The 144,179-nt window shown below is 48.1% G+C and overlaps 1 protein-coding gene across 1 annotated transcript; it reads right to left on the bottom strand.

Annotated features, from left to right (window-relative positions):
* Positions 1–47,238: 47,238 nt before the first annotated feature.
* smad6b (SMAD family member 6b) lies at positions 47,239–124,612 on the bottom strand. The gene is made up of 4 exons (XM_085968435.1): positions 124,102–124,612; positions 121,263–121,319; positions 119,971–120,039; positions 47,239–48,156 (listed from the first exon to the last, which is right to left on the bottom strand). The coding sequence occupies exons 1-4, from the start codon at positions 124,517–124,519 to the stop codon at positions 47,615–47,617; spliced, it is 1,086 nt and encodes a 361-aa protein (XP_085824561.1). The 5' UTR covers positions 124,520–124,612; the 3' UTR covers positions 47,239–47,614.
* Between the last annotated feature and the right edge of the window lie 19,567 nt (positions 124,613–144,179).

The following is a 144,179-nucleotide window of genomic DNA, read 5'->3' as shown; positions in this document are numbered from 1 at the left end:
TACAATTCCATGTAATCAGAACGTTCCAGCCATGTCCAAGCACTCTTTTTTTCAATTGGAAATGACAAGTTAGGGTCGCCAACTCTGGTTGGACATGTTCTTGGAGGTTTCATCAGATGACCTTCCATCGCCAACTACCCCAGTAAAACAGCCTTTCTCCCTCCCTGTCGCCAATATTTTTATAACTAATAAAGTGTTCAAAAAAATTGAAATAAATTCACTTTTTTTAAATGCCCGTACGATTTTTCTCCCGGCTGTTTGCTGGCAGCAGCGTGACCAGCGGATCAATCTTCAAATCCTGGAGACTCCGGGGACAGTCCAGGACAATAAAACAAGTTCAGCGCACTTTCATGCACGCATCCCGGTAAGCACAGTGCAGGTCAGAGGTAGACTATGGTTCCCGCCACTCAATTTTAAACATTTGTTTATTCGCTTATGGGATGTGGGCGTCGCTGGCAAGGCCGGCATTTATTGCCCATCCCAAGTTGCCCTTGAGAAGGTGGTGGTGAGCCACCTTCTTGAACCGCTACAGTCCGTGTGGCGAAGGTGCTTCCCACACTGCCGTTAGGTAGGGAGATCCATCATTTTGACCCAGCGACAATGAAGGATCGACGAACTGTTGACGAACATGTTGGAAGGAAGGAACTTGCCTTTCAATAGCGCCTTTCACCACCTCAGGATGTCCCAAAGTGCTTCACAGCCAACAAAGTACTTTTGAAGTGTAGTCACTGTTGTAATGTAGGAAACACGGCAGCCAATTATCGCACAGCAAGCTCCTACAAACAGCAATGAGACAAATGACCAGGTCATCTGTTTTAGTGACGTTGGTTGAGGGATTAATATTGACCAGGAGACAGGTGAATTCCCCTGATCTACTTTGAGCAATCATGTGATCTTTTATGTCCAGAGAGCGGACGAGGCCTTGGCTTAACGTCTCAACCGAAAGACATGTTGTGGGATGTTGGCTGAAATGGGATTCAGTGTTGGTGTCTCCTTTTAGAGTCATAGGCCTAGAAATTCAGTTGGTAGCGCCAGCCGCTAGTGCCTTAAGAGGGCGATAAGTGGGGCGCGAAGCGGCTAGCGCCCGGGCGCGGCGCGATCTGCGCCTCTCGCGAACTTGAGTGAAGATTTCTCAGCGGCGCAAAACTGCAACGCCCGCTCAGCTGCGCGCACAGATCCTGACGTCATTTCATGGTGCAACGCCCTTGGTGCGCCCCGAACCGGAACTTCAGTGGCACCCCTCTTCTTTCCGCCTGGCGCTCCCAGCGACTGGTTGAGTGGAACGGTTCCCAGTCACTGTGGGGCTGGGGGGGCGCTATTTAAAGGGGGCTCTTCCTGCATTCTTTGTGTTAGCCATTTTTGGGCCACTCCGTCTGTGTGAGAGAGAGAGACAAAGGGAGAGAGCTTACTGCTTTGACTCAGCGCTCGCACAGGTACTTCTGGCTTCAGCCCAGAGCTTTGCAGTTGGATTGATTTTTCAGCGCCATAGCCTTGAGTGGCCACATATAATGGGGGCTGCAATGGGTGGAAATGTTGGGTTTCTCCATTGCATTGAGAGGGCTCAGAGACGCCGAGAAAGAGTGCCAATCATGGCCAGATGGAGGAGGGCCAACAGGCGTCGGCACAGGAGGCCTTACCCTCCCAGGGTATACTGCCAGCACTTCTCCTACCTCAACATGTCTGAGGAGCAGTGCATTCGGAGGCTTCGATTCAGAAGGGAGGTGGTCACTGAGATCTGCCACCTGCTTCAGGGAGATCTGCAGCCTCAGCTGAGGAGCAGGACGTCTCTGTCGGTGGCAGTGAAGGTGACAGTGGCTCTCAACTTCTATGCCACCGGCTCCTTCCAATCCGCTACTGGGGACATTGCCAATGTCTCCCAGTTCGCGGTGCATTGCTGCATCCGCCAGGTCACGAATGCCCTCTTCAAAAGGAATCGTCAGTACATCTCCTTCCCCATCACCCTGGACAAGCAGCAAGAGCGCGCAATGGGATTTGCAAGAATAGCGGGCTTCCCCATGGTCCAGGGCGCCATTGACTGCACGCATGTGGCTTTGTGGACGCTTCTAGAGAGTGCCGAGGATTACCGCAACCGGAAGGGGTTCCATTCGTTGAACATGCAGTTGGTGTGTGACCACAGACAGCTGATACTAGCTGTCAATGCCCGCTTTCCAGGCAGCAGCCACAACGCCTTCATCCTGCGCCAGACTTCTGTGGCAGACATTTTTGAAGCCCCGGCTCACCCAGGAGGCTGGCTTCTCAGGGACAAGGGCTATCCTTTGTGCACCTGGCTGATGACCCTGCTCTGTGCGCCCAGCAACCCTGCTGAAGAGCGATACAATGACAGCCATCAAGCGACCAGGAACATCATTGAGCACACAATCGGCGTGCTAAAGCTGTCTGGACCATTCCGGGGGAGCCCTTCAGTACTCGCCTGAGTGAGTCTCCCATTTCGTTGTAGTGTGCTGCATGCTGCACAACCTGGCTATCCTCAGGACTCAGCCACTGCCAGCAGACATTGGAGGACCACCAGAGGAGGAGGAGGAGGAGGAGGAGCACCAAGACGGGAGGGAGGCACAAAGTGCAAGGGCCGTCCGTCAGCGGCTTATTGCAAGTCGGTTCTAGGCCCCCTCTCAGAGAATGGCTTGTGCCATTGAAACAACATGAATGGAACCGGGCCGCAAACCCTGAGCCGGTCAAGGCAACAAATAGTTCAAAGTGCAAACATGCACAATCTGAATAAAGACAATTATTTATTTAACAAACTCTGTGCCCTTCCCGCATGACAAACAAATACAGTCAGACACATAACTGGCTCTCACAACCTGGAGACAATGAACAAAAGAGTTAAACAAAAATGACCATGATCCTCGGGCTTCACAAAAAATAAACACAACATTTTGCCACACCTCCTACTTTTTGGCCTGTGAGGGTGATCTGCCTCGCTTGTGAGATTGGCCCCTTCCCGCCCTGCAGCTCCTCCGCAATGGGACCCCAGTGGCTGCAGCAAGGCTGGGGGAAGGCTGCTGAGGGTCAGATAGTGAGTCGGCAGATGCCCTTGGGGGGCGGCCTGGACCAGCTCTGGGCCTGGAGGGCCTGGCTGCTGACTGCTCCAACTCTGGTTGGGCGGCAGCAGTCTGTCCTACGGGTGATGGCAGCTGCAGTGGAGGAGTGACAGTGTTGGCAGCAGGAATGCTGCCAACCTGACAGAGCACAGGCACTCCCTGGTCGGATGAGACACTGGCACTCGCACGGGGCAGCACTGAAGCATGCGCAGCAATCTGCTGAAGCACAGACTGCTGGCCTGCTGCAGCACGGCGAGGGTCCCGCCGAATCCTGCCCGATCCAGCGAGGGTGGCAGCAGTTAGTGCTCGTGTGGCCTGATCTGTGTCTGCATCAGACCAGCCAGTGACTGCATGGCATGACTAAGCACTTGGCTGGAAACCACGTGTGCTGCACCGAAGTCCTGCAGACTCCTTGCCTGTGCTGCACCGACGTCCTGCTGACTCCTTGCCTGTGCTGCCCCGAAGTCCTGCAGACTCCTTGCCTGTGCTGCCCCGAATTCCTGTACACTCCTTGCCAGTGACTCTATGGAGTCAGGCATCCTTGCCACTGCAGCCATGAGCTCAGTGTGCCTGCGCTCCGCCTGGGCGCCCATTTCAGCAAGGAGCCGCACCTCCTCTGCGCTCACTGTAGCAGGGCTGGAGGCCACACTTTCCCTCCGGGGAGAAGGCCGCCGAGCTTCCCTACCCCCCCCCCCCGTGTTGCTGCAGCCCGCTGGGCCCTGGAGCTTCACTCTCCTCAGACCCTTCCCCCCTGCTCCCCTCCAGGGAAGACGTGTCCCCATCATGGCCATGGGCTGCCTCGGCTGAGGGTGGCACTGATGTTCCGGCTTCCTCTTCCTCCTCCTCGCCTTCCGATTCACTCCCAGTGGCAGCTTGAGGGCCCGCCTCCTCACCTGGCGAATCAGCATCTGAAAGCAGTGATGTACAAGAGTTGCTTTAGCGTGAGGACAGGGCGGCAGCGAGGGAGGCATGAGTGCTGCAATGCACTGCATTGGTTCAATAGTGGCAAAGGATGCTGGTGTGAGGCACAAGTGGAAAGAGAGAGAGGTCAAAAAGGTGATGACCTTACCATTGCTGTCCAGAACCGGGTCGGCATCTCCAGTAGCGACGGGGCCAATCAGCCGGCCTGCCATTATCCGTTCCACTCGCTGCTCCAGATCGCTGAGGTCTTTAAGTTGCAGGATGGCCTCCCCCGGTCCGTTGCTGCTGCCTCCTATTGTGGGCCAGCTTGCCCTGCAAGAGAAAGGACGGGCTCTCAATACAGTGTGAAGCCCTGATCTTGGCTGCACTGCCTCCCATGGTGGAATAGCCCTGACAGTGTCAAGCCCTGATCTTGGCTGCACTGCCTCCCATGGTGGAATAGCCCTGACAGTGCCAAGCCCTGATCTTGGCTGCACTGCCTCCCATGGTGGAATAGCCCTGACAGTGTCAAGCCCTGATCTTGGCTGCACTGCCTCCCATGGTCGAATAGCCCTTACAGTGAGTAAAGTGGTGAATGTGCATGTGATTTTCATGAGAGGCCCATAGGTGTTGGATGAGGGCTGGGCATTGGAGCTTTCAGGACCCTTTGGCCATAAAGTGAGGTGCACATGCAGGGATGAAGAGGATACTGGAAAGGGTACTCACCCTGACAACCCGAGTGAGGTCGTTGAACTTCTTCCTGCATTGCGTTGGGGTCCTAGGTACCATGCTGCTGGAGGTCACTCTGTGTGCCACCTCCCTCCAAGCTTTTCTATATTCGTTGGGCAGCGGCCTCCTGCCACTGTCAGGAAAGAGGATGGGTCACCTGCGCTCCACTGCACCAACCAGAACCTTCAGGGCCCCCTCACTGAAGCGCTGCGCTCGCTCCCTGACCCTCTCCATGGTCGTAGGTGTAACGATGTCGCAGCAGGTCTGTCCAGGCCTAGAATCAGGGCTCCAATGTGCAGGGCGTGGCTGCAAGCCAAATCGACCCTCCCCCTTTAAGAGGTGACCGGCGCCAGCGTGTCTGCCTGCATTCACTAACTGGCCGCACCTGCGTTGCGCCCGCCCTCGGTGGTAGCACCTTAGGATAGTCGTGCACCGCCTGCTTTAGCGCAGCAACAACCTCTTGGGGCGATGCAACTCAATTTCACTGAAGGTGGCGCTAAGTTGCGCCGGGCGCTAAATTTAGCGCACGCTCAACTGTAGCGCCCCAAACGTGGCGATACTGAACTTCTAGGCCATAGAGTTATACAGCACAGAAAGAGGCCCTTCAGCCCATCGCGCCGGCCATCAAGCCCTGTCTATTCTAATCCCATTTTCCAGCACTTGGTCCGTAGCCTTGTATGCTATGGCATTTCAAGTGCTCATCTAAATGCTTCTTGAATGTTGTGAGGGTTCCTGCCTCTACCACCCTTTCAGGCAGTGAGTTCTAGATTCCAACTACCCTCTGGGTGAAAAAGTTTTTCCTCAAATCCCCTCTAAACCTCCTGCCCCTTACCTTGAAACTATGCCCCCTGGTTATTGACCCCTCTACTAAGGGGAATAGTTCTTTCTATCCAGCAAAAGAATAGAAGGGAATGCTACTAGACAGGAATGTCCCAATACCCATACACTAAATGAAAGGCCCCTAATAGAATAGAACTGTTGGCCCTGTAGTGTTTTTCCCCTCTACCTATGGGGGAGGACCCAGCCACCACTTGACAATTGCCCATAGTGGCTCAATTGAAATCAGGAGTGAGCGTGTGGGGAATGACAGGCGCAGACTCCAAGTGGAGTGTGTGCAGTATTCCTGAGAGGGGCCCATCAGCGAGGTATTGGTTGAAATTGTGGCCCCTGACTAAAGGTTATTGAGCAACAAGGCTCTAGACTGCCCTCAAAAAATGCGCCTTAATACCAATTAAAGCTCGTTTCTAATTGATTTAATGACAATCTAACAGCAACACCATTAGATTGCACCGAACTAGTTAATAAGGAGCTGACTGAAGTCTAAGCTTCGCCTGCAGACATTATTAACAGATATTCCAAGCATGTAGATAATCCTTCTCTGCCACGTCTCCATCCAATCTCCATCCCAACCTCTCTTTTCTCTATGGTTACTGCTCCTCTGAGTTTTCCTCCCTTGCTCCTAAGCTCCAAGCTCACCCTCCGATTCATTCTTCCACTTCCTTGAATTCTCGTATTGAAACCAATCCCCGACTCTAACTCATTAATGTCAGCACCTCAAAACTGTGGAACCTCTTACCTCCCTCAATCTTCCCTTCTCTTTACAATCTTACATAGAGTTACATAAAATGTAAAGCACAGAAACTGACCATTTCACTCAACTGGTCCGTGCTCCACACGAGCCTCCTCCCACCCAACTCAACTCACCCTATCAACATATCCTCCTCTTCCTTTCTCCCTCATGTGTTTACCTAGCTTCCCCTTAAATGCGTCTATACTATTCACCGCAACCACTCCCTGTGGTAGCGAGTTCCACATTCTCACCACTCTCTGGGTAAAGAAGTTTCTCCTGAATTCCCGATTGGATTTATTAGTGATTCTCATATTTATGGCCCCTAGCGTTGGACTCCCCACAAGTCGAAACATCTTCTCTACGTCTACCCCATCAAACCCTTTCATCATTTTAAAGGCCTCTATCAGGTCACCCCTCAGCCTTCTCTTTTCTAGAGAAAAGAGCCCCAGCCTGTTCAATCTATTCTGATAGGTATAATCTCTCAGTTCTGGTATCATCCTTTTAAATCTACAGGCTTATAAGTCTGATGCTTGGCATCACTTAACCGCTGCTCCTTAATTTACCATATCTTCTCCTCTACTGCTTTCAGTCTTGGTGGGGCCCTCCCCCTCACCCAGGTTCCTCAACTAAAATGTAACGTTGTGCCATCTGGTGCCAACGTATATTCAGATATATCGCTTTGCTGACACACCTCCGTTCAGTCCGCAAGCTTGACCCTGAGCTTCCGGTCGCTTGTCAATTTTAATTCTCCGCCCCAATCCCACTCTGACCTCTCTGTCCTCGGCCTCTTACACTGTTCCAATGAAGCTCAATGCAAGCTCGAGGAACAGCACCTCATCTTTTGATTGGGCACTTTACAGCCTTCTGGACTCAACATCGAGTTCAACAATTTCAGGCCATAACCTCGGCCCCTATTTTTCCAGCCAGCAGTTGCTGGTAATGATTCTGCTGTTGCCATTTACAGCTCCTCTAGACCCATCTTTTGTTTCTTTACTTGTCCCATTACCACCCCCTTTTTACCTCATACCATCAACCCTTTTGTCATTTAATCTCTCCTGCCTTCCACCCTATCACAGACCTTCCCTTTTGCAGATGGCACAAAGCTAGGTGGGCATGTGTGCTGCAAGGAGGATGCCAAGAAACTCCAGTATGATTTGGACAGGTTGGGTGATTGGGCAGATGCATGGCAGATGCAATATAATGTGGATAAATGCGAGATTATCCACTTTGGTGGCAAAAACAGGAAGGCGGATTATTATCTGAACGGCAATAGATTGGGAGAAGGGGAAGTGCAACGAGACCTGGGTGTCCTTGTGCACCAGTCACTGAAGGTAAGCATGCAGGTGCAGCAGGCCATTAAGAAGGCAAATGGTATGTTGGCCTTCGTAGCGAGAGGATTCGAGTACAGGAGCAAGGATGTCTTGCTGCAGTTGTACAGGGCCTTGGTGAGACCACACCTTGAGAATTGTGTGCAGTTTTGGTCGCATTATCTGAGGAAGGATGTTCTTGCCATGGAAGGAGTGCAGCAAAGATTCACCAGACTGATACCTGGGATGGCAGGAATGACGTATGAGGAGAGATTGGGTCGATTAGGCTTATATTCGCTAGAGTTTAGAAGAATGAGAGGGGATCTCATTGAAACTTATAAAATTCTAACAGGACTAGACAGACTAGATGCAGGAAGGATGTTCTCAATGGCGGGGGAGTCCAGAACCAGGGGTCACAGTCTAAGGATAAGGGGTAGGCCATTTAGGACAGAGATGAGGAATTTCTTCACCCAGAGAGTGGTGAACCTGTGGAATTCTCTACCACACAGGGCAGTTGAGGCCAATTCATTAAATATATTCAAGAAGGAGTTAGATATATTTCTTAAGGCTAAAGGGATCAAGGGATATAGGGAGAAAGCAGTGACAAGGTACTGAATTTGGATGATCAGCCATGATCTCATTGAATGGCGGAGCGGGCTCGAGGGGCCGAATGGCCTACTCCTGCTCCTTTCTTCTATGTTTCTATGATTCTATGTTCTTTCCCTGCCCTCCCCACTTGCCCTGACTCTACTTGTTTAAACACTGTTACATCGCTAACATTTTCCAGTTCTGACGAAGGGTCATCAACCTGAAACGTTTAACTCTGTTACTCGCTCCACAGATGCTGCCTGGCCGGCTGAGCGTTTGCAGCACTTTCTGTTTTTATTTCAGATATATTTTTGCTGTTTTATTCTGGCTCTAAAGCGGCTGCCTACGTGAGTGTTTCTGTCTAGGTGACAAAAGCAACTATTTTAGATAGGGGCATGGGTCCAGCTGAAGAGTGACTCACGTACAAAGGCATTTTACCACAGTACATGCACCAGCATGTAAAAACCGCCTTTGAAATCTACCAAACCATCAATTACATGCTTATAGTAAAGTAAATATAGAACGTCAGTGGAAAAGTAGCTATGTATGAATGAGAGATAATTGTACCACTCGGGAGCATTTGTCCCACATAATAACATAATGTTGGCCTGCAACAAGAATGTGAAATGGCTTATTGTGACTTGTATGTTATCAGTAAACCTGAACCATATTAAGGGTGCAGTGCAGCTCCCTGAACACCCAATATGTGTGAAACTGGGCCATGCAGATTAGGACTGGTTTGATAGCCAGTCTGTGTTGAGTTATCTGGTCTCAACTGAGACAGCAATAAGGGTTACTACAGTTAGTCTGAACACCCCTGGCCGAAGCAGGGAGGCGGAGTTGGGAAACGAGCCCAGTTCCTGCTCCTGGTTGTCACCCAGTGTTTAAGATGATTAAAGGATTTGATAGGGTAGATATAGAGAGAAACTATTTTCTCGGGGTCGGGGGGGGGGTGGGGGGGAGTCCAGAACAAGGGGGGCACAGCCTTAAAATTAGAGCCAGGCCGTTCAGGAATGGTGTCCGGAAGCACTTCTTCACACAAAGGGTGGTGGAAATCTGGAACTCTCTCCCCCAAAAAGCTGTTGAGGCTGGGGGCGGGAGGGGAGGTGGGAGGGAGGGTGCGGGGGGAATGGGAGGGGGGGTGCGGTCAATTTAAAACTTCAAAACTGAGAGTGATAGTTTTTTGTTAGGTAAGTATTTAAGGGTTACGGAGCCAAGGCAGGTGGATGGAGTTAAGAGACAGATCAGCCGTGATCTAACTGAATGGCGGAACAGGCTCGAGGGGCTGAATGGCCTCCTCCTGTTCCTATGTTCCAGTGAATTCTATTGCATATATGTGAATGTGAGTGGGCGTTATGTGAGGACAGGATCGTGCGACCACCATGGTCTAATAGCTGCTCACACCCAATGTCTATGCTGACACAAAAAGATGGGCCTTTCGAGTGATCTACTGAAATAGTTGCATTTGCCACAAAAATAGAAATACTCATGTGGACAAATGTTTAGAGGTAGGAAAAAATGCAGAAGAATATATCTGAATATACATTGAAACAGATGGCACAATGTCACTTTTGAATATAAGGACCTGGGTGAAGGGCCACGGACACCATCAAGGTTGAAATCAGCAGAAGAGAAGGTGAGCATAGGAAGATAGGAACAGGAGGAGGCCACTCAGCCCCTCGAGCCTGTTCCGCCATTCAATGAGATCGTGGGCTGATCTGCATCTTAACTCCATCCCCCCGCCTTGACTCCAGGTCCGTTTATACAGTTGGCTAGCAAAAGTCTACCGTTGTCAGATTTTAAAGGTAAATTAAGGAGCAGGAGTGTGCAATCCACTCCGACTGAGAACCAGCACTTTCAGGGGAGGAGGGAGAAAATTGGCAACAAAAAAAGATGAAGCTGCAACAACCCAGACTTTTCACCAATGGGTTAATTTTCTTCTTCAGTGCACTTGGCAGACCTCCCCAGTCTAGGGGTGCACGATGCCAATCTGGGCATACGCCTGACTCCCAGTAGGAGCTCCTGGCGTGCGTAGCTGTGTGTGAAGAGGAAAATTTACTCTCAAATCTTTTTCTGAAAGAAAGCTGGCCCATTTAAAAAAAAAGTGTTTTGATAGCAACATTCACAGTGTAAAAAGAAAAAAAAAGCATAAGATCAACATTTCTATAGCGCCTTTCACGACCTCAGGATGTTCCCAAAGTATTTTACAGCCAATGAAGTACTTTTGATGTTTCCCCTGGCTGGGGGGGGGTCGAGAACGAGGGGTCACAGTCTCAGGATATGGGGTAGGACATTTAGGAATGAGATGAGGGAAAATTTCTTCACTCAGAGGGTGGTGAACCTGTGGAATTCTCTACCACAGAAGGCTGTGGAGGCCAAGTCACTGAATATATTTAAGAAGATAGATCGATTTCTAGACGCAAAAGGCGTCAAGGGGTATGGGGAGAGAGCGGGAATATGGTATTGAGATAGAGGATCAGCCATGATCATATTGAATGGCGGAGCAGGCTCGAAGGGCCGAATGGCCTACTCCTGCTCCTATTTTTCTATGTTTCTATGCTTAGTCATTGTTGTAATGCGGTCATTGATATTTCTATTAGGCACTCTCTTTTCAAGGTTCTTTTTCTATTAGCTCATCTTGCCCAACCCCACCCACAATACAAGCTATCTTTAGTCCAGAGGGCAGGTTGGTGATCTGCTCCTAAGTCCACCCACCAATGCCGCTCTGAAGCTAGCCACTCGGAGTTTCTGGGGGGGTGCCCATGAGAGCTTAAGGCTTTGTGGAAATAGTTGGTATCTGCTTGGCTTATTCCTGCCATGGCTCAGCTTGGCAAATTCACCATGTAAGCCCATGGCTCATCACGCAGTTCATGCACTTAAGTTTGCCACGAAATTCACCTATCCGGCTGTTGCCCCCTCTTTGCTTGACGTCCTTCCTGACATCTGCCCTAAATTGCCTTTTTCACCAGTCTTAGCCTATGTCTCTTGTTCTAGTATCCTGGCATACCTTGAAGTAGTGTTCTGGATTTTCCTTATCTATACCATTTAATATCTTAGATATTTCTACAAGGTCTCCTCTCCTTTCAAAGGTAAAGAGCAGCAGCTTCTTCAGTCTTTCTTCATAACTCACCCTGTGACATTCGGGGACAGCATGGGGCTGAGGCAGCTGAAGGCCTAGCCGCCAGTGGAAGAAGGCACAAGAGGCTAGACTCGGAGGAATGAAGAGTTTTGGGGGGAGGTATTGCAGGGCTGGAGGAAGTTACGGAGTCAGGGAGCGGAGAGCCCACAAAGGGATTTAAGCATGAGGGTGAACATGGACATGAATCTTGTCATTCATGTGAAAATGACTTATGTAATAATACTGGGCGGCCTGCTGGTGGCGCTGTCCTGGGAGAGTATAAATACTCGGGCATGGGCCCAGCTTGTGCAGGACATTCTTTAACAGGAACTAGTGAAGGACACAACTAGACTTCCATGTTGAAAAACAGTTGATTAAAGCCTTGTTTAATACTCAGACCAAGTGCCTAGTAGTTTTCTTACATCAAACATTTTAAATTTGAGGCGTTGGGGTTGCCGGGGAGCCAATGTAGGTCGACTGGGTCAGGGACGCGGGGCTTGATGTTGGGTAGGATGTGAGCAGCAGGGTTTTTGGATGAGCTGAAGTGTACAGAAGATGGAAGATGAAAGACCAGCCAGGAGATCATTGACATAGTCGAGGTGTGTCAATGAGGCTTTGAGCGGAAGATGAGCCAAGGTAAGGATGGGGGTGGAATAGCTTTGCATGTTTCCCTCATGACCTGGCAACCAACTGAACACAATACTCTAGGTGTGGTCTGACTAAAGCACTATATTAGTTGAATAAACAAGTTAAGTTCCCACCAAAGTATAATTTTAAACAGCCCTAGGTATCATGTGTGAAATGATTTTGGACATTCTGAGCCCACCTCTTGGTGGCTTTAGACCCAGAGCACACAACTGCCAGAGATTTGGCATTAATTGGGTGTCTTTCACTGCCTAGAGTTCCAAACTTTATAATCCCTCCCCAAACCTCTCTGCTTCTCCGCCTCCCTCTTCTCCCCTAAGGCCCTCCATGTAGCCCACCTATTTGACCAAGCCTCTCCTGGTACCTCCTTCTTTGGCTCATCGTTCATTTTCTGAGATTACGCCTCCTTGAGGCGCTCTTGGGCTGATTTCCTGCGTTAAAGGCGCTGTATCGAGGCACGTTCTTGTTGTTGTGGAGTTCCTTGGTGGGCTGTGGTATTTTGACCATTTTAAAATGCGCAGGCCTTGACCGAGTGTGTTGGCAGGCTATTCGGCTGTGAAGGTCGTCACAGACGACTGAAATCCTGCCCTCACCCAATGCCCACGCACGTGCATTTCTGCAGAGGTCGGGAGCAGAGACGCAAGCTTAATTACACCTTCCCTACCCCAACTGTACCAGTGTGCTTGCTGAAATCAGCTAACTCAACGCAGTCCAGGGATCTTATAGAAGGAGTTAATTTAGGTAGCATCATCTGCTTTTTGCTGGGAGTCTATTCCATGCATCTATTTTCTGTGAGCAATGTTTAGTTTGCAGTACTGGTGGAACACCCTATTATTTGGTTGCATTCTTTATAATTGCTCGTTGTAGATATAAATAAATATAGTGACAGGATTCTGTCAAACCCAACTTTAAAATCAATAGGGAGGTAGCTATAGTATTGTGCAGCTTGGCAGCTGAGAAATTTATTACTTCAGCATCCTCTTTGCTTCTGTCCCCCTTCCAAAACACGTTTTACCAGTGAGTAGCTGAGCCATTTGAATCAGGAGGATCCCAGTTTCAACCTCTGGTCTGTGCTGATCAGGACAGTGGTCGGAGCTCGACAATCCTACAATCAGAGAACGGTACAGCGCGGAAGGAGGCCATTCGTGCCCATGCCAGCTCCAATTAGTCCCACTCCCCCCCCTCCCCGCTCTTTCCCAAATGCAAATTTTTCCCATTAAGTATTTATCCAATTTGCTTTTGAAAGTTACTATTGCATCTGCTTCCACCGTCCTTCCCCGCAGGGCATTCCAGATTATATATTTTTTTCCTCATGTTGCCTTTGATTCTTTTGCCAATTACCTTAAATGTGTGTCCTCTGGTTACCGACCCTCCCGCCACTGGAAATGGTTGCTCATCATTTACTCACCAAAACACTTCAAGATTTTGACCGCCTCCACCAAATACCCCCTTAACCTTTTCTATTCTGCTTTCCTTTCTTTCCTTCTTCTTTCTTTCCTTCTTTCGTTTCTTTCTTTTCTTTTTTTCCTTCCTTCCTTCTTTCCTTCTTTCTTTTCTTTCTATCCCTCTTCCTTTCCTTCCTTCTTTCCTTCCTTCTTTCCTGCTTTCTTTCCTGCTTCTTTCTTGCTGGAAGTGGGTATATTTGGAACATGAGGGAGGAACAGAATCAGGCTGAGCTGCAATATTCCCCGTGGCCGAATAGCCAGCGGATCACTTTAACCCAACCTGCCCAGACGGGACGGGACGAGTTTGGGTCGGATGCCCGATTTACACCCCGCCAAAATTTCTTTCCATTGAAGTGGGCCAGATAGTCAGGGGCAGCCAGTGCGCGTGAAACAGGAGCAGCACTATCTGTGATAGATGGTAGCCCGACCGGACCAGCAAATGGCTCTGGTGCACTGAATACCTGATGAGAAGGCCCCCTGCTCCACCTCCCGAGTGTTCCGAAGCCATCAGCCATTCTCTGATCTCTGCCATGTCTGACGTGGGCCATTATTACTGCCTGTGATTTTATGTTGCCGTTGGTTGGGAGATTTGTGATGCAAAGAACAAAGGTTGACTACTGAAATAAATGCAGAAAATAATAGAAATTCACAGCAGGTTAGTCAGCATGAGAAGGAGAGAAGATAGGTTCGGCTTTCTCGTCAGAACCCTATCACAACAACAATGCCTCCACTCTGTGTTGACTTTGAGGAGAATTACTGCCTGTAATTGGAGTGTCAGCAGTGGGTCGCTCTCTCTCTGGCCTCTGAGTCAGAAGGTTGTGGGTTCAAGTCCCACTCCAGAGACTTGAGCACATAAAGCTAGGCTGACACTCCCAGTGCGGTGCCGAGGGAGTGCTGCACTGTCAGAGGTGCCGTCTTTTGGATCAGATGTTAAACCGAGGCCCCGTCTGCTCTCTCAAGTGGACGTAAAAGATCCCATGGCACTATTTCGAAGAAGAGCAGGGGAGTTCTCCCCGGTCACCTGGCTAATATTTATCCCTCAACCAACATAACAAAAACAGATTATCTCATTGTCATTATCACATTGCTGTTTGTGGGACCTTGCTGTGCGCAAATTGGCTGCCGCGTTTCCTACATCAGAACAGTGACCACACTTCAAAAAGTACTTCATTGGCTGTAAAGTGCTTTGAGACATCCGGTGGTCGTGAAAGGTGCTATAGAAATGCGAGTCTTTCTTTTAATTAATTATGACCGTCTGGTATTTCCAGTTGCCCTCCATAATAAAGCTCTGACATTGCTTTTGATTCTTCTACATATAAGACACCTGCTTCTCTGTAGCAGACCACACGGTACTGTGCTCCCTAATGCACTGTGGTAAACCAATGCGCATGTCTCCCTTACTCACACAAACCCACCTGTTCACAACTCCTCCAAACTCGAGGAACAGTACCTCATCTTTCGATTAGGCACTCTACAGCCCTCTGGACTCAACATAGAGTTCAACAATTTCAGATCATAACCTCGGCCCCTATCACATATATATATTTTCTTTTTTTCTTCCCTCCCACGTGGCAGCTGTCCTTCACACCTCATCGAGAGCCATCTTTTGTTCCTTAACCTGTCCCATTACCACCTCCGCTCGCCTTGAATATCTCTTGATCTCTCTCAATGTCTCTTAATCTCTCCTGCTTTCTATCCTATCACTGACCTTCCCTTTTGTTCTTTCATCCCCTCCCCCCTTTCCCAGCCCCTAAACTTGCTTTCCATTTCCTGCTTTTTTCCAGTTCTGACGAAGGGTCTTCGACCTGAAACGTTGGCTCTGTTTCTCTCTCCACGGATGCTGCCCTGGCCTGCTGAGTTTTTCCAGCGTTTCCTGTTGTTATTTCCTCCAAACTTTGTGTGGTTTGTGTATCCTTCAGCCAGAGACATGATGAAAATCGCTCGCTGTTTCTTGGGAGGCCTACGTCACCACAAAGCTGACATCTGAAAGACAACCCGATTAAGGGCGTAGTCGCAGAGACTGACACTCCTTCCTCTACCTGCTGCGCTTCTCTTCTTGTTTTGACACTCCTAGCTTGTTCAACATCGTTAACTCCCTGTCTGCACGCGGATCTCCTCAGTCTGCGCTCTCTGATGGTTTCCTCCCAGGTATTGAATTCAACATTGCTACAGGTTGGACTTCAAGCGGTCTTTATATCTCTTGGTCCGTTGACCACCAAACCTCTTTAGCCGGAGACAAAGGCAAAATACCGCAGGCGCTTTGTCCATCTTTTGTTTCTTTACTTGTTCCATCACCACCTCCTTTTGCCTTGCACCATCATCCCTTTTGTCATTTAATCACTCCTGCCCTCCACAGACCTTTCCCTTTGTTCTTTCCTCCGCTCGCCCCCCGCTTGTTCCCTGGCTCTGTACTTGCTTAAAAACTGTTAAATTTCTAACTTCTTCCAATTCTGACGAAAGGTCATCAACCTGAAACGTTTGGCTCTGTTTCTCTCTCCACAGGCGCAGCCTGACCCGCTGAGTGTTTCCAGCATTTTCTTCTTTAGCCAGAGCTCAGTTCTAGAATAAAATAGTTGGTCTGGAGTCTGGAGTCATGCAGTTGGCAAATGTGGCCTGGCCAGAGAAGTTGGGCTTTGCCGACCATCGCTTCAATGTTGGCACAACCGGTTTGTGAGAGGACAAACACATTGGTTTTACCAACGTCCTGGCCAATTGTGAAGGATTTTGCTTAAGGAGTGTTGGTAGAAGCGCCCGAGAATGTTACCCGCTGCTCGACACGATTGGGTTGCCAGCTCTGGTTGGACGCATTCCTGGAGGCTTCATCACATGACTTCCTGCCTCCAATTGCCCCGCCACCCCTCCATGCTCACGCCATTGGTCGCCCGACACGGCCATCCTCGTGAGGCCGCGCCTTCCCACGGCCAATTGGAAGGCAAACCGATTGATTTAATTACCTGACTGGGTGATTCTTGACTGTCAGTCAAACAGCCATTTTATCCCATCTCCAATATTTTTATAATAACTAATAAATGTTCAAAGAAAAAAAAAATCACACACAATTTTATTTTAACACCCCAATGATTTTTCCCCTGGGTTTTGCTCGCTACAGCGTCCGGGAGATTAATCTTCAATTCCTGGAGACTACAGGCCAATCCTGGAGGGTTGGCAGCTCTAGATAGCATAACCTACGTTGGTAACCACGCCACCTGGTGTGGTACTGAGTGCACAGGGACTTTGGCAATACCAAAGGCCCACATTGACAATGCCAGGCTTGCCAAGTAACGGTTGGCTGCGAGCCAAATGTAAGAGAGTTAGGAGTCAGCAACACCGGGTGCCGGAAAGATGCATCTTGCGTGGCAAACCTGATGGCACTCGCGTGATACAAACGCACCTATCCGGGTCACATCTGTCTGATCCGTGCAGAGTTAAGCGATCTCAGTTGGGGCAACAATGGAAGGGTGGAAAACTGGTTGCAACTGGTCTCAACATCCCTGAGATAGGGAGGGGGAGGTGGAGAAAAAATCCACAAGGTTCTTTCTTTTTATTTTATTCGTTCCTGGGATGTGGGCGTCGCTGGCAAGTCCGGCATTTATTGCCCGTCCCTAATTGCCCTCGAGAAGGTTGTGGTGAGCCGTCTTCTTGAACCGCTGCAGTCCGTGTGGCAAAGGCCCTCCCACAGTGCTGTTAGGGAAAGAGTTCCAGGACTTTGATCCAGTGACCATGAAGGAAAAGAAAGAACGACTTGCATTTATATAGCACCTTTTTCGACCACCGGACGTCTCAAAGCGTTACAGCCAATGAAGTACTTTTTGAAGTGGAGTCACTGTTGTAATGTGGGAAACGCGGCAGCCAATTTGCGCACAGCAAGCTCCCACAAACAGCAATGAGATAATGACCAGATCATCTGTTTTAGTGATGTTGATTGAGGGATAAATATTGGCCCCAGGACACCGGGGAGAACTCCCCTGCTCTTCTTCGAAATAGTGCCATGAGATCTTTCACGTCCACCTGAGAGAGCAGACGGGGCCTCAGTTTAACGTCACCTCCGACAGTGCAGCGCTCCCTCAGCACTGCACTGGGAGTGTCAGCATAGCTTTTTGTGCTCAAGTCTCTGGAGTGGGACTTAAACCCACAACTTTCTGACTCAGAGGCGAGTGTGCTACCCACTGAGCCACAGCTGACACAGCAATAGCCCATATATTTCCAACTCAGGATGGTGTGTGACTTGGAGGTAATGTTGTTCCCTGATTATAATCCTGGAATACTGGAGTGTGCGGAAGTCAAGAAAGGGAATCGTACCTTGCGTGATGGAATAGCCTGGTAACACTGGGCTCGCATGAAGACTGGCCACTCAGAGGGCAAAGGAAACGGTGAGAAATAAGTAATACATGCGCAGGATTCTGCAGGATTTCTGTGTCTAAGAGGGCAAGGAAAAGCAAACAAATTCTATTTTATGCAACAAAAGCCTAGTGAAGGTTAACACAGAGTGTTCCTATAAATAAATAGAATGAATCTATCTGCGCACAGCATCAATATTTGTTCGAGTGGGTTTGTTGACTATTGATTACATAGTATTGCGTGTAGAGTGAAGCAAACAAAACTCCAACCAAACAACGGAGTGAATAAAAATTCCTTATGAATACAAGCCCGGAGACCATGGATTTTATGACACATCAACCTCTCTCTTTTACATTATTTATGACTCGCTGTTTCTTTGCCTTAACTGACTTTTCAGTTAGTCAAGTGCTGAGGTTTGGGACCAAGGTTCCCCTCGCCTCGCCTCCCCTGTCAACCAGCTGTCTGGCCCAATTCTTCACGCAGTTGGACGGCAAATTCACACCCTGATTTGCAACGCTTGCAAATCCAATGTCACAATAGCCAAGCGTGTCCTTGCTAATATGAAGGAGTCACGATCGGGGCTAAATTAGGGTCGCCAACGCTGGTTGGACGTATTCCTGGAGGTTTCATCACGTGACCGCCCGTCTCCAACTGCCCCGCCCCCCCACGCTCACGCTATTGGTCGCCCGGCACGTCCATCCTCGCGGCGCCCCGCCTCCCCGCGCCAACCGGAAAGCGAAAAGACTCTTCATTACCCGATTGGCTGATTCTTGTCTGTCAGTCAAACAGTCTTTCCCCCCCACCCCCCCAATCTCCAATATTTTTATAACTAATAAACAGAATTGTTCAAAGAGAATTAAAAATCGCCCAATTTATTTTTATTGTCCCTATGATTTTTTTCTCCCGGGTTTTTGCTCGCAGCAGCGTCCTGGAGAATAATCTTCAATTCCTGGAGACTCCAGGCCAATCCTGGAGAGTTGGCAACCCCTAGGCTAAATGCAATAAAAACAGAAAATGCTGGAGATACTCAGCAGGTCAGGCAGCATCTGTGGAGAGAGAAACAGAGTTAACGTTTCAGGTCATCATGGAACCCATGTAAGGAGAGGAGAGGAGGTCGTGGGTACAAGTCCCACTCAGAGACTTGAGTACATAATCTAGGCCGAGCAGTTAGGAAGGCAAATGGTATGTTGGCCTTCAGAGCGAGAGGGTTCGAGTACAGGAGCAAGGATGTCTTACTACAGTTATACAGGGCCTTGGTGAGACCACACCTGGAGTACTGTGTGCAGTTTTGGTCTCCTTACCTAAGAAAGGATATACTTGCCATAGAGGGAGTGCAGCGAAGGTTCACCAGACTGATTCCTGGGATGGTAGGACTGTCGTATGAGGAGAGATTAGGTCGACTGGGCCTGTATTCACTAGAGTTTAGAAGAATGAGAGGGGATCTCATTGAAATGTATAAAATTCTGACAGGGCTAGACAGACTGGATGCAGGGAGGACATTTTCTGTTTTTATTTCAGATTTCCAGCATCTGCAGTATTTTTTGTCTAGGCTAAATGCACTGGTTTGTATTTTTGGACCAAATTGCACCAATATGTAAGACAAAAAAAAATGCGGTTCTGATGTTCGGCTGCAGAGTGCCTGCGGATTGTTAAACATCTTTCCTTGCCGCTTGTTGTTCTCATTGGAGTCTAGGCAAGGCCCAGAGCCAACTACTGTAGCCAAGTTGGACAGGGAGATGTTTCTGGATCAATATGTTGGAGAAACCAGCCAACGAGCTAGGTTGTGTGGTCCACCCAGGGCATCCAATGAGGTCAGGAGGACATCAGTCTGGTATGGCCAGTGATCTTGGCTGGGGCTGCTTTTGCCTTGTCACACTACTTATCATTCCTTCTCTTGTAAACAATTGTTTAACAGGATACAGTGGTTAAACCCGCTGAGTGAAAAATGATTGTTTTGGTCACAGGCATTAAAGAAACAATCCTTCATCATGACAAATTCCAAAACTTTAGTTGCAAAGTCACTTTTAGAAAGAACATTTTCTCCCCCATTTCTTTATCTTCTATTCTCTCCCTTCTTCCAAAGAGAAAAGAAAAACTTGCATTTCTATAGCGCCTTTCACAACCTCAGGATGTCCCAAAGTGTTTCACAGCCAATTACGTACTTCTGAAGTGTAGTCACTGTTGTAATGTAGGAAACGTGGCAGACAATTGGCCAGGACATTGGGGAGAACTCCCCATATCTTCTCCAAAATAGTGCCATGGAATCTTTTACGCTCACCTGAGAGGGCAAACGGGACCTCGGTTCAACATCTCAGTGGAAAGACGGCACCCCCGACAGTGCAGCACTCTTCAGTACTGCCCTGGAGCATAGAAACATAGAACATAGAAAAATAGGAGCAGGAGTCGGCCATTCAGCCCTTCGAGCCTGCTCCGCCATTCAATATGATCATGGCTGATCCTCTATCTCAATACCATATTCCCGCTCTCTCCCCATACCCCTTGATGCCTTTTGTGACTAGAAATCTATCTACCTCCTTCTTAAATATATTCAGTGACTTGGCCTCCGCAGCCTTCTGTGGTAGAGAATTCCACAGGATCACCACCCTCTGAGTGAAGAAATTTCTCCTCATCTCAGTCCTAAATGTCCTACCCCATATCCTGAGACTGTGACCCCTCGTTCTCGACCCCCCAGCCAGGGGAAACGTCCTCCCTGCATCCAGTCTGTCTAGCCCTGTCAGAATTTTATATGTTTCAGTGAGATCCCCTCTCATTCCTCTAAACTCTAGTGAATACAGGCCTAATCGACCCAATCTCTCCTCCTACGCCAGTCCTGCCATCCCAGGAATCAGTCTGGTGAACCTTCGCTGCACTCCCTCTATGGCAAGTATATCCTTTCTTAGGTAAGGAGACCAAAACTGCACACAGTGCTCCAGGTGTGGTCTCACTAAGGCCCTGTATAACTGTAGTAAGACACCCTTGCTCCTGTACTCAAATCCTCTTGCAATGAAGGCCAACATACCATTTGCCTCCCTAACTGCTTGACCTAGATTATGTACTCAAGTCTCTGAGTGGGACTTGTACCCACGACCTCCTCTCCTCTCCTCTTGCTGGGCTAGGCTTACATGGGTTCCAGCATCCCTCCAGTTACTTGCCCAATTGGCCGTTCGTCATGCATGAGGCTAGAAAGGTAGTGTCAGGCAGTTATTGAACCATGGGGGCTATCACAGCTGAGCCCAATCCTGTCCTCACTCAACATCCTCACACACTCACATTCTAGAAAGAGATTGCTTTAGGAGCAGGAGCTGAGGCTGTTTTGTTCCCCCACCTCCCAGACATTGAAGCCAATTGTAATGCTCCTAGCACAACTGCACAACTATCCTCAATCACACCTCTGGACTCAACTATTCCAACGCTCTCCGGGCCGGCCTCCCGCCTTGCACCCTTTGTAAACTTGAGCTCATCCAAAACTCTGCTGCCCGTGTCCGAACTCGCACCCAGTCCCGTTCACCCCTCACCCCTGTGCTCGCTGACCTAAATTGGCTCCCGGTCTGACAACGCCTCAATTTTAAAATTCTCATCCTCGTCTTCAAATCCCTCCATGGTCTCGCCCCTCCCTATCTCTGTAAACTCTTGCAGCCCCACAAACCCTCCAACACCTCGTTGTTCCTCCAATTCTGCCCTCTTGTGCATCCACGATTCTCATCGCTCCACCATTGGCGGCCGTGCCTTCAGCTGCCTGGGGCCCTAAGCTCTGGAATTCCCTCGCTAAACCTCTCCGCCTCTCTGCCTCTCTCCCCTCCTTTAAAGTGCTCCTTAAAACCTACCTCTTTAAGCAAGCTTTTGGTCACCTGTCCGAACATCTCTGTATGTGGCTGGGGGTCAAATTCTGTTTGATTACGCTCCTGTGAAGTGCTTTAATACATTACAGGTGCTATATAAATGCAAGTTGTTGTTGCAGCTAGCTCAGCAGTGATCACGTTTTGAACCAGGATCTTTTTTAGTTTGCAAGGTTCAGTGCTACACCAGTCGGTGCCATGACGACCAGGAGAGCCAGGAGCACCTATTGTAATGCTTTCTCTTCTCTGTAGCCTGGTACCTACTTATACTTTGGGTAACTGTAAGATTATTAAGTGTTATATTTGGATCTGTTTGCCTTTGGTTGTACAGTATCACCATGTCTTTTCACACACGAAGGTAACTCCAAGCCCACCTCTAACTACGGATTTTTCTCACGCTATCCCTTAATCAGTTAGCCCAAGGTACACAGAGCCTTATCTTAGGGCAAACCAATTTCACTAATCCTTGGAGGAGGGCAGGGGTCAGGTTTCTGACCCTGTTACCAGGGATACAAACATAAACAACTTGTAAATGTTTCAATCAGAATACAACAATGAACAAACAGCAAAACAAGATGGCTGTTCAACTTTGACTTTCGAAGGGATGCATTTTGGTAGGAAGAACGAGGAGAGGCAATATAAACTAACGGGTACAATTCTAAAGGGGGTGCACGAACAGAGAGACCTGGGGGTATGTGTGCACAGATCGTTGAAAGTGGCAGGGCAGGTTGAGAAAGCGGTTAAAAAAGCATACGGGAACCTGGGCTTCATAAATAGAGGCATAGAGTACAAAAGCATGGAAATTATGGTGAGCCTGTATAAAACACTAGTTCGGCCTCAACTGGAATATTGTGTCCAATTCTGGGCACTGCACTTTAGGAAGGATGTGAAGGCTTTAGAGAGGGTGCAGAAAAGATTTACAAGAATGGTTCCAGGGATGAGGGACTTTAGTTACGTGGATAGACTGGAGAAGCTGAGGTTGTTCTCCTTAGAGCAGAGAAGGTTGAGAGGAGAATTGATAAAAGTGTTCAAAATCATGAGGGGTCTAGACTGAGTAGATAGAGAGAAACTGTTCCCATTGGCAGAAGGGTCGCGAACCAGAGGACACAGATTTAAGGTGATTGGCAGAAGAACCAAAGGCGACATGAGGAAAAACTTTTTTGCGCAGCGAGTGGTTAGGATCTGGAATGCGCTGCCTGAAAGGGTGGTGGAGGCAGATTCAATCGTGGCTTTCAAAAGGGAATTGGATAAATACCTGAAGGAAAAAAAATGCAGGGTTGTGGGGAAAGGGTGGGGGGGGGAGCGGGACTAGGTGAAGTGCTCTTGCAGAGAGCTGGCACAGGCTCGACGGGCCGAATGGCCTCCTTCTGTGTTGTAACCATTCTATGATTCTACGAACAAAAAAACAAACAGCAAAACAAGATGGTTGTTCAACTTTGACTTTCAGCCAATGGATGTCCAAGAGAGATCCAAAATTCACATTGTTTTGGGAGTCCAGTCTTTCGCCCACTCTGGTTCCATTCTGTCTAACCCAGGTGTGTGTGTATGTGAGAAAGAAAGACTCACCTTTCACAACCTCAAGACTTCCCAAAGAGCTTTGAAACCAATGAAGTACTTTTTTGAAGTGTAGTCGCTGTAGCAGTGTATGCCCATTCATAAAATTGACAGGAAGAGCTGTCTAAACCATAAATACTATAAGCCCCAAAACATCACTAAAACTTCAAATAATTTTTTTTTTAAAACATCACATTTTTAAAATAACTATAAATTATATAAAATAACTATTTTAAACAATAATTTAAATTTTTGAAAAAATTAATTACATTTTCTACTGGGCTAAAAATAAACTTACCTTTCTTTAAAGTATTTAAAAATAATAAACCTGTGGAAAAAATGTTTTAATTTTAATTAATTCACCACCTACCTTGTTAAAAGCAGGCCTTGCGCCTGCTTTTTATATGTGTAACTCCTGGAGACTTACCCTCCCGGAGAAACCTGGAAAAAAAACGTAAGTTCAATGCGCACGCGCTGCCCCACCGGCGCACGCGTTCGACTTCTGAACCCCTTCTTTCAAGGGAACGGAAGTTCGGGTTTCCCACGCATGCGCAGTGCATGCACAAAACCGGCACTTTCGTTGGGCCTACGTGTGAGTACTCAGCGAATACTCATGCGTGGGGACCCGAATTTCTGGGCCAGTGTTTTGGGAGTCCAGTCTTTCGCCCACTCTGGCTCCATTCTGTCTAACCCAGGTGTGTGTGTATGTGAGAAAGAAAGACTCACCTTTCACAACCTCAAGACATCCCAAAGCACTTTACAACCAATGAAGTACTTTTTTGAAGTGTAGTCGCTGTTGAAATGTTGGAAACACGGCAGACAATTTGCGCACAGCAAGCTCCCACAATCAGCAATGTGATAAATGACCGGATCATCTGTTTTAGTTGATGTTGGTTGAGTTGATGTGATGCGAGCGTCGCTGCCAAGGTTAGCATTTATTGTCACCATTGGCGGCCGTGCCTTCAGCTGCCTGGGCCCTAAGCTCTGGAATTCCCTCCCTAAACCTCTCTGCCACTCTACCTCTCTAGTCTCGCTCTGTCCTCACCTGGCCTGCGGGTGCCCCTTCCTTCCCAATAATGGTCACTCGATTGGGAGACAGTGTAGAAACTAGGAACATAGGATCAGGAGTAGTCCAGTTAGCCCCTCGAGCCTGTTCCACCATTCAATGAGATCATAGCTGATCTGTGACCTAACTCCATATGCCCGCCTTTGCCCCATATCCCTTAATACCTTTCATTAACAGAAATATATCAATCTCAGACTTAAAATTAACAATTGATCTAACATCAATTGCCATTTATGGAAGTGAGTTCCAAACTTCTACCACCCTTCCTGTGTAGAAGTGTTTTCTAACTTCACTCCTGAAAGGTCTGGCTCTAATTTCTAGGTTATGTCCCTTAGTCCTAGATTCCCCAACCAGCGGAAATAGTTTCTCTCGATCTACCCTATCAGTTCTCAATATCTTGAAAACTTCGATCACAGCACCCCTTAATCTTCTAAATTCCAGGGAATACAACCCTAGTTTGTCTGGACTCTGGTCGATTGTTTTAGCTCACTCCGTGAACAGTAAGGCCGGTTTTGGTGCCCCAACATGTGTCCTGGTTGAGGGGTCACTTCGACATTTTCTGACCTGTTGGCAGTTTCATCGGTCCCCATCTCCTCCATTTCTGCTTCCTTTCATTGTCAGTGCTGTGGCCTTTCCCGTCTTCCGTCGCTTGGAAGCCAACTTAATGTCACAGCCCGCTCAAGCACCCAAACTTTGGCAAACAAAAGCTGGTTAAGATTATTGTGGTTCTGAAGCAGAAATTCAGGTTTTCTTTGAATCGGTTTATCTGCACATCAAACTTGGCGCGCAGCCAACAAGTGTCTCTTGCCCGAGACAGGCGCATGTGCAGCTTTACGAGCCAGCTGCATTTTAGAAGCCAGGTAGCCGGGGATTGAAGGCGGTCGACATATTTCTAACTCTGTGAAGGATCAGAGCTGTCAACATTGGACAAATCCCAGGTGCGAGATCTTCAGTCAGCGTACCCAAGGCATCACTTTATGCTAAAAGCTGCAAACCTTGCCAAATTGCCATTAACATATTCTCCTTCTCTTTTAAATATTATTTCCTCTCTCTTTCTCTTCCTCCCCACTCCTGTTCTCTTTCTCTATGCCTAACCTCCCTGGCTTGTGGGATTTGCAAATGTACTCTCTTCCTTTCCCTCAATGGCGAGTGAGAGGAAAGAAGATGCGGCCATGGAGGAGGGACTATCCCAGCATTCATAGCAATAGTGAAAGCCCTTTATTAAATCAATAGGATCCCCAGTGATTTTGTAGTGGGAGTTTCCCTGCTGCTAAACATGCTTGGATTGCCCCACCTCCACAAGCACTCTCCTCTTCTCATTAATTCTCCAGCAAGTGAAAAACAACATAAACGCCAGCAATTACTGGATTAAGGTTAGCTTTCCAACAGCTCACATGTAAAGAAAGAACTCGCATTTCTACAGCGCCCTTCACAACCGCAGGACATCCCAAAGCGCTTCACAGCCAATGAGGAACTTTTGAAGTGTAGTCGCTGTTGTAATGTGGGAAATGCGGCAGCCAAACCGCGCACAGCAAGCTCCCACAAACAGCAATGTGATCATGACCGGATGGTCTGTTTTAGTGATGCTGGTTGAGTTGGCAAGGCAGAGGGATCTGTATTTTGTTATTCATGTTCGGGGTGTGAGTGTCGTTGGCAAGGTCAGCATTGACTGTCACCATTGGCGGCCGTGCCTTCAGCTGCCTGGGGCCCTAAGCTCTGGAATTCAATTTCAATTCAATTCAATTCAAATCGCTTTATTGGCATGACAAGGTACATCTTATGTTGCCAAAGCATCGAAAAACATTCATGGTTGTACACAAAAATACAGATCTATCCATACAGTGTATGAACAGATATATCCCTGAGTGTATAAATATACATTCATATAATTTGTATATACTCTTTTCTTATATTTAGTGGTTGTCCCTCTGTTTATGGCAAGCTGTAACATAGTGTGCCGCTAAGGTTACACAATTTCTCTCTTCCCCTAATAGGTATGGGAGTTTTTGGTCGTCATTCAAATTTCTGAATTCCGGGCATATTTTTGTGAATTTTGGGTAGAAATTCTCCCTTATGCCCTGATATTTTCTACAAGCTGTGAGGAAGTGCATCTCTGTCTCCACCACTCCCTGACTGCAGTGAGAGCATATCCTGTCCTCTCTTGGTAGCCGGGTCTGCCTGTGTCTACCTTTTTTGATCGCCAGGCTATGTTCACCAAGTCTGTACATTGTCAAGGTTTTTCTCAGTTTGCTATCCTTTACCATGGTCAGGTAATCAGCCATGTTGTATTGTCTGTTTAGGGCCAAGTAGCAATTGAGTTTGCTTTGGGTTTTTGTTGTTTCTGCCCAATATGACAGATATTTTTCCTTTTGCTTAGCGACGATTGTGTTGGGTCGAATTCTTTGTGTTACGCTGTCACTGTCCTGGGGCTGGTTATTGTTAGTAGTGTTAGTAGTTACTTCACTGAGTCCCAGGACTAGTTGACTGAGGGTATTCTTCTTTATGGTCCTCTCTTGGCATTTCAGGGCTTCGTAATGATAACATTGGGGGTTGCTCGTTTCTAGGTGTTTCCAAAATTTGGTGGCTCTTTTTTGGATAGTGATTATTAATGGATATTGGCCTAGTTCTGCCCTGCATGCATTGTTTACGGTTTTCCTTTGAGTCCGGAGGATGCTTTTACAGAATTCTGCATGTAGGATCTCAATTGGGTGTTTGTCCCATTTTGCAAATTCTTGTTGTGTTAGCAGTCCCCACACCTCACTGCCATAGAGTGCAATTGGTTCAATTACTGATTTAAACATTTTCTCTCCCTAAACCTCTCCTCCATTAAGACCCTCCTTAAAACCGACCTCTTTGTCCAAGCTTTTGGTCACCTGTCCCGATATCTCCTCATGTGGCTCGGTGTCAAATTATGTTTGATAATGTGAAGCACCTTAGGATGTTTCACTACGGTAAGGGCGCTATATAAATGCAAGTTGTTGTATGTTGTAGAAATGTAAGTTGTTTTTATTTACGAGGGCCTGTTGGAAGTTTAAGGGTTAAAGTGAAGCATTCTGAGCTATATTCTCACGTTATTCCTGTTACAGATATTGGGGAGCATGATGTCACTGAGGCATGTGGTTTCCTGTGAACTTTACAAGTGCTTTAAAACCAGCAAAGAACCCAATCTGTAGGAACGTTTCCTGAAAGGATTCAACTTCGACATTAAAGCTCAGTTCTCCTTTAAGGAGTATGTTGGTAAGTGCCACAAGCCCGGTTCGCTTTATAAGACAGGTATGTGCTTGTTTCCCCAGCGCACATTCCATCTGACTGCAGCTTTAAGTGGAAAAGAAGTTGAAAACCTCTTAAGGCAGACAATGCTTGTTTAAAACTTGGCTCTCGCACCCAGCAGGGTCAACATGGTCACGTCTCGCTGTCAGTTAATACTGCCTGTTTTTCTAAGAGGTAATTAGTGGCTAGGCCGCCTTATTTCAAGAAACTGGAAAAGCACAAGCTATAACTGAGAGTAAAGTATGGGATGTCATGCAAAATTGTTTGTCTTTTGAATCCTCTGGTGCAAAGACGGCAAGAAGTAAGGGTGCAAATAGATTCCGTGCATTCTCTCTTTTCTTCGTGTTTCCTCCCCCTCCTCCCCCACCTTGAAAAAATTGGGGGTAATTTTCAATTCTTCGCCAAGGCGTCAAAATGCCATTCATTAACCGCCCGTTATAGAAACCGCCCGTTATAGAACCCGCCCGTTATAGAAACCAACCGTGATAGAAACCGTGATAGAAACCGCCCGTTATAGAAACCGCCCGTTATAGAAACCGCCCGTTATAGAAACCGCCCGTGATAGAAACCGCCCGTGATAGAAACCGCCCGTTATAGAAACCGCCCGTTATAGAAACCGCCCGTGATAGAAACCGCCCGTGATAGAAACCGCCCGTTATAGAAACCGCCCGTTATAGAAACGCCCGTTATAGAAATCGCCCGTTATAGAAACCGCCCGTTCTAGAAACCGCCCGTTATAGAAACCGTGATAGAAACCGCCCGTGATAGAAACCGCCCGTGATAGAAACCGCCCGTTCTAGAAACCGCCCGTTCTAGAAACCGCCCGTGATAGAAACCGCCCGTGATAGAAACCGCCCGTGATAGAAACCGCCCGTGATAGAAACCGCCCGTTATAGAAACCCCCCGTTATAGAAACCCCCCGTTATAGAACCCGCCCGTTATAGAAACCGCCCCGTTATAGAAACCGCCCGTTATAGAAACCGTCCGTTATAGAACCCGCCCGTTATAGAAACCGCCCCGTTATAGAAACCGCCCGTTACAGAAACCGCCCGTTATAGAAAACGTCCGTTATAGAAAACGCCCGTTATAGAAACCGCCCGTGATAGAAACCGCCCGTTATAGAAACCGCCCGTGATAGAAACCGCCCGTGATAGAAACCGCCCGTGATAGAAACCGCCCGTGATAGAAACCGCCCGTTATAGAACCCGCCCGTTATAGAACCCGCCTGTTAGAGAAACCGCCCGTTATAGAAACCATGATAGAAACCGCCCGTGATAGAAACCGCCCGTTATAGGAAACCGCCCGTTCTAGAAACGCCCGTTCTAGAAACGCCCGTTATAAAAACCGCCCGTTATAGAAACCGCCCGTTATAGAAACCGCCCGTTCTAGAAACCCCCTGTTATAGAAACCCCCCGTTATAGAACCCGCCCGTTATAGGAAACCGCCCGTTATAGAAACCGCCCGTTATAGAAACCGCCCCGTTATAGAAACCGCCCGTTATAGAAACCGCCCGTTATAGAAACCGCCCGTTATAGAAACCGCCCCGTTATAGAAACCGCCCGTTATAGAAACCGCCCGTTATAGAAAACGTCCGTTATAGAAAACGCCCGTTATAGAAACCGCCCGTTATAGAAACCGCCCGTTATAGAAACCGCCCGTTATAGAAACCGCCCGTTATAAACCGCCCGTGATAGAAACCGCCCGTGATAGAAACCGCCCGTTATAGAACCCGCCCGTTATAGAACCCGCCTGTTATAGAAACCGCCCGTTATAGAAACCATGATAGAAACCGCCCGTGATAGAAACCGCCCGTTATAGGAAACCGCCCGTTCTAGAAACGCCCGTTCTAGAAACGCCCGTTATAGAAACCGCCCGTTATAGAAACCGCCCGTTATAGAAACCGCCCGTTCTAGAAACCCCCTGTTATAGAAACCCCCCGTTATAGAACCCGCCCGTTATAGGAAACCGCCCGTTATAGAAACCGCCCGTGATAGAAACCGCCCGTTATAGAACCCGCCCGTTATAGAACCCGCCCGTTATAGGAAACCGCCCGTTATAGAAACCGCCCGTGATAGAAACGCCCGTTATAGAAACTGCCCGTTATAGAAACCGCCCGTGATAGAAACCGCCCGTTCTAGCAACCGCCCGTTCTAGAAACCGCCCGTTATAGAACCCGCCCGTTATAGAACCCGCCCGTTATAGAACCCGCCCGTTATAGAAACCGCCCGTGGTAGAAACGCCCGTTATAGAAACGCCCGTTATAGAACCCGCCCGTTATAGGAAACCGCCCGTTATAGAAACCGCCCGTGATAGAAACGCCCGTTATAGAAACCGCCCGTTATAGAAACCGCCCGTTATAGAAACCGCCCGTGATAGAAACGCCCGTTCTAGAAACCGCCCGTTATAGAAACCGTCCGTTATAGAAACGCCCGTTATAGAAACCGCCCGTTATAGAAACCGCCCGTGATAGAAACCGCCCGTGATAGAAACCGCCCGTTATAGAAACCGCCCGTTATAGAAACCCCCCGTTATAGAAACCCCCCGTTATAGAACCCGCCCGTTATAGAAACCGCCCCGTTATAGAAACCGCCCGTTATAGAAACCGCCCGTTATAGAAACCGCCCCGTTATAGAAACCGCCCGTTATAGAAACCGCCCGTTATAGAAAACGTCCGTTATAGAAAACGCCCGTTATAGAAACCGCCCGTGATAGAAACCGCCCGTTATAGAAACCGCCCGTTATAAACCGCCCGTGATAGAAACCGCCCGTGATAGAAACCGCCCGTGATAGAAACCGCCTGTTATAGAACCCGCCCGTTATAGAACCCGCCCGTTATAGAACCCGCCTGTTATAGAAACCGCCCGTTATAGAAACCATGATAGAAACCGCCCGTGATAGAAACCGCCCGTTATAGAAACGCCCGTTCTAGAAACCGCCCGTTCTAGAAACCGCCCGTTCTAGAAACCGCCCGTTCTAGAAACCCCCTGTTATAGAAACCCCGTTATAGAAACCCCCCGTTATAGGAAACCGCCCGTTATAGAAACCGCCCGTGATAGAAACCGCCCGTTCTAGAAACCGCCCGTTATAGAACCCGCCCGTTATAGGAAACCGCCCGTTATAGAAACCGCCCGTGATAGAAACGCCCGTTATAGAAACGCCCGTTATAGAACCCGCCCGTTATAGAACCCGCCCGTTATAGGAAACCGCCCGTTATAGAAACCGCCCGTTATAGAAACCGCCCGTGATAGAAACGCCCGTTATAGAAACCGCCCGTTATAGAAACCGCCCGTTATAGAAACCGCCCGTGATAGAAACGCCCGTTCTAGAAACCGCCCGTTATAGAAACCGTCCGTTATAGAAACGCCCGTTATAGAAACCGCCCGTGATAGAAACCGCCCGTGATAGAAACCGCCCGTTATAGAAACCGCCCGTTATAGAAACCGCCCGTTATAGAAACCGCCCGTTATAGAAACCGCCCGTTATAGAAACCGCCCGTGATAGAAACGCCCGTTATAGAAACCGCCCGTTATAGAAACCGCCCGTTATAGAAACCGCCCGTGATAGAAACGCCCGTTCTAGAAACCGCCCGTTATAGAAACCGTCCGTTATAGAAACGCCCGTTATAGAAACCGCCCGTGATAGAAACCGCCCGTGATAGAAACCGCCCGTTATAGAAACCGCCCGTTATAGAAACCGCCCGTTATAGAAACCGCCCGTTATAGAAACCGCCCGTTATAGAAACCGCCCGTGATAGAAACCGCCCGTGATAGAAACCGCCCGTGATAGAAACCGCCCGTGATAGAAACCGACCGTGATAGAAACCGCCCGTTATAGAAACCGCCCGTTATAGAAACCGCCCGTGATAGAAACCGCCCGTGATAGAAACCGCCCGTGATAGAAACCGCCCGTTATAGAAACGCCCGTTATAGAAACCGCCCGTTATAGAAACCGCCCGTTATAGAAACCGCCCGTGATAGAAACCGCCCGTGATAGAAACCGCCCGTTATAGAACCCGCCCGTTATAGAACCCGCCCGTTATAGAAACCGCCCGTTATAGAAACCGCCCGTTATAGAACCCGCCCGTTATAGAAACCGCCCGTTATAGAAACCGCCCGTTATAGAAACCGCCCGTGGTAGAAACCCCCCGTTGTAGAACCCGCCCGTTGTAGAACCCGCCCGTTGTAGAAACGCCCGTTGTAGAAACGCCCGTTGTAGAAACGCCCGTTGTAGAAACGCCCGTTATAGAAACCGCCCGTCATAGAAACGCCCGTTATAGAAACGGCCGTTATAGAAACCGCCCGTTATAGAAACGGCCGTTGTAGAAACCGCCCGTTATAGAAACGCCCGTTATAGAAACCGCCCGATATAGAAACCGCCCGTGATAGAAACCGCCCGTGATAGAAACCGCCCGTGATAGAAACCGCCCGTTATAGAAACCGCCCGTTATAGAAACCGCCCGTGATAGAAACCGCCCGTTATAGAAACCGCCCGTTATAGAAACCGCCCGTGATAGAAACGCCCGTTATAGAAACGCCCGTTATAGAAACCGCCCGTTATAGAAACCGCCCGTGATAGAAACGCCCGTTATAGAAACCGCCCGTTATAGAAATCGTCCGTTATGGAGACATTATAGGACGACCTGTCAAATCTATGAATACAATTAAGCCCCAAAACACAACTAAAACTTCAAATAAATTTTAAAAATACATCACATTTTAAAAATAACTATAAATTACATAAAATAACTATTTTAAACAATAATTTAAATTTTTGAAAAAATTAATTAGTTTCTAACGGGGCTAAAAATAAACTTACCTTTCTTTAAAGTATTTAAAAATAATAAACCTGTTGGAAAAAATGTTTTAATATTTCAGCACTTACCATGTTAAAAGCAGGCCTTGTGACTGCTTTTTAAAAGCGTAGCTGCTGGAGACTTATCCTCCCGGAAAAACCTGGGAAAAAACCGGAAGTTCCAGGTGTACGCGCTGCCTCTCCAGCGCACGCGTTCGACCTGTGAACACCTTCCTTTAAGGGAACAGAAGTTCCAGTTTTCCTGGTACTTTCGTTGGGCCTACGTGTGAGTACCCAGCGCGTACTCACCCGTGGGGACTCGAATTTCTGGGCCATTGTCTCCTTATGTGGCTCGGTGTCAAATTTTTTTTGATAACAGCTCCTGTGAAGCGCCCTGGGGACGTTAGCGGCGCTGTATAAATGCAAGTTGTTGTTGTGAAATATAGACGCGGACGAGCGATATGGAGTCAGTGCTAAGAAAGCAGTGATGTCATGAAAGCAAAAGGTCAGCCCAGTTTTATAGGTGACATCAGCAGAGCAAGCGTGACCCGCTGTTGAATATTAGCCAGACGCGGAGTAATCTTTAACAAGAGGCTGCCAGTTGTGTTTAGACTTGCACATACCTGGGACCTAAATACATGGTAAAGAAAACAAAATGCCTGGCCTTTTGTTGTCAATAAAACAGCATGAAGTCCAGCCCCTTTATCCTGCAGTTTACACAGCATTACCAGGGTAAACAAAGAGCAAGGCAGATTGCTACACCAGGGCCCACCTAATTGTGCAAAGGTCTCACAGCCAAGTGGCCTGCAGAACAAATACTGAGATATCAAGCATGGACAGGATTATATTGGAACTTTTTTATAGTGTTCTCTGGATGACCTCTCCGCTGGTGGCACGGCACACTGGCTTGAGAATTCTACTGTGCGTTTAAATCTATGGAGGTTCCCAATGGTTCATTGGGAAAAAACACTGTGTGTGTGTGTGTGTGTGTGTGTGTGAGAGAGTGTGTGTGTGTGAGTGTATGTGTGTGTGAGTGAGAGTGAGAGTATGTGCGAGTGTGTGAATGTGAATATGTCAGTATGTGAGTATGTGTGTGTGAGTGTGAGTATGTGTGTGTGTGTGTGTATGTATGTGTGTGTGTGTGTGTGAGAGTGTGTGTGTGTGTGAGAGTGTGTGTGTGTATGTGAGAGTGTGTGTGTGAGTGTGAATATGTGAGTGTGTGTGTGTGTGAGAGTGTGTGTGTGTGAGTGTGTGAGTGTGAGTATGTGTGTGTGTGTGAGTGTGGGTGTGTGTGTGTTATATCACTGACCAGGAAGATTCAAGGCTCTTTCACTGGCCCTTTTCAGAGTGAGAATGAGGGTGCAGCAATTCCTCTCCGCCTCCTAGCAAGTGAGGGGGTAGATTAGCCAAGGTTCCTGCTTTTGATTACCGCACAGTAACTCCTGCAGCTAAAATGCACGTGTGTGTGTGTGTGTGGATATCTGGTTAAGGACAGGGCTGGATTCCCTATCCCCCATGAGGCTGTCTAACCTGTTGACACACATTGTCTGGGCTAATACATGAAGAATGGATGAATTACAGGAGAAAGAAAAAAGAATGATTTGTATTTCTCCAGCGCCTTTCACAAACTCAGGACGTCCCAAAGTACCTTTCAACCAATGAAGTACTTTTTGAAGTGTAGTCACGGTTGTAATGCAGGAAATGCAGCAACCAATTTGCGCATAGCAAGCTCCCACAAACAGCAATAAAATAAATGAGCAGGTCATCTGTTTTAGGTGTTGGTTGAGGGATAAACTCCCCTGCTCCTCTTCTAATAGTGGCCATGGGATCTTTTACGTTCACCTGAGTGGGCAGACGGGGCCTCGGTTTAACATCTCATCTCAAATGTGGCACCTCCGACAGTGCGGCGCTCCCTCAGTACCGCCCCTCCAACAGTGCAGCACTCCCTCAGTACCGCCCCTCCAACAGTGCAGCACTCCCTCAGTACTGCCCCTCCGACAGTGCGGCGCTCCCTCAGTACTGCCCCTCCGACAGTGCGGCGCTCCCTCAGTACTGCCCCGCCGACAGTGCGGCGCTCCCTCAGTACTGCCCCTCCGACAGTGCAGCGCTCCCTCAGTACTGCCCCTCCGACAGTGCAGCACTCCCTCACTACTGCCCCTCCGACAGTGCCGCGTTCCCTCAGTACTGCCCCTCTGACAGTGCGGCGCTCCCTCAGTACTGCCCCTCCGACAGTGCGGCACTCCCTCAGTACTGCCCCTCCGACAGTGCGGCGCTCCCTCAGTACTGCCCCTCCGACAGTGCGGCGCTCCCTCAGTGTCAGCCTAGATTTTTGTGCTCAAGTCTCTGGAGTGGGACTTTGAACCCACAACCTTCTGACTCAGAGGCAAGAGTGCCACCCACTGAGCCAAGTCTGACACTTGAGAATATGTACCCCATTAAGACCTTCAGGAGGGATGGGGAGAAAATAAAAAAATTTAGCAATTGTGGTGTAACTGAAACATGAAGTATATTTTTTATTCAAAACATCAAACGTCTCGTAGCTTTGAAATTGCAAACAAAAGATTCTTAGCAACAATTCACAATGATTTAGAGAATACATCAATTGGTGCTATAATCCTTTTTGCTGTTATTCCTCTACAGTAGAAACAAACAGAAAAAATTTAATTTGTGAAATCTATTAATTAGCGAATTATTAATTAATTGGGATTGGACTGTTGTGTAAATACTGCCTGCACACACACTCCCAGTCACCAGTACCCATAACAGGTAGGAATATGTCAGCATAAGAGAATAATCAATCAAACTAGACTCTTGTGTAGATTGCTGACGTTTATTTTAGTCTACTGACAGATCTCCCTTGGTATTGCTCACTGGTAGCCCGGGAATGTTTAGCTGCTAGCCTGGCATGTGCCTTTAAGGGCACTGCTCTAAATAGACAAAACCAGCCAATTGGATTGTCAGCAAAACCATTGATTCATTGTTTGCAGGTGGTGAAAAAAAATTGCTAATAATTGGTTGGAAAGTGTAGCTGAGGGTGTAATCTATCTATACTTATAAAAAAGGTGATGTAGGAGTAATATTTGGGCTTGTTGAGGCTGTATCTAAAGCATTCGGTGCAGTTTTGATCTCTATTATAGAAAGAATATAGAATTATTGGAGGGAGTCCAGGGGAAGGCTTTGAGAAACTGAGAGGGCTGGATTATGAGCAAATATAGTCTACTTTGGGACTTTACTCTCTGAAGATGAGGAGGATGGGGGGAACTGGATAAAGGCCTTTTGAATTGTCATAGGGATGGACAATTTGGATTCAGGAAAGTCCTTCAGTTGGGGCAGAGTGTGAGGACGAGGGAACACTGTTTGAAGTTAAAGGCATCAAAAGAGAATAGGAAGGTTAGGCAGCAGGTTTTAGTAAGAGAGATAGAATGGTGGCAGAGATCACCAATGGGTGGTGGTGGAACAGAATAACATGGGTTTCAATAAAGGACTGGGTGGATTCCTATTAGGAAATGGGACGCAGGGCAATTAGTTCCAGGATGATGGTGAGGGAACTGATGGGTGGTTTGGAAGGGAGCAATGGACTCCTCCTGCCTAGATGATTGCTGTATTACTATAACCCTCCTGAGCTCGGTTAGAACTGCTTGTAAATTTCAGGCTCCAGGTTTTTTTCTCTTTTTAGGATTTTTTTCCCTGTAACAAAGTCTGATATCTGACGTGTCATGTGTCAGATGCAAAACTTTGATATGCAAATAAAATAGGGTAGAAATTTCCATCAGTGATGTCATCATATGAATACTTATGTGCTCACACAAACTTCCTCTCTCTGCTAATTTCATGGAGGCACAAAATATTTAAACTAATAGAAAAAGAAAGAACGAGCATTTATATAGCCCCTTATCATGTCTCTCTGGATTCAAGAAGCTCCAGGACAAAGCAGTCCACTTGATTGGCACCCCATCCACCACCTTAAACATTCACTCCCTCCACCACCGGCACACCGTGGCTGCAGTGTGCACCATCTACAAGATGCACTGCAGCAACTCGCCAAGGCTTCTTCGGCAGCACCTCCCAAACCCGCAACCTCTTCCACCTAGAGGGACAAGGGCAGCAGGTGCATGGGAACGCCACCACCTCCAAGTTCCTCTCCAAGACACGCGCGCGCGCGCACACACACCATCCCAACGTATGTCCTGACTTAATTGTTCCTTCACTGACGCTGTTCAAATTCCTGGAACTCCCAAACTAACAGCACCGTGGCAGCACCTTTATCACATGGACAGCAGCGGTTCAAGAAGTCTCACCACCACCTTCTCCAGGGCAACTAGGGATGCGCAATAAATGCCGGCTTTGCCAGCGATGCCCACATCCCCAGAATGAATATTTTTCAAAAAAGGACATCTCTAAGTGCTTTGCACAGAATGAATTATGTTAAAGTACAGTGACTGTGGTTATATAGGCAAATGCAGCAGCCATTTTGCACACTTCAAAATCCTACATACAACATTGAGATGGATGACTAGTTAATGTTCTTGGTTGGTCAGAGAATTTGCAGAGAACGGCCTACTCGTTCGGCAACCGTGCCTTAGGATCTTTACCAACTACCTGAATCAGAAGATGGGTTCTTGGTTTAGGATCTAATCCAAAAAAGGCAGCACCTGTACCCCAGAATAAGTCAAGAGAGAGGGGCCAACAGTGGGGGATAGGATGGGCTGCATCATTGGACAGTGGTTTTGCAATTGACCAATTAGCAGCGCCTCTTTAAGAAAAACAAGATGGTAAAAATCTCGTGATGTGTTACGCAATGGAATTATTCCTTGTGCTACATGACAGCTTTAGTTCATCTGAAAATTAGTGGTCAATGGTTTTATTGAGTGATTATACTGAAGATATGGGTATATGGCAGAATGCAAGATAATCTAGCAGAGTAGTAGTGGAATACGTGGACTCCTGGGCAAACTCCATCCCAACACTGCGAGTTGACTATAGTAAACTGCTACTAGTATTACCCAGGTATCTGCTCATACTGGCAGAAAGGTCGGTAACCAGAGGACACAGATAACAACAACAACTTGTATTTATACAGCGCCTTTAACGTAGTAAAACGACCCAAGGCGCTGCACAGGAGTATTTGAAGACAAAAAATTTGACACCGAGCCACATAAGGATAAATTAGGGCAGGTGACCAAAAGCTTGGTCAAAGAGGTAGGTTTTAAGAAGTGTCTTAAAGGAGGAGAGGTAGTGAGGCAGAGAGGTTTAGGGAGGGAATTCCAGAGCTTAGGGCCCAGGCAACAGAAGGCATGGCCACCAATGGTTGAGCGATTATAATCAGGGATGCTCAAGAGGGCAGAATTGGAGGAGCGCGGAGATCTCGGAGGGTTGTGGGGCTGGAGGAGGTTACAGAGGTAGGGAGGGGCAAGGCCATGGAGGGATTTGAAAACAAGGATGAGAATTTTGAAATCGAGGCGCTGCTTTACCGGGAGCCAGTGTAGGTCAGCGAGCACAGGGGGTGATGGGCGAACGGGACTTGGTGCGAGTTAGGACATTGGCAGCCGAGTTTTGGATGACCTCAAGTTTATGTAGTAGATTTTGGGTAATTGGCAAAAGAACCAGAGGCGAGATAAGGAGAATTTCTTTTCATAGAATCATAGAATGGTTACAGCACGGAAGAAGGCCATTCGGCCCATTGAGCCTGTGCCGACTCTCAGCCAGTCCCACTCCCCCGCCCTTCCCCTGGAGCCCTGCAATTTTTTTTCCTTCAGGTACTTATCCAACTCCCTTTTGAAAGATAATATTGAGTCTGCCTCCACCACGCTCTCAGGCAGTGCATTCCAGATCTTAACCACTTGCTGCGTAAAAGAGATTTTTCTTACATCGCCTTTTTACCTCAGCGAGTTGTTGTGATCTGCAACGCGCTGCCTGAAAGGGCGGCGGAAGCAGATTCAATAGTAACTTTCAAAAGGGAATTGGATAAATACTTGAAAAGGAAAAAAACAATTAAGGGGAAACATTTGCAGGGCTCTGGGGAAAGAGCAGGGAGGAGTGGGACTAATTGGAGAGCTCTTTCAAAGAGCCGGCACAGACACGATGGGCCAAATGGCCTCCTTCTGTGCTGTGTTATTCTATACCTCAGTTTAAAGTGGTTTGGAAATTAATGGAATTAAAGATTGAAACAGTGGTTTAGTCTGGTTTTTTTTCACCCTTTTTTTGGGGGGGGGGTGGCTGGAATGAAGTTTGTGCTGGTTAAGGTGAACAGAATTAACACTGGGAAAATGGAACATTCTCGTGTTCGAGTATCTAGAGAGTTAACAATGAGCAGTCCCCAGGTCAGCCACAGCTCAGTTAGACATCGAACATTCCACATCCAGCAATGGGCCTCAGCACCATCCTAGTAGAGAGATAGAAACTATTTTCTGTGGTGGGAGGGTCCAGAACAAGATAGCCTTAAAATTAGAGTCAGGCCATTCAGGGGTGATGTCAGGAAGCACTTCTTCACACAAAGGGTAGTGGAAATCTGGAACTCTCTGCCCCTAAAGGCTGTTGAGGCTGGGGGCCAATTGAAAAATTCTAAACTGAGACTGATAGATTTTTGTTAGGTGAGGGTATTAAGGGATACGGAACCAAGGCGGGTAGACGGAGTTAAGATACAGATCAGCCTTGATCTAATTGAGGTGCCGACTGGCCTGCTCCTGTTCCGGTGTTCCTAACTCATGGCTCGACGATGCCAAGCTCCTTCACCTCCCCCTCGAGAGGTTTCACTTCATACCACCCTCTGCCCTTCACCTTGTGTGTGGTTGGTTATGTGTGCAATTCAAGGTCGGGCAATGTCACCAAAATTACTTCCAAGTGAACGACAAACAAACAAGCAGGGGTCCTGAGACCACCAATGAAGCACAAAAACATGCACCGCCTCACCAAAGTCAAATTATACCCCAGTTTGGTAAGGCTTGATTGATCTTGTGTATTTGCCTAAGATCACTCGTTGTAGTTATACGGTATGAGTGTAAGCGCCCAGAATAGCTGGCTTATGTTTTAAATATAAACGTTGAGTCTATTTTAATTAATCACATTAAACGTGGAACTCAAAGTGATACCTAAATAAATACCAGGAGTCAAGTGTGCGGAAGAGAAGTGAGTTACAGCTTTATTAAAGGGGCGTTGTCTTCATGAAAAAACTGTTTGGCAAAAAAAAGAAATTGTCCTTGGTGCAAAGATGTGAATGAGCCGCTGCTTCCCCTGATGGCACAGTGGGTCGATGCTGGGTTCTGCCAAGGAGTCCTATGCCAACCTGCCTTTTTACTCACCAGGTGCTCTGCATTTTCAGCATGGTTTTATTGCAGATTTCCAGTTTTTCAACAAAATGTTATTTGCGCTATTGCTACAGAAAGGGAAGGACCCAGGCTTGGACGCTGGTCTGTGCTGTCAGCGGAGCTCAGCCTGAATGGCACCAATACAGCAACAACCACCTGCATTTATACAGCGCCTTTAACGTAGTAGAACGTCCCAGGGCGCTTCACAGGAGCGTTATAATCAGACAAAAACTGACATCGAGCCACAGCAGGAGACGTTAGGGCAGGTGACCAAAAGCTTGGTCAAAGAGGTAGGTTTTAAGGAGGGTCGTAAAGGAGGAGAGGCGGAGAGGACAAGGGAGGGAAATGTACCTGCACTAAAGAGGAAGGGGATCAGCCAGGGGGTCATCATCAAGTGACTCCTGCTCGGACATTGGTGTGAGCAGATGGTGTATGAGGCCAGGATTGGGCTTGGCGGTGATGCCCTCTGTGCTCAAATAGCTTGCGACTCACACACGCAATCACATACTCACATGCAGACAGACACACACACACATAATGGATCCCTTGGACGAGGTAGTGGAGAGCAGCCACCAGCCACGAAACCACGAAACCGTACTCCAGTGAGAGTGAGCGTCTGTAAAAGAGAAGAGCGAGAAAGTTGTGCAGGAAAGAAAAACACATCATGGCGGATCTGACACGCATGAAACCCGCTTCTCCATCAGTGTAAAACAAAATCCCTCGGTGGTACTTCCACCGCCCCCCGCCCCCGCGCAAAGACAGCGCCCCTTTAAAAGATATCAAACGAGAAGCAGGCAGCGGTTTCAATTATAATGGCCAATTTTTACAAGGTGCGGACGTGATATTCTGGGCTCGTGTTCTTCTGATATGCCAGCTGTCTGCAGAGCTCCTGTTTTCCCCAAGGTGCAATAGCCCTTGCCTTTATTAACTTCTTTCTGGGCTGCAGTCGTTTCAGTTCAAGGACAGTGCACGCTATAGTTCAACGGCTTGTAAAAATACCCAGTGAGGCAGGCTGCGCAGTGCCCGCGAATTCACAGGACCGTAAGTATAAGTAATGAGCGCAGGATATTATTTAAGCTGACCAGAGAGATAATGATGGAGGTTGGCTGGGCAGGGTGGGGGGGTGGTGGACTGCACAGGTTACTGCAATTTAAATGTGCCCCATAAACAACTCGGAATCAGCGCAAAAGTGGTTTCTTAAACCCAGGGAATTTTACCCGAGACCAGGTTTATTTTGTTGCTGTGAAGGAATCCTATTTGCTCTTATGACAAGCTAACTACTCCGTAAACAGGAAGCAATCTAGTTTTCCTGAGTTTAAACAAAATACCAATGCTCTTTTAGAGGCTGACCTTTCATTGACTGTGCTCAGCTTAATTTTGAATGGAGTGTGTTTTGTCCCGCAGTCTCTCTCCTCAGTCTTATGGCCAGTGCTGGGGGTAGGGTGATTCCTCACAGGAGCAGGCCATTCAGCCCCTCGAGCCTGTTCCGCCATTCAATCACATCGTGGCTGATCTGTAATCCTAACCCCATTTACCTGCCTTGGCTCCATATCCCTTAATACCCTTGTCTAGCAAAAAAAAAATCTAGCGATCTCAGATTTAAAGTTATTATTACTTGAGCTGGTATCTACTGCTTTTTATGGGCAAGAGTCCCACACTTCTACCACCCTGTGTGTGAAGTGGCGGTTCATAACTTCTCTCCTGAATGGTCTGGCTCTGACTTTTTTTTAAATTCTTTCATTGGGATGTGGGCATTGCTGGTAAGGCCAGCATTTATTGCCCATCCCTAATTGCCCTCGAGTAGGCGATTATCTTATATCTGGGAATGATTCCTTCTGTCTTGGTAAATCTGTGGTACCTCTGAAGTGAGCATTCTTTACCTTTGACCCAAGGGGAAATCTCACAGCCGTGCTTTATTCTACCCTCGCCTGCTGCCCACACTTGTGCACTTTCCCGCACCGGGTAGTGATCAGGAATCAGAGTCTAAGGCGGCTGAGATGAACAGTAGCCCCCCCCCCCCACACCGCACCCTCCCCCACCCCCAAGCTCCTGTCCTGGCTGAGATCAGCTAACCCAACAGAGCCCTGGGACCTCGCTGTCTCTGTATGGCGCCAGTTCGACACTGAGGCGGGGGCACTCCCCAAGTGAGCCAGCAGGGGGAGCCTGGTTGTGGCGCTCTCTGTCAATCAGAGGGTTCTATTTCAAAGGCCTGCAATTAAATAGTGGGGCAACAAACATCATATCCCTTCACCAATCAACACGAGGTGGTCTGAAGCTGTCTGATAATGAAAATTGTGCATTGTGTGTGTGTGAATACCAGCCTGCCTAGATAACGGACCTGAAAGACACAATTCAAAGTGCCACCACATTATTTAAGCTGACCAGAGAGATAATGATGGAGGTTGGCTGGGCAGGGGGCGGCCTGGTTTTTAAAAAAAAAAAATCTGGCTTTTTGCCCCTCCCAGGCGCTCACCTGGTTTCGGGTGGGGTGGGGAGTGTATATATTGTGATACACAAGGTATCGCAATAGTGTGGGACAGGCTGTATGGACCAGAGGGTCTTCACCTGTCCGTCATTGTTCGGATCTCATTGAATGGTGCAACAGGCTCGAGGGGCTGAATGGCCTCCTCCTATGTTCTTAACTGACCTTCATTACTCCAATAATACAGCAACCAAAGTAAAATCAATAGCAGCGTATTTCTGTAAATGATAAGTGCAGCATTAAAAGCCAACTTGTCTGCTGTTATAACTAATTATAAATTGTTAATTAAAACTTCCGTTTCAGAGTGCAGTTGAACATTTGTTCATTTATAATATGAATATATATATCAATTGTTTGCAAATATGCAGCGGCCACAACATGCTCTTTAAATGGACCGCACCCTGCCCCCCACCCCTCCTTATTTCATGTCCATCGGGTCTATGTGGCTCAAATCCAAGAACAAGAGATTTTTTTTCCCCCTTGTAGTCTGGCCAAATAAAACTACAATATTCCATCGCTGGGCAGATAGTAAATCTGGAACACTACTTCAAATTAAACTGCGACATTAGGACAAGGGGCACAGGTTCAAACCAGCAACCGGCAAGTTCAGGACTGCTAACAGGAAGTTCTTAACAGAAAGAGTGATCAACACATGCATGGACTTGCTGGTATGTAGTGAAAACAGAAACTCTGGAGTCACAAAGAGGCAGCTGGATGCTGCGATGCCGGGACCAGAGGCTCCTTCTAATGAGTTACGATGGCCTGAATAGAATGACATAGAACTAACAGCACAGAAACAGGCTATTCGGCCCAACTGGTCTTTGCTGGGCTTTGTGCTCCACACGAGCCTCCTCCCACCCTACTTCATCTCACCCCATCAACAGATCCATCTATTCTTTCCTCCCTCGTGCGTTTAGGTTCCCCTTAAATGCATCTACGCTATTTGCCTCAACCACTCCCTGTGGTAGCGAGTTCCACATTCTCACCACTCTCTGGGTAAAGACGTTGCTGCTGAATTCCTTATTAGATTTATTAGTGACAATCTTATATTTATGAGGACTAGCTTTCCTCATCTGTATCTGCCCTGTGATGTTGAGATAAAGGGCTTGTGTAAAACAAAAGTTGACAACGCATAGTTGAGCCTTTTTTGAGGATTTTCACTCTTTCAGCACCTTTTCTCGTCATCTTTCTCACTTCTTTACCAAAGAGCAGTTTGGCGGTGCTGACCAACCCCAGGAGCTGAACGTTTATAATGGAGACGACTTTGGTTCCCAATGGAATGGAAGTGGTTGGTCAAACCTCCAAGATTAGTCCTTCACAACAGTTATTGGCTTGTGACCGAGTACTGGAGATCACGCCATACTCGTCTATCCTGGGTAGGTTTTAAACCATCTTTGCACTGGAGGGACTGGGTGGGATGATGGGTTAGAAATTGACCACTTGGTCTTTCATCTCTGGGCGGTGGGGTTGAATCCAGCCAAGGCTGCCGAGATGGAAGTTCTTTTTGTCTGTTGCCTTCAGCATCACACTTGAAATGTGGCTGGGCAAATTCGATCTTGATCCTAATGGGCAGGGGCCTACAGAGCAGAATTGCCTCTAATTTGGCACTAACCGGACAAACTCCGCTCAGAGGGGGTCACAACATGGTTAGTATGGGAAACGGAACGCTGTGGAGCTCAGGGTTGGGGACTGAGGCACACCATTAGAAACAGGAGCAAGCCATTCAGCCCCTCAAGCCTGTTCTGCCATTCTATTTGATTATGGCTGATCTGAACTCCATTTACCTACTTTTTCTTCATATCCCTGGATACCCTTAACTAATACAAATCTATCAATCTCAAGTCTTGAAAGCTCCAACTGACCCTCAGCATCCAGAACCATTCAAGTTGGGGGGGAGGGAGTTTCAGATTTCTATTACCCTTCATGTGGAAAAAGTGCTTCCTGATTTCGCTGTAACAAATATAATATATTTATATATTCTATTATCTTTATATAACATACATAATATATTTAATAGATTAATACTTGGATATGCACGCGAAGTGCCGTAACCTACAAGGCTATGGACCAAGAGCTTGAAAGTGGGATTAGGCTCGGTAGCTCTTTTTCGGCCGGCAGAGACACGATGGGCCGAATGGCCTTCTGTGCTGTAAATTTCTATGAAAATATATCACACACAGGAAACTCTCTTTTTACCGGCACCTAAATAACCGGAAATCTCCATTAACCGGCAAAATTCAGGAGTAGGTTCAGGTAAGTTTTACTTGATATTAGTGGCTGTTCCTGGATCTGTGGCCGTGTAACCGGGGTTCCTGCACCTGTTGCCATGCAACAGGGACGCCTAGATCTGTGGCCATGTACGGGGCTCTTGTACCTTAGTAAGTATACCTCTCTGTAATCCAGATTTTTTGATAAACCGGCACCACGCCGGTCCCATTAGTGCCGGATAAAAAAAGTTTCCTGTATATATAAAACATATAGATTTCCTGTTTTGTCACACCTATTTACTATGTGCCACCTTTTATTAAGCTTTTGACATATGCAACACCCAGATGTCAACAGTAACAGCAGCTCCTATCTTTTTAAAATTGGTAACACTAACACCTGCTGTTCAACCCTCCCGCCAGCAGTAGCATTGTGTTCTACGGCGCCCAGGTCCACCGCCATTTCATCCGGTTACAACAGAATCAGTGATAGACATAGCGTTTCCTCTAACCAACGTCATGGGTGAGTCATTGGTATGATGCATGTTGGGCTTAACAGATTTGACTATTATTTGCACTGTTACAGGTTCCTAAAAAAATAAAAATAATAGGCCAGTGTGAAACTCAGCCATGGTGTGCTATAAGTAACCTCAATGACCACGGGCTACGGAGTGGATTAAACAAAAATCAGCCACAGTTCCCACTCCTGGTCACAGTCCAGTGACCCTTGCTGGACTCTGCCAATGTGAACTTTTGATGCAGCACCCGTCCCACACATTGGTGTGTTCAGAGATTATTTTTTTTAGGATACAGCACAGGAGGCCATTCGGCCCATCGTGCCTGCGCCGGCTCTTCCAAAGAGCTATCCAATTAGTCCTGCTCTTTCCCCATAGCCTTGCACATTTTTCCTTTTCAAGTATTTATCCAATTCCCTTTTGAAAGTTACTATTGAATCTGCTTCCACCGCCCTTTCAGGCAGCGCATTCCAGATCACAACAACTCGCTGCGTAAAAGAATGTTTCCTCACGTCGCCTCTGGTTCTTGTGCCAATCACCTTCAATCTGTGCCCTCTGGTTACTGACCCTTCTGCCACTGGAAACAGTTTCTCCTTATTTACTCGATCAAAACATAAGTTAAGTATTGCTACAGGTGACCAGCAAAACCAGCAATGAATGATTTGGTAAAACATCGGAACTTGGAATACAGTAGCTTTTTAGGAACAGCAAAAGACTATTTGGTCAACAAAGCTCTTGCTCATTATGTCAACTCCCACCCACTGACCTTCTCACCAATGTTGAAGTTTTCCAAACTACACCGGGAACTGACATTTAGGCTTTCCGCCCAAAAATTGTCCAATTTCGTGGAAACTTTCCTCATAACTTAAAATTCCCAATAGTTAGAATTATCTTTGTTGCTCCCTTTACTACCTTCTCAAGGGCAATAATCTTGCTGGAAGGGGAGAAGGTTGGGATGTTGGTGAGGTAACTTGTGTTACGTTGAGAGTGAGACGAGGATGACCTGTGGACAGAGAAGGAGCAGTTTTGCTACAATACCAAGATCCAAATCCTAATCTCCAAATTACTAAAATCATGGCTTTGGCAATTGATAACAAACCTCAACTTGAACAGAATCTTTTTATTTTGAATTTGCACTACAGCCTTCTGATTGTTTTTTTTAACCTATTTCCTTTCCTGAGGGCTCCATCTCTTGCTAGGGTACAGGAGTCAGAATTCCACTGATACCTCCCCAAAGTAGCTGTTGGTGTGGGACATTAATGAGGGTCGGTAGGCCATTTTACTACGGGAAGCATCATCACGGAGCCTGATCCGGTCCTCATCTGACATCCAAACACATGCACATTTCAGCAGGGATCACTCCCAATGATTTCCCTCCCTCCCCCCCCCTCTCGCTATCACATATTCTAATGCCCTTACAACCACCCCAGTCTCAAATCAACAAACCCAACACAGATTGAAGAATGGAACCAGGAATCTTACTGCTTCCGTTGCTCAAGTCCACTGGTTTAGCAACTACTTACAACACGAGGTAGCTAACATGCCAAATACAAGGTCCGCCAGAGTGTAGGCCATTGGTACTCACAGGAGCTCCTGGACGGGACTCGAGGCCTCCATCCCTGGCCAGCCTGACTGTGGGAGGTTAACGGAGGTGGGCTCATGACATCCAACGAAATAAGACAAGATGATTCGAATAGGAGACAGAGCTATGGCTGCTTCCATAGAATAAGTGAAATGGTCCCATTAAAATACAACTATTTAATAGAACCATTGGCCATGTTACATAGAATTTACAGCACAGAAACAGGCCATTCAGTCCAATTGGTCTATGCTCCACACGAGCCTCCTCCCACCCTACTTCATCTCATCCTATCAGCATAGCCTTCTCATTCTTTCTCCCTCCTGTGTTTATCTAGCTTCGCCTTAAATACTCCAAGTTCTAGATTCTCACCACTCTCTGGGTAAAGAAGTTTCTCCTGAATTCCCTCCTGGATTTATTGGTGACTAGTTGTATTTATGGCCCCTAGTTTTGGACTGCCCCCCACCCTCCAAAGTGGAAATAAGATTGTTTCTCTTTGTCTTCTTGTGGAAAAGTGGCTGGTTTCCACTTGGAAGCTCCCCGCAGTGGTACAATTGAAACCCAGAGCTGACCCAGTGTGAGGAATCGTGGGTGCGGACCCACGGCAATGTTCCCGTTATGCTGGGCGGCCGTGCAGGGGTCCGGAGGTCCCGCGCAGGCTGCTTGCCGGCTTTCCAACGGGAAAAAAGCAGGCGTGCACAGAGATTTGAATGGGCCGCGCACCCAAAAAAAAATTACAGGGAACATTGCCTGTGGCCCATCATTCCGTGACGCACGGCCCCTGGAGGGAAGCCCCCCACCCCACCCCGAGCTGGTTGGGTGTATGTATGGCCCTCGTCAAAAGGCCAAAGCTGGAAAATCCCAGCCTCCTCCCAGGGACTGAAGTATCTAACTCGCCTCTGCAGCGACTTGGAACAAAGACTAGATACAACCGATTTATAATGCGAATACTTTATTATCAATGAGTGACTCATTTTTGTTGTTTTTACGGGTAAGTTAGCTTTTTGTCTGGGTACTAATAGTACGGCAGAACTATACAACAAAACTAGGCTTTCTTCCTATTTTTGCTGTATAATTTAATCTGGTGTTGAATGAGTATATATAAACCAAAGTGCATTTTCCTGTTGTGTTCTGTATTCATACACATTGCACCATACATAAATAATTACAATGTAAAAATGACTCCATATTTACAAGTATAATATATATTTCATATAATATATAAAACTTTATATTAAATCTAGGTAGATGATATTTGGAATAGTCTTGGTTTTTTTTTTCATATAGGATTTCATTCCTGGAGGTTGACTGTTATCTGTTATTGTTGAGCATTATTTCCAGCCAACACGGACAAGAAGTTATGAACTGTCTTGAATAGCAAGGACCCCAGCCTTTTGCAAAGCTGATGCGAACACTGTTAGGGTCGTATGGTCCGTCTGCGAAATCTGTATCTGTGGTTTGCTGCAGGAGGCAAGATTTTTCATAGTCAAAAACCTTTATCGAGTATCCTGGCATCACCTTCCGAACGATCAAAGTCCGAGAATTGGGAATGTCCAGCGTCGGCGAATTGACAAAGATCGGGTGCTCGCTCCGGTTGTAGGCCCAGACCCCATCCGGCTCTTTGCTCAGCAAGATCCCATAGCCGATTTTGCTTCGAGTCCTTTTGACGGTCTCACTCCTGTTGTCCAGGGCCAACTGTCCGAGGCAGAAGCCGTTCCCGTGAGGTAGGTCGTAGAATATACTGACAGACTGTTCATAAACGGTGTACAGACGCCCAACCCTGGTGCGGTGCTCCCAGTACGCCACGATACACCAGTGGCTCTGCTTCATCGTGTCGGGCGAGAGGCTGGCATCTGGAAGGGAGAAGAGAAACCAAACATCAATGACACTCGCATCACCAACACCCACAGGCAACACAAGAGGCTCAACATCAACATGGTAACCGAAACATTCCTTCCTTAAAATACCAGCCCTCCCTTCTACATTACTCACGCCAACCCTTCCAATACCTGTGCTCTTACTAGACTGAAACAGGTTGGTGAGTGGGTGTGCACCATTTCACTTGAATGGTGAGGAATGCCCAGTAGCCCAATTAATGATTCCGGGGGGAAAATTCAGTTGCTTTGCACCTCCCATTAGCACCCTAAGAGGGCGCTAACGGGGCGTAAAGCAACTAGCGCCCTGGCGCGGCGCTGCCACGCCTCCCGCAAAAGTCAGCAGGAGGTTATCGGTGGTGGTAACCGTTAGCGCCCCGCGTGCTGACGTCATCGCCGCATACAGTGCCCCGCCGCGATCTTCGGTAGCGCCCCAACTTACCGCCGGACGCTATGTCCAACGGGGTCAGGGGGGGCCTACCTGCGGCTGGGGAGAGGTGCCGGGCAGCCATTTTTGTTGCTGGCTGCCTGCCAGCACCTGCCCCCCTCTGCCGTCCCCGGCCTCCTCTGCAAGCCCTCCCCCGGAGTGCCGGCTGCGCTCCGTGAGCCGGTTCTCTTGCCGGCACTCCGATCCCTGGTGGGGGTGGCGCTGCGCCAGGCCCCTCCCCTTTAAGAAGGGGAGGAAGGCCTGCAGTACCGCCGCACGTAGTGCGGAGATATTCCCTCGAAGCGCCCCAAGAGGGAGGCGGGGCACTTCCAGTAGCACCCCGCTTCCCTCTTGGGGCGCAACCGATGAATTTCGGCCACCGGGGGTGCTAACTTTTTCGGGGCGCTAAAAGTAGCCCCCCGGCGAAGTTAGCAGCCCAAAGGGGGCGCGACTCAATTTTTCTCCCTCTGTCCTTCCAAACCTGGCTTGTGCGTGGAGAGTGTTCATGGAGCTCTGTAACACCAGGGTGAGGTACTGTTGGGTGTGGGTCGGTGACGGGTGGTGGAAACGGTTGGAGCAGATGAATTAAGACCAAAGAAGAAGTTGTGCATCGTGCAACATTAAAGTGTATTTTAGATGAATTTTCCTACAGGCCATTGGTATCACACGGCAAATCAACCTGGTAACAACACCGAGGTCTCCTTTATATTAACAATGGTTATGAAATATTTTTTTAAATTTGAATATAAGAATTACAGAATTTACAGCACATAAGGAGGTCATTATATCAGCTGTGGCTCAGGTGGTAGCACTCTCAGTAGGTCATTGGTTCAAGACCCACTCCACAGAGACTTGAACACAACAAAGTCTAGGCTGACACTCCCAAGGCAGTACTGCAGGAGTGCTGCACTGTCGGAGGTGCTGTCTTTCGGATGAGATGTTAAACCAAGGCCCCGTTTGCTCTCTCAGGTGGACGTAAAAGATCCCATGGCCACTATTTTGAAGAAGAGCAGGGGAGTTATCCCTGGTATCCTGGCCAATATTTATCCCTCAACCAACATCACTAAAACATTATCTGGTCATTATCACATTGCTGTTTGTGAGAGCTTGCTGTGTGCAAATTGGCTGCCGCATTTCCTACATTACAACAGTGACTACACTTCAAAAGTATCTCAGCCAGCGATAGCAAAATACTGCAGATGCTGGAAATCCGAAATAACCTCTACTGTGGTTGACACGGCCCTCGACCGTGTCCGTTCTATCTCCCGCACTTCTGCCCTCACCCCTGCCCCTCCCTCCCGGAACCACGATAGGGTTCCCTTGTCCTCACCTTTCACCCCACCAGCCTCCACATTCAACGGATCATCCTCCGCCATTTCCGCCACCTCCAAAGTGATCCCACCACCAAACGCATCTTCCCCTCCCCTCCCCTCCCAGCATTCCGTAGGGACTGCTCCCTCCGAGACACCCTAGTCCACTCCTCTATCACCCCCAGCAGCCCTGCCCCTGGCACCTTCCCGTGCAAGCGCAGGAGATGTAACACCTGCCCTTATACCTCCCCCCTTCCCACTGTCCAGGGCCCCAAACACCCCTTCCAGGTGAAACAGCGATTTACTTGTACTTCTTGCAATCTAGTATACTGTATTCGCTGCCCACAATGCAGTTTCCTCTACATTGGGGAGACCAAACGCAGATTGGGTGACCGCTTTGCGGAACACCTCCGTTCAGTCCGTAAGGGGGACCCTGAGCTTCCGGTTGCCTGTCATTTTAATTCACCGCTCCATTCCCACTCGGACCTCACCGTCCTTGGCCTCTTGCATTGTTCCACGGAAGCTCAACGTAAACTCGAGGAACAGCACCTCATCTTCCAATTAGGCACTTTACAGCCTTCCGGACTCAATATCGAGTTCAACAATTTCAGATCATAATCTCGGCCCCCCATTACATTTTTACTTATATGTTTTATCCACACCTTTGTTTTGGTTTTTCCCTCCCACCCCCCCCTTTCCTTTCTTTTCTCTCTCCCACATGGCAGCTGTCTCCCATTCTGCCAGCGCATTTCACACCTAATCCAGAGCCGTCTTTTGTCTCCACTAGTCCTATCACCATCTCGTCTCGTTTTGAATACCTCTTAATGTCTCTTCTTCTCTTTTGTTCTCTCCCAGCCCAGCCTCTTAACCTATTTCATTCCCTGTGCCTCTTTAGTCTTGATAAAGGGTTTTGACCCGAAACGTCGACTCTAATTTCTCTCCACGGATGTTGCCTGGCCTGCCGAGTTTTTCCAGCATTTTCTGTTGTTATTTCAAAAGTATCTCTCTGGCTGTAAAGCGCTTTGGGGCGTCCCGAGGTCGTGAAAGGCGCTATATAAATGCAAGTCTGTCTTTTCATTCCACTCATCGTACCTGTGCTTGCTGTTCAATGGGAGCTGTGTAATTACATTTCCCTGTATCCTTTTATATTATTCTTTTACAAATATCAAATTCCATTTTAAATATTATAATCTCTGCAGCAGAAACATTGGCCCAGAAATTCGGGTCCCCACGCGCGAGTACTCGCTGGGTACTCACGCGTAGGCCCAACGAAAGTGCCGGTTTCGTGCATGCGCGGGAAACCGGAACTTCCGTTCCCTTGAAAGAAGGGGTTGACAGGTGGAACGCGTGCGCCGGAGAGGCAGCGCGTGCGCATCGAACTTATGTTTTTTTGGCCGGGTTCTCTGGGAGGGTAAGTCCCCAGCGGTTACACTTTTAAAAAGCAGGCGCAAGGCCTGCTTTTAACAAGGTAAGTGGTGAATTAATTAAAATTAAAACATTTTTCCCCACAGGTTTATTATTTTTAAATACTTTAAAGAAAGGTAAGTTTATTTTTAGCCCCGTTAGAAAATGTAATTAATTTTTTCAAAAATTTAAATTATTGTTTAAAATAGTTATTTCATGTAATTTATAGTTATTTTAAAAATGTGATTTAAAAAAAAATTATTTGACGTTTTAGTTATGTTTTGGGGCTTATAGTATTTATAGATTTTACAGTTCTTCCTATCAAATTTATGAATGAAGCATTCCCTGCTACCATTGGCTCTCCATGGCCCACGTGATCCCAGGGGACGCTTCGAACTAACTGCGCCCCTGGGATACGCAAGCACTGCGCGCCGGCAGTTGGAGGAGGCCCAGGATCGGAATCCCGCGGGGGCCCACAGCTCAACGGCCGGCGCGCTAGGTAAGTGCAGGTCGGGGGCTTGCACCCGCGGGAAGCCCCCGACCCGAATTTCTGGGCCAATATCATTTATGTTATCGTCGCCAACTATTGTATTAAAAATCTCATCTTCACATGGACTTCCTGTTGTCATGATTTTGGGTCAAAATCAGAACTGCCCATGAAAATTTAGAACACAAATCCAGAATGCAAATCTTGTATGTAAACAGTTGGCTGTAACATGTAGTTGCAGGCTGTGGTGTGGTGGAGTGAGATACTGAAGTCTCCCAATTCCATTGCCATCTTGTATGTCTTTCTAAATAAATAAAACTTATAGTTATCAACTGACTTGGGCACACCAATATCTTCCAATAAATTGTCAAATTTATGTTATCACCATTCTCGACTGACTGTCTAACTAATGTGACAAGTTGAATCATTTGACATTAGCATGTTTGGTGGAATAGTTCATTACAGCGGAGGGGAGTCCACCCCTTTACCAATATAACCGAAGACTTGGGCTCTCAAAAGGATTCATCTAAATGTCATCATGTAAAATGTTCACTGTGAACTCCAAGAATTTTCTGGTGATGGGATTGGATTCTGCTGTGACACTCCTGCAGTTGAGGAACAAACTCACGGTCTAGGTGGATAAGCGAGGATAAGCAGAAGTCCTCAGGTGCCTGGGGAAATGTGCCCAAGGAGATTGTAGGCACCCAGGTTAAACAGGGGAACGCAGATACTGGTTACAACAGACGTGGCGCTAGATTCCGCCTCGATAGGCCAGCATCGCAACCTCAACGCTGAATGGGCCTCCTCCCCCTGGCTCAGTGGTCACACTGGGACCGTTTGGGGTGCAACTTTGCAGTAGTCGTGCGTGCATGTGAAAGCTTAGCACATGATGGCTGTTCCGATCGCCGAACCCCCCCCCCCCCCAGTGTAACCTCAAACAGGGCGGGCTGGACCGGGCGGCAGCACCGATCGCAGCGGAGGCAGATCTACAATCTCAGCGGGAAGATTCGCCACTGCAAATAAATGGAAATGGCACCCGACAATTCGGCGAACTCACGATCCGTCTCCACTCCCCCCACCCCATTGCACCAAGCCTTGCGTGGAAACGCAAACTCAGAATTACACCCAACATTTCCCGTGCAGCCTCAAGCACGAATCATTTTTCTGCAGCAACTCTCGCATTTATGGCCGTCCCTCATCTCGCTGAAAAGACACGAAGCATTTCACAGGCTTTTACAGAGCAGTGTTGGGGCAGGTGTCACTGGCCATGGGGGCTGATGTGTTAACGATACTGTACAAGAAATGTATTCCATATTCAAATGCATTCGATTAAATGTGGTTTTTCCTGTATTGTATTTATACCGATCGACTAAACAAGCCTTGTGACAACACTGGAGTGACTTTGATTTATAAATATTCTCTATGATTAAAGCTCAATTGCCAGCCCACTTCTGGCCAAGTGTTGTGTAAAATAGTATTGCTGTACTGCAAAGCAGGAGGCAATTAATAACATTTACTATAAATAACTACAAACTTTCCAATGACAACCTCTTCTATTCACAATCATCTTTACTATTTAGATCATTTTGTGCTCATCAAGGAGAGGGAAGTTAGAATCATAAAATGATACAACACAGAAGGAGGCCATTCGGCCCATCATGCCTGCACCGGGAGTTAGTGCTTGTAATACAGTATTTTCCGATTTCAGGCACTCAATGTCACAATCAAGCACTTCCAGGTCTGGTAAAGCAGGAGTTAGATGCAGAGTAATGCTCCCTCTACACTGCCCCATCAAACACTCCCAGGGCTGGTACAACACAGGTTAGATACAGAGTAAAGCTCCCTCTACACTGTCCCATCGAACTCTCCCAGGGCTGGTACAACACAGGTTAGATACAGAGTAAAGCTCCCTCTACACTGCCATCAAACACTCCCAGGTTAGGCACTGGATGGGTTAGATGCAGAGTAAAGCTCCTTCTACATTGCCCCATCAAACACAGCCAGGGCAGGTACAGCACAGGTTAGATATTGAATAAAGCTCCCTCTACACTGTCCCCATCAAACACTCCCAGGGCAGGTACGGCACAGGTTAGATGCAGAGCAGTGCTCCCTCTACAATGTTCCAACAATGTACTTCTGCAATGCGCCCTCTGCTGCCCCAGTCTGAGATTGGTAGATTTTTGCCAGCCAAGGATATTATAGATATGGAGCCAAGTGGGGTGGAGGGAGTTGGGATACAGATCAGCCATGGTCGCATTGAATGGCGGAACAGGTTTGAGGGGCTGAATGGCCGCCCTCCTGTTCCTACGAAATGTCATTTCCCGCCGCAGCTTTCTGAGGCTACAACTGCTAATTTGTGCAAGTTGGGCAGGACCCGAGCCGAGACTCATTTCACACAGAATCCTCAAGGCCAACAGAGAAAGGCTGACTTTCATCTCTTCAAACTGGGTTAGGATGTTATCTTGTGCCAAGTCAAGAGCGGAGCTGTGGCATCAGAGCTTCAATACGAAGGTAGCTGATGGAAATTCCATTAAAAAAAATCATCAATTATTGAGGTTTCCTTCTCAAAAGACAGAAGAAAAAAAAAACTTTACTTGGAACTTGAAGATGAGGAGATTTTGCGCATCCACTTTATAATATTAAGACACAACCCAATCATTAACTGTACGGCCCAGCCCAAAACCAGACAGATGACAAATCCAAGTCCCAGAGGTGTAAAGGAGTCTGACTTGACCAACTGAGCTATCCAGTCTGCGTCACAGGGTGAATCTACGTTTCGACAGCAACGTTACCCGTTTCCCAGGAGAACGCATTTCACGTACAACAAATTACTTTGGAGTGCAGCGATTCTGATGCAGGTAACCGCAGCAAAATCCCATTTTTGCACACAGCAAGATCCCAAAAACAGCTACGGGATGAATTGGTTGAGCGAGGGATGTGGGCCAAGGCACCGGGCGATCTCCCTGCTTTTTTTGAAAAGCTCTACAGCAGGCGTTGGAACAGCCACCCGAAGCCATGGACTAGGCAGATGGGGACGTCGGTTTAATCATCTCATCTGAAAGGCGTGCGCACCTCCGACAATCTAGCGCTCCCCTCAGTGCTGCTACACTGGAGTGTCAGCCTGGATTAGGTGCTCACATCCTGGAGCGGGACTTGAACCCACAGCCGCCTGCCTGAACCAAGAGGCGGGAGTGCCGAGCCAACCATTAAAACTGCGGCTCAACAGATACAGGCGAGCCGTCCCCCTTCGATTTAAAAGGACACAGAATCACACACAAAGAAAAGTGCAACTCATAGACCTGATTCTATGGTACTTGCAAAAATGCTACAGAACATCATGGGGTAAGATATTAAGGACAGGATCGCAATGCTTCAACTAAAGCCAGGTTCTGGAGAAGCTGTGTGTGTGCCAGGCCCATTAAGCACAGTACAAACATGTAATTAATGAGATTCAAACAGTCCCATGCATTTTTCCCCCTATACGACACACCCACCAAGTCATTAAAACACAGATTAAGTACATGAAGGAAGGCCATATCCGCTTGCTTTAACTTTCTTTTTACATTCCTATTGGTTCACACTATGCACTCCTTTCCCAACCCAACACACACACACACACACACACAATTAAAAGAAAAAGAAATATGTCCCAACAGTCTCTATCTGGGCATGGGTCCCAGGTTTGCAAACCAAGCGGGGGGCTAGTGTTCTGAGCCAGCTCGTCTCCGAGGCTGCTTTCAGCTCTCTGACAACTTATCAGCAAACAGTGCCCTCTCGACCTCCTTCCCCTCATGCCATCAGCTCTGATTAACTCACACACAGGGTGATGCCATTATTTCCCTTCAATAAGCCCACTGCCACGACAGATTTAAAGCCTGCTTCGTATTCGCAAGCTGATTCCCCCACCCCCGGCCACAAACCTTCTCTCCAAAAGACCCTCCCTTCAAACCTCCTCTCCAAACACCCACCCCCCCCCCCCCCCCCCCCAACAAACACTTTCTCCAACCCCTCACCGCAAACCTTTTCTCCACTCCTCCCCCAAGTCAAACCTTCTCTTCCACCTTAGCACAATTTTCTGGCAAAACACACTGGACGCTGGTTTATGGAATGCAAATTGTAGCTCTCTTTTCCACCGCCGCCCCCCCCCCCCCCCAAATCCCGGTCCAGGACCACCACCCTCCCTGAATAACCCACTCAGCAGATACGTGCCGCCAGTTCTGTACAATTAACTGGCCTTTCTCTGCAGTTCTCGGGGGCACTGCAGCATTTGTGGGCTGGCGGGGGGGGGTGGGGGGAGAAGAGAAAGAGAGGGCAAGCTCTGGAGATTTTTTATAGTCTACTCAAAGGCAGGCCTTTCTTCTGTTCTCTTTAAAATTGCTTCCAAGTTTAATTAAGGAATGAGTTTTTTTTTTAAAAGTACATGCTCTGCTATCTTGTGCCGTAGCCAGCACGGTTAACCGTTTAACTCGAGCTTCCTGCAACCTGGTAACCAATGTTTGCTGTAATTTTTGGGGGCCCTGCGCGGCCCCTTTAAGGGGCTGCACGGGCCATTCAAAATACCGCTCACGCGTGGTTTTTACATCGAGAAGCCGGCTGCGCGGGTTCCTTGGAGCTCTGCGTGGCCACGCAGCTTGAAGGGAACATTGCTGGTAAACCCATCAATAGTCCTCAATAGAAACTTAACACGTTTTCAGGGGTTTACTCTGCACGCTCTCCTGAATTGTATGCTCCGACTTTGAGAGAAAAGTTTGATTCAATAAATACCTCCCCCGCCCCCCCCCCCCCATTCTCGACAGTGCCGACTCACACAACGGTACATTTCTACGGGAGCTGGATGCCCATTTCCTCAGTGGTTCCTCACGTGAGCCTAAACGGCAAGTATTGGCGTGTTAGTTTACTGTGGGGAAGGACTATTGTAGCAGAGCCGGATTCTGTCCTCATCCGACACGGGTACACTGGAGGAGGGCCGGTAACCAGAGGACACAGATTTAAGATAATTGGCAAAAGAACCAGAGGGGGAGGTGAGGAGACTTTGTTTTTAACCTCAGCGAGTTGTTGCGATCAGGAACGCGCTGCCTGAAAGGGCGGTGGAAGCAGATTCAATAGTAACTTTCAAAAAGGGAATTGGATAAATACTTGAAGGGGAAAACATTTCCAGGGCTCTGGGGCAAAGCAGGGGGAGTGGGATTAATTGGAGAGCTCTTTCAAAGAGCCGGTACAGGCACGATGGGCCGAATGGCCTCCTTCTGTGCTGTACCATTCTATGATTCTACATACTCTTCCCAGCAGGTTTGGGGGGAAGCCTGGGTGATCGATTCTTCACCTCAGTTATCCAAGGGCCCCAGAAAACAACTGCAGCTACCTCACTGGCTGGGAATTGAATCTGGGGCACCCTGTATGGCTCCATTCCCCTCTCCTCTTAGTTACCTCTAGACTTGACTATTCCAATGCACTCCTGGCTGGCCTCCCACGTCCTACCCTACGTAAACTTTGCTGTTCGCTGACCTACATTGGCTCCCAGTTAAACGCCTCGATTTCAAAATTCTCATCCGCGTTTCGAAATCCGTCCATGGCCTCGCCCCTCCCTATCTCTGTAATCTCTTCCAGCCCCACAACACCGCCCCCCCCCCCCCCCCCCCCGAGATATCTGCGTTCCTCTAATTCTGCCCGCTTGAGCATCCCTGATTATAATTGCTCAACCATTGGCGGCCGTGCCTTCTGTTGCCTGGGCCCTGAACTCTGGAATTTCCTGCCTAAACCTCTCCGCCTCTCTTTCCTCCTTTAAGACGCTCCTTAAAACCTACCTCTTTGACCAAGCTTTTGGTCACCTGCCCTAATTTCTCCCTATATGGTGTCAAATTTTTCTCGTCTTACAATACTCCTGTGAAGCGCCTTGGGATGTTAAAGGTGCTATATAAATACAAGTTGTTGTAGGAGATTGGATTCCCCAATAGCTATGTTACTGCTGATTGATGAGAGGTCAATGCTCCTTGCTCAAGTACTTTTATCAACAGATAACAGCCCGCAAGAGTTTCCAAGCATCACTCGGGAGCCTGAACTCAATCCGATTTAAGCCCCTACAGCCTAATAACAACCCTCCCCAATCAACACACAAGCTGACTGTTGGCATTTTAAGCCCCGTATCCTCCGGCTCGTGTTTCACAAGGAAAATCCCATTCTTTCCCACTGAGATTGGAGACGGTGAGTAATGGCCAATCAGAGTGGTCGGAGGGCGGGTCCGAATGGCTGTCAAGACCAATCAAATCGGAGAGAGCGCAGGACTAACAGGCTGCCAGAACCAATCAAATCAGACGCAGGACAGGGCTGAAGGTTGTTGGAACCACCAGATCGGGTGGAGGGCGGGGCCAAAGACTGCCAGAGCCAATCAAAATCGGATGGAGGGCGGGACTAAAAGCTGTTGGAACGAAGCGCACAGACTGGCGGCAGAAAATTTAAAAATGAGTTGTTGGCTTCTGAGAGTTGCAGCTCAGGGTTTATTTAATTAGTGATCCAAAGGGGGGGGGGAAATTGGGTTGTGCCCCCTTTGGGGCGCTAGCTTTTTTTTTGCACCCCAGCGCCGGAAATTGAATTGGGGCGCCCCAAGCAAGAGGTGGGGCGCTACTGGAAGCGCTCGCCCTCCCTCTTGGGGCGCTCCCATTCAATACCGCGGCGCTACGTGCAACAGCGCCACGGTATTGCAGGCCTCCCTCCCCTGATTAAAGGGGAGGCATCGGGGGGGGGGGGGGGCCCTGCCGGACCACCGGGGGGCAGAGTGCCGGGCTGACTGATTGCGGCCGGTGGCGAGAGGGGGGCAGATGCTGGCAGGCGGCCCAAAACAAAAATAACAACAGAAAACGCTGAAAAAACTCAGCAGGCCAGGGCAGCATCCGTGGAGAGAGAAACAGAGCCAACGTTTCAGGTCGAAGACCCTTCGTCAGAACGGGAAAAAAAGCAGGAAAAGGGTTGGATTTTAAAGCAAGTGGGGGCTGGGAAAAGGGGGAGGGGATGAAAGAACTAAAAGGGAAGGTCAGAGGTAGGATAGAAAGCAGGAGAGATTGAGAGACATTAAGAGATATTCAAGGAACAAAGGATGGTTCTAGATGAGTGTGAATGGCCCTGGTCTATATATCTATATAATGTACTAGCTGGGGGGGGGGCCCGGCGTTGCCACGGCTTTTTTGTAAAACGGCAGTTTACAGGGCCACGCGGTTTATGGCTGGCCGCTGCCGCTCCCCCGCTCTGTGTCTCGGGGCGAGCGGTTGTGAGGCCCGGCCCGAGTGATCCCAACTCACCTCCCGCTCCGGCGGGCCGGGAGCAGGATACTGTGCCGGAGCCGCACTGTGGGGGTTTGTTGTGCTGGTGCTGTCGCTGTCGGTATTAAAAAAATGGCGGCGACGTTTCGGGGGGCTGCAGGATTGAGATGCTGTTCCTCGAGCTTACGCCAAGCTTCCGTGGAACAATGCAAGAGGCCGAGGACGGTGAGGTCCGAGTGGGAATGGGGTGGTGAATTAAAGTGACAGGCCACCGGGAGCTCGGGGTCCCCCTTACGGACTGAACGGCCCAAAACAACAGGCCGCCCGGCACCTGCCCTTTAATTTGCGCCGCTGTGGCATCAAACACAGCGCCCTGACCCAGTCGGACACAGCGTCCGGCGGTAGGTCAGGGGTGCGCGAGCGAAGTTTGCGGCCGGGGCGCTGCGTACGGCGATGACGTCATCGCCAGAGGCGCAGAGCCGTGGGGCGCTACCGACGCCGCTAACCTCCCGCTGAATTTCACGGGAGACGTTAGCAGCGCCGCGCCCAGATGCTAGGGGATTTGCGTCCCAGTTCTGGGAGGCGCAAAGCAGCCCAATTTCTTCCCCTCCAAAGTATTTAAAATTTGATAACATGCAGCAGTTAAAAGCTTTTCATTTTCCTTAACAACTTGCATTTTATACAGCCCTTTTAATGTAGTAAAATGTCCCAGGGTGCTTCACAGCAGCCATCATCAAACAAAATTTGGCACCAAGTCACATAAGGAGATATCAGGACAGGAAGCTTGGCCAAAGAGGTAGGTTTTACAAAAAGTCTTAAAAGGAGAGCGAGGTGGAGAAGTTTAGGGAAGGAATCCTTATGCATTCAGTGTTCAGTCCTAAATCCACCACTGCTACATTACTGAGTACAGTACAGCAGTAAAAGTCGGGCCCTCTGACTCGCACTCCTGGAGTCAGAAGGTTATAGGTTGAGAGATTTGAGCGCATATCCAGGCTGACACCTCTGAAGGAGCGCCGCGCTGTCGGAGGGGCAGTGCTGAGGGAGCGCCGCGCTGTCGGAGGGGCAGTGCTGAGGGAGCGCCGCGCTGTCGGAGGGGCAGTGCTGAGGGAGCGCCGCGCTGTCGGAGGGGCAGTGCTGAGGGAGCGCCGCGCTGTCGGAGGGGCAGTGCTGAGGGAGCGCCGCGCTGTCGGAGGGGCAGTGCTGAGGGAGCGCCGCGCTGTCGGAGGGGCAGTGCTGAGGGAGCGCCGCGCTGTCGGAGGGGCAGTGCTGAGGGAGCGCCGCGCTGTCGGAGGTGCCGTCTTTCAGGTGAGATGTTAAACCGAGGCCGCATCTGCTCTCTCAGGTGAACATAAAGGATCCCATGGCCACTATTTCGAAGAAGAGCAGGGGAGTTCTCCCCAGTGTCCTGGACCCAATATTTATCCCTCAACCAACATCACTAAAAAAAATTAACTGGTCATGATCACATTGCTGTTTGTGGGAGCTTGCTGTGCACAAATTGGCTGCCGCGTTTCCCACATTACAACAGTGACTACACTTCAAAAAAGTACTTCATTGGCTGTAAAGCGCTTTGGGACACCCTGAGGTTGCGAAAGGCACTATGTAAATGCAAGATCTTTCTGTTGAAGCTGTTGGGTCACCTCTTGCTCTTTGATGGATTCATATATGCCAACCTAGACAGCTAAAACAGTTAACAATCCTTTACAGCAGTATTGAAGCCTAACCTGCTGATGCCTGGCGGAACATCGATTTTGCCAGTGGAGTTAGGGCAATGCCTGGTGTTATTATGAGAAGTGACAGAACCTACTGACTGAGTTATAGCCCTGCTAACAGGTGCAGGGCCATTACTAACACAGCGCTAACTGCAACACCAGGACAGGCCCAAGTAAAACTATGCTTCCAGAGCGAGTAACCATAGGAGAAGTTCACTGGGCTCAGCTGGGAATAGAATCAACATAGGGGAGAAAATACCATCTCTTAAATTATGACGGGGTTTGAATGGGTAGATAGGCAGGAATATAAGAACTTAGAAGGACAGGAGGGGTTTCCACTTGTGGGGGGGGTTCCAAAACAAGGGATCATGAATATAAGATAGTCACTAACAAATCCAACAGGGAATTCAGGAGAAACTTCTTTACCCAGAGAGTGGTGAGAATGTGGAACTCGCTGCCACAGGGAGTGGTTGAGGGGAATAGCAGAGATGCATTTAAGGGGAAGCGAGATAAACACGAGGGAGAAAGGAATAGAAGGATATGCTGATAGGGTGAGATGAAGGAGGGTGGGAGGAGGCTCATGTGGAGCATAAACACTGGCACGGACCAAATACTGGAAAATGGGATTAGATTAGACAGGGCTTGATGGCCGGCGCGGACGCGATGGGCCTCTTTCTGTGCGGTATAACTGTATGACTCTATGGACCAGTTGGGCTGATTTATGTGCTGTAAATTCTATGTAACACAAATATTAAAAGATAGCTTTTAAATATAGTTTCTTAAAAAAAGAGAAATGTTTTGAAAGTGCATCATTGTGCCTAGCCAGGAATAGCTAGTCCTCAAACTGCCTGCTCCAGAAACGTGGGGCTGGGCGGGCAAGTTTAACCGTAGCTGCCTGGCGGAAAACTGGACGGGTGGGCAGTTAAAATCGCCACGGTTACATACCCATCGTGGAGTCGCCGGGAGCCGAGAGGTTTGTGTTTCAACCTGCTCTTCCCGAGAGAGCAGCAAGGACACTCGCCCAAACCCGGTAGGGGTCCTTTTTAAACACACGCAGGTCAGGTCCCAATGACGTCCTCAGGACCCGGCAGGAGTTTTCGCTCGGAGGCCTGAGCGGGAGGCGGCAGAGAGTTTCCCACAAGGCCAATCACAGCGCGGGAGCAGATCTGGGTCAGGAGAGGCCCCCAAGAAGTTTCTTCATTTAAACAAAAATAAAAATAAAAATGTCCTTGTGGGGCCAAGAGGAGCAGGGAGCGTTCCACCAGGCCCTGCTAGAAAACCTTCGACCTTCATCACCCCCACCCAACCGTCGCAATCTCCGCTCTCCCCTCCCCATTGTCGGGACTCCCACTGGTCGGCCCAGTAACTGATCCCGTGCGCCCGCTAAGTTGCACTGCTTCCCGTCAACACCTCGCCCGGAACTGGCGACATTTCAATGAGGCCCCGGGAGCTTAAAGAGAACCCTGGGCCTCTTTGCTGCTGCGGCCGAGTTTGGAACTGATAGCAACAACAACAACTTGCATTTATATAGGGCCTTCAGTGTAGTGAAACGTCCCAAGGCGTTTCACAGGAGCGTAATCTGATAAAATTGACATCGAGCCACATTAAGGAGATATTAGGGACAGGTGACCAAAAACTGGGTCCAAGTGGCAGGTTTTAAGGAGCGTCTTAAAGTGGGAGAGAGGTAGAGAGGTTTAGGGAGGGAATTCCAGAGCTTAGGGCCCAAGTGGCTAAACTCACTCGCCAAAAACTGAAAAATCAGGGTCTTGATTCTATTTGGTTGCTGTTGGCACTGGTATGTCTACTGCAGCGAGAGCTTTTCTATCTGGCTTTCAAAAGCATGGTCCCAATTTTTTCCCCCTCCTCTACTGAACATAGAAAAATAGGAGGAGTGGGCCATTTGGCCCTTCGAGCCTGCTCCGCCATTCAACCCTTCGAGCCTGCACCGCCATTCAATATGATCATGGCTGATCCTCTACCTCAATACCATATTCCCGCTCTCTCCCCATACCCCTTGATGCCTTTTGTGTCTAGAAATCTCTCGAACTCCTCCTCAAATATATTCAGTGAAGGGGAAGGCTCTCTGGTGTTCCGAATACCACGGCTGGACTTCACCCTCCAGTAACTGGCCCGAATGGTCACTCTCCCTCGACTACACGGTTCAGTACCTCACTGAGCTGTCAGGTGGTGTCCTTTCCCGTGAGTGGGGGGCGGGGGAAGTTAAGGTGATGTGATGTGATGGGTGAGGATGCTGCAGTTCAAAACACTCGTGGTTGCCTTGTTAGGAAGAATGAGCGATGGCCTTCATCATTGCTGACTTCATGTTCTTACAACTGGGAATCTACAGTTGAGGTTTTAAGCGGGTGAAGAACGGTTAGCGTGTTTGTAGGAAAAGGCCTCTGTCCGCCATTTTAACACGGGCGTTAACCAATGCTCCCTCTAAGCTGCGCGCGTGCGTGGCCACGCAGTAATCTGCAAGGTCCCGCCCAGGCCGCTCGCAAGCTTTTAACATTGGGAACACCGCGCATGCGCAGAAATTTAAAGGGACCGCGCATTGAAAGAAACAGGCCGCACAGAACAAAGAGCAGCAGACAGGGAGCATATGCGTTAACGTATTTTCAACAGCTACCCGCTAAAATAGCGGAGAGGAAGAAAAAGACTTGTGTTTCTATAGGCTCAAGGGGCTGAATGGCCTACTCCTGCTCCTATGTCGGGGGAACAGGACTGACTGGATTGCTCTAGAGAGCCGGCACGGACCCGATGGGCCGAATGGCCTCCTTCTGTGCCGTTATGACTCTAGGACTGTTTTCAGCACTGAAAGGGTTAAAATTGTGCGTGCAAACAGACTCCACGGTTTCAGATATGGACTTGAGCCCAGCGATCTGGTCACCGAGTCAGTGATTACGTGTCGGGAAATACGGGAATTGAAAGGGTTAAACCAGCAGCGAGGGGGGTGAAAACACTGCACAGAAACATCATGGGGTTGGCGGGGGAGAACCAGAGTGAACATGAGGGGTAAAAGAGAGACACAAAAAGAGGAAGAAGGAGGAAAAAAAAGATTGGGAGAAAAAAAAAGGAACACGAGTGAGAGACAGATGAGTAGGGGGGAGAAAAAGGTGGAGAGAGAATGAAGGAAAAAGGAGAGAATGGGGGAAGAGGGAGAGAAGGAGCAAGAGAAAGAGAAAGGTAATAAAACGGACTGCGCCTTAAGGAAAGTATGGGACATCAAACTGGGGGGCTCTGTCGTGTCTTGTGCCCCCCCACTCGGCTTTCTCCACAATGCTCTACTGAAATGGAACCATTTTGAATTCATTTTTTCTTTTTAAATCTCCAAAAATATACATTCAAACAAAATCCTAAAGAGATGGACTCGACCAGCCTGGTCCCCCCACGCTGTTGGCAGACAGACTGAGGAAACGCAAAGCACGCCCCTTATTAAAAAAAACTAAACGCGTATCTCAAAGTAATTACTTTAAAAATAAATATAAAAAGCAGCGTTATAAAAAGAGGGAAAAATCCCACAAAAAGTTGGGTGGGTCCGGGGGTGGGGAAATGGGAGTGTCTTTTATTTAAAAGCCACACTTTTTTTATCCTAGTTTAGCTCAAGAGTCCCTAAAAGAAAGACTTGCATTTCTATAGCGCCTTGTGATGCCAGCCCCCAGTACAAAGGGCCTGTGCGGTCTCATCCACAGGCAACTAGGAGCCATTAGGTGATGCTGTGATGGAGACAGCTTGGGGGGTCCTGAAAGCGTTGAATGTAGAACACTTTGCCACATAAAAGGTGAAGAAAACGCAATATTTGAACTCGTAACCAACATTGCGCCAATAAAGCTCAAGACGGAAAAGTAATTAGGAGTGGGGGGAGAGAGAAAAAGAGGGGGAAAGGAAAATATTTAATTTAATGGTTCTCCCTCTTCCCCTCCCTCCCCGCCTCCCCCCCCTTGAATGAAATGGTACAGGTCCAAAGCTTTTAACAACTATTATTATAGGGACAACTCGAACTTAGAACAGCAACATTCAGCCTGGCGACACGGCTATCTCTCCCATCAAAAGCCAGCTTATCAGCCAGACGTATACACTGAAACGCTGCTCTTGTTTATATATGGGGCTGTTTCAAGCTGTCACCATTTCCCCCTCTGCAAGAACCGCGCTTGTTGGCAGACAGACTGAGGAAACGCAAAGCACGCCCCTTATTAAAAAAAACTAAACGCGTATCTCAAAGTAATTACTTAAATTTTTTTTTTAAAGGAGCGTTATTTAAAAAAAGAGGAAAAAACCCCACAAAGTTCGGTGGGTCCGGGGGAAATGGGAGTGTCTTTTATTTAAAACCCACACTTTTTTTTTAAATCCTGGTTTAACTCCTTAAGAGTCCCTAAAAGACTTGCATTTCTATAGCGCCTTTCACGACCTCTGGATGTCCCAAAGCGCTTTACAGCCAATGAAGTACTTTCTTGAAGTGTAGTCACTGTTGTAATGTAGGAAATGCGGCAGCCAATTTGCGCACAGCAAGCTCCCACAAACAGCAATGTGATGATGACCAGATATTCTGTTTTTTTTTGAAGTGATATTGGTTGAGGGATAAATGTTGGCCAGGACACCGGGGATGCACAAGATCTCGGGGGGGGGGGGTTGTGGGGCTGGAGGAGATTACAGAGATCGGGGGGGGGGGGGGGCGCGGGGAAGACACGAGGCCATGGAGGGATTTGAAAACAAGGATGAGAATGTTTTTTTTTAATAAATCGAGGCATTGCTGGAGCGGGAGCCAATGGATGTCAGTGAGCACAGGGGTGATGGGTGAACGGGACTCGGTGCGAGTCAGGATACGGGCAGCAGAGTTTTGGATGAGCTGAAGTTTACACAGGGTGAAAGGCGACATTCACTAATCATGCTCACACACTATTAACGGGGGCATCGGAGGGCAGACATGGTCTGTGTAACCGTGCTCCAAGTGAGGAAGTCAGGACATTGTGCAGAGGGGCAAATTTTAAAAGCTTTTTTTTTTAAAAAGACAACTTCAGTGGGTAAATGCGCTGCCAGTGTGGTACGGAGCCACACAGACCAGAAGATGGCAGGTTCCAGTCCTGGTCCATGCCAAGTCAGCTGATCTTACGAGGGGAGACTGGGAGGACAGCCGTTAGCCTCAGTGCCCCCACCCGGGGGGGGGGGGGGGGGCGGGTCCTACTGGGTGGAAGTGTGGGCAAGGGAGAGCACTGAGCTTACCGGTGACGCTCTCCACAGCCCAATAGCCTCAGTGCTGCTGCACATGGAGATTGGCAGTCCAGTAGCAGCCGGGGTTCGTAGAACTTTACCCCTGCGCAGGGCAGCATGCGGAAGAGAGCGGAGAACCCGGGGCCAGAGAATAAGCCCGGGCAATCCTCAGAAACAGGAACTCGCTCCCCTCTCCCTCTCCGGGCAAGAACATTTTGTTATTTTTTGAAAAATGCACCCCTTTGTCTAAAAGCATTCTGCCATCTTGGAGAGAACACGAATCGGAGACCGCCCGGTTTGTAAACAGGAATGTGTGTTTTTTTTTTGCAGGAGAGAATTCCTGATGAATAACGTCCCCTTTGAGGCCCGGGTCTGAGCTGTTCCTTCTGTAAAGTCCAGTTACAGACATCCTCCCCCTTATCTCAGTGTAGGCCAAGGATGGAGTCAGATTACATCTCTGGGTCAGGCAGCAAATAGTAAGCCTGGAGAGGCAAATGGCTTTGCTTTTTCTCTCTCTCTCGCTGCCCTCTTCATTTTTATTTTTGTTCCGTCAAGCCACGCTCTATTACCCACTTCTTTCAACAGCCACAAAAGGGAGAAAATCTTTGCGTCATTTTCAAGTTTCCATTCTCCGTGACTTCCAACATTTTAGGGGAGGGAGGCTGTTTCGACAAAGTTCCAGTTTTATTCACCGCAAACTTTTTGGAAAAACAGGAAACTTCAGGTCTAGTAGCTGATAACTGATGCGGCAACTTGTGAACACGCTGCAGAGCCCCCTGCGTCACAGGAAGCAAGCCAGCTTACCCCCCACCCCCACAAACCTCCTGCCCAGCACGCCTCACAGCTAAAGGTCTTCATTAAGCAAAGCCCGAGATGTGCTTTGCTGCTAACCTTTACTGACACGCACAAACCTCACTACAACCGAGGTTGCCGCTCATTCCAAGCTGCTGCTGATTACCCGGGCTCGCTGCAGCCCGCAAGTCACCCAGCGCACGCCACATTCCTGGGCGAGAGAGGTCCTGCAACAGTCTGAAATGACTGAAGGGAGGAGAAAAAATATATACAGGAAACTCTTTGATATCTGGCACCTACAGGACCGGGATGGTGCCGGTTGATTAAAAATTCCGGATAACGGAGAGGGTAGGGTTATCTACCGAGGTACGAGAGCCCCGTTACACAGCACACCGGTTACACGGCCAGAGATCCACGAGTCCCTGTTACACGGCCACAGGTGCAGGAACCCCGATTACACGGCCACTAATATACAGTAAAACTTACCTGAACCTACTCCTGAATTTTGCCAGTTAAGAGAGATTTCCGGATATTTAGGCGATATATATATCTTGAGCACTTAAAAAGGGCGAAAGAAACGAGAAAAATTCGACGAGAAAGAAAGAGGGAACAAAAAGACAGAATGCGAGGGAGAGCGAGAGCGAATGAGAGCAGAGAAAGTGAGAGCGCGAGAACAAGACTTGCATTGCTATAGCGCCTTTCACGACCCCAGGACGTCCCAAAGCGCTTTACAGCCAATGAAGTACTCTTTGAAGTGTGGCCGCTGTTGTAATGTGGGAAACGTGGCAGCCAATTTGCGCACAGCAAGCTCCCACAAACAGCAATGTGATAAATGGCCAGATAATCTGGTTTTTTTTTTGTGATGTTGATTAAGGGATAAAATATTGGTCAGGCCACCAGGGAGAACCCCCCCCCCCCCGCCCAACTCTTCTTTTACGTCCACCCGAGGGGGCAGACGGGGCCTCGGTTTAACGTCTCACCCGAAAGACGGCACCTCCAAGCCAAGTAACAGCCAACCAACAAGAATCTCATTAAAAAATAAATAAGTCTCAGTTGCTTTTCAAAAAGCACCTTGCAGGAGGGGGCTTCTCCAGTGCGACGTTGCCACCTCAAGAACATTCTTATTACGGAGTCGCAAACCCACCTCATCCAGGACCGAGTTTGGAAAGGACTAAACACGGGAGAGAAAGCAACTCGTCTCAATCCAGATTTTTTCAATTATGCCCAAGTATCCAATTCAAAATGCATAAACTTACATTTAAAAAAAAACTTTTTTTGTAAAAAAAAACGCTCTACGTTTTTGGGCTAGAAGAGAAAAGGATTTATAAGCTTTAATTCCTGTGTACTTTTTCCAACTCCATTTGCCAAAACTGTCCGATAAGTTTAGGGCACTTCTCTAGTAAGTGAGTATTAATGGATGCCAAGAATATACATCTCCTGCAACAGGGTAATTCAGCTCAATAAATCATTCACTCCGGCACCCCACCCCCCCCAGCCTCAGCAGATTCCAACTCTTCCTTCCCCCAACACTTGCTGTCCCTCTTATTACTTTATCTCTTCATAGGCTTTGCGATGGCCTTCGTCCAGACCTCATTACGAGTTAATCTCAAAGACACAGTGCATTCCAAGCCATCAAAACCACTTCCCTTGGCCATCTCCCACCCATCAGCTCAGTGAGAAAGACAGCCAAGCTCATCAAGTGCTTGGACTCACAGTCCTTGTGCCTCTCTCATGGCCAAGAGCAAGAAGCGATGTATCCGAAGCAAAAACAACTTGCATTTATGCAGCGCCTTTAACGTAGTAAAACCTCCCAGGGCGCTTCACAGGAGCGATTATTGAACAAAATCCGACCCTGAGCTACATAAGGAGATATTAGGACAGGCTGGGGTCTCAAAGGGGGTCGGTTTTAAGGAGCGTCTTAAAAAGGAAGAGAGGCGGAGAGGTTTAGGGAGGGAATTCTAGAGCTCAGGGCCCAGGCAGCTGAAGGCACGGCCGCCAATGGTGGAGCGATTAAAATCGGGGATGCGCAGGAGGTCAGAGTTGGAGGAGCGCGGAGGGTTGGAGGATGTTACGGAGATAGGGAGGGGAGAGGAGGCCATGGAGGGATTTGCACATATGGATGAGAATTTTTAAAAAAAGGTGTTGCTGGACTATATATAAATATCGGGCAGCACGGTGGCATAGTCTGTTGCCTCACAGCGCCAGGGACCCGGGTTCGAATCCGGCCTCGGGCGACTGTCTGTGTGGAGTTTGCACATTTTCCCCGTGTTTGCGTGGGTTTCCTCCGGGTGCTCCGGTTTCCTCCCACAGTCCAAAGATGTGCGGGTTAGGTTGATTGGCTATGATAAATTGACCCTTAGTGTTAGGGGGATTAAATGGGGATATGTGTTAGGTGTAGGGGTTACGGGGATTGGGTGGGATATGTGTCGGTGCAGGCTCGATGGGCCGAAATGGCCTCTATCTGCACTGTGGGGTTTCTGTGATATATATATATATGGATTGTGACTCCAGCCCTTTCTTTTATATCTAGCACTGTCTCTTGTGTGGGGTCATTCAATTATTCAGTGAATTGATCAACACTTAGAGCAGATAAAGAAAGACTTACATTTCTATCGCACCTTTCATGACCTCAGGACGTCCCAAAGCGCTTTACAGCCAATGAAGTACTTTTGAAGTACAGGTATAGTCATTGTCGGATGTCAGAATTAAAACTACGATCCCACTCCCCTCAGCTTGGTTTTTGGGGTCAGCAGGAGGCGGGGGATCCGAGAGGCTGTACCCATGACGAGTGCGCACACGCGGGGAAGGATTAGTGTGGCCACATGAGCGTGTTTGGGAAGGAAGAGAGAGCACGCGAGTGTGAGAATGTGTGACAGAGATAGTGACAAGGGTCTGTGCGACAGACAGCAAGATTCTCTCTCACTCTCACGCCCGCACACAATGGCCATTCAGTTCCCACATATACTAGAGGCCACTCCGCCGGGCACTGACGGCATCTTTCAGAGGTAGCCCAGCATTAACTCTTCTCTACAATTCGGGCCCGTCAAATTCCCACTGAAAATAATGAAAATTCCTGGAATTCCTCAGTGTGAAAGGCTGAAGGTTGCGGCTGCTTTTGGACTCAGGGTTAGCTTTGCAGTTAAGGCCTCTAATTAAATCTCTCTGTAGGTCCACACAATGCGAGTTTCCCTCGCTTTATTCGTATCTTAGTCATTTATGACTTCCTGGGTGGGGGGGGGGGGTTTGTTTTTACTTTAAGGTTTCTGCCAATTTACTGTGCAATTTTTTTTTTTTTTTTAAAGCGTCTTAATGCTGGCATGTGAATTTCAGTAAAGCGCACTGGTGGGTGTGTGAAATTTTGTATGATCTTCAATTTGAACTGTGAAAAGCATACAATTATAGGTAGTTTCCCTGCCAAACCTGGGTTGTGTCTGGAGGGAAAATTGAGCTCCATAACAGTGGGGTGAAGTACTGATGGGTACAGGCCCGACACCAGTGAAGGTTGTGGCGGGGAAACAATTTGAGGAAATGAATCAAGAGTGAGTCAAGCAAGAAATTAAATCACTCCGCACTAAAGCTGAAGTGTGACTCTTGCTAATTCTTGTGGCGGCTCTGTATTGTTCTACCACTTCTCCCAGTTTGCTTCTCACTGTACCTGATATGCAGTTGGCGGTAAATGAATTAAAGAAAGACTTGCATTTCTATAGCGCCTTTCATGACCTCCGGACGTCCCAAAGTGCTTTACAGCCAATGAAGTGCTTTTTGAAGTGTAGTCACTGTTGCACTGTAGGAAACGCAGGCAGCCAATTTGCACACAGCAAGCTCCCACAAACAGCAATGTGATAATGACCAGATAATCTGTTTTTTCAGTGCTGCTGGTTGAGGGATAAATATTGGCCCAGGACTCCGAGAAGAACTCGCCTGATCTTGCACATCCACCCGTTGGGGCAGACAGGGCCTCGGTTTAACGTCTCATCCAAAAGACGGCACCTCAGACAGTGCAGCACTCCCTCAGTACTGCACTGGGAGTGCCAGCCTAGATTATGTGCTCAAGTCTCTGAAGTGGGACTTGAACTCACGACCTTCTGACTCAGAGGGAGGGAGGATGTTCGTGTGGAGCATAAACACCGGCGTAGACCAGTTGGGCCGAATGGCCTGTTTCTGTGCTGCATGAATTCACTATCTCTAACTGAAAGGCTAAATGCCAACCTGCCCACAGGGCTCGGATACCGACCACACTCCCTCCAGTGTCCATATCCCATTGTCAGCAAAGCTTCTGCTCAAAGCCTCGCCATGACTCTGTGCCTGAAAGTCCAATCACCAAGTAGTTGGCACCCACACACCCAAAGTTGGTGCAAGTTAGCACTCAAACCCACCCCTGCACCCCCCGCAAAGCAGGCACAGGAGGAGGGTTCCAAGAAACGTTGTCCCAGTTACTTGATCTTCACTTGAAAGAATCATGAAGATCATCTAACTGGAATTAAGTTTCTTGGAATGTCTTCCGGATGAGACGTTAAACCGAGGCCCCATCTGCTCTCTCGGGTGGACATAAAAGATCCCATGGCACTATTTCAAAGAAGAGCAGGGGGAGTTCTCCCTGGTGTCCTGGGCCAATATTTATCCCTCAACCAACATCACAGTTTATCTGGCCATTGCCACATTGCTGTTCGTGGGAGCTTGCTGAGCGCAAATTGCCTGCGGCCTTTCCTCCATCACATCGGTGACTACGCTTCAAAAAGTACTTCATTAGCTGTAAAGCTCATTGGGATGTCCGGAGGTTGTGAAAGGCGCTGTAGAAATGTAAGTCTGTCTTTCTTTCTGCCCCGCCTTCCAATTACAAGAGCTAAACATCGAAGGATCACAGCATCATGACAACAGTCTATCCACCCCAGAGCCCGTATTAAGCAGACTTCCAATAAATCAGCCCATGAAACATCGGCCACACAGCTCTGCTGGCAGGCGAACAACTCTTGCCCGTTATTTCTGGAGCAAAAGCTTGCCAACGTGAAGTGTTTAAACTCGCCAAGCACTGCTGGGTTACAGAAACACCAATGCGACGGGTCTTTCTAACTCAATGAGCACCGCAAGTTACTTTTGAAATCTCCCCCCAAACACCCATTCATGTCACGGCTGTAGAATCTCTTCACTGAATCCATTCTGGGCAGACTGCTGATTATTTCAGAAAGGGGAGATTGAAGCCAATGAGATTATTGACGAGAGTTCTCCCCAATACGTATCCCTCAACCAACATCACAGTGCCGTGGGATCTTTTGCGCCCACCCGAGAGCGCAGACGGGGCCTCAGTTTAACGTCTCATCTGGAAGACGTTCAGTTTGTACAACTGAATGACGCAGAGATATTGTAACTACTACATATATAGCAGAGGTGTATGATTAGTAATAATCAGAGAAAACACCTTGGGCAAAGTCTTTTTGACAATGTGTGATATTTCTCAATAAAACACTGCACTCAATGACATCAGCGTTAGCCCTGAAGGTGTTGGCTATTGTAGGCCCAAGTCTTAATTATTTATAAACCAACCTGTTTCTCATTGAACACTTCCCTTCCTTCCTTCCCCCAAAAGTGTTGACTCATACTTCACTAATACCAGTTGCCCCTGTGGTATCTCACCACCCCCAAAGTGCCCATTCTTCATGTGTGAATATCTTGATCTAAGGAAGGATATACTTGCCTTCGAGACGGTGCAACAAAGGTTCACTGGATTGATCCCTGGGATGAAAGGGCTGTCCTATGAGGAGAGAATGGGCCTGTACTCTCTGGAGTTTAGAAGAATGAATGAGAGGTGATCTCATTGAAATATATTAGATTCTGAGGGGGTTTGACAGGGTTGATGCCGAGATTTTGCTTCCCCTGGCTGGAGAGCCTAGAACTAGGGGTCATAGTATCAGGATAAGGGGTCGGCCATTTAAGACTGAGATGAGGAGGAATTTCTTCACTCAGAGTTGTGAATCTTTGGAATTCTCTACCCCAAAGGGCTGTCGATGCTGAGTTATGGAGTATATTCAAGGCTGAGGTCTATAGATTTTTGGGCTCTAGGGGAAATCGAGGGATATGGAGATCGGGCGGGAAAGTGGCGTTGTGGTCGAAGATCAGCCATGATCTTATTGAATGGCGGAGCAGGCTCGAAGGGTCGTATGGCCTACTCCTGCTCCTAATCCTTATGTTTGCCAACCGGAAGGGGCACCACAACCAAGCCTGAAACCCAAAGGTCCACAAACTCCCAACACCCGAACAAGGGACCAGAGACAGCAATCGGACAGGAAACCCGGGCTGTGTTTCTCCCTCCCTAACCTCAGGGCTCCGAGCCCAAAAGTAAACACCTTCATTGCTGCAGGTCAGCCAACTCGGGACAAGATCAAACCAAGGGCTTTCAACCAAGACAGCGTGCCTCAAACAAATTCACACCGGCAAAAACTAAATAAAACTCAAGCCAATTCTCATGCGGAACTCTGTTAGGGGAAGATTTTCTGTTTGTAGCAAATTGCAAATCTATTAAATGTCTCATCTCATGTATAGCACACATCCGGTGTCACACAATTTCTCCATCACCTTCTGCTCCGGTCATGAAAAGGCGCTGTAGAAATGCAAGTCTTTCTTTAAAAAAAAAAAAAAATTCATTAGCACGTGGCTAGTTTAGTTTCCCGAGAATAGTGGACCTGGGGAACAGACTGCCGGATCGTGCGGTGGACACCGATTCGCTGAATGCCTTCCAGCGAGAGCTGGACCGGTTTCTGGCTGGGGCAGAGATCACCTCGTAAAAAAGGTAGACGCTTTATAACATTAATCAGGGTCAGAGTGGTCTCTGGGGAGGGGGGATTGGAGAGGAATTTGCCCGATTTGGCATGGATTTTTAAAAATCTGGTTTTTCGCCTCTTCCAGATCACATGGCTTCGGGTGGGGGAGGGAGTGTCTCTTCTTCTTACTTCTTCTTAGGCAGTCCCTCGGAACCGAGGATGACTTGCTTCCACATTAAAAATGAGTTCTCAGGTGACTGATGAGTCCAGTGCGGGACCTACAGTCTCTGTCACAGGTGGGGCAGACGGTGGTTGAAGGGGCGGGTGGGTGGGGTGCTTGGGTTGACGTGCGCTCCTTACGCTTGGCTTCCGCTTGCTCCCGGCGAAGAGACTCGAGGTGTTCGGCGCCTTCCCGGAAGCAAGGAGTGTATACGTTGCAATGCACAAGGTATCACAAATTGCGTGAGATGGGCTGAATTGACCAGAAGGTTTTTTCCTGTCCGTCATTGTACGTGCGTTTGTAGAAGTCTGATTTTGTTTTAGAACAGGAGGAGGCCATTCCGCTCCTCGAGCCTGTTCCGCCATTCAACGAGATCATGGCTGGTCTGTATCTTAACTCCATCGACCCGCCTTGGTTCCGTAACGCTTCATGCCCTTGTCTAACAAAAAAGCTATCAATCTCAGTTTTGACATTTTCAATTGACCCCCCAGCCTCAACAGCTTTTTGGGGGAGAGAGTTCCAGATTTCCACTCCCCTTTGTGTGAAGAAGTGCTTCCTGACATCACCCCTGAACAGCCTGGCTCTAATTTTAAGATTATTCCCCCTTGTTCTGGGCTCCCCCCACCAGAGGAAACAGCTTCTCTCTCTCACCCTATCAAATCCTTTAATCATCCTAAACACCTCCGTCAGATCACCCCTCCATCGTCTACTCTCAAGGGAATACAAGCTCAGTCTAAGCAACCTGTCCTCATTATTTTGGCCCCAGGTATCATTCTGGTGAAATAACAACAGAAGACGTTGGAAAAACTCAGCAGGCCAGGCAACATCCGTGGGGAGAGAAATAGAGTCAACGTTTCAGGTCGAAACCCTTCGTCAGAACTGAGAAAAACACAGGAAATGAAACAGATTAAAAGGCCAGTTTGGGGGCTGGGAAATGGGGGAGGGGATGAAAGAACAAAAGGGAAGGTCTGAGAGGTGAAGAGACATTAAGAGATATTCAAGGCGAGACGAGATGGTAATAGGACAGGTGAAGAGACAGAAGACGGCTCTAGATGAAGTGTGAAATGCGCTGGCAGAATGAGAGACAGCTGCCATGTGGGAGAGAAAAAAGGGAAAGGCACAAACCAAAGGTGTGGATAAAAAATATATAAAAATGTAATAGGGGCCGAGGTTATGATCTGAAATTGTTACACTCGATATCGAGTCCGGAAGGCTGTAAAGTGCCTAATCGGAAGATGAGGAATTCTGGTGAATCTGCGCTGCACCCCTCCGGGGACAATAGATCCCTCCTTTGTTTTTCTCTATGTGCTGGCTATACATGTTGGCTATGCATGCCCAGGGAGGCTTTTGTGGGCACGAAAAACCATGGCAGGGGTCAGATGGCAAAGGTGGTGCGTGATGGAGCCATACGGACCTAAAGGCTCACGGTTCAATCCCTGCGCCGTGGGTCTGATCACAGCCAGACCAGCTGCTGCTGGCCTCGGCGTCCTAGGTCCAGACAATGAGTGGACCCCCTGCTGGGAGTTCATACGTGAAGAGCGCGCAAGGAACCGGATTGCGCTCTGCTGTCGCGCATACCCCTTCCACGCCTTTCCACCACTGTCAAAAAACCATAAGAGAAACTCATGGGGGCGGGGGGGGGGGGTAAGATGGAAATGGAAACAGAAATGGAGAGAAAGATGTTTATCTCCAGCACAGGCACGGTGGGCTGAAAGGCCACCTTCTGCGCTGTATCATTCGATCAGATGTAAAAAAAAAAACAGGCCGCCGATTTGCCATCACCCATTTTACACCATTGGGCAAAGTCAAACTCCACTGCACCGTCGGGAGTTTGCACCTGAAGAATGATCAGTTAGGTGAGGCGGTGGAGATCTACAGGCCCCCTTTGAAGCCATAGCTCCAACAGGGGTTAATTAATACCGTCAGGTGAGGAGGGAGAGAAATTGGTCAAAAAGAGAGAAAAAGTTGAAATGGCAATGCCAAGCCTTGTAAACTGGGCCCTAATTTGATGTTCCAGTATCCTGTTTAGTAGCCCATGTTTTAACAATGAAAATTACAACCTATACGCCCTTTTAAAAAGACCGCAAAGTCCAAATTACACAGTCGGCAAAGATGTTCCCATGGCTGAAAATGCACAGGAAACCAAAAGGGGAAAAAGTCTATTTCGCAATGTTGTCATCTTCAATTAAGAGCTGCTTGGAACTCTGGGAGTTGATCTAAAATGGTCACCATAGCAACAACAGGCCCACATTCCTCTACACCCAGATAATTTGGAAACGGGAGTTTACAATGGGCTGTTCTGGTCAGTCACCATTACATAGAAGTCCCAATCATTGGGAAGTTTTCACCAACTGCCATGAGTGTCCGCTTGCGAAGAAACCGCTACCCCACTTGCAATCTTCTGGAATGAAAACAGAGCGACTGTTTGCTTGGAGCTGACAGTAGGGGGTTAACAAAACCTTGGGAATGAAGTCATGATTGAAAAGGTGAGAGAAAGGAGAGAGAGAGAGAGAAAGAGAGGGAAAGAGAGAGAGAGGGAAAGAGAGAGAGAGAAAGAGAGAGAGAGAGAGGGAAAGAGAGAGGGAGAGGGAAAGAGAGGGAGAGAAAGAGAGGGAAAGAGAGGGAGAGAAAGAGAGGAAAAGAGAGAGAGAGAGGAAGAGAGAGGGGAAGAGAGAGAGAAAAAAAAAGCCAGGAGAATGGTCCCCATATTTCAAACCGGGTGACATGGCTTTCTCCAAAAGGCCAAGTGTCATGACCCTGACAGAGGGGGCCTCCGATTGAAAGGAAACAGCCACTAACTGAGGCCTGGAGCGGTTTATACAAAGCAAGCTGAACCCAAGGGTCACCACAGCATAATCAGTGCTGCTCCCAAAGCAAAGGGAGTTCATTAAGGCTGTGGTAAGCCTTTTTTCTGTTGTTGTTTGGCTGGGCTGTCCGGTCCGGTCGAAGGGAGGGGAAAAGAAAGAGGAGCCCTTTTAAAAGTTGCCCCTTACAAGAGGAAGGTCCCCTCTCTGTGCGACAGGGTAGCAAAAATCCTCCGACGCATTTCTTTATATAAAAAGTGTGTTTACCATTTTATTCTACAGAGTGATCAGGGGATAACCCCCCACCCACAGCTGTTCCTGAAACGTGGTCACTGTTGTGAATCAGAAGTTCCCAGATCCCACAGCATTACTTCATCCTCAGTAACTGTGGTTTGGGCTGGAGGTCAGACCCGTCTGTCAAAGCGCAGATGACCCTACGCATCAATTCCACGAATTTACAAGTGTTACAAAGTATTTACAGCACAGAAAACAGGCCGTTCGGCCCAACTGGTCCGTGCCGGTGTTTATGCTCCACCTGAGCCTCCATCCAGCCCCATCAACGTATCCCACTATTCCTTTCTCCCTCGTGCGTTTATCTCGCGTCCCCTTAAATACATCTACACTATTCACCTCAACCACTCCCTGTGGTAGTGAGTTCCACATTCTCACCACTCTCTGGGTAAAGAAGTTCCTCCTGAATTCCCTATTGGATTTATTAGTGACTTGTCTTATGACCCCTAGTTCTGGTCTCGCCCGCAAGTGGAAACATCTCTACGCCTACCCGATCAAACAAACCCCGTCATAATTTTTAAAGACCTCCATTAAAATCTCGTCAAAGAAAAGCTGCTCTTTGCCGACTCCGGAGTGTGTCCAAAGTTCAACGGATTGCCTTTTCTTTGTGCCAGGTTTCTTGAGAACAAAAGATCGCCAGTTTGAAAACCATCCAACACTATAAAGCGGGCAAAGAAAAAAAGGTCTTCACCATCCTGCTGCATCCCATTTTGGAGAAGTGGTCCAGGTGGCAGCACGGCAGGTTCGTGAAGAGATTCTATACTTGCTGTCGCAGCAACGTGGGTTCCGACAGCGCGCCGGTTTTCTAACGTCTGTGCTTCCTTTACGTTACGAGAGGCGTCCCTGCAGCGACGCCCAAGATTTCCTTGTTGTTTCACCCATCGCACCACAACAAAAAACAACACGTGTGCCGCTGCGCCGTTTGGTCCGTACGGATTGGGGGGGGGGGGGGGGCGGGGGCGGGCGGTGCAGATACAAATGGCGGCTACTGTTTCAGGCTGGTCCTGGAGCCTTTAGAAGCAGCGTCACCACTCACCGCTAAAGACCGGCCTGCAGCACCGTCTGCTTAATGCAGAGTAAGAGTTGGCGCGTTGGAGTGTTCAATCTCGAGTGCCAGGAACGAAAAGAACTTGCACTTCATGACCTCAAGAAATTCCAAAGCGCTTTAGAGCCAATGATCTAATTCTGAAGTGCAGTCACAGTTGTGATGTAGGAAACGCGGCAGCCAATGGGTTTGGAACTATGTCTTTGCGTCTCCTCATGGGATCTTCTGACCAGGCACTGCCCATCAGAGGTCAGCCACTCCGAGACCTCTGGCAAAGCCGTGCTTGACCAAAACAATAAGAGTCTAGTAACAAAGTCCCCACCCCCAGACTATGCTTTGAATTTCATTACTTGAGTGCATGATCGAACCTGCAACTCATCCACAATCCCCCTTACTGACAGTCCTGCCTTTTTTTGGGAGGCGGGGAGCTGGAATGGGGTGGCAAACAGGAGACACAAATGAAAATAAATTCTGCAAAGTCGATTGGAAATGATGATAAAACATCAGGGTGAACGGTATCTGGCAGCTAGACATTTCCTGGGCAGACACAGCTGGTGTAGAAAATTGTTCCATCAGTTCCGAGCTAAATACTGAAACAGCTGGAAAGGCCAGCTCTCCCGCTGGCTCACTGGGCTAATGCAACACCCGGCGTGGTGCTGATCCAGGTACCGAGTTATCTGATCTCATCTGGGACAATCAGACTACGATTGACCATAGTGGCCCCCGACTAAAGGGCGGGGCAACAAGATGAACAAATTCCATCAACCAAGGTCCCCCCCTCCCTCTTATCCAGCGATCTCCCCCGCGCAGCCATCCCGCGATCTCGTGTGGACATTGGGTGAGGTGAGCAAATAAAAAAGTCAGAAGACTTGCATTTCTCCAGCGCCTTTCACGACCACTGGACGTCCCAAAGTGCTTTACAGCCAATGAAGTACTTTTGAAGTGGCGTCACTGTTGTAATGTAGGAAACGCGGCAGCCGATTTGCACACAGCAAGATCCCGCAAACAGCAATGTGATAATGACCGGACTATCTGTTTTTAGTGATGTTGATTGAGGGATAAATATTGGTCAGGACACCAGGGATAACCACCCCCACTGCTCTTCTTCGAAATAATGCAAAGGGATCTTTTACGTCCACCTGAGAGCACAGACGGGAACCTCGGTTTAACATCTCATCTGAAATACGGCACCTCCGACAGTGCAGCACTCCCTCAGTACTGCACTGGGAGTGCCAGCCTAGATTTTTGTGCTCAAGTCTCTGGAGTGCGGACTTTGAACCCACGACCTTCTGACTCAGAGGCGAGAGGGTGACCCACTGAGCCACGGCTGAACAGCCTGCTGATGTGCACGGTCAAGGGTTACACGCGAGGAACAGTCATTTCCAGGAGGTACTGGGAAGCTGCCAGTGCCTGTGGAACCCATAGCCTGTCGGGACTCAGCACCTTCAGGAGGGAAAGCGAGAAAACTGAGGAGGAGGCAGTTTGTGGAAACAACAAAAAAATGTAAAAGACCGCAAGGCCATAAAAGAAAGGCCAAAAAAAAACTCTGTTTGTGTGAACGTTGACGTCAAAGAATGATCTATTACAGCACTCAGGGAATACTATTCCCAACTCATGACAGCCTCAAAGCCTCTAAGGATAAGGGGTAAGCCATTTAGGACTGAGATGAGGAGGAATTTCTTCACCCAGAGAGTGGTGAACCTGTGGAATTCTCTACCACAGAAGGCAGTTGAGGCCAACTTATTAAATACTAGCTGGAGTGCCCGGCGGTGCCGAGGCTTTTTCGAGGGCATGTTGTTGTTGGAAGAGAGAGAGAGAGAGAGCGCGCGCGACTGGGGGGGGGGGGGGGGGAAAAGAGAGAGCACGACTGGGGGGGGGGGGGGGAAGAGAGAGAGCGACTGGGGGGGGGGGGGGAAGAGAGAGAGTGACTGGGGGGGGGAAAGAGAGACAGCGACTGGGGGGGGGGGGAAAAGAGAGACAGCGACTGGGGGGGAAGGGGGGGGAGCGGGCGGGCCCTCCTACAGTCGAGTGACGGGACGATTGACCAATCCTACGCTTCGGTGACCTGACGGTCGACCAATCGGTGCGTGTGTGGGCAGGCCTTATCGTTCTGAACCGAGGTGAGTGTCAGCCATCTTGATTCCATTCTTTTTCCCGCTTTCTGCGTAGGGGCCGAATGGCCGACCGATGCTCCTATCTTCTATGTTTCTATAGGTGGCCGGTTCCATTGCTAGCCAGAGTCCTGTGTTTACTGGATCCCGTCCAGTGAACAACTGTCTTTGCAATGCCCCACAGCAAGATGCCTGCCCAGCAACTGTCGTCTACACTGTCCCATGCTCTTTAAATAGCAGCGCTGGGAGAAAAAACCCAATCGGGCACCAGCTAGCCTACCATCGAGCAACTTCAGCCAGACTTTCCGACGGGCGCTTGGTTATGGTCGCGAGACGAGTGCCGGCCAGCCGACAGGCTCCCGAGGGAGCCGATCCTGGGAGAGAGGCCTCCGACCGACAGTTTTCCAACCTGCGCGCCAGGACACTAAGCGTGGGATCTTCGGATTGTGGGAGAAGGAGCAATGGGCCGTCCATTCCGCGTCAGCAGGAGTTGGCTGAAGGACGTTCTACATCATAGGAAAGAAAAATGATATTTTTGACCGTATTTTATTTTGGGAAAGGTGGAATAAATGTTACAATTTGACTCTGCCAGTACAAAATGTGGTGTGTGTGTGTGTGTGTAATTTGGATGTAGTCCAATTCGAGGCGGGCACGGTTTCTTGGGCATTAAATTTATTTATGACTGTTGAAAACGGTAAAATTTGCCCCGATGTTTATGCAGCTGGGGCAGTGGTGTGGGTGCAGCAGCTGGCCCAGGAGTGGCATGGGGAAGGTGGGGGGCGGTGGTGGAAGTAAAGAGAGAGAAATCAGACCTAAAAATATCTCCTCCTGATTTCAGAGGCGAGGGCATCATCAGGCTCGGCTGTGATGCTCCGGTAGTCAAATAGCCCGCCAACACTCACTGCCCCGGCTTGCGTATAAAGAATGGGCAACTGGACAAGGTATGGTGGAGGAGGTTGTTGAACGTGGGACCTATACCCCTATGTGGGGTTAGTCCCTTCAGGAGAGGAGAGTAAACTGGGAAGATTGGGGTTGGGGGGGGTGGGGGGCTGAAGGCACGGCCGCTAATGGTGGAGCGATGGAAATCGGAGGGTTGTAGGAGGTTGCAGAGATAGGGTTACAGACCAGAAGACCCCCCTCAGGACAGATTTGAAAAAGGGATTAGATTTGTTTTTGCGGGGCTGGGAGTCGGCGGGACACGGGAGCTTTTCACTGCAGATGTAAAGTGCTGGCAGAGGCTCGCCTTTCGCGGGAAGCCGCGATATTCAATGACGCAGTGCCTCGGACAACATGGGGCACCAGCTCGTGTGGCGATTTCTCTCAACACTGCCACAGAAAAAGTGAGTCGCCATCACACTTCCCCCCGATGGCTCAGTGAGTAGCTGAACCGTACAACAGCAGCTGGCATTTATACAGTGCCTTCAAAGTAGTGAAACGTCCCCGAGGCACTTCACAGGAACGATTATCAAACAAAATTTGACACCCAGCCACAGAGATATTAGGACAGGTGAACCAAAAGCTTGGTCAAAGAGGTAGGTTTTAAGGGGCATCTTAAGAAGGAGCGAGGGAGAGGGGCGGAGGGGTTTAGGGAGGAAATTCTAGAACCTAGACAGCTGAAGGCACGGCCGCCAATGGTGGAGCGATGGAAATCGGGGATGTGCAAAAGGCCAGAATTGGAGGAGCGCAGAGATCCCGGAGGGTTGTAGGAGGTTGCAGAGATAGGGTTACAGACCAGAAGACCCTAGGTTTCATTGATCTATGGACTTGTACCTCAGCAAGGAGTCAATGCATTCCTGGGGGGAAGAGTTGCACGAAGAGGTCATCATTGTGACCTTAAACTGTGCCGTGTTTCTTCTTGACATCTGTAAAATGCACCACAAGAGCAGGAGTAAGAGACGGAGATTCCAGGGATCCCCCTCTTTAGAAGAGAGCAAATTGGGGCATTACCCCAAATCTGCACCCAATCCATCGCAAATAAAAAAGGACTAAACTATTGAACAAAAACCTGGACTCTAACTGGCCAGTAACTGAATGATGATCCCCACTGTTGGGAAAAGTTATTCTTAAATGTTCCTCTATTCCCATGGCACTATTTAGAAGAGGAGCAGGGGGAGTTCTCCCCGGTGTCCTGGGCCAATATTTATCCCTCAACCAACATAACAAAAACAGATTATCTGGTTATTATCACATTGCTGTTTGTGGGAGCTTGCTCTGCACAAATTGGCTGCTGCATTTCCTACATTATAACAGTGACTACACTTCAAAAAATACTTCATTGGCTGTAAAGCGCTTTGAGACATCCGGTGGTCGTGAAAGGCGCTATGTAAATGCAAGTCTTTCTTTCTATTGTAAACTTTCATTTGTCACCACTTTTTGCATTGTGACCAATCCCATCAAGTCTATTTGTTAAGCTTCCTTCTTCTCGTTCTTTGGATAACTGTTTATAGTGCTGTGTCTTTCTCCTGACCAACTGCTCATTTTCTATGATAGCAAAATACTGCGGATGCTGGAAATCCGAAACAACAACAGAAAACGCTGGAAAAACTCAGCAGGCCAGGCAGCATCCGTGGAGAGAGAAACAGAGTTAATGTTTCAGGTCGATGACCCTTCGTCAGAACCGGAAAAAAAGCAGGAAATGGAAAGCAGGTTTAAGGGTTGGGAAAAGGGGGAGGGGATGAAAGAACAAAAGGGAAGGTCAGTGATAGGATAGAAAGCAGGAGAGATTAAGAGACATTAAGAGATATTCAAGGCGAGAGGAGCTGGTAATAGGACAGGTTAAGATTAAGACTGCTTATTTTCTATTCCTGTTATCTGCCAGTCACATTGGGCAAAACCTCTCGAGGGAAAATTCTACCCAATCACACTCCAGCAAAGGGAAAATTCTACCCAATCACACTCCAGCAAAGGAAAAATTCTACCCAATCACACTCCAGCAAAGGGAAAATTCTACCCAATCACACTCCAGCAAAGGAAAAATTCTACCCAATCACACTCCAGCAAAGGGAAAGTTGTGTTACAGCCGCTATCAACAGCCCCTCACTACAATCCCCTCAAGATAAAACTGACCAAATAACATGAAAACATTTACCCCCAAAAAAGTGACCAACGTTCCATAAACTTGCACATGATCCTTTCCACAAACAGCCAGTGTACACTGCTGGGTCTCTGAATATCAAGGTTTATAGCGTCCCCCCACCACCACCCCTGCCCCCCCAGCCAAGAACTGGGCAAAATTTGGCATTCCCAGGACAACAATGCCTCCAGACCTCAAATTCCAGCACCATCCCCTGCAGTGTTCTCCCCATTGCAGTAATGCAAACACTGCAAGAAATGGAAGGGGGTGGGGGAGGGAGGAGATGAGAAAGTACAGCAGAAACAAGAGCGAGCGAGAGGGGGACAGCGAGAGCGGAGAGGGGAGAGGGAGAGGGGAGAGCGAGAGGGGGGAGAGGGGGGAGAGAGAGGGGGAGGAGAGAGAGGGGGAGGAGAGAGAGGGGGAGGAGAGAGAGGGGGAGGAGAGAGAGAGGGAGGAGAGAGAGAGGGAGGAGAGACAGAGAGGGGGAGAGAGCAAGAGGCGGGAGAGACGGATACGTTAGGAGGCAAAGCAAAAAAAAGCCTTTCGAGCTGGGGCGCAAAGGGCAGATCTGTTTGAGGGACGGAGAGTGACAGCCTGTTTGGGGGCAGGGGGGAGTGGTTGGTGCAGGGTGAGGGACAGAGCTGCCTCACTAAACATGGGAGGGGCTCACAGGGAGAAATCCTGCTGTGGGAGACAGGCTGGGGAGGTACGGTGTCTCTGGCTCTGCTGTGAATGGGACGTTTGCTGTGGGGATTTCGCAGGCCAATGTTAGGGAGTCGCATTCACCGACTCACTGTGAGCAATGCCACAGGAGACCCGCCAGTTCAATCAATTAGAAACTCCGCTCGCAAACTGACAAAGATAGTTTACTCTTCTGTATTTTTATAGGTTGCAATCCGCGCTGATCTTCTTTCCGTCACACGATCTTTACTGTGCAAGTACTTTTATATCAACGGGCTTGGGTTTCTTAATTGCTGCTGCCAATTTGAAATGCTGGAGCTGAGGAAATATTCCCAGAATGTAAAATGGAGGGAGGTTCGCATTTCCCTGGATACTATAGGAAGTTTGCCGAGGTCTGATTGAATGGACTGCAGCGAGTACAAGATACCTTAACTCCCGTTAACTCTCGTCACACACAGCGCAAAGTCAAGCCGGGATTCACGGTGACCCTCTTTAAAAAATCTCATCCTCGTTTTCAAATCCCTCATGGCCTCGCCCCCCTCCTCATCTCTAACCTCCCCCAGCCCTACAATCCTCCGAGATATCTGCGCTTCTCTAATTCTGGCCTCTTGAGCATCCCCCAATTTTAATCGCTCCACCATTGGCGGCCGTGCCTTCAGCTGCCTGGCCCGGAGCTCTGGAATTCCCTCCTTAAACCTCTCCGCCTCTCCCTCCTCCTTAAAACCTACCTCTCTGACCAAGCTTTTGGTCCCAATACCTCCTTATGTGGCTCGGTGTCAAATTTTGTTTGATAATCACTCCAGTGAAGCGCCCTGGGACGTTTAATTACATTAAAGGCGCTGTATAAATGCAGGTTGTTGTTGAGGCACTGTGAACTCTTAGTTCCATCCATAGAACAAGCATAGAAAGATTCTCTATTCACCCACTCGCCTAAGTGATCATTCTTCATGTGTGAGCCCAGTGAAAGTGGCAACTGGCTATATCATCAGCCAGGGCTCAGTGGGCAGCACTCTCGCCTGAGTCTGAAGGTCGTGGGTTCGAGTCCCACTCCAGAGACTTGAGCACAAAGCTAGGCTGACACTCCAGTGCAGTGCTGAGGGAATTATCTGGTCATTACCACACTGCTGTTTGTGGGGGCTTGCTGTGCGCAAATTGGCTGCCGCGTTTCCTACATTACAACAGTGACTACACTTCAAAAGTACTTCAGTGGCTGTAAAGGGCTTTGGGACGTCCAGAGGTTGTGAAAGGCGCTATAGAAATGCAAGTCTATATTATTCAACATGATGCAGTCTTCACCCCAATCCCCACACACACCCACTCTGCGGCGGGGATGGGGTTCAGAGTGTGGAATCCTGGCCGATTCACATCGCCTCGCTAGCTGAGGGCCGCCAAAGCCAACAGCAGTCGCGCCCCGCCCCGCCCCGTTCCCACTCGTGGCGAGATCAGCTTGTTCAATACTGGTTAGGGAGGGGCATGGAAGCGGGGGCCTTCCTGGTTGGCAGGGCTCGGGGCAACACTCGGGGGGGGGGGGCAATGCGCGATCGGAGCCAGCATGACCCGAAGGTTCTAGCCGCAGCGCGACGCGAGCGGCTAGCGGATCGCTGAACTCCAGCAGTCACTCCGAGCCCTGGAGTCTTGCAGGCGCCAGAGAACAATGCGGCTTTTGATCAGCAGGAGTTCAGAGAGAGGTTTCTAAACTGAAAGTTGCTGGCTGCGTTTGAAGGAATGTTGCAAACAGGCATCGGCGTCAAACCACAGTCAAACATGCTAACCTGCACGGCACCCGGGCCTTACTGTTAAAGAGGGAGAAAGAACTTGCATCTCTGCAGCGCCTTTCACCACCTCAGGACGTCCCAAAGCGCTTTACAGCCAATGAAGTGCTTTTGTAGTGTAGTCACTGTAATGTAGCAAATGTGGCAGCCAGTTTGCGCACAGCAAGATCCCACAAACAACAATGCGATAATGACCAGATTATCGGGTGAGTGAGGGATAAATCTTGGCCCAGGACACCGGGGAGAACTCCCCTGCTCCTCTTTGAAATAGTGGCTGTGGGATCTTTTACATCCAACCGGAGAGAGCAGACGGGGGCCTCGGTTTAACGTCTCATCCAAAAGACGGCACCTCCGACAGTGCAGCTCTCCCTCTGTACAACACTGGGAGTGTCGGCCTGGATTGTATGTTCGAATCTCTGGGGCGGGACTTGAACCCACAACCTTCCGACGCCGAGGCGAGAGCACTACAACCTGAGCCACGGTCGACAGGGCACTGCATCATTCTGCCCCCACGTACTCCGCTAATGCCCCCGTAACCATTTGCCCATGAGATGCTGTACCAGTGCGCGTGGGCGCTGTCTGGTAATCTGTAATTAAAACAGAGCCCTGTACACCCACTGTGCGCCCATATTTTCTCATCTGCCGACCACGGGAGGATCTCTGCATTTCACCCATTCCAAGCGTAGCAACACTTGTGGTCCTTAGAATGATTCCACAAGTAGGGACAAGAACGCTCATGTCTATTTTTGGATATGGGACCCCCTGATGACTCAGTAAATGTAAAGGCCAGGGTGAAACTGTGCTCTGGCCAATATTTATCCTTCATGTCATCACCAAAACAGATTCGTTGGTCATTATCACATTACTGTTTGTGGGATCTTGCTGTGCACAAATCGGTTGCCGCGTTTCCTACATTACAACAGTGACTACACTTCGAAAGTACTTAATGGGCTGTAAAGCGCTTTGGAACATCCTGAGGCTGTGAAAGGCGCTATAGAAATGCAAGTTCTTTCTTTTCCTTGACAGATCGGGGGGTTCACAGGATCATTACACGGTCTGTGTTGAGCTGGCTGCTAAGAAATAGGAGGAGTAGGCCATTCGGCCCCGCTCAAGGGAAAGTGCATGTTGGTCAACATCGAGCAAGGGCAGGATATTGGCTGGGCTGCGATGCCCCACATGGCCAAATAGCCCACCGACACTCACCGTCTCGGCTCACAGGTGAGGAACAACCACCTGGGGAAAGGTTGTAAAAGTCTGACTGACGGCACCCGTGGACTGGTAACCCAGGCACACCCACCGTTACCGCAGACATGAAATGTGCAGCCGGTGACTCAGACAGGACAACAGAAGAAGCATTTTACAACATAGAGCGATTTCACAATCCTGCGCTCCTGTCAGTGCCGCTCCCTGCTGGGAGCACCGGATCGCAGCCCCAGACCCATTCAATAGGCAGGAGCCCATTTGGCATCAGCTGCTCGGAGTCTCTTTCACGTATGATATTATAGATACAATATCACCTCATCAATAAAAGAACAAAAACATTTTATTAATTTGCTAGCTTAGATTTTATGGTTGGCTGCGGAATTTGATGCTGAACTTATTGCAAGTTCAACATCCGCCCTCCTCCAAAATAGTGATTCCAGCTGGAATGAGCGAGAGAATGAGCGAGAGCGAGAGAATGAGCGAGAGAGAGAATGAGCGAGAGAGAGAATGAGCGAGAGAGAGAATGAGCGAGAGAGAGAATGAGCGAGAGAGAGAATGAGCGAGAGAGAGAATGAGCGAGAGAGAGAATGAGCGAGAGAGAGAATGAGCGAGAGAGAGAATGAGCGAGAGAATGAGCGAGAGAGCAAACGAGAGCAAGCGAGAGCGAGAGAGAGAACGAGAGCGAGCGAGCGAGAACGAGAGAGCGCGAGAACGAGAGAGCGCGAGAACGAGAACGAGAACGAGCGAGCGCGAGAACGAGAGCGCGAGAACGAGAGAGCGCGAGAGCAAACTTAGGAACATATGAAATTAACGGGCAGGAAAAGACCAGCTGGTCCATCAAGCCTGCCCCACACCGTGATGGCCTGAACATCGTGACTCCTTCCCGAAACCCCGCCCCCTCCAGCCCCCCTCCCCTCACAGGCCATGTAATCTCCTGGGAGGCGCCAATGAAACAGAGAAAAGCCCCAGGGCCATTAAGGGGAAAATGTTGGGCTCAGTTGTGATGCCTTCTGTGGTGGAATAGCTTTCTACCATCTACACCAACACATGATACATCATCCAAGTGCCCTTTCTCCAAGAACAGAAACCCATTGGAACTGGACCTCATTTTGAATCACTGACGCCAGAAATGGGAGAAAAGGAGGGAATTTATTTTTATACATATCGGAAAAAGATTTTCAGAGCATGAAGTTGAAACACTGGTAGGAGTCTCTCTCACGTTTTATTTCCTAGAGAAACACTATCTCTCAGCTGAGGCACTTCCTACGAAGTTGGGTTGGCACCAGACGGTGTTTGCAATATTGCCCGCTTTCTGCTCCTGAAGCTGCATCACTGACTCAAACCAGGGTTTCCACCACGGAGGAGGGGAAGGAGGCCTTGCAACAGCCTCTCGAGACGGGCAGCGGCACTCTTCAGCTGCCGAGTGATCCTCTGCAGACCCGAGGAGTGCAGACTTAAAAGTACCTTCAGTAGCGCCGCTAAAGTGGAGCCAGACACTCCACTATTCAACTGAAACCACTTCATGGCTATTACTGTGGGAGCTCACTGGTGCCAGCACACAACTAAAAATGGACCAGTTAATCATTATGAAGTTCTTCCACAGCCCAGGCTCCATAATTTCACAAACCTGGGCAACGGCCCATTTTCCATTCAGTTAACCCTTTAAGTACAAAGCTTCCCTGATTGAACATGAACCCACTTGGCAGCATCTGGCTTCTGGATTACATATAGAATTTACAGCACAGAAACAGGCCATTCGACCCAACTGGTCCGTGCCTGTGTTTATGCTCCACTCGAGCCTCCTCCCACCCTCCTCCATCAAACCCTATCAACATATCCTTCTATTCCTTTCTCCCTCATGTGTTTATCCGGATTCCCCTTAACTGCACCTATGCTATTCGGCTCAACCACTCCCTGTGGTAGGAACACACTTGGTTGTCCCCCAGTAACCGAGGGCCAGTGGTCTCAACACTGCATTTTGCTGTGGTTTCAAAATGCCTTCATTGAATCATAGAACGATACAGCACAGGAGGAGGCCATTCGGCCCATCGTGCCTGTGCCGGCTCTTTGGTAGAGCAATCCAATTAGTCCCACTCCCCTGCTCTTACCCTACAGCCAAGCTAATTTTTCCTTTTCCAAGTATTTATCCAATTCCCTTTTGAAAGTTACTATTGAATCTGCTCCCACCGCCCTTTCAGACAGCGCGTTCCAGAACACAACAACTCGCTGTGTAAAAAAAAAAAAAATGTTTCTCTGTGTCCTTTGCTACTGACGCACATCAGGTTTCCCCGCCCCCCCCCCCCCCCCCCCGCAACTAAACTTTATTGGGATTTTTCTTGAACACTACAAAGCATGAAGCAGTTGGGTCCAAGCAGTTTGAGTAAACACAGGAAGTCTTTAAAGACCTTTTAGAAAAACTGCCCAGCAAGTAAAAATAAAAAAAAATCAAATCTTCAGGCCTTGATCAGGAGCTCTTAATCTCGGCTAACGCTCCAGTGCAGTACCGAGTGAGTGCTACATTGCTAGAGGCACCATTCTTTGGACGAGGCCCCATCTACCTGCTCCATCAAAGCTGGACATCAACGGACTCCCAGGCTACCTACCTTTTCTGCGGCCCAGAGGAGTCCGTTTTCCATATTTACACGGAATGAGAGGTTGCAGCCCCTCTTTCACCATCTGAAGGGGCTGCTCCTCGAGTTTTGGCTGCGCTTCAGTCCCACGCTCCTGACCTTTGGTCACCCGGTGCGGAGGAGAGCGGGCAGATCGGAGGAACTCCTCGTAGGACTGCTCCTGGGCCTGGCGAAGATGGCCATAAACAGGTCCAGGCAGTCGAGGGGGTCGTTCGGCCCGATTGCCTGCCTCTCTTCCGCGGCTATGTTGGCGCCCAGGTGGCCCTGGAGATGGAGCACGCGGTGTCCGCCGGTACGCTTGAGGCCTTCCGCGACCGGTGGGCGCCGCGGGGACCGGAGTGCATCATCACCCTGGCCAATGCAATTTTAATATAATTTGTTAAGTTTTATTTAAAGTTTTATTAATTTACAGTCAATTTGTTTAATCAAAAAGAGCAAAGCTGGACATCAAAGATCCCATGGCACTATTAAAAGATCAGGGGGCTTCCCTGGGGTCTTGGCCAACATTCCTCCCTCAGCTGATGCCACTAAAAATAGGCCACCTGGTCGAATTTTCCTGGTCTCTTTGTGGGATGTTCCAGTCTGAAAAACGGCTGCCTTGTTTGTTTACATAACAATATTGCAGGCAGTGAATAACTTTCCAGAAACGTCCCAAAGCACTATATAAAACGCAAGCCTTTCTATCTTTTATTTACTTTATGTGTTATTGAGTTGAACTGGTGCCAAATACATGGACCATAATAATTCGCAATAAACAAAGATGTCACTCATTAGAGTACCTTTGCCAATAACTCCGCTACAGCACCAAGGGTCATTAGATCTCCACATAAGACAACCAAGGGTCACCCTCGTGGCTCTGGGTTGATAAGGAAAAGGAACCTGGACAAATAGGACCGGCAATATACCTTAAACTATAATCTCGGTGAACCATAATCCCACTCCAGAAACTTGAGCACAAAAAGAGGCCGACACTCCAGTGCAGTGCTGAGGGAGTGCTGCACTGTCAAAGGTGCCATCTTTCGGATGAGACGTTAAACCAAGGCCCTGTCTGCTCTCTTAGGTGGATGTAAAAGATCCCACAGCACTATTTCAAAGAAGAGCAGGGGAGTTATCCCTGGTGTCCTGGGGCCAATATTTATCTCTCAACCAACATCACTTTTTAAAAAAAAACCCAGATGATCTGGTCATTAACACATTGCTGTTTGTGGGAGCTTGCTGTGCACAAATTGGCTGCCACGTTTCCTACATTACAACAGTGACTACACTTCAAAAGTACTTCATTGGCTGTAAAGCGCTTTGGGACATCCGGTGGTCGTGAAAGGCGCTATAGAAATGCAAGTCTTTCTTTCTCTCTGCAGCTATCTTGCTGTAGCACCTGATTAGTTATGTATTGAGCAGAAACTATTGAATGGACACTGGACTGGGTGGCCCCGTGAATAGGCAAGCTGAAATACTAACCCTCGAGTATTTTGCAAAACAATGGTTACATTCGGTGTGAACTAAATGCATGTGGCAAATCGCTCTGTGGGGAAAGGGGTGGGGTAGGAAAGAAAATTGTGGTTGGGGGGGGGGGGGAAGAGGGAGATGAGGAGGGAGAAGAGAGACAGGGAAATGAGAGTGTGACAGGAAGAGAGGGAAAAAGGGAAAAGGAAAGATGGAGGGGAAAGAAGAGGAACATGGAAAGGGAGAAATGTAAAAAGAGAAGGGTGACATTCGGGAAGATCCTGGTTCATTTGTAATCTGGAGTTACTCTACCAAACCTGTCACAGTATTTTCAGTTTTGCCACGCTCCAAACTAGTTAAATTGAAACAATCCAAAAAGCTGGGCTGGAGTCGAGGAAGAGATAACACACACAACACTTTTAATGCCTCGAGAGGAACGGCGTTATTTATATAACGGAGAACTGTCTCCAACAGTAAGCACATCATCAGGTACGGCAAATGGGGGAGCACGAGAATCAAAGCTGTAAACAAGCCGCTGGCAGGTCCCAAGCTCAGAACCACAAGAAATCCGGTTTGAAGGTTCTCTCCGTGCAATTAGATGCAATTATTTACTTTGTCTCAACCAAAAAAAAGACGAGTCAACCCCAGGCCCTTCATTACAAACAACTTTTTGATAGCAATTGGATTGAGAGATACTGTCCTCGGCCATTCCCTTTGTGCACTTTCTACACTGGCTGGCACGAACCCTGGCGCTGGACCACATTTCAAACAGCGTTCTGATATCTAGTCAGTCAGAGGCCGTCATGGCCAGATTTCATTCCGCAATTACTTGGGGTGGTGGTGGGGGGGGGGGAGGCGGTGGGTGAAAAGACATCCAGACGGGTGACCGTTCACGGGTTCCCTGAACAAAGCAGCTCCAAACCCGCAGCGGGCACAGAGGACGTGCCCCACAGCGGTCTGGGGGGGTCGGAGTGACCCATTCCCCTTGTCAGAACCCGTGTTGGCCGGGAGCAGCATCCCAACAGTGATCAGGAGCGGGAACTCCCGGCTGATTTCCCCCCTCCACCCCAGCCAACCGTAGCGTCACGCCCCTCCCACTGCGCCCCTCCCACCCCACCCCTCCCCTTCAACCGAGGTCAACCCGGGCCGGAACCGAACCTGCTCGAAAGGGCGCAAAGATAGGATTGGATGACATGCCAATGCCGTTGCAGTTGAACAGCCTGTCAACGCGCTATTTGGGCGCGCGCATGATATCAAAGCCCTGCCGCTTCCTGCGTTACAGTACGCAAACATTCGGGGGGGGCGGAGAGGGCGGTGGGGGAGAGAGCAGAGACAAAGGGCCAAAAAAAGGCAAAGATAAATCCCTCAAGCTTTTTTAAAACATGAACGACAGTAACTTGAGCTATTGCACCACTGAAATAGCAGCAGCAATAAAAGCAGGAAGTCTTGATTGAGGCCCACACTTCCCCCAAGTAAACAATTCACAACCAATTCAGAGAGTGCAAGGCACCGCAGTGGAAGTACTCAAAGCCATTGTTTTTCCACATCCCTTACCTTGATGGATCCAGCTCGCCCGGGAGAGGCGGCAAAGTCCACCAGGAGGGAGCTTTGAACGGCAGGAGCTGGAAGCCGAAAGAACACTTGGTACGTCGGGCGAGCGACTGGCACGACAGCAGGTTGAGAAACCCCCGGCCAGGCCAGGTCAGGCCCCCCCAGCACAGCTTGATCTCCCGGGGAAGTGGGAGGGGGGGACTCTATAGAACAGGCCAGCTACTAGCAATTGTCTTTCACTTCTCGTCTCCTTTCTTTAAAGGGGTGTGGGTGGGGGGGTGCAGAGAGTTTAACAGTAACACAGCAACCACCTCCCCACCACAGCACTCACAGTATGAACAGGAAGGAAGATGGGACACATGACAGAACGAGATGCTTGAAAATATATAAATATATCGCCCCAGTGACAAAATCATTAAAATACGACACATTATTGAAGCCAATCAACAGGCCAATTCCTTTTGGGTTTCTGCACAAACGGTCGCATTTGCGCTGCTTATATTTAAAAGGCTTTCTTTTCATAGAAACATAGAAGATAGGAGCAGGAGTAGGCCATTCTGCCCCTTGAGCCTGCTCTGCCATTCAATGCGATCATGGCTGATCATCCAAATTCAGTACCCTGTCCCTGCCTTCTCTCCATATCCCTTTAGCCTTAAGAAATATATCCAACTCCTTCTTGAATATATTTAATGAATTGGCCTCTACTGCCTTCTGTGGTAGAGCATTCCACAGGTTCACCTGTTCCTGGGACTAGGGACAAGGTCACTGGCAAGGCTTGGAAGCTAAGCAGAGCCAGGCCTGGTTAGTACCTAGAGGGGTGACCATCAGGGAAGACCAGGTGCAGAAGGTCACGGAAGGAGCCCCGAGGAGGGGCGGCTGGGCTGGTGAGCAGGCTCAGGCGTTGGGCTGAAGATTGTCAGACAGGAGGAATGGTGGAAATGGAATGGCGGCGTGCACAGACGCAGCGGCTTTGCTTCTCCCAGGACAGTGCTATTTACGTTTAATGTTAATGTTATTTGTACTAGACTCATGGGAGCTTGCAAATCACATTTTGTTGTTCATGTACTTGTACAATGACAATAAAGTTGAATTATTATTATTCATGTTGTTGCGCGGAGGGAGGTTGGAGCAGGCAAATGGGCGGTGCTTCCAGATCAGGGAGCCAGAGAGGGAGGATCAGGAGGAGTTGAGGCCGTAAAGCCTTCTCTAACTGTCCCATAAAACACAAGATAATCAGGGATACGGAAGACCAGTCCGCCCATCTTAATTCCAGAGACATTCTAAACCCCCCCCCCCCCCACCTCCCAGCCCCAAGACCATCCAACTGTTTCTTAAATGACAGTTTTTGCCTCCACTGCTTTATCTGGACGTTTGCCCCACATGTTGTTCAGTGCGTGTGAATGATGCCCCGACATCAGCCCTCTCTTTCACTAGTTTGAACCCACAGTTTCAATTTAAGCGAATACTCTGAACTTTTTCTATACCCTTACAAATAACCTCTAGATCACCACCTCGTGGGACATCTCCCCAGGCTAAAAAAAAAAAAGCGCAAATTTCGCCAAATCTTTCTTCCGAACTCCGATCACGACGCTGGATCAGGCTTCTCTGCAAGGTTTCCAGTGTGTGAATGTTCCACCAGTTTCTTGGGAGTTGGATGCAGTGCTCAAGGTGCGGTCTGAACAGAGCTCCGTAGAGTTTGATACAGTGTCAGCTGTGGCTCAGTGGGCAGCACACTCGCCCGAGTCAGAAGGTTGTGGGGTTCAAGTTCCCACTCCAGAGACTTGAGCACATAAAGCTAAGCCGATACTCACAGTGCAGTGCTGAGGGAGCGCCACACTGTCGGAGGTGCCGTCTTTTGGATGAGACGTTAAACCGAGGCCCCGTCTGCTCTCTCAGGTGGACGTAAAAGAGCCCGTGGAACTATTTCGAAGAGATGGGGAGTTCTCCCCGGTGTCTGGGGCCAATATTTATCCCTCAACCAACATAACAAAAACAGATGATCCGGTCATTGTCACATTGCTGTGGGTGGGAGCTTGCTGTGCGCAAATTGGCTGCCGTGTTTCCCACATTACAACAGTGACTCCACTTCAAAAAGTACTTCATTGGCTGTAAAGCGCTTTGAGACGTCCGGTGGTCATGAAAGGCGCTATAGAAATGCAAGCCTTTCTTTTATTTTTCAATACCTACTCTTGACTTGCATTCTCCTGTTCTGGCTGTGCAGTTCCGCATCTGTCGCTTTTGTTTACTCGGGTATGGCATGGCTCGATGAAGACTGAAGCTCTCTTTTTACACAGCCATTACCTTAGAAAGCATCCCCCTCGGCACCAACGTGACATCTCCCTCACCCGGGATCCTGTGACCTGCCTAAGATTGCCAATTAGTGCAACATTCTGGTGTTTCTACATTCTCTTTTAGACTGGAGGAGAATGGACACTGGCAAACTATAGGCATATCTCTCTCTCTCTCCTTTCTCCAAACCAGTCGTCTAATTGAGCTCATCTTAGCCGTTTACCCCCTCACGCACCAAGGGCCTTCAAACATGTTAAGATTCATAACATTTAAATAAAATGCCACAAGCGAATCCCCTTACGTCCTCTCCCCACAGTGATGACGACTCTTGTTGGATTACAGTTCCACTGAGGCACAACCCTCTGGTACCGCATGCAAATGACCATTTTTCATGCAAGCCTCGATAGCCAGTGAACTATTCGACTCCGGGGTGGAGGGGGGGTAGAATCAGAGCGGAGCCTGGTCCTCATCTGATGTTTTGTCTTTTCAGGAGGATCCCTGGTCACTTGAATTTCAAACAGTGTTCCAGAGTGACTGCCTTCATGTTCTCTAACCAGATAGATCTCAACACCTTTCAGTCAGGGTACTTTGCCTGAAAGTCGACACAAATTGCCTCTTTTTAATCTTAATCCAGCATTGGTAAATATCACAACAGCAAGTACAGGGCAAAACTTTATGAGGGAAGGGGACAAAGAATGGAGATATAACTCAACGGTAAACCTCAGGATGACTGACTGCCTCCCAAGATTGGAGTCCCGGTGGTGTTACTACTCTCCAGCCTACCTACAGCTTAGGAATAAAGGTAGCGGCATTGCTGGGGAGTGATGGTAAATTGGGGTATCAAGAGGCATACTCCAGGATCCAATCACCTTGTCCTCTTGCCTTGAAGAGGCCACTGGTATGGTTGGCGAAATGGAAAACACTCACACTGGGAGCGAAGGCACGTTATGGGCCAGAGTAGAGAGAGGCATCTAACCAATGCTGTAACTGATCTGGGAGTGCTTGATACTGCACTGGAGTGTCAGCCTTGAGCACAAAAATCTAGGCCGACACGCCAGTGCAGTACTGAGGGAGTGCTACACTGCCGACTTTCAGATGAGATGTTAAACCGAGGCCCCGTCTGCCCTCTCGGGTGGATGTAAAAGATCCCACGGCCACTATTTTGAAGAGGAGCAGGAGGAGTTCTCCCCGGTGTCCTGGGCCAATATTTATCCCTCAATCAACATCACTAAAAAAAGGATAATCTGGTCATTATCACATTGCTGTTTGTGGGAGCTTGCTGTGCGCAAATTGGTTGCCGTGTTTCCTACATTACAACAGTGACGACACTTCAAAAAGTACTTCACTGGCTGTAAAGCGCTTTGGGACGTCTGGTGGTTGCGAAAGGCGCTATAGAAATGCGAGTCTTTCTCTTGATGCTGACGGTGTACCCGGAACAGGAAAGTGTTCCTGTTCCCAGCACAGACACCCTTCACCTCGAGAAGCACACAAACGTTCTTGTCTGCAATAGTTTGGGGTTTCTGGGAAACCAACTTGCATGAAGGACTGCAAGCAGCTGTGTTTAATTGTGCCTGGGGTGCTTAGTTTTATGATTTTCTACTTTTTAAAAAAAAACACTCCGTTGCAATGTATAATTGTGTCAGGCAAGATGCCTGGAGACAGGGAGGAGACGACAATATTAATTCTGAGCAGCTGACATCGACTTCTCTCTCTCTCTCTCTCTCCTTCCTTCTCCTTCATTAACAAAATGCATGGAAGAGCAATCAGAGGCAGCTTGAACATTACTGACGAGTCGAGTCCATTCAGCCCATCAAAGTTCTGCCCCTTCAATACTCCATCTGCATTTTGAGTGTTGCTAATATTTTTGTCTGTACAAAGTCAGTCTGGCAGATTATTCCAAACATTTTTCACTCTGAGTAAAGGATTTTTTTCTGACAATAGTTTTAAATCGACTCCTCATTAAATTTACTTGCTTCTACTTTGCTGGTTAACTTTTGAAGCACTATTTTGGGTTTACTTTTTCCCTATTAGGCAGGTACAAGCAGACACAGAAAAGAAAACCTCTGGCATACGATAGCGCGAGTTGGCACGGTGAGAAAGATCGGTACAGTTACCCATGGTGCTACAGAGCAGAGTAAATATCGTCAGGTTGAATGGGTGCTTAACTTAAGTTAAACACGTGCAACAACAACTTGCATTTATATAGCGCCTTTAACGTAGTAAAACGTCCCAAGGCGTTTCACAGGAGTGATTATCAAACAAAATTTGACACCAAGCCACATAAGGAGACATTAGGGCAGATCAAAGAGGTCGGTTTCAAGGAGCATCTTAAAAGGAGGAAAGAGAGGTAGTGAGGCGGAGAGGTGTAGGGAGGGAATTCCAGAGCTTAGGGCCCAGGCAACAGAAGGCACGGCCACCAATGGTCGAGCGATTATAAATCAGGGATGCTCAAGAGGGCGGAATTAGAGGAGCGCAGATATCTTGGGGGCGGGGGGGGGGGGGGTTGTGGGGCTAGAGGAGATTACAGAGATAGGGAGAGGCGAGACCATGGAGGGATTTGAAAACAAGGATGAGAATTTTGGAATCGAGTTTCGGGCCTAGGCGGCTGAAGGCACGGGCGCCAATGGTGGTGCGAAGGGAGTGACCTCACTTACAGCATTTAATATTTTATATCGACCTTATTAAAAAGGTCCCCTTTGTCCCCATGTCTTTTGTAATGTTTCCCCATAGCTCGCTCAGGATCATAGAATAAATAATACAGCACAGGAGGCCGCCATTCAGCCCCTCGAGTGTGCGCCAGATCTTTTGAAGAGCAATCCAGTTAGTCTTGCTGCTGCTCACTGTAGCTCCGATACTTGTGTATCTTTTTGATTGTTCCTGAGCTAATTAAAAGGTTTCAACAACACGCCCTTTAACCCATCTTTAAGTTCTGCCTCTTGCCCCTGTTTATACTGAATGTTTCAATAAAGTTCCTCACCAACTCCGCCCAGGAACTTGGATAACCTACGCAAGTACACGTGGCCAAACAATGACTTGCATAGAGGAACACATGGAAAGGGACCCGCTGCATGTTGCTGTGTCTCTTGGGAATGGGGGGAGGGGTGCCAAAGGCCATGGCAACCATTGAGCAGTAGTGACAACACTGGATGACCTCCCCCATGTCCTAGTGCTGGGTCTCTTCAGGAAACATAAATCCTGCACCAAACTTTCCAACGTTGGGCTGTCTACGTCCAATAATTCAACCTATTTTTTTTTTTTCTTTTTGCAGTAAACAAAAATTGGAATTAAGCAATGCAAATGAACTGGGGACTAAGTGCTTAAAGACTGTGAATTGTCATAACTTGAAAGGAGAAACTTTGAATTGACAAGGAGTAGACTGTATAATGCACCCGCCCGCTCTCATGCCCTGCCAGAACATTCGGGCTACACTCTTGGAGACAGCCAAAGTACATCGAGTGTGCTGATTTTTCTCAGTTTTGTTGAGAGCCTGGGTTTAGAGCCAAGACCCACAATGGGGCCACCAAATAGACTGAAAGAGAGCGAGTAGGAACGAAGAAGGAGGCAAATCAAGAATTTGCGGTTTACAGATTAGGGCCTAGAAATTCAGTAAGGCCCCGCCAGCTCGCTTGCGCCCAAAAGTTAGCGCTGCACGCGGAGCCAGTTGCGACCGTCAGAAATTCAGTTTCTGCGCCCCAAGTCGGAACCGGGCGCTATTACAGGGTGCGCCCGCCCCCGCTTGGGGCGCTGAAACTGAATTTCAGCGCTGTAGGTGCCGCTGCGCCACCCGCTGCGGAGCGGCAGGCTGCTGTACTGCAGGCCTCCTCCTTCTCTTAAGGGGGAGGTGCCTGCAACGGGGAGATCGCCGCTTGATAGTGCCGACAAATGAGCCCGGCACCACGGAGAAGTGCCGGGCTCGCGGAAAGCAGCCGGCAATGCCGCGGGGGGGGGGGGGGTGGTGGAGGAGGCCGGGGAAGGAGGTGCGGGCAGGCGGCCGCCGAAAAAGCGGCCGGCCGCACATCCGCCTTAACTCGCCCCACTAACGCTACAGTACGGCCCCGTTTTCTGATCGCTGTTTGCGGCCGCTGCGGAAGAGGCGGCCGCAACTAAATATGGGGGTCGGGCCGGTATCGGGGCGGAACCGGGGCACTGCGCACACCGATGATGTCATCGGTGCCGGCGCAGCGCTAACGGCTACCGCCGCCATTACCGCTGCGCTGAATATCAGCGCAAACTCCTCTATTGGCGCAGAAGCCCTCTTTGGGCGGTAACTGGCCACAAAGCTGGTGGCGCCTTACTGAATTTCTAGGCCTAGGTTTTGAACACCTATAGATTGGAGGGGTAAAGCCAAGACTGAGGAAATCCTGGCAAAGAATGAGTTAGAGCGGGAGACTCAAACTTTGTCCCTGGTCTCCACCCCCCACCTCTCAATCTCACCTTTCAAGATCATTTCTCCACCCTGGCCCAAGCCAAGATTCTGTCGATCTACCCGCCCTAGATGAATCGGGAAGCTGTCCTCTTCTCTATTCAATGCTTCAAACTACTTAGCAGGCAGTCTACAGCACGAGCCGTCAGTAACCCAGTTGTGACTCTGCAGATGTGCAACTGTGGCATCACACCAGAACTCATCTAATGGCCTCCGCCCGTTTACATACCTAGTCATTACCGGATTTCCCACCCCCCCCCCCCCCAAGTGTGCCTGCGCAAGGTTTGGCAGGTCGGAGGCTGCCCTTTTATTTGAGGACAAGATAAGAAATCCATTGACTGGAAACAGATATCTTGGTAAAGGCAGCAGCAACTGAGCAAGACAGACCAGAAGGTGTCAGGTTCAGCTCGCCGATCTCGCCATGGTTGGCATTCAGGGAACTACGGGTGATCTCGGTGCCCCTGGGCTAACGCCGCACCAAAAAACATCAGCCAGGGTCCTGGCTCCTAATGGCTGTCCATTGTCCCAGAATGTTACCAGGGCTCCGAGGGTTAGATTATGAGGAGAGATCAAATAAACTAGGTTTGTATTCGCCGAAATAGTCGGCTCGGGCTTGACGGGCTGAATGGCCTCCTTCTGTGCTGTAACATAAGAACATAAGAAATAGGAACAGGAGTAGGCCCTTCGAGCCTGCTCCGCCATTCAATGAGATCATGGCTGATCTTCTGCCTCAATTCCATTCACTGGCCTTATTCTATGATTCTATATAGAAGGTTAAGGAGTGATTCGATTGAGGTTTTTTTTAGGATTTTGAAGGTAGAGCGAGAGCCAAACATTTTCCGCTGGTGGCGGAAGTCTCGGACAAGGGGACATAACCTTAAAAACAGCCAGGCCATTCAGGAGAGAAGTTAGGAAACACTTCTTCATGCAAAGGGTGGTAGAAGTGTGGAACTCTCTCCCACACAAACACACACAGTAGATGCCGGCTCAATTAACTATTTTAAATCGGAGAGCGATTGATTTTTGCGAGACAAGAATATAAAGGAGTATGGAGGCAAGACAGGCAGATGGAGTTGAGATACAGATCAGCCATGATCTAACTGACTGACGGAACAGCATCGAGGGGCTGAATGGCCTCCTCTTGCTCCCTTGATCCCTGGTGGAAACGTGCAATGACCGCGTTGGGTGAAAACAGGAGTGAGGTTCAGCGTTAATGCCCACTGTAGTCAAATATCCTACTGATACCAACCTAAGCTTGCGCACAAAGAATTTGAGAGAGATACCAGAGGTACTGAGCGTGCAAGGCGAACTCCAGGAGTTAGTGCCTTTGCAGGAAAGGGAGAAAATTGAGGGAGTGGGTGGGGGGGGGGGGGGGAAGATTAGAGAGTAAGGATTTGTTTATTTTTAGCAGATCTTAGAAAAGTAGAGTTAACAGAAGTAACAATGTACTAATATAGTATCGGCGCCTAATCACTTCCACATGAGCGGTCTTCAGTGTATACATGTACATTCACCACCAGGGTGGGGGAGGGGCTGCTCACATCATCCAAAGCATTTCATTTGAATACAAGTTAAGGAATTCATTGATTAAAAAGAAAGTCTTGCAACAATCCACTTCAGGAACGCAAAGGTAAAACAAAAATCCACACTGAGATCTAATCTTCGTAAAAATGGTTTTCATGAATGAATTCAATAACCATTATCCTAACTGGCTCCAGTTTACTTGTGTGTCTCACGGAGGTTACTATGATGGATTAGCTCTAGTGGTTAGCATAAATCAAGGCAGAAACTCAAGCTTCTCCTTTGATGCATGCCATGGGCAGAAAGTCAAAAAGCCTCTGTGCTGATAATATCACACAATAACTCATGCGCCCAAGCTCCCAGTCTGCACTGCGCTCTCAGTCCTGATGTTATCAATCCCAATTGTGTGAGAGAGAGAGAGAGAGAGAGAGAGAGAAATCACTTTAAAAAACACATCTTAAAAGAGACTGCATGCTCGCACGAAGACAGACAGGCAAGGACTAGGAGAGATACGCAGAGAGACAAACAGGACACAGGCTGGTCTCTCACCTGTGCTACTGGGTGGGCCAACCAGCACGTGGCCTTGGGGAAAAATGCTGTGGTATAGGGGTGGTGGCGAGGGGCTGTGTGTAGTGACGGGCTGGTGGTAGAAGGGGTGGTTTAAGGGGACAGGGTATAGGGATAGTGCAATGGTAGAAGGGGTGGTTTAAGGGGACATGGTATAGGGATGGTGCAATGGTAGAAGGGGTGGTTTAAGGGGACAGGTTATAGGGATAGTGCAATGGTAGAAGGGGTGGTTTAAGGGGACAGGGTATAGGAATGGTGCAATGGTAGAAGGGGTGGTTTAAGGGGACAGGGTATAGGGATGGTGCAATGGTAGAAGGGGTGGTTTAAGGGGACAGGGTATAGGGATGGTGCAATGGTAGAAGGGGTGGTTTAAGGGTTGCAAGGGGCAGAGTGCAGTGATGGGGAAGTGGTGTAAGGGGACGAGGTGAGGTATACAAGGATGGGGCTACAGTACTCGAGCATGGGGATGGGGTGACAGAGCGATGCAAGGGCACAGGGAGGTGTAAGCGAGTGTTGGTTTCTGCTTCTGTGGAACACAACACAACACAATCAGAAACACCTACAATAGCAGAAAGGCGACAAAGCCTCTTTGTATGCACAGACTCTATTGGGTCGTTCCTTCACTGCTCCCTGTAATGCTTTTATAATTGGACATTAATTGGGTTTTTTTAAACTGAATTTGCAAAGGTTTATGTCTGAAATTGGAAACACTTAAAAAAGCAATAAATACTTCCATGTAAAAAAAATCCTGCACAAATTAAGTTAATGTAATTGCATTTAGTCATATTGAGGCCTTCCCCAATTAAAAGCCTGACTTCAAGGCCCAGCCTGCTGTATTCCTAATCAGATTCTTAATGTCAAAGGTTATTCAATCACAGCAGCCAATCCAGTGCTGGAAAAGGTTTTGGAAGTCACATGCTTGGGCCCAGTTGCTAAGTGCACCACTCAGTGCGAGATTCAACCATTCAGAACAGGGAGGTTCCTGGCTGGAGCAACTGATCTCTGCCTGGGTGTTAGTACCTTAAGTCATCTGGGAAGATCCCGAATTACCGGTGCAGGTACTGACTCCTGATGTTATAGGTAAACCTCCCAAACTTACAACTACAGACCAGGCAATGGAGGAATGTGTGGTCAGTGTGCACCATCTGCAAGATGCACTGCAGCAACTCGTCATGGTTTCTTCGGCGGCGCCACCCAAACCCGCGACCTCTACTGCCTAGAAAGAGAAGGGCAGCAGGAGCACGGGAACACCATCACTTCTTATGTTTCCCATCCCAAGTCACACACCATCCTGTCTTGAAAATATATCGCCGTTCCTTCATCGTCACTGGGTCAAGATGTGGAGGAGGTGCTGCCGGGCAGGACTGAACTATACAGGCCAGGAACGAGTGCATTCGGGACGATGTGCAGGAACAGCACCCGCAAGTGAGAGTCAGAACCTTCAAGAAAGGAGGGAACATAGGAACAGGAGGAGGCTATTCAGCCCCTTGAGCCTGCTCCGCCATTCAATGAGATCATGGCTGATCTGTGACCTAACTCCACATTCCCGCCTTTGGCCCATATCCCTCAATACCTTGATCTTCTGTCTCCTGTTCCCAGCTCCTTCCTAATATATATATTTTTTTTTCTCTCAGTTTAAGGGCGACATTAGTGTTTCTGGTAAGTCGTAGAATTGGAGCAAGTTTAGGACTACTCCTAATCACCAAATGATAAGCAAATTGCGTCCAGCTCCCTACTCGATCTTCCCCGGTTAGACCACACCTGGAGTACGGTGTTCAGTTCTGGGCACCACACCTGTGGAGGCTCAGTCGTTGAGTATATTCAAGACAGAGATCAATAGATTTTTGAATATTAAGGGAATCAAGGGATATGGGGATCAGGTGGGAAAGTGGAGATGAGGTAGAAGATCAGCCATGATCTCACTGAATGGCGGAGCAGGCTCGAAGGGCCAAATGGCCAACTCCTGCTCCTATTTCTTATGTTCTTAGGAAGGATACATTGGCCTTGGCGGGAGTGCAACATAGTTTTACCAGAATGATACCCGGACTCCCAAGGGTTAAATTACAAGGAGCGATCAGACAAACAAGGGTTGTATTCCGTGGAATTTAGGTTACGGTGTGATCTGATCGAAGTTTTCAAGACATTAAGAGGAACTGATAGGGTCGATAGAGAGAAACTATTTCTGCTGGTTGGGGAGTCTCGGACTAGGGGACATAGCTAAAATGTTAGAGCCAGACCTTTTGGGAGTAAAGTTAGGAAACACTTCTACACGTAAAGGTTGGTAGAAGAATGGAACTCTCTTCCGCAAACAGCAATTGATGCTAGATCAATTGTTAGCTTTAAATCGGAGATTGATTGTTTTTCCACTACTTTGGTTAACAAAAATCTATGAGCAATTGCACGATAGGTCATCCCATGTCGTCACTACTGCTCAGTGGTTGCCAAGGCCTTTGGCACCCCTCCCCCCATTCCCAAGAGATACAGTAACATGCAGTGGCTCCCTTTCCATGTGTTCCTATATGCAAGTCATTGTTTGGCCACGTGCACTTGCGTAGGTTCTCCAAGTTCCTAGGCGGAGTTGGTGAGGAACATTATCGAAACATTCAATATAAACAGGGGCAGCCTCTTAGCAGAACTTAAGATGGATCAAAAGGCGTGTTGTCGAAACCTTTTAATTAGCTGAGGGACAACCAAAAAGATACACAAGTAGTGGAGAAGATGCAGCAAACAGCAGCAAGACCAACTGGATTGCTCTTCGAAAGAGCGCACACTCGATGGGCCGAATGGCCTCCTTCTGTATTGTACTATTCTGTGATTCTATATAAATGCAAGTTCTGTAGGAACGGAAGTTCCTATCTGAATAATGAAGTTCGATGCAGTGAAACAAAATAACCAAGTTTAATAAACAAACAACTTAATTGGTAAAACTAGAGGAGTAGATGTAAACAGGTCTGTGCAGCCTCACAGCCTCTCTAAGACTGCTACTAAATACTGGAAGCTGACGTCATGATGTCATCACGCTCTCTGCGCCAACTGGGGGTCACGTGATCGGCGTCATGACGTCATCATGCGAAAATGCAAGAAACTACATACAGTTTAAAGGTGCAGTCCACAGCTGCACTACATGGTAGTTAAAGGAATGATTACTGATTGCCCAGTGTCTCTTGGTGGCTCCGCCACAGGCGCCCCCCCAGAATTCTCTTTAACAGACAGCGTCAAACAAACAGGAGGTTTAATGATTCTGCCCGAACGACTACGAACTTCAGGCGGTGGAACGTTGGAAGACGAGCCGGTGCTTGGCTGTGTCTGAAGCGGTACATCTGGGGTGGAAGAAACAGTAGCAGAAGGTGTAGGCAAGGATGAGGCAGAAGCAGGCAGTTCAATGGTAGGCTGTTGCATAACAGGTCTAGCAGCCAACGGTGGTCGTCCACGGCGAGGTGGCTGGGCAGCAACAACTGGTTCACTCCGATCCAGATGGGCTGGTTTAAGTCGGTCGATAGAGATGGTATCGGACTTACCTCCCACTTCGACCGTGAAAAATTTCCCGCTGAGATGACACGAAACGGTCCAGCATAAGGTGGTCTGAGTGTATCTCTATGAGCATCCTGCTGAATAAAAACGTAATCGGAACTCATAAGTTCTGCCGGAACATGAGGCCTCTGTAGGTTGTGATGCGAGGTTGGAATAGGCAGGAAATTCTTTGCCACCTCGTGATGCTGAAGAAGCTGCTGAGCAGGCGACCACGGTTCTGTATGTGGAGGGAGGCAATCCCCTGGTACTCGAAGTGCTTCACCGTAGACTAACTCAGCCGATGAAGCCTGGAGGTCATCCTTGGGGGCTGTACGGAGGCCTAGCATCACCCAAGGGAGTCTGTCCACCCAGTTGGGACCACGCAAGCTGGCACGGAGGGACGCCTTTAGAGACCGATGAAACCTCTCACATAATCCGTTCGCTTGCGGATGGTAAGCGGTGGTACGGTGCAGCTTGGTACCCAAACCCTGTGCAACTGCGTTCCACAACTCTGACGTGAATTGTGGACCTCGGTCAGAGGAGATGTCAGATGGCACCCCAAACCGGGCCACCCACGACGAAATAAACGCCCTGGATACGTCCGCTGTAGTAGTAGCGACCAAGGGAATCGCCTCTGGCCACCTGGTAGTGCGGTCCACTATTGTCAGGAGATGCATGAAACCCCGCGAAGTGGGGAGGGGACCCACTAAGTCCACGTGTACGTGATCGAACCGGCGTTCAGGCACCGGGGAAGATGGCCACTGGAGCCTTAACATGACGATGGACCTTTGATTTTTGACAGTCCACGCAATTGTTTGTCCAGTCCCGAACGTCTGAATGCATTCCCTTCCAAACAAATTTGCGGGACATAAGTCGTTGTGAAGCTCGCATCCCCGTGTGTGATAAGCCATGTATAACCTGAAAAATCTTCTTACGCCATTCGACTGGCACAATGGGCCGGGGCACTCCCATGGATGTGTCACACAAGAGCGTGGTTCCTGCTGATTGGAACATAACATCGGCTACCTGCAAGCTAGAAGGCATGGTCCGATACGCCTGAACTTCGGGATCTGCCAGTTGTTCTTCCGCCAACCCGACGAAATCGATTCCCAGGTGAATTGCCTGGACTGGGGCACGTGAAAGGCAATCAGCCACAAGATTATCTTTGCCGGACACATGTCGTAAATCCATCATAAATTCAGATATAAATGTAAGGTGGCGCTGTTGCCGGGCTGACCACGGCTCCGCCGTTTTGGCCATTGCGAAAGTGAGCGGCTTATGGTCCACGAATACAGTGAACGGGCGCCCTTCTAGGAGAAAACGGAAATGCCGGATGGCCAAAAACAGGGCCAGCAACTCCCTGTCAAAAGTACTATATTTTCGCTCATTCTTGCGCAGTTGGCGGCTAAAAAAGGCCAATGGCTGCCAAGTCCCATCAACCCATTGTTCCTGAACCGCCCCGATGGCGTAATCGGAGGCATCGGTAGTAAGGGCGATGGTCGCGCCCGGGAGTGGGTGTGCAAGCATAGTTGCATCTGCCAATGCCGCCTTGGTGTCCAGGAACGCCTGGTCCATCTGTGGTGTCCAAATGATAACATCTTTACCCGACTTCCCTTTGAGTGCTTCGTACAGCGGCTGCATCAACTGGGCTGCCTTGGGGACAAAACGACGATAAAAATTTACCATTCCCAGGAACTCCTGAAGAGATTTAAGTGTATGAGGCCGCGGGAATGCCGTAACTGCCTCTACCTTGGTGGCCAGTGGGACAGCGCCTTCTGAGGTGATCCTATGCCCCAGAAAGTCAATGCTGGTTAACCCAAACTGGCATTTGGCTAGGTTTATGATGAGGCCATGTTGGCTGAGACGGGCAAAGAGTGTACGTAGATGAGCCATGTGCTCCTCCTTATCCTTACTAGCAATGAGAATGTCATCCAAGTAAATGAAAATGAAGGGAAGGTCCCGTAACAGAGTCCACAAGCCGCATTTTTCAATCCAAATGGCATGCGGAGGAACTCAAAAAGGCCAAACGGTGTGATGACCGCCGTTTTGGGGACGTCTTGAGGGTGCACAGGAACTTGGTGATATCCACGGACGAGATCTACTTTGGAAAATATTGAGTTGCCAGCCAAATGAGCCGAAAAATCTTGTATATGCGGTATTGGATACCTATCCGGCATAGTGGCTTCGTTAAGGCGTCTGTAATCCCCGCAAGGCCTCCATCCGCCACCTGGTTTAGGTACAATGTGTAGTGGGGAGGACCAAGGACTATCGGAGCGTCAGACAATCCCAAGGCGCTCCATGGTCTGAAACTCTGCCTTTGCGGCTGCAAGCTTTCCGGGTTCCAATCTTCGTGCCCGAGCGTAAACAGGCAATCCCGTTGTGATGTGATGCACCACACCGTGCCTCGCGACTGCTGCCGAGAATGTAGGCCTGGTGAGCCCCAGGAACTTGCCGAGTAGGCGCCTAAACCCTTCCTGCGATGGAACCGCACAGGCAACCGACCAGGAGACAGCGGTGCTGCGGTGGCAAGGCACCGCGTGGAAAGTAGACGCATTAATGAGTCGACAATGTTGGACGTCAACCAGAAAACCATAGGCACAGAAAAAATCAGCCCCCAGGATGGCCTGTGATACTTTAGCCGTTATAAACTCCCACACAAAACGTTGATCTCCAAGAGTTAAATTAACTGTCCGTTTACCGAACGTGCGAATGGCCGCACCATTGGCTGCCTCGAGGGAAGGGCCGTGACCGCCGGATTGTAGATCTAGCTTTGAAACTGGCAATATACTGCACTGAGAACCAGTGTCACACAAGAATCGTCGCCCTGTCCAGGAATCAGTAATGTAGAGGAGTTTTCCCGCTGAACCGACTGCCATGGTGAACTGGGTGTGTTTGTCAGACCCTGTCATCCTCATCGAAGTTTGCGAGCCTGCTGGAGATTTTTTTTCAGCGAAACTGCAGGGAGGACGGCAGCGTCGAGCCTTGGCGCCAAAACGGGCGTGGTACACACACCAGCCTGCTGGAGGAGGGCTGGACTTTGCTCGCATAGGGGAAAGGCGCCTCGTGGCTGCACAACTCTGCTGTGTGACCATAAAAGTCTTGTCTGCCTCTGCAGCAAGCTCGGCACAGTCCGTAATCGTAGAACTGGCCAAGGCTGCCTGAACTGGCTCAGGTAGCTGGCAGAGGAAGAGTTCTCGAAACAAAAAACATTGGGGCTCCGAACCCAAAAGCGTGAGCATTTGGCTCATCAATTCCGATGGTTTTGAGTCCCCGAGACCGGGCATAGCAATAAGCCTGCGTGCACGCTCCGACTTATTTAAACCAAACACCTGTAGTAAACGAGTTTTTAGAGCTTCATACTTGCCCTCTGCCGGTGGATTGCCCAGGAGGCTGACGACCCGCGAGGCCGTGGCGCTGTCGAGAGTGGAAACCACGTAATAATAACGGGTCGAATCCGCTGTAATGTCCCGGAGTGCAAACTGGGCTTCTGCCTGGAAAAACCATGCTGCTGGTTGCTGTTCCCAGAACTGCGGCAATTTAAGGGCAACGGCGTTCGTGTTCATTATAAGTATCCCGATGAAAGTTGTCCGACGAGATCGGGGTCACCAATGTAGGAACGGAAGTTCCTATCCGAATAATGAAGTTCGACGCAGTGAAACAAAATAACCAAGTTTAATAAACAAACAACTTAACTGGTAAAACTACAGGAGCAGATGTAAACAGGTCTGTGCAGCCTCACAAAGACTGCTACTAAATACTGGAAGCTGACGTCATGATGCTCTCCGCGCCAACTGGGGGTCACGTGATCGGCGTCATGACGTCATCACGCGAAAATGCAAGAAACTACATACAGTTTAAAGGTGCAGTCCACAGCTGCACTACATGGTAGTTAAAGGAATGATTACTGATTGCCCAGTGTCTCTTGGTGGCTCCGCCACAGTTCCTCCTTTTTTACTGGAAAATACACATTTATGGGCATCAAGGCAAGAAGATGCGGAGGGTAGATGCAGGGAGGATGCCTCCCCTGGCTGGAGAGTCTAGAACTAGGGGTCACAGTCTCAGGATAACGGGTCGGTTGTTTAGGACTGAGTTTCTATATTTCTTAAGGCTAAAGGGATCAAGGGGTATGGGGAGAAAGCAGAGACCGGGTACTGAAATTGGATGATCAGCCATGATCGCATTGAATGGCGGAGCAGGCTCGAGGGGCCGCATGGCCTACTCCTGCTCCTAATTCTTATGTTAAGATCAGTCAGTCCGCCAACTCGTCACCGACAAGACTTGAACATAAATAAACACCACCTGGGTATGGTCCCAGAGGGTAACCGTGTAAACCCCAACAAGAAGTCAACACCTTTAAGAGGGTTGGGGACAAAGTTAGCACAGATACAAAAGTCATCAAAAAGGCTAATGGAATGTTAGCCTTTATAACTAGAGGCTTGAATATAATGGGGAGGAGATTTTGCTAAAGCTGTACAAAGCCCTGGTTAGACCACATCTGGAGTACGGTGTACATTTCTGGGCACCACACCTTAGAAAGGATATATTGGCCTTGGAGGAGTGCAGCGTAGGTTCACCAGAATGTCACCAGGGCTCCAAGTATGAGCAGAGATTACATAAGCTACGCTTGTATTCCCTGGGTTGCCAGGGTTTTGCTTCCTGGGACACTGGCATCAGTACTGGGGCAGGAGGGAGCTGTTCCGTTGGGACGGGCTTCACTTGGCCAGTGCTGGGACTAGAGTCCTGGCGGATCATATAACTAGGGCTGTAGAGAGGGCTTTAAACTAACTTGTGGGGGGGAGGTTCCTAGAGAGCAAATAATAAAAATGACAACAGAGAAGGTCATAGACTTAGGTAGCAGTGGGGAAATTAAAAACCAGAGCATGTCAGGAAGGGGCAGAAGGTATGGAGTAAAAGGTAAAGTAATAAAAAGGGCAAAAAGCAGGAACTAAGTGTCACAAAACATATTTGAAAGTTCTCTATCTGAATGCACGTAGCATTCGTAACAAAATAGATGAATTAATGGCACAAATAACTACATATGGGTATGATCTTGTGGCCATTACAGAAACATGGCTGCAGGGTGACAATGCCTGGGAATTAAACATACCAGGTTATTTAACGATCAGGAAGGACAGGCAGGAAGGAAGGGGAGGTGGGGTGGCTATGTTAATAAAGGAAGGAATCACTGTAATACAGAGAAATGATATTGGGTCAAAAGATCAGGATAATGAAACAGTTTGGGTGGAGGTAAGGAATAATAAGGGGAAAAAAACACTAGTGGGCGTAGTCTATAGGCCTCCGAACAGTGGCAACTCTGTTGGACGGAGTATCAATCAGGAAATAGTTGAGGCTTGTACTAAGGGAACATCTATAATTATGGGGGATTTTAACTATCATATTAATTGGACAAATCAAATTGGGCAGGGCTGCCTTGAGGATGAGTTCATTGAGTGTATTAGGGATGGGTTTCTTGAGCAGTATGTAACTGAACCGACCAGGGGGCAAGCAACCTTAGATCTGGTCCTGTGTAACGAGACAGGATTAATTAAAAATGTCCTAGTAAAGGATCCCCTTGGAATGAGTGACCATAACATGGTTGAATTCCATATTCAATTAGAGGGTGAGAAGGTTGGATCTCAAACAAGCGTGCTAAGCTTGAATAAAGGAGACTATGAAGGTATGAGAGCGGAATTGAGTAGAGTGGATTGGGAAAATAGATTAAAGGGTAAGACGATACATGATCAGTGGTGTACATTTAAGGAGTTATTTTACAATTTCCAAAAAATATATATTCCACTGAGAAGAAAAGGGTGTAAAAGAAAAGACAGCCATCCGTGGCTAAGTAAAGAAATTAAGGATAGTATTCGACTAAAAACAAGGGCATATAAGGTAGCCAAATCTAGTGGGAGGATAGAGGATTGGGAAAACTTTAAAAGACAGCAAAAAATAACAAAAAGATTGATTAAGAAAGGGAAGATAGATTATGAAAGTAAATTAGCAAAAAATATAAAAACAGATAGTAAGAGTTTTTATAGTTATATAAAAAGAAAAAGGGTGGCTAAAGTAAATGTTGGTCCCTTAGAGGATGAGACCGGGAAATTAATGGTGGGAAATATGGAGATGGCAAAAACACTGAATGAATATTTTATATCAGTCTTTACAGTAGAAGACACTAAGAATATCCCAACACTGGACAAACAGGGGGCTAAAGGGGGGGAGGAGCTAAACACGATCAAAATCACTAAGGAAGTGGTACTCGGTAAAATAATGGGACTCAAGGCGGATAAATCACCTGGACCTGATGGCTTACATCCTAGGGTCTTGAGGGAAGTGGCAGTAGGGATTGTGGATGCATTGGTAATAATTTTCCAAAACTCCCTGGACTCAGCAAAGGTCCCGGCAGACTGGAAAACTGCTAATGTAACACCCTTATTTAAAAAGGGCAGCAGACAGAAGGCTGGAAACTATAGACCGGTTAGCCTAACATCTGTGGTAGGTAAAATTTTGGAGTCCATTATTAAGGAGACAGTAACAGGACATTTGGATAATCATCATTTAATAGGACAAAGTCAGCATGGTTTTATGAAGGGGAAGTCATGTTTGACAAATTTGCTGGAGTTCTTTGAGGAAGTAACGTATAGGGTGGATAAAGGAGAACCAGTGGACGTAGTGTATTTAGACTTCCAAAAGGCATTTGACAAGGTGCCACACAAAATATTATTGCTTAAGATAAAAAATCACGGGATTGGGGGTAATATTCTGGCATGGATAGAGGATTGGCTATCTAACAGAAGGCAGAGAGTTGGGATAAATGGTTCATTCTCAGACTGGCAATCAGTAACTAGTGGTGTTCCGCAGGGGTCAGTGCTGGGTCCCCAACTCTTTACAATCTATATTAATGATTTGGAGGAGGGGACCGAGTGTAACATATCAAAGTTTGCAGATGATACTAAGATGGGACGGAAAGTAGTGAGTGAGGAGGACATAAAAAACCTGCAAGGGGACATAGACAGGCTAAGTAAGTGGGCAGAGATTTGGCAGATGGAATACAATACTGGAAAGTGTGAGGTTATGCACTTTGGCAGGAAAAATCGTAGAGCAAGTTATTATCTTAATGGCAAGAAACTGGAAAGTACTGAAGTACAAAGGGATCTGGGGGTCCTGGTGCACGAAACTCAAAAGGTTAGTATGCAGGTGCAGCAAGTGATTAAGAAGGCCAATGGAATGTTGGCTTTCATTGCTAGGGGGATAGAATATAAAAATAGGGAGGTATTGCTTCAGTTGTACAAGGTATTGGTGAGACCGCACCTGGAATACTGCGTACAGTTTTGGTGTCCATACTTAGGAAAGGACATACTTGCTCTCGAGTCAGTACAAAGAAGGTTCACTCGGTTAATCCCGGGGATGAGGGGATGGACATATGAGGAGAGGTTGAGTAGATTGGGACTCTACTCATTGGAGTTCAGAAGAATGAGAGGCGATCTTATTGAAACATATAAGGTTGTGAAGGGGTTGGATCGGGTGGATGCGGGGAGGATGTTCCCGACGATGGGTGAAACTAGAACTAGGGGGCATAGTCTTAGAATAAGGGGCTGCTCTTTCAAAACTGAGATGAGGAGGAACTACTTCACTCAGAGGGTGGTAGGTCCATGGAATATGCTGCCCCAAAAAGCTGTAGAAGCTACATCATTACATAAATTTAAAACAGAAATAGACAGTTTCCTAGAAGTAAAGGGAATTAAGGGTTACGGGGGGCGGGCAGGAATTTGGACATGAGTCTAGGTTTGGATCGGTCATGGCCCTGTGGGTAGCGGAGCGGGCCCAGGGGCCGTGTAGCCTGATCCTGCTCCTATTTCGTGTGTCTAATTCTGTTAGATTCAGGAGATGGTTCTGTGATAGTGGATTGACGGTTAGGATCAGATCAGCCATGATCTTATTGAATGGCGGAGCAGGCTCGAGGGGCCGATTGGCCTACTCCTGCTCCTATTTCTTATGTTCTTAGAAGTTAGGAAACACTTCTTCACGCAGAGGATGGTAGAAGTGTGGAACTGTCTCCCACAAATAGCAGTAGATGCTAGCTCAATTAATAACGTTAAATTGGAGATCGATAGATTTTTGCTAGACAAGGGTATAAAGGGATATGGAGCCAAGGCAGATGGATACAGATCAACCATGATCTCACTGAATGGCCTCCTCCTGTTCCTAACTTGTATAATGACTGACATTTTGAGAGGAATAAAAAATAAATCCCGTTTCTCACGCCTATTGAGTAGCTCAGAGTGATTCAATCAATTGCCACGACTTTGGACTAGCCTGACAACCAATTAGAAACATAGAAACATAAGAGCAGGAGTCGGCCATTCGGCCCTTCGAGCCAGCTCCGCCATTCAATATGATCATGGCTGATCCTCTATCTCAATACCATATTCCCGCTCTCTCCCCATACCCCTTGATGCCTTTTGTGTCTAGAAATCTATCTATCTCCTTCTTAAATATATTCAGTGACTTGGCCACCACAGCCTTCTGTGGTAGAGAATTCCAGGTACACCACCCTCAGTGAAGATATTTCCCCTCATCTCTGTCCCAGATGTCTTACCCCGTATCCTGAGACTGTGACCCCTCGCACTAGACCCGCCAGCCAGGGGAAACGTCCTCCCTGCATCCAGTCTGTTTAGCCCAGTCAGATTTTTATACGTTTCAGTGAGATCCCCTCTCATTCCTCTAAACTCTAGTGAATACAGGCCTAATCGACCCAATCTTTCCTCATACGACAGTCCTGTCAATTAGAAATTACAATCACAGCAGACCAGCCTGTTAGGTCACCTACTCGGCCAAGTGGTACTTAGTCAGTTTGTCCCCAAGTCCAGTCCAAAGTTCCAGTTCCTCCCCCCACCCCACTGCAATCAATACCGTGCCTTGTCAACGACATTGCTGAACAACCTGGCAGTGAGGGTAGCTGGGATGGGGATATGAAACTTGGCCGGTTTCTTTTAAAACAGTGAAATACTTTAACAAAATTTAAATATATTTTTATTTATAAAATGGAGAAGTACTTGGAACAAAAGATAGCCACTCTAGGCGTTGTTTCTGTGGAAGTTTAATATTGCAAAAAGTTGCCACACAAGAGGTTATTAAACAAAATTAGGGCTCACGGGATTGGGGGTAATATACTAGCATGGATTGAGGATTGGTTAATGGACAGAAAACAGAGAGTAGGAATAAACGGGTCATTTTCGGGTTGGCAGGCTGTAACTAGTGGGGTACCGCAAGGATCAGTGCTTGGGCCTCAGCTATTCACAATCTACATCAATGATTTGGATGAGGGGACCAAATGTAATATATCTAAGTTTGTTGATGATATAAAGCTGGGTGGGAATGTAAGTTGTGAGGAGGATGCAAGGAGGCTTCAAGGGGATATAGACAGGCTAAGTGAGTGGGCAAGAACATGGCAAATGGAATATAATGTGGAGAAATGTGAAGTTATCCACTTTGGTAGGAAAAATAGAAAAGCAGAGTATTTTTTAAATGGTGAGAGATTGGGAAATGTTGGTGTTCAGAGGGACCTGGGTGTCCTTGTACACGAATCACTGAAAGTTAACATGCAGGTACAGCAAGCAATTAGGAAAGCAAATGGTATGTTGGCCTTTATTACAAGAGGATTTGAGTATAAGAGTAAAGACATCTTACTGCAATTATATAGGGCCTTGGTGAGAACACACCTGGAGTATTGTGTACAGTTTTGGTCTCCTTACCGAAGGAAGGATATACTTGCCATAGAGGGAGTCCAACGAAGGTTCACCAGACTGGTTTCTGGGATGGGGGGATTGTCCTATGAGGAGAGATTGAGCTGACTGGGCCTATATTCGCTAGCGTTTAGAAGAATGAGGTGATCTCATTGAAACATACAAAATTCTTACAGGGCTTGACAGGGTAGTTGCAGGGAGGATGTTTCCCCTGGCTGGGGAGTCTAAAACCAGGGGTCACAGTCTCAGAATAAGGGGTCGGCCATTTAGGACTGAGATGAGGAGAAATTTCTTCACTCAGAGGGTGGTGAATCTTTGGAATTCTCCACCCCAGAGGGCTGTGGAGGCTCAGTCGGTGAGTATATTCAAGACAGAGATCGATAGATTTTTGGATATTAAAGTAATCAAGGGATATGGGGATAGTGCAGGAAAGTGGAGTTGAGGTCGATGATCAGCCATGATCTTATTGAATGGCAGAGCAGACTTGAGGGACCAAATGGCCGACTCCTGCTCCTATTTCTTATGTTCTTATTTGGTCACTGTGTTGAAACAAACCCAACAGCAAGAATTTTATTCCTTTCTTCTGGTGGTATGAAAAAACTCAGTGCTTCTAAAGACTTGACGATAGCTCACAAAGGTGTGTTCCCCCTGCTCCAATCCCAACTACTTGAACAGAGGATCACATTAACAATGGCACAGGGTTCTAAAAAAGTGCGTATGTGCATAGAGGATGTCAGGAGATAACCTCACCTCTGCTAACTTAGCGCATGTCAGAAACAAAAACACACTAAAAAGCTCCAGTCTTCAGAGGCGAGGGAGGGAGGGAAAGAAAGAGGGCGAGAAAGAAAGAGGGAGGGAGGGAGAGAAAGAGGGCGAGAAAGAAAGAGGGAGGGAGGGAAAGAGGGAGGGAGGGAGAGAAAGAGGGAGGGAGGGAGAGAAAGAGGGAGGGAGGGAGAGAAAGAGGGAGGGAGGGAGAGAAAGAGGGAGGGGGAGGGAGAGAGAGAGAGAGAGAGAGAAAGGAGGGAGAGAGAGAGAGAGAGAGAGAGAGAGAAAGAGAAAACATGAGAGAGAGAAAGAGGGGGGCCCTTTATTGCTCATCGCTCCAACCGAGCCTCATGTTTTACAAGCGTGCACAAGCTATTACCAGCCTCACACAAAGGGTTAATATGAGCCCCTGGGGTTAATGCACAGTATGGGTCAGTTTGAAAACTCAAAAACTCCCATCCTCTTAACTCGAAGTCTGTCCATTGGGAGTGCATTAATCACCCAGTACGACAGTCTGCTATTAGAAGGCTCAGTATCTGAACTTGCACAGGTTGGGAAACAGAGTATCCAATTTCACGGAGACGGCACTCCATTTTATCGTTATATTGTTCTAGTTAAACTCATTTCCATTATGGAAAACCTCACCAATTTTCTCCTCTAAGATCATAACATATAACAAGTCACATGCTATTTCCCGGTCTGTAAAATGTAATAAATTCTACACGACCTGGACAGACTAAAAACAGAAAAAAAAAACACAACTAAAAAAACTTGACTTGAGCTCAAAAAGACCAGAAGGGGGGGGGGGGAAATTAAGTGCTGTTCGGCTGTAATATAATTGCAAATAGAAAATGATTAAAGTTACAGCCAGCTCTGACAACATTTTGTCTTTCTTTGCGTCTCTCTCCGCAAACCTTTATTACTAAACTTGGCTAAAAGATCAAGGAAAGTGTTAGCCAAACAGATATTTTATTAGTATTTCTTGAATTGGCTGACTCCTATCCCAATATTAATATTCACTGGCAGGGAACTTTACTTTTTTTTTAAAAAAAGCATAGTCACATCTGTATATAGTTAATGAAATAAAAATGCTCTTTAGGTTGGGAATTTAGCTTCTGGTCGGTCTTTCACCAAACTTTACACCCCGAAAGGTATCAACAACCCTTTGCTTCCTACCCCTCATGCCCATGTGCAAACCGAGAGTGGGTACGGTACAACCGAGCCGGTTACTGTCTTCACCAGATGTGCGTGTGCACTTACCAGCAACAACAACTTGCATTTATACAAAACCTTTTAAAATAGTTAAACATCCCGTGGTGCTTCACTCGGTCTTTAAAATCAGACAAAATTTGACACACAAGGAGATATTTGGACAGGTGACCTAAAGCTTAGGTCAAAGAAGTCGGTTTTAAGGAGCATCTTAAAAGGAGGAGCGAGGCAGAGAGGTTTAGGGAGCTAATTCCAGAGCTTAGGGCCCAGGCGGCTGAAGGCACAACCGCCAATGGCGGAGCGATGGAAATTGGAGACGCGCATGAGGCCATCTTTGGAGGGGCGCAGAGAGTGGTAGGGCTGGAGGAGGTTACAGAGCTAGGGATGGGTGAGGCGATGGGAGGGATTTGAAAACATGGCTGAGAATTTTTCTTTAAAAAACGAGGTGTTGCCGGACCGGGAGCTAATGTATGTCAGCGAGCACAGGGGTGACGGGGGAATGGGACTTGAACTGGAGTCCTGCGAGAGGCCAGAATTAGAGGAGCGCAGAGATCGCAGCAGCAGAGGCAGGGTCACCACACTGGGATTGAAATTGGAACCATAGCCTTTCACCTCCTCCAAACCCAGGACACCTGTAGCAGGCGAAGTGGGGAGCCAACGGGGAGAGCGGCCGTGTCGGTACAGAGACTGGAACTTTCTGGTTCACATGTCTCGGTACCGTGTCAGGTACTGCAGCTCCCCATGATCCATGGGGGGGGGGGGGGGGGGGGGGCTGGCAGAAGTCTCTCAATGTTCTGTGGGGTCTCGATAAAGTAAAAACAGCTCCTCCGACAGACTAGACTCGGGAATAATGGAACCAGTCGGTGTAGCACTAGGTTAGAGCGCCAGATTCGATTCCCAGTCTGAGCCGAGTTGTTGAATCTCAGTAAGGGAAGTAGTTCGGGTTCTAGAATTGGCCCCATGGGGTCTGGGGTAGAAAGCAGGGGGATGGTGGGTGGGGAATGGAGGGAAATCAGAGTTACTGCCCCTGATTACTTCCTATCAGAATTAGTGCACATGTGGGACAGTATTGGGAGTTGATAGTGATGCCCTCATGGTCAAATATCCTGCCAAGACAACCCTGTTCCAGGCCCATGTGTTGAGAATGGACATTTGGCTCAGATTACTGAAGGGCCATTGGCTCCGACACTGCAGCACAAGGAGCCAAGTGGGGAAATGTTTTTGCAAATGTGGTGCTATCTTGGCTAAAGAAAGATTGTCTGGCGCCTAGCCAATTATTAATAATTAATTTATATGGGGAAAAATAGCGCCATCGTTCCAGATCACTCACAGCCCGCTGTTCCAGGCTAGAGGCACATATCCCAATGACGACTGACTTGGACACGAGCTGGGAGGAGGCTGTCCTCGTACACTTCGCATGGAGTGAGTTTTAAACGTAGTTTTCCCTCCCCACGCATTCCTGCCGTGTCCGAGAGCCCTTGCACCTCGACACCAGGCTGGGCTTTAAAACCACATCACGCACAAACAAATTCGGCAAGAACTCCCGATTTAGCATCCCCTCATTTAGATTTCAGGTTCATGGTAAAAGAACTAGTCAACCACAGTTAAGGGTCACAGTTCAGATACCAAGGAGCCAAACGTCTCCAGATTAACCAGCACCAAAAAAATAGCAAAATATAACCTAACACAACATGGACGTTTCTCAGAGAGCCAACTCTGGTCCACAAACACACAGCCATTAACCTGGCAAGACCACCCTGAGCATCCCCGATCTTCATTGCCTGGCCACTGGCGGCCGTGCCTTCAGCTGTCTACGCAACAAGCTCTGAACCTCTCCTCCTTTAAGATGCTACTTCTTGGACCAAGCTTTTGGCCACCTGCCTCTCCCTATGTGGCTCAGTGTCAAATTTTGTTTGACAACGTTCCTCTGAAGTGCCCTGGGATGTTAGAGGTACATGTTGTTGTGCTTATGGTGAAACCAAGTGAAGCACCCATTCATTCAACCAGAGTACATCCACGCAACTCCGTAACACCACAGGTGACAGCGCTGATCTTTCTCCCCCTCCTCTCCTGAAGGTGGCACCTCACCCTGAGCTATGGTTCCAATGGCGCCAGGCGTCTTTTTGGTAGCTCATCCAGGCGACCGTTCTTCCGGCAGGAGGTTCGGCAACGATTTATCACGAGGCTATTCAAACGCAGAGGAGTGTCGCAGCCACACACAGTGCTGACCCAACATCCAGCCACACGCGCGCGCACACACACCTTCCAGCGGCAGTCGCTAGATAGCGATCGGGAACAGGCGCCTTGACTGAATTTTTATCCCGCCACCTTAGCCCAGGGACAGCGCCCCTCCAGCTCAGAGCAGTGAATGCAGCACAGACTCGGAAATCAAACCTGGGACCTTAGTCCTCATGATTCAGCCCCACACCACCTTTAACCAACTGAATCACTGGGGACCAGCTAATAAGAAATACTTCATTTCCCCCCTCCCCCCAAAAAAATATTAGTTCTAATTACTAGGAGCAAATTTAGAATAAGTAAATATCAAAATTAGCACTTGCCACCTCACAAATGACAAATTGAATATTATTTTCTGTTCATATTTGACAGCCAATTTAGCCACACGAGGAGTGGAATTCCTCCCATCGATCTCATCATCGTCATAGCTTGCCGCTCCAAAACCGCAGGCCCCGTTTATGCCGACCTCTCCCGTCTGCTGTTGCGGTCTCGGTGCATATGGTCAGATCTGGTCGCTCCATAGCTAGTTGGGAGATTAACGGGGGGGGGGGGGGGGGGGGGGGGGGTCACGTCGTTAACACACCTGACCCAACCCCCCCCTCTCCCATCGATAATTTTAGTGAAAGGGCCGTCAAGATAAAACAGAAATCCTATTCTGTGCTCACACGGACTATTGACAGGAAGAATCCCCTCCCTAAATGACATTTCAGGTAAGACTTTCCTCTCCTTTAGTAGCAACTTGACAAAATTGAGACAAACTTAAGTAGTCAACCACTTTGCCCGCCATTTCCATTGTCACACTTTCCCCCAGAGGGCATCATATGTTTTTTCTCTTCCTCCCCACCCCAAAAGTCACCAAAAAAATTGGGGGGGGTCGGGCGGTCGTGGGAAAGCCAGAGAAACCTTAGCTACAGCAGCACCCTCCGACAAGCTGGAATAATGCACAAAAGTTTAACACTGTCCTGCCATTCTACAAAATTTACAAGAAGCCCTGATAATACAAACCTTTATAAAACAAGAAAGTCCCAAGTGAGAAACCCACCAAGTTCAAAATAACAACTTCAATAAAAGTCCAAAGTAATTCCACATCACATCAGCGCAGGCTAACACAAGGCAGTTCACAACACACCATCCCATAATATGCCCGGCCTCATCTGAAATCCCCTCGAATAGTTTCAGAAAGCTTCATTATCAATAAGCATTTAAAAATAAAGAGTAGAAGTATCTAATGTCCACCATGATTACCGTGGTGTCCGTTGTTCCAAACCAATTGAAACCTCTCAAACGCGTGGCCCCTTTAACAATCTCGCTCTCTCCACAACACACTGGCATACGAGAGTCATTCAACAAGCTTACCGGAGAAGTCTCCAGGTGTGATGTTTGGAGAACTGGTGGCTTCCGTTTCAGTGTAGGACACCGTGCATTCTGATGGATGGTAAAACAAGACAATATTACATTTTAAGGATATGGGAATTGAGAATGGAATATCTACACCACTGTACAGGGTGAATTCTCCCCCTTCCTCCCAATTGTATAGAGCAGCCGTACTACAATGGAAAACAGGCCAGATCCCCCACATTACTCTAGTTCTCAAGCGTGCTACAGTTACACAGGGAAACGAGGTGATATGCAGGACATGTGCTGGACACAACCTGTGTGGCAAGCACATCACAGCCCACAAATAAGGTTTGCCAAGTTTTAGAGAGAAGTTAATGGTGTTCAGAACAAATGGGAGACTGAGAGGAACTGCAGAAAAAAAAAATAATCTACAAATCTCCCATTATCCAAGCCACCAGAAGCTGCATCGGCAAAGCCCCAGCTCGCAACAAGCAAATACTTTATAGTCTTCCTCAATACAATCTCATTAACGCTGGATGCAGAATATACTGGTGAGAAATGCCCCGACACTCTGCACCTTGCTCCCCCCCCCCCAAAAGTGTGGTTATTTTTAGTCATTTTTAACCAAAGGTTTTTGCACAAGTGACATTTTAATTTAAAAATGCTTTATAAATTGTGCAATTGTTACATTATGAAATAGTGGAAGAGTTTAACCCAAGCCAGACTGAAGCTTGCCTGCTGACTGATGATCCCTTGCAACCCCAGCACCACACACTCCCAACCACAGCCCGACTGACTGAAGCTTCAGTGTGCTTGGCAGGCCCCCATGTAAAATATCAGCAGAATTCGCAAGCTCTCCTGAAAGCTGCAGGTTTCCTTTCGGTGGGGTAAATGCCCAGCTGAACTGGGCAATGTGCAGTTGCTGTATTTAATTACAATTAAAATTCCTCCGAAGCCGGTTTTATTGCTGCAACAACAAAAGTCTTGTTTTAACACACAGTTCCAAAAAAAAAATCTTCGGCGCTGCGATTTCTCCCCACCCACCACCCCTCCCGAAGGCACTGGTTCAAGGTGGGGTGGGTATAGATGCCAGGTGCCCTGTGGTAACATGTAATGACAGAGTCCCAACTTCAAGTAAGACACACGTTTAGTCAGAGAATACTTTGTGTCCATCACCCTAAAAAAAGAGCTTTCACTGAAAAATTACTGCTGTGGTATACATTTATTGTTACACTCTAGCCCCCTCCCAGACTAAGAGCAACTTTTTTAAAAAGTTGTAATTTTATATACATATATTTAAAAAAACTTACGCAGTGGCTTTTCTTCATCGTGTGGAGAGAATCTGGAGTAAGGAGGTGGTGGAGAATCTGAAAATGAGGACATGGGAGTTAACAGAAAGAAAAAGTGGAGAAGGAGAGAGAAAAAAAATCCTTTCTCTGGCTTGGTAAAGGTTTAAGTGTAGGGAGAGTGAGCTTGCAGTAATTGCCTGGATATTCAGCCGTCAGATGAACGAGGAGCCAGGCTGGCGCCAGGCATATGCAAACTGCATATTATTGCCACTCCTTCACCTAAATAGCTTCGGAACTTCTTAAGGGGGGAAAAAAAAAAGAAAAAAAAACACGAGTTGAAATCGATCTCATTTCAAAGGAATAATTCCAGGCCTCCATCCCCTCCCACCAAAGGAGGAGAGAGAAAGAAAATCTTTAGATTTAAATCACATTCGCTGGGTTCTGGTCCAGTCTGTACATTGAAGAGGATTTTTAATTTTAGAGAGAGAGAGAGAGAGAGATTGCTGCCGGTTTGCAACAGGGAGTTGCTGAAGCGAGAGGGAGTTTCTCTCTGCACGGTGCAAATTATCAAAGAGGGTGAAATGGACTCGGAGAATGAAGGAAATTAACGAGAGGTTTCACTAGATCTCCGCTGAAACATTTCAAAACCAGACAGCGGCAGCCGGCCAAATGGTCACATTAAAGCCGCTTCCCATCAAAAAAATATTATTTTTTTTGGGTGGAAGGGAAGGGTTGGGAAATACAGCTAAAAAAAAAAAGTGGCAACATTTTCAAACATTCGTTTTTAACATTAAAAAAAACACACAATCCAGGCTAAAGCCACACAAGTCTGCAGCAGTGACATTAAAGAAACGTTATCACGTCACGCATCATTGACCCTCAGCTATTTGCAAAATGCAACAGGACTTGAGACAAGGCTGTTTTTTTTTTAAAGAGACAGAGGTTCCCTTTTTATCTGCCCTCCAATAAAGTTTAATGCAGCACTCTTTTAAAAAAAGTGAATCAATAATTCCCTGCCCCAGTTATGTATTACACTATCTCCAGCAGGCCACAGTTCTGTTGCTCTGTAACAATGTGAGCGACGCTTAAGTTATTTATTAACGATGAATGGCGGCGGGGGGGGGGGGGTTTAACCCCCCACCCCCCCACCACGGGTTTCTATCAAGTTTGGAGTCTGGCGATTAAGTTAAGGTGCACTTTTTTTTTTTAAAGAACAATACTCAGGTTAGCTGGTACATATTTCTCAGACCCCTTTGCATATGTCCTCGAGATTTGCAAACTCACTGACAGCACCAGAGTGTTAATCCCAATTATTGATACAAAATCCCAATTATTGAGATATATATTAAAAAAACAATAAAATTATTACAAAAGAGAGGAGGATCCAAAATTCCCTCTGTAAAACGGTTACCTAAAACCAACCAGTGAATTAAATTCTAAACTCGATTTTTAGCAAATCTAAACCCATCACTGTCTACTGGGATTAAGTTTCCTCCAAGTAATTGGATCTTCAGGCCAACAGAAGTAACCGCAACCAGGACAAAATTGGCTTTTGATATATTTAACAACAAAAAAGTTACCTTAAAAAAAAGTTTAAAACTCGATGTATATATTTTTTTAAAGCAAAAGATCTGTTTGCCCACGAACCAAGCCGTGTATAAACATCTACAAACCCAACGCCTCGTTCACTGGTGACGTTGACAAAGATTATATTAGGTAGCCCATCCGATCCAGTCTGTTGGGACTTATTTTTTTTTACCATTTATTTATTAAGACATGCTGTTGACAGTTTCATGGTTCTAGACCGAGTGTCGCTTGCTCAACAAAAAAAATCACAAGGCGTGCAGTAAAGGCGATGGGACCACAACCCCCCGTTTCACTAAATCACCAAGAGTGATTTGATGTTGTATTTTTGCCCCGCGTGTGTCTGTCCACGTATGTATGTACATATTTATATTTCTTCCTCTCCCAATAAAACCGTGATCTAGGTTAAAGACGTCAAGTTTCACCTATCCTAAAGCCCTGTCATTACCTGTCTGGGCTGCATTTGCTGAAACCGCTTTGTGAATGACTGATGCAGACACCCAACTTACAAATGGCTTGAAATGCACAGCAACTTTCTGAATGACTGAAATATGCAGCACTCATGAATGAAGTACCTACACCTGGGCCTTCTAAACGACATAACATTTCCATTTATTTAAACGATTGAGTCTATTTATGAATTGCATGCACCTTATTAAAAATTGTATATAATCATAAATACACACTTCCAAACTCTTTATGCACATTGTGAACTTAGGCTTCACACAAAGTGGCAAAGACAAGCTAGAGAATGGCATGTCCCCGAGATTGAATTTATGATAATGGATTTCACGAAAGTTAAAAAGTTTATTTATGGGGGGGGGGGGCTAAACGTATTTAACCATTTTATACGTTAAACTGAAGTTCAGAATAGTTTCAAAATGTGACATCTGGGGCGGGTTGGCAGAGGTCAGGTCTATGTACAACTGCTGAACTAAAATACCATCTCATTCATCATCAGTGCACAGGTACTGGCGATTTCTCACGTGGCCTGGTTCTTGTGGGAGATCAACCTGGGTGCAAATGAAATATTTCACTTGCAACTCCAGCTTAACTGAGAGGGAGACGCTGGTTGAAAGAACGAATGCAAATCTTAAATCCCCCACCCCTCCTGCAAGCGAGAGACCGCAATCTTTCTCCCCCCCACTTCAACCAGGAAAAAAAAGAGCTTAAATAAAAGTCTGCACGTTCTCAGATGCACAAAGGTGGTGCACACCTCCAGAGATTTTACAATTAAACAGTGCATGTGTGCGAAGGGGGGGAAAAGCCCGCTCACCTGGTCCGCAAAGCCTGCTGAAATGATAGGGGTTGCAGCAAACGCTGGCGTTGTCCGCGTTCCTGGAAAAGCTCTCGCAGGAGCAGAGCCGCTTGAGTTCAAAGAGATGCTTGAGATCGGTCCACCTGAAGACTCTGCAGAGCAGAACCTGCGGGGCCAGCGCTTGCTTGCCCAGCCGCAGCTCGTTCTTGGCCATCGGGACGCAGGCGGTGTGCAAGCCCCCTCTGCTCTCCACCGCCTGGGCCAGCAGTTCCAAGGGTTTCTCCTTCAGCCGCTTCAGCAGCGAGTGCGTGACCGACTTGAGCTCGTTCAACGATCCGGCCGGGTCGCTCCAATCGTCCGCCTCCTGCCCATTGCCTCCCGTTACCCGGCTCCGCCAAAGTCGCCGTACAAGGCCTGAGCGTTTAGACTTGAACATGCGACGATTATAACCGCGGTGGGCAAAATATAAACCTGCAGCTTTCAGAATGCAATCTTGGTGGGGTTTTTTGTCCTCTCTCTGGTCTTGATTTTTTTTGGAAAGGAGGGGGGGGGGGAAAGAGAGGTGGGGAAAGGGGAGGAGGAGGGGGGGAAAGAGGGAAGGGAATTTAAAGAGGGAGATCACACTGCATCAAGCCGGGGAGAGAGGCGTGCATCAGCACAGCCAGCCAGCTCCGGGATCCGATCACAGCTACAGTGCATGCGGACCTGCAACATTCGGCTGGAAAAGGATACTGTGCAGCAGGAGAGGGGGAAACAAAACCCTGCAACAGTAAACCAACCAATGTAACCAAAAAAAATTCAATGTTGCAACCAAAAAAAAGAGCAATTTGCAACAAGCCAGGCGGATCCACAAACGCGAGAGAGAGAGAGAAATATATATTAAAAAGCAACACGATTTCTCTCTTGTTTCAAGTGGGGTCAGCAATAGCCCCCTCCAACTTCCCCAACACACACCCTCCCGCCCACCCCCCCAAAAAACAGAACACCTCTCGACTTCTCTTCCCTTCGAAAGCCGCAGTCTTCACATTGAATGGAATGCCCTCCTCTGCAATAGATCCAATCAAATAATTGCAAGCGAGATCTCGAGTAATTTCGCCTCTTCTCAGTCACAGTCCACTGCAGACTTCACCAATGCAACGTGCTTGTTTTATATCTATATATATAATAATTACAAGCTTATTTTTTTAATGCACATATATACACATAGGCAGAAGTGAGTTGGAGAGAACGCTCTGTGTGTCCTGCAGGGACAGTTAAACTGAACTGTGTGGATTTTCTCTTCTCTGCCTCTATCGCTCTTCTCTCTCTCTCTCTCTTTACAACACTCTGGGCCTCCTCGGGCATTTCTCAGCCATTGGCTGTCTGCAATCATGTGGTAGTCTAGACATTTTGGCGCGGCTCTGATCTGCTCTGATTGTTGCACAAACAAGGGTTCCAGTTTCTTAACTCTTCCCGCACCACAGGTCTTATTTTGCTCATTTTAATGGTGTTTTAAAATCGACACATTAACCACATTTTTTTTGGTGTCATTGTGTTGCATAAATGAATATGCAAAATAGGGGGGGGGGGAAGCTACAATTTACATATTAAATACAGCCCCGGTTCCTCTCCGCTGCCTCTCTCCCCATCTTTGTGCTGACTGGTGTTGCTCTTTTTGGTGCGATCGATAAACAAAAACTGTAACTTAACAAAAATACATCAAATGAAACTTAACAAATTAAATTCAAATTTGGTTGCCGGGGGTTGATGATGCACTCCAGTCCCTGCGGCGCTCACCGGTCGCGGATGGCCTCGAGCGTGCCGGCGGACACCGCATGCTCCGTCTCCAGGGCCACCCGGGCGCCAACGTGGCCGCGGAAGAGAGGGAGACAGTTGGGCCGAGCGACCCCCCTCGACCACCCGCTGCCCGGACCAGTTGATGGCCACTTTGGCCAGGCCCAGGAGCAATCCCCACGAGGAGGTCCCCCCACTTGCCCGCTCTCCCCCCCTCCGCACCGGGTGACCAAAGATCAGGAGCGTGGGACTGAAGTGCAGCCAGAAATCGAGGCGCAGACCCTTCGAATAGTGGAAGAGGGGCTGCAACCTCTCACACTCCATGTAAACATGGAACACGGACTCTGTGCTGGCTGGTGATGGGGCACTGGCCATCCTCCAGCGCCCAGTCTCCAGCCCGGGGCTCTCTGCTCGGCACTGGTCCCGCCCATGCAATTTAATGGAAGGAAAATCAAGTGCAGAAGGAGGGAGAGAGAAAAAAAAACACACACACACAACCCGTCCTCGGTGTGGGAAGTTGGAGAGTGAGTGTTGGGAGGGGATAGAAACAGGATGGGAGTTGAGGGTGTGGGGAGATATCGCACAGCCCTTCCAATTCCCACTTTCACCTGATAGCCACATGCACAAACTTTCCCGTGGCTGGAGATGAGGAATGGGAACCTTGGCTGATTTCACCAATCCAGGGTGGGCCCTGGAGTCGGCAGGAATTAAAGATTAATCTCCAGAACATTGCTGCCAGCAGAAACCCCGGGAGAAGCATCATTTTCTTTTGAGCGCTTTCATTTATTAGTTGTAAAAATATTGAGAACATTTGCGGCTTGACAGACAGTCAGGGATCACCCAGTCAAGTAACACAGACTCTGTTCACATGTCACTCGGTCGATGGTGCATCGCGAGGATTTACGTGTCGGCACGAGTGTGGGGAGCGGGGCGGTTGGGGGCGAGAGACGCAACCTCCAGGAACACATCCAACCAGAGTTGGCAACCCGACCCCGCTTCCCAGTCTGGTGGCGGTGATGCTAATTGCAGCATTTCCAGAGAAGCAAACCTGGGAAACTCCTCACCTCCGTGTCTCAGCTCGTCAATAGGCAATGCAGTTATCAAGTGAGCCACAAGGGGAGCCTGTAAAAAAAAAATTAACCAAGTTATTTCCTGACAAACCCGCTTTAATACATGGTTTGGTCTTGTTCATTCCAAGTAGATGTGAGACTGACACGGTATTACCTATAAGGCAAATATACCACATCCTGCTCGTGTTTGTATTCAAATGAACAGTTTAAAAGCCTTTCCAGTAAAACAGTTAATTACATCGTTACAGAGTGTGGTGGAAGGTTAATCATCATCAACAACAACAACTTGCATTTACATAGCAAAACGTCCCAAGGCGCTTCACGGGAGATTTGACACCGAGCCAAAGAAGGAGACAGTAGGACAGATGACCAAAAGCTTGGTCGAAGAGGTAGGCCATCACATCGCCGCTGACCGCAAATTACGGGCTATTATTTCAGTGAGCGAGTGGTCAATCTATGGAACAGACTCCCTAGGGAGACGGTGGAAGCAGTTAGTATTGATTCATTCAAATTCTGATTAGTGAGACTGTACCCCAGCAAGGGGGGGGGGGGCTACATGGGAGAAGTAGCGAAAAATGGATAAGGAGGAGAATCAGCAAGGAATTAAAGTTGCTACAATGAAATAAAAGAAGGAATTGAATGGTAAAGAATTAAAGTAACAAAATGGCAATGGTTACTGGATACATTTTTATCCAATTTTCACAAGGGAGTCTGTTCCATAAATTGACCACTCGTAATATCTCACGATCTTCTTGAATATAAGAAAGACTTGCATTTAAATAGCGCCTTTCACAACCACCAGACATCTCAAAGCGCTTTACAGCCAATGAAGTACTGTTGCTGTTGTAATGTGGGAAACGTAGCAGCCAATTTGTGCACAGCAAGGTCCCACAAGCAGCAATGTGATAATGACCAGTGATAAATATTGGCCAGGACACCGGGGATAACTCCCCTACTCGTCTTCAAAATAGTGTCATGGGATCTTTTACGTCCACCTGAGAGAGCAGACGGGGCCTCGGTTTAACATCTTAATCCAAAAGACAGCACCTCCGACAGTGCAGCGCTCCCTCAGCACTCCCCTGGAGTGTCAGCTTAGCTTTATGTGTTCAAGTCCCTGGAGTGGGACTTGAAATCACAACCTTCACTAATATACTCAGAGAGCAAGTATGCTACCCACTGAGCCACAGTTCAACATGTAATTGTAGTACTGTGAATAGGGGATGGCTAGTGTAGTGCAACAATGATGTCATCAAGCTGTCTAAGCAGCCAATCACATTGAAGAATTCTCACAGGCAGCAAACCAGGAAATAAAAAGCAGCTTTTATCCTCACTTTTAAAAAATGTTACAGAGAGCAAAATAAAGATCGGGACATACACATGGGGTTAAGATAAAAGCTGAAATATTGTAATTTTAATCATAATGGAGAAATTTGACATTCCACAAATATGAACATTCATTTATCAGGGCCAAAACGGTTTAGCAGTCAATACAATGTTAAAATCCTAGTTACACCTATTCCAACAAGGTGTAACATTTAATGGGGTATTTAACAGTGATATTACCTTGGAAAAGCTTAAGTTTTCGTCAGTTTCACAGGTTTCATTGATTTCACTGATTGCCGGCTATGGGGGGAAGGGTGGGTGGGTGGGTAGGTGGCGAGGCACAGCGCAGCCAATGTCTGAGCAGTGAATGACTGACCGCAACTTCAGGATTTCCACGTTTATCTCCGCATGCGCTACATCCTGAAGTTACGGTCAGTTTCAGAGGGGTAATGATGGCGAACGCTGGTAGTTCGTCATCATTACCCACCGCAAAATCTGGGCCATTGTTTCTGCAGATTAGTTTGGATTTTACCCCCTCCCCTTCAAGCGCAAGCTATGGTGCTCCTCTCCAGGACTACCCTCACTTGGCTTCATTCCCAATTGTCCTAATACAGCCAGCATATCTCAAGCAATGGCTTTGCCACTTGACTCCGTACGTTACCTTTGGAGCACCCCGATGTTTCACAGTTCGCCGTCTCCCGCTCTTCGTTTCCACGTTGCCCATCAGCAATATTAGCCAAAGGCATGGAATCGGCTTCCAATGTATGCTGATGATGCCTAACTCCACCTCTCTACCACCATCCTTGATTCCATGACCACACTGCATTGTCAGATTGCTTCTCCAACATTAAGTCATAGTCAGTGCTAGCCGTGGCTCAGTGGGTAGTGACATGAGTCAGTCATTCATGAAAGAAAGACTTATGAAATAATACTGAGCGGCCTGCGGGTGGCGCTGTCCAGGGAGAGTATAAATACTCAGGCACGGGCCCAGCTTGTGCAGGACATTCTTAACAGGAACTAGTGAAGGACACAACTAGACCTCCATGTTGTAAAACAGTTGATTAAAGTTTTGTTTAACGCTTAGACCAAGAGCCTAGTAGTTTTCTTACGTCAGGTAGCACTCTTGCCTCTGAGTCAGAAGGTTGTGGGTTCCAAGTTCCACCCCAGAGACTTGAGCACAAAAGTATAGACTGAGGGAGTACTGAGGGAGTGCTGCACTGTCAGAGGTGCCGTCTTTCAGATGAAACATTAAACCGAGGCTCCGCCTGCTCTCTCAGGTGGATGTAAAAGATCCCATGGCCACTATTTCAAAGAGGAGCAGGGGAGTTATCCCTGGTGCCCGGGCCAATATTAATCCCTTAATAAACAGCACTTAAAAAAACAGATTAACTGGTCATTATCACATTGCTGTATATGGGAGCTTGCTGTGTGCAATTTGGCTGCTGGGTTTCCTACATTACAACAGTGACTACACCCCAAAAGTACTTCATTGGTGTCATGAATCTTACCATTCATGTAGAAATGACTCATGAGATAACACTGGGCAGCCAGCTGGTGGCGCTGTCCAAGGAAAGTATAAATACTCGGGCGTGGGCCCAGCTTGCTCAGGATGTTTCTGTAACCAGGAACTAGTGATGTAACTAGAGCTCATGGTTGTGAAACAGTTGATTAAAGCTTTGTTTTATACTCAAACCAAGTGCTTAGTGAGTTTTCTTACGTAAATTTAATCAACTGGAAAAAGCCACGCTTCATTCCATCGATGAAAATCTCCCGTTCGTGGTCGAGTGCGATGCATCAGAGGTGGCAATCTCGGCTACATTGAATCAAGGTGGTCAACCCGTTGCATTTCTGTCCAGAACATTGCAGGGTAGCGAGCTCCCTTATCCTCCTGTCGAGAAGGAGGCTACGGCTATCATCGAAGCAGTACGTAAATGGAGTCATTTTCTCGCTCGTCGCCATTTCACGCTTATAACCGATCAGCGCTCCGTGGCCTTTATGCTGGATAACCGGAAACGCACTAAGATCAAGAATAACAAAATACAGCTCTGGAGGATGGAATTGGCCGCCTTTGGCTACACCATACATTATCGACCCGGCAAAGAGAATGTGGCCCCGGCTACCTTCACGCGGGCATTCTGCTCTTCTATGTCAACTTCGGCTCTTACGGATCTTCATACTGACCTATGCCATCCTGGCGTTACCCATATGTTGCACTTTGTGCGATCTAAAAATCTCCCATTTTCTACAGAAGACGTGAAAAGAACATGTTCCACTTGTAGAATTTGCGCAGAATTAAAACCGCAATTCTTCCGTCCATCAGATGGCTCGCTCATACACGCTATACAGCCTTTGCAGCGACTCAGCATTGACTTTAAAGGGCCATTGCCTTCCTCAACGCAAAACACCTACTTGCTTACTATGGTGGACGAGTATTCACGCTTTCCCTTTGCTTTCCCCTGTCCCAATATGCTTACTTCCACTGTGATCAAATGCCTCGATCAGGTCTTTTCCCTTTCCGGTACGGCCAATTTCATCCACTCTGATCGGGGTCCCTCCTTCATGTCAAGCAAACTCAAAAGTTATCTTTCCCAACGGGGAATCGCCACAAGTAAAACAACACCGTATCGTCCCATTGGTAACGGACAGGTTGAGAGATACAATGCTATCATTTGGAATGCTGTTTGTCTTGCACTGAGGTCACGCAACCTACCAGACCAGCAGTGGGAAACTGTGCTCCCTGACGTGTTGCATCCATCAGGTCTCTTCTTTCTACGTCCACCAACGTTACTCCTCATGAACGATTCTTCGGGTTCCAGCGTCGCTCCACTCATGGGACGTCCCTACCATCATGGTTGGCAGCTCCCAGCCCCGGGCTGCTCCGAAGATTCGTCCGATCTTCCAAGAATGATCCCCTCGTCGATGAGGTGGAACTAACAGATGTTAATCCCACATACGCGCACGTGCGGTACCCTGATGGCCGGGAGTCCACCGTTTCACTCCAAGATCTGGCTCCCTGTCCAACCAGTCCCACGGACCCCACCGATAGAGGGATCCATATTAATGATGCCGATACTCTGCGCTCCTTTGAGGATGACACCCTACCCGGGACATCAAGGGATCTGCCGGCTACTCCACCGAATCAACTCGGGGAGCAGAGCGCTCCCCACAGGATGGCCACCCGAAGCCAGGACGCCGGATAATCACCAGCTACCAAGCAAGATGAAGCCAGCTCTGCGCCTGTGGGGACCCGCACCCGGAGTCACGATCTCCCCAGTCCCCCTCAGATTGATCAAGGCGACACAGGCCCTGTCAACCTACCTGTATGAACCAAGCGACCCAGGGACCAAGACACGGTCCGAGGAGACGTGCCCTCCAGCCACAAACAGAAATCGAAACGACTGCAGCTCTTTGTGGTCCGTTATATCCGCTGGAAGGAAGTCGTCGGACTTCCAAATCTTTCAGGCGGGAGGAATGTCATGAATCTTACCATTCATGTAGATATGGCTCATGAGATAACACTGGGTGGCCAGCTGGTGGCGCCGTCCAAGGAAAGTATAAATACTCGGGCGTGGGCCCAGCTTGCTCAGGATGTTTCTGTAACCAGGAACTAGTGATGTAACTAGAATCTCATGGTTATGAAACAGTTGATTAAAGCCTTGTTTTATACTCAAACCAAGTGCTTAGTGAGTTTTCTTACGTCAATTGGGATGCCCTGAGGTCATGAAATGCCTTATATAAATGCAGCACGGTGGCATAGTGGTTAGCACTGCTGCCTCACAGCGCCAAGGACCCGGGTTCGAATCTGGCCTCGGGTGACTGTCTGTCTGGAGTTTGCACATTCTCCCTGTGTTTGCGTGGGTTTTCTCCGGGTGCTCGGGTTTCCTCCCACAGTCCAAAGCTGTGCGGGTTAGGATGATTGGCTATGATAAAAATTGACCCTTAGTGTTAGGGGGATTAAATACGTGGGGTTACGGGGATAGGGTGGGATATGTGTTGGTATAGGGGTTACGGGGATAGGGTGGGATATGTGTTGGTATAGGGGTTACGGGGATCGGGTGGGATATGTGTCGGTGCAGGCTCGATGGGCCGAAATGGCCTCTATCTGCACTGTGGGGTTTCTGTGAAGTATTTCTTTATGAATCAGAACTTTCTCAAACTGCACACGCTCAAGATCAAAGCCATCCTCTTTGGCTTCCACCAACAACTTCATACCATCCTACTCTATCCCTCTCCCTAGCTGCTCACTCTGACTGCACCAGGCGGCACACAACTTCAGTGTCCCATATCTGATCTGGCATCAAGGCCAGTTCCACTTACGCGTTGCCTGCTCTTTACCCTTATCTCACCCCCACTGCAGCTGAAACCATTATCCACACTTTAGCTATTCCAGACTGGACTCCTCCAATGTGCTCCTTGCTGGGCTTTTGAGCTCCACACTACACAAACTCCAGACTAAAACTCCACCACCCACATCCGATCCCGCAGGTACCAAATGTCAACATAAAGCACTCCTAGGTCAGTACAGCATGGGATAGTTTTTTTAAATCATTCACTGGACATGGGGTCGCTGGCAAGGCCAGCATTTATTGCCCATCCCTAGTTGCCCTTGAGAAGGTGGTGGTGAGCCGCCATCTTGAACCGCTGCAGTCCGTGTGGTGAAGGTGCTCCCACAGTGCTGTTAGGGAGGGAGTTCCAGGATTTTGACCCAGCGACAATGAAGGAACAGCCGATATATTTCCAAGTCAGGATGGTGTGTGACTTGGAGGGCAACTGGAGGTGGTGGTGTTCCCACGTGTCTGCTGCCCTTGTCCTTCTAGGTGGCAGAGGCCACAGATTTGGGAGGTGCTGTTGAAAAAGCCTTGGCAAGTTGCTGCAGTGCATCCTGTATATGGTACACACTGCAGCCACGGTGCGCCGGTGGTGGGGGGTGTGAATGTTTAATGTGGTGGATGGGGTGCCGATCAAGCAGGCTCCTTTGTCCTGGATGGTGTCAAGCTTCTTGAGCGTTGTTGGAGCTGCACTCATCCAGGCAAGTGGAGAGTATTCCATCATACTCCTGACTTGTGCCTTGTAGGAGGTGAAAAGGCTTTGGAGAGTCAGGAGATGAGTCACTTGCCACTGAATAACCAGCCTCTGACCTGCTGTTGTAGCCACAGTATTTATGTGTCTGGTCCAGTTATGTTTCTGGTCAATGGTGACCCCCAGGATGTTGGCGATGGTAACGCCATTGAATGTCAAGGGGAGGTGGTAAGACTCTCTCTTGTTGGAGGTGGTCATTGCCTGGCACTTGTGTGGTGCAAATGTTACTTTCCACTTATCAACCCAAGCCTGGATGTTGTCCAGGTCTTGCTGCATGCGGGCACATTATCTGAGGAATTGCGAATGGAACTGAAAAATGCAGAGCAAAGTTCCCTCTGCCTCAGTTCCAACCTCAAGAGCATACCCTACTGCACCAGTGTAACATTTTATCCATTTCCCTCACCAGTCACACTATGACTTCTTTGAGTGAGATTATCACTTCATTACATACTCGTGCTAAACTAGCTGAGTATTTTTTCCCACTAGGAGCCCACTTGAGTCTGCCTGAATGTATTTTACATAGCGCCCTTACAAACAGCAGCCAGAAGAGACTTTAATCCCATCAATTGGGTTGGATTTGAACACAGGTTCCAAAGGTGAAAGACCAGTGCACCACCCAGTTCCCATATATCTGGTAAATAATTAAAAAGCTAAAAGTTAGACACAAACTTTGGTTTTAATTGGAGACTAAATGAATGTGCGAAGGTGGACTGGTTCAGGAGATGTGATGACAGGACATTTTTCTCACAGTAGCCTATTCTTTCAATGTATTATCATCTGCCTCTGATATCAAAAAGTGGCATAATTGATTACTAACTAGAAATACCTGTATAATTATATACATGGATCACTAAAACACAGTAAGAAACAGTTTAGCATCAAACACATAGAAATTATAATGGTAAATTTGTATATTGAGAAGGTAATGTTAGCCATTGCACTGCTGAAAGTTCTGAGGAACCTCAGCCACCCGGAGCCAACTAGTAATTTTCATCTTGCATACATACAACAGTAAACTAGTCGTAAAATTACAGGAGTAAAGTGACTCAGATATCAGCAGTAATTAATTACTGTAATATTAACCCACACTGTATAATAAGCATTGATAAATATAATTAAAATGTTCTAAACAATTTATTTCTGCTTTTTCTCCCACTCTTTACTCTTCAGCCTCTCTGTCTGGTCCCCTATACAACCTTCACCTTCCCACTCCAGCACCAGTCATAGAGCCTTCAGTTTTCTTGGCCCTATTCTCTGAAACTCCCTCCCTAAATCCCTCTGTCTTCCTACTTCTCTCCCTTCCTTTTTAAAAATTTATTCTTGGGGATGTGGGCGTCGCTGGTGAGACCGGTTCTTATTGCCCATCCCTCGTTATCCTTCAGAAGGTGGTGGTGAGCCACCTTCTTGAACCGCTGCAGTCTGTAACAGTACTCCCACAGTGCTGTTAGGGAGGGAGTTCCAGGATTTTGACCCAGCGACGATGAAGGAATGGCCGCTATATGTACAAGTCAGGATGGTGTGTGAATTGGAGGGGAAATTGGAGGTGGTGGTGTTCCCATGCACCTGCTGCCCTTTAGAAGCCTTTAAAAGACTCCACATGACCTCTCCCTTCAATCATATTTTCAGTCACCTCTCCTCACTCTGCTACTACTGACGGGCATTCACTTTCACTCTGTGAAGCTGCTTAGGGTGTTTGCTATGCTAACGACACTATTGTTGTTGCTTCCCATTCTCTCTTTAATGTTACAGGAAACTCTCGATTTACCGGCACCTAAATAACCGGAAATCTCTGTTAACCGGCAAAATTCAGGAGTAGGTTCATGTAAATTTTACTTCATATTAGTGGCAGTTCCTGGATCTGTGGCTGTGTAACTGGGGTTCGTGCACTTGTTGCTAAGCAACAGGGACGCTTGGTCTGTGACCGTAGTTCCTGCACATGTTGCTAAGCAACAGGGAAGCCTGGATTTGTTGCTGTGTACGGAGCTCTCGTACCTTTTACTATACTTCTCTGTAATCCGGACTTTTTGATAAACCGGCACCACGCCGGTCCCGTCAGTGCTGGATAATAAAGAGTTTCCTGTACTTTATTTCCAACTAATGCATTCTATTCTAACTCAAGCCTTTATCTTACTAAAGTTTGAATACTTTACTCATCTCTTTTCCATTGTTTCCCCGCCCCATTCCATCAGGAGGTGGAACATCTTTCAGAATTGGCTGCATTATTATCCAGCCAGTAGACGCTCTGCTCTTGAAATTTTGACTAATGCAGCCAGGTCAATACCTGATGTTATTCTTGCGATTCAAGCTGAACAATAGCAGCTGCATTCATATACTGCCTTATCACATCAAAGCACGTCGCGCGGTGGATTACTTTTGGAACACAGCGAGAGTTCTTAGGTAGGCGAGCACCATTCTGTGCCAGCAACATCCCACCAACGGCAATGACCAATTGATCTGTTCTATTTTGGTGTTATTGTTTGAGAGAAATGCTGCCAGTACATTGGGAGAGCTCCCTCCTATTCTTTGAATCCATGGGATTGTAACGCTCGCTTGAACACTGGAACGGGTGACAGGTTTTGAAGATGACGAACAATGCAGCACTCCCCCAGTTCCGCACTTCAGTGTCCGCCTAGATGTTTTACTCAAGCCCTGATGTGGGACTGGAATGTTCAACCTTCAGATCAGAAAACAAGAGCGCTACCAACGAAGCCAAGCTACATAACTCATTGGTTAATATTATAAGATGCAAGCCCCCCACCCCAATTCCTCACTAATTAATATGTAATAATAGCAGAGTTAAAGGATCTCCATCAAAGAGAACTAGACAAGCCCTCACTCTCAGATCAGGGGGACATTAAGGTGCCATGGCATTATTCAAAGAAGATCAGGACATTCTCCTGCTGCCCTGGCCAATGCGCCTCCCTCAACTTTAGGGTTTGGTAGCATAGTGGTTATGTTACTGGGCTAGTAATCCAGAGGCATGGACTAAGTTCACAATCCCGCCAAGGCAGCTGGGGAATTTAAATTCAGTTAATTAAATAAATCTGGAATAAAAAGCCATAATCAGTAATGGTGACCATGAAACTATCGGATTGTCGTAAAAACCCATCTGGTACACTAATGTCCTTTAGGGAAGGAAATCTGCCACCCTTACCCGGTCTGGCCTATATGTGACTCCAGACCCACAGCAATGTGGTTGACTCTTAACTGCCCTCTGAAATGGCCCAGCGAGCCACTCAGTTGTACCAAACCGCTACGACAAAGTCAGCATTGTGGGAGCACCTTCACCTCACGGACTGCAGCGGTTCAAGAAGGCGGCTCACCACCACCACCTTCTCAAGGGCGATTAGGGATGGGCAATAAATGCCGGTCCTTGCCAGTGAGGCCCACATCCTGTGAACAAATGAATAATAAAAAAAATCTATTACCACCATAAACAGATTAAGTGACCTTTCATCTGTTTGTGGGATCTTGCTGTGTGCAAAATGGCTGCCACATTTATCTACTCAAGAAGTCACTGCACTGCAAAGTAATTCATTGTAAACAAATACTTTAATGTTTCTGAGAGATGGAATACGGAGCTATATAAGTGCAACCAATATGGGCAATAAATTCTGACTTTGCCAGCGACGCCCACATCCCATGAATGAATTAAAATAAAGCTCTCTGTTCTGTAACTTATTTTATATATTCTTAATAAAATTTAAAAGGATTTATTTAAAGCCCTTTAAATTTGTTTTATTTTTTGGCTCCCTTTTTTGCGGTGGTTGATACGAGAGTGGGCTGTAATTAGCACGTTGGGAGACTGAAAAAATAATACAGATTTGAGATTGGGGGTGGAGAAGAGAATTCATTAATTTTACTGCAGACCAATTAAACGTCTCTGTACTTATTCTACTTACCAGCATGGCCCCTACCCCACACCCTGTCATGTTTTGTTGAAATGTTTAAAGTAATTTGGCATTTAAGGGGTTAAAGTTGCCACAGGCTTTTGGGGGGCGGGGCTTTGCAAGGTCCCGCCCCTTCCTTGTGTTGATTGGCTACCAGCATGTAACCATTTCTGTCCCACCTACCTATTCAATGATTGGTTCAGAGTTAATAGGCCCCGCCTCTCAATGCGCTGATTGGTCCTGGGCTCCGGTCTCCCTGCGCTCCCATTGGTTCCCTGTTCTGGTAATGCAATCATGAAATTGAGCTGAGGAGTATTTCTGTGAACCATTAAAGGGGCACGGTCTTCACCGACAGTAAATGCTGGGAATGCACGGAAAAGACAGTTTGATATTTGATGAATGTCGACACTCAAAATCTTAAATAACAACAGAAAATGCTGGAAAAACTCAGCAGGCCAGGCAACATCCATGGAGAGAGAAATAGAGTCAAAATCTTAACCTGTCTTTTTGAGGTCTGCTATGTATTGGCAACACTTACTGTTTTTATTTCAGATTTTTAGCATTCCTGGGTTAAAAAAAATCTCTTTGAGAAGTTTCAGGTCAATCTTCCTTTTTGGTTTTGAGTACAACACAAGATAGAGATTTGTGTCCCATGGGTCTACTGCAAAAACACGCATTTATATAGCGCCTTTAATGTAGCAACAACGTCCCAAGGCGCGTCACAGGAACGTAATCAGAGAAAATTTGACACTGAGCCACACAAGGAGATATTAGGACAGGCTTGGTCAAAGAGGTAGGTTTTAAGGAGAGTCTTATAGGAGGAAAGAGATGCAGAGAGGTTTAGGGAGGGAATTCCAGAGCTCAGGGCCTTGGCAGCTGAAGGCACGGCCGCCACTGGTGGGGCGAAGGAGGTCAGGGATGCACAAGAGGGCAGAATTGGAGGAGCGCAGAGTTCTTGGGGTGTTGTAGGGCTTGAGGAGATTACAGAGATAGGGAAGGGGCGAGGCTATGAAGAGGATTTGAACACAAGGATGAGAATTTTAAAATTGAGGCGTTGCCGGACCAGGGTGCCAATGTAGGTCGGCGAGCACAGGGGTGATGGGCGAATGGGACTGGGTGTGAGTTAAGTTACGGGGCAGCAGAGTTTTGGATGAGCTGAAGTTGACGGGTACACTGAATCAATATCCAGGTCCCTAAGGTGAAAGGTTCGGGTTCGCACCCATTGCATCACCCAGTGTCCACTCCAAAACTTTGCAATGGCAACACGTTCCATTTATGAGCCAAGGTCCTTCTATTTTGGTTCTTTAACAAGTTTAGGAAGTCCTGTTCCAGGAGAGTGCCCCCGCCCCGTGCACGAGCCTCCTGCTGTGAAACTTGGTGTCAGGTCTCTCTGGAGGTGCTGGGCTTCATTCTGTAACCCAGAGTTCTCACCCGCTCTTGGTGTTTACATTACTGAAGCGGGAGGCCTGACTCTGAGGGCAAGTCCGCAGACATGCTGTTCGAAGCTTCCCTGAAAGTTGGTGTATTCACACTGAGGCTACTTCAGTATCCAAGTGTCAGCCGTGGCTCAGTGGGCAGCACTCTCGTCTCTGAGTCAGAAGGTTGTGGGTTTCACAGGCCCATTCCAGAGACTTGAGCACAAAAATCTAGGCTGGCACTGCAGTGCTGAGGGAGTGCTGCACTGTCGGAGGTGCCGTCTCTCAGATAAGATGTTAAACCGAGGCCCCGTCTGCCCCCTCAGGTGAACGTAAAAGATCCCGTGGCACTATTTCGAAGAAGAGCAGGGGAGTTCTCCCCGGTGTCCTGGGCCAATATTTATCCCTCAACCAACATCACTAAAACAGATTATCCGGTCATTATCACATTGCTGTTTATGGGAGCTTGCTGTGCGCAATTTGGCTGCTGCATTTCCTACATTACAACAGTGACTACACTTCAAGAAGTACCTCATTGGCTGTAAAGCACTTTGGGATGTCCGGTGGTTGTGAAAGGCGCTATAGAAATGCAAATCTTTCTTTTACGAGAGTCACTGGCTCACCGACTCTGGCCCTTACAACATGGTAACATGAAAAATAAACATGGCGGATTCACTAAGACCCCACTATGGGCCTTTCCCCCTGCTGACCACAGCGTACCTGGCAAGCTTATCTTTAATGCTGTCACCGATTGTGAGAGATTTCCTTTTTGGGAATTGGTGAGACTCGGACCAGCATACGTAGTATGCAAGCAGCTTAAGGAGTGCAGAGGGAGGGGAACCGTACGTGTGGCCTCGGCTAATCTTAGGGTCGCCAACCCTCCTGCATTGGCCTGGAGTCTCCAGGAGTTGAAGACTAATATCCAGGACACTGCTACGGGCAAAAACCCGGGAGAAAAATCACAGGGCCGTTAAAAATAATTGTGTATTTCACAAACGCTTCTTTGAACACTTTTGTTTTATAGTTCTAAAAATATTGGACATGGAATTAAGGCTGTTTGACTGACAGTCCAGTCAAGAATCATGCAGTCAGGTAACAAAGAGTCTGTTCGCTTTCTGATAGGTGCGGGAAGGCGGGGCGCCGTGATGACGGACGTGTCGGGTGACCAATGGCAGGAGTGTGGGGGCGGGGCGGTTGGAGGCAGGCAGTCACCTCCAGGAATATGCCCGACCAGAGTTGGCGACCCCCGGCTATACTCCTCTCGTCTTCAGCTGCGATTTTATCATCTGAATGATTTTTGTGCTCTTCTGTTTTTGTAGTCAGTTTGACTAATCAGCCATTGACAGCTCATAATCCTTATAACATTCTTAGAGGGATTGATAAGGTAGATGCAGGGAGGATGTTTTCCCCTGGCTGGGGTGTCTAGAACCAGGGGGTCACAGTCTCAGGATAAGGGGTCGGCCATTTAGGACTGAGATGAAGAGGAATTTCTTCACTCAGAGGGTGGTGAATCTTTGGAATTCTCTGCCCCAGAGGGCTGTGGAGGCTCAGTTGTGAGTATCATCTCTCCTTATGTGGCTCGATGTCAAATTTTGTTTGCTAAAGCTCCTGTGAAACGCCTTGGGACGTTTTACTACGTTAAAGGCGCTATATAAATGCAAGTTTTCTTGTTGTTATCCCTATTAATTGCATCTGCTTCCTCACGAGCGGTCTGTTTGCACTGTGCCCATTTTCCCTTCAGTCTGTGCTGAGTTTGTGCCAGAATCTAGTAAACACGGCACAGTTACCATTCATAGTACAGGCCCCTAGAGCTAACCGTTCCTTCCAACATATATTTACACATACCTGTAGCTCCTGATAATGGCAAATTCAATAGAAGCAAGCCTTTCCCTCTTCCAGCTGGCCACTGAGAGGACTGGTGGCGGCCAAGGGGATGTGTGGGCTTCCCCCTTCCTGTCCTTTCAGGTGGAGCCCGGGATGCACACGCCAAAGAAACTGAAGGAAGAGGGGAAAACGATAATTAAATAAAAAATATCAAAATGCAAGGCTTGGCTACCGCGTTCCCTACTTTACAGCAGTGACTAATCTTCAACAAGCAATTCATTGGAGGTAAAGCGCTTTGGGACACCCTGAGGTCGCGAGGAATTTTTATTTAATAGTGTTATCAAAGGTTTATTTTTGGCTTTGCTCGTGACTCAATAGGCACCTTCTGTCTCTGACTAATGGATGTCCTAGAGTCTGCTGACAGAAACAACGCTGGTGAATTTGATGCCCTGGTTATACTTGGATGTTCAGCTGACCCCCAAAACAGCTGTAGCGTATCTTTGACTAGCAATACAATTGGAACAAATCAATTGAATCGATTGGATCACTGGTACAGAATGAATTCTTCCTGTGGCTCAGTTGGGTAGCACACTCACCCCTGAGTCAAGAAGGTTGTGGGTTCAAGTCCCCACTCCAGGAACTTGAGCACATAAAGCTAGGCTGACACTCCCAGTGCAGCGCTGAGGGAGTGCTGCACTGTCAGTCAGAGGTGCCGTCTTTGGATGAGACGTTAAACCGAGGCCCCACCTGTTCTCTCAGGTGGACGTGAAAGATCCCATGGCACTATTCTGAAGAAGAGCAGGGGGAGTTCTCCCCGGTGTCCTGGTCAATATTTATCCCTCAACCAACATCACTAAAAACAGATGACCTGGTCATTATCACATTGCTGTTTGTGGGAGCTTGCTGTGCGCAAATTGGGTGCCGTGTTTACCACATTACAACAGTGACTACACTTCAAAAAGTACTTCATTGGCTGTAAAGCGCTTTGGGTCGTCCTGAGGTCGTGAAAGGCGCTGTAGAAATGCAAGTCTTTCTTTCTTTCTATGATTTCTGTACATCGATCCTCAACCAATGTCATTTGTAAAGTATGTTCGGATCATCACGTCTTCCTCACATCAAGGGAATAGGGCCAACTAATTAACTAATAAACATACCAAGCAACTGACTAACCTACTGAGTAATTAACCACCAACCACCCCGCATTTATCTACCTTAGTGATGTTGGTTGAGGGATAAATATTGGCCAGGACACTGGGGAGAATCCCCTGCTCTTCTTTGAAATAGTGCCGGGGGATCTTTTACGTCCACCTGAGAGAGCAGACGGGGCCTCGGTTTAACGTCTCATCTGAAAGACGGCACCTCCGACAGATGCAGCGCTCCCTGGGTGCTGCACTGGATGTGTCAGCCTAGATTTTGTGTTCGAGTCCCTGGAGTGGGACTTGAACCCATAACCTTATAACTCAGAGGTAAAGAGTGCTACCCACTGAGCCACAGCTTAGAATATATCCGCAAGCTCCTGATACAGGGCTCGAAGCCACAACCTTCTGATTCAGAGGCGAAGGTGTTACCAATTGGGCCAATCTGATTATTGCAATGAAATAAACGGTTAAATTTCAAACCCTACATAAGCGGGACAAAATGACTCATGGAGGTTAAGCATTGAACCTTTTGCTGGCTGATTCTGCGAAGACTCCTTTTAAACTGCCTCAGTGTATCTGCATATTAAACTGTCAGTTTAGTTTACAGTCAGATGTATACGGGCTCCACAGCACAGCCTGGTTTACATCTCCAGATATATATTTGCTGATAATAGTCTTAATATCACACCTCAAGGTCCCAGCGTAACCCTGGGTTACCCAGTCCAGCTTGTAAAAACCTGAGCGAGAATGTTAGTGCCTGGAATTCCCACACCAGGGATCCCAGCAAGATCTCCTGGCTCTTAAAATCCCTTGAATTTCAAATATTGATACTTGGAATTTATCCAAATGGCATGTGAGAATCAGGAACATGACCTAAGCTGTATTATTACAGGATATATTGACTTTTATCCAACGGATTCTGGGTTTTTAGAAGACTGAAGATGTTTCTACATTTTTGCATTAACTGCTTGATGACCATGGATAAATGTACTTGTCTGGATGCTGTGGGGTGGGGGAGGGAGGGGGGACGGGGAAGGTAGGGGATGTGGGAGGGTGGGAGGGGGAGGGGTGGGAAGGAGAGGGGGCAGGGAGTGGGAGGGTGGGGGGTTGGGGAGGGAAGGTGGGATGGAGGTGGGAGGGGTGAAGGGGGAAGGGGAGGAGGGGAGTAGGGAGGAGGGATTGGGAGGAGAGCAGGTGGAGGGGCAGGGAAAGGTGGGAGGGGAGGGTTAGTAGGGTGGGAGGGGAGGCAGGGAAGGGGTGGGAAGGGGAGGGGCAGGGAGTGGGAGGGGAGGTGGGGAGGAGGGGAGGAGTTGGGAGGGGTGGGAGGGGGAGGAGGGGTGGGAGGGAGAGGAGGTGAAGGGAGAGGGGGAGGAGATGGAGGGGGAGGAGTTGGGAGGGGAGGGAGGAACGACATGGCTCCAAGGAATTTGTTTACTTGCTGTGGAACTTGGGGAGTTTTAACATGAATTTGATCAGGAGCGCTGAGACCAACTGTAGAATTCCTGATCAACACAGACCGCAGATCGAAACCAGGACCTTCCTGAACCGTAAGGCTCATTGCTGCATGTCAGGTGTTGCTCAGTGAGCCTGAGTCAAAGGTTGTGGGTTCAAGTCCCACTCCCGAGACTTGAGCACATATTCCAGGCTGACACTCCCAGTGCAGTGCTGAGGGAGTGCTGCACTGTCAGAGGTGCCATCTATCGGATGAGACGTTAAACCGAGGCCCCGTCTGCTCTCTCAGGTGGATGTAAAAGATCCCACGGCACTACATTGAAGAAGAGCAGGGGAGTTATCCCAGGTGTCCTGGGCCAATATTTATCCCTCAACCAACGTCACCAAAACAGATCTGGCCGTTATCATCTTGCTGTGCGCAAATTGGTGGCCACGTTACAACAGTGACTACGCTTCATTGGCTGTAAAGCGCTTTGCGACTTCTTGAGGTTGTGAAAGGTGCGATAGTAACGCAAGTTCTTTCTTTCTTTACTACATGACCCACTTTACCCACCCAAATGATTGGGGAGCGGGGGGCAAGATATAAGGAACATTTCAATGCGAGACATTCCTGGTAGTTTCCCGAACTGTGTCTGTACCAACTAAACTGTCTCCGTGGGTGACGCACTTTGTCGCTGTAGCACGTTATCTGGCGAGCTTTGTGTTATCCTATAAATACGATATACTTGCATACTCTTGGGAAATATAACTTTTAATTTGTATGTGAAGCTTAAACATAGTAATTCCATGTGGGATGTCAAGAAACCAGAGATTAGTGTTATTAGTGCCATCTTCAAACATTACCATTGGCAAAATACCCAAATGGGATTTAGTGAGAAAGACGAGAAAATCGAAGGGATGTTGTAATTAGGCTGTTCTGTGAGCTGGGAAAGCAGTTTGTTGAAGGACATTGCTGTTTCAGCTGTTGGAGTTCTGTGGCAATATCTTTGCACATTTTCCAGAAATATACCAAGGATATAATCTCCAATGCACTCAATGAAATCTCGTCACGAGGAGCGCTCTGTAGACTCTGGGCAGGATACAAGAATGAGTTTTGCGTCTGATAGGTAATCCTTCCTTTTGGCCTCTACC

This window comes from Somniosus microcephalus, chromosome 27 (genome assembly GCF_052327205.1).
Source record: "Somniosus microcephalus isolate GS21.2 chromosome 27, FLI_Smic_1.0, whole genome shotgun sequence".
In the NCBI taxonomy this organism is placed as follows: Eukaryota; Metazoa; Chordata; class Chondrichthyes; order Squaliformes; family Somniosidae; genus Somniosus; species Somniosus microcephalus.
The sequence above is the reverse complement of the archived record's forward strand: the minus strand, read 5'-3'. Positions and strand labels throughout refer to the sequence as shown.

Excerpts from the sequence above, each read along its gene's own strand:
- smad6b (XM_085968435.1), bottom strand. The coding sequence starts at position 124,519 with ATGTTCAAGTCTAAACGCTCAGGCCTTGTACGGCGACTTTGGCGGAGC. Across the intron at positions 121,320-124,101 it reads CAGCAGGCTTTGCGGACCAG|ATTCTCCACCACCTCCTTAC; the intron begins GTGAGCGGGCTT and ends CCTCATTTTCAG. Across the intron at positions 48,157-119,970 it reads CACACCTGGAGACTTCTCCG|ATGCCAGCCTCTCGCCCGAC; the intron begins GTAAGCTTGTTG and ends TCTCCCTTCCAG.